A 126269-nucleotide genomic window follows, 5' to 3' on the forward strand; every position below is an offset into this window, starting at 1 on the left:
CATCTGGAGAACCCTCTGGGCCCTTCTCAGAAAAGAAATGTTTGTAAATGCTTAAAATATGATAGACTCCGTTACAAAGAAAACCAATTATCTTGAGATGCCGTCATCGAAATATTAAAAAGACAAATGTGCACTCCCGCACTGTATGGTGTCTTTATTAATGGATTAAATAAGAAGATCTAGCGGCAAGTCTCAAATTTCCATAATTTCCAAGGCATGATGAGTGCAAACAGTAATTCCAGACATCTGCAAAGACTGTCGTGTGAATCGAAGCCTCTGCGGGGGGTTCTGGAGTGGGCTGAGCAGGCTGTTACCACTCTCGATACCCACGTTCATATCTGGGGGTGGAGGGGGGAAACGCCCCATTTGGGGTCCAGGAAACTGAGGATGGAGGCTTTCCCCATCCAGCTTCGTGAGGCGCGGGTCAGCGCCCCTGCTCTGCGCTACGCCTCGCACCCTGCCTCCCCGGGTGAAACACAAGACTTTTGCCTCCTCTCTCGTTACATGAAGTGATGTTGGGAAAGTAATTTTGAGATGGAAATAAATACCCAGTCTCCAAGAGTATGCGACGGGCAGCTGAGAGGTGACAGGAGTCAGGCACAGGCCTTGCACGTGGCTGACCCTGCTCTGCTCTGTGGCATGATGGGGTCCCCTGAGTACCATTCTGGAGCCCCTCGGCATCACTGGGGTGGTCTGCAGGGCCCGAGCGGCTCCACAGCCTCATCCTCAGACCGTCATAGTGGCAGAATCCATCCATCCCAGCTGGAGGGGCAGAGCCTACTCCTGGTTCAGTGCTCCCCCAGCAGGGCTCAGGAGACCCTATAGGGATCAAGCCCGGGGGAGCCTCAAGTGCCCTGCCCACAGTACCTCTCCAGCCCCAAGTTATTTTTCTTTGGTTTAATGAACAGTTACCCAAGGCATCCGGGATAGCTCAGAGGCAAACCTGCCATTAGCCGGGGCACAGACCAAGCTGGCACTAGACTCTGTGTTTGATATCAGGCACTGTATAAACCACCAGTACTGCCAGCTGTGGCCCTAGCAAGCCTCTGCCCCACCAGTGTAAGCAACAATATATTCTTGGGACTGAGTACTGAGCTGTTCGACCCACACAGCCATGCTTATTAGCTCTGGGAGGAACCCTCAGGCTGCCAGGGCAATGCTTGGAGAGTCTCAGGAAAGAACAAAGGGCCGGAGAGATGGTACAGGGGTCAAGGGACTCGACTTGTAGGAATGTGACCCGGTGTGGGTCCCCAACACCACGCAGAGTCCCTGGAGGGGCATCAGGAGTGAGCTCTGAGCACAGAGTCGGGAATAAGCCCTGAGAACTGTCAACTTTTTAACACCCTTTCCCCTCAAATAAAAGGAAAGAGTAAAAGAAAGGAGGGAGGGAGGAAGAAAAGAAAGAAGGAAGGAAGGAGGAAAGGAAGGAGGAAGGAGGGAGGGAAAAAAGAAAGGAATAAAGGGAGGGAGGGAGGAAGGAAGGAAGGAAGGAGGAAGGAAAGAGGAAGGAAGGAAAGAAGGAAGGAAGGAAGGAAGGAAGGAAGGAAGGAAGGAGGAAGGAAGGAAGGAAGGAAGGAAGGAAGGAAGGAAGGAAGAAATGGGCCAGAGTGATAGCATTTCACTATCAAGGTAAAGGTAAAGGTAAAGGCCCTCCCGTTGTTCGTCAATTTGCTCGAGCGGGCCCAGTAACGTCTCCATTGGAGACTTTGTTGTTACTGTGTCTGGCATATCGAATACGTCACGGGGAGCTTGCCAGGCTTTGCCATGCGGGCGAGATACTCTCAGTAGCTTGCCGGGCCTCCGAGAGGGGTGGAGGAATCGAACTCAGGTCGGCCATGTTGGCTGCGTGCAAGGCAAACGCCCTACCGCTGTGCTATCGAAGCTAGGGCATTTACCTTGTACATGTGGATGGATGATCTGACTTCAATCCCCAAACTCCCACATGGCCCCCTGGCACCATCTGGAGTGATTTCTTGGGTGCGGAGCCAAGAGAAATCCCTGAGCACAGCTGGATGTACCCCCCCCCAAAAAAAAAGACAAATAAAGGAAGGGGAAAGGGGGAAGAAGGAAGGAGAGAGAGGGAGCAGACTGGCCTTGCAGGTTTGGGCCCTCAATTCAATCGCTGGCACCATTCCACATGTTGACATATTAACAAAGTGAGTGTGCACACAGAAATGAAAGTGTGTAATCCATTACCACAAGGGGGAAGGAACAGGAAGTCTGTGTGTGTGTGTGTGTGTGTGTCTGTGTGTCTGTGTGTGTAGGAAAATCTGATTCTTATACCCATATTCCCATCCACCAAGGCCAGTGAGAAGGCTCACGGTCGGTGCTGAGGGCATGCTTTGCCTGCAGAAGAGCGGGGTTTGATTCCTGGCACCCCATAACCACCATAGCACTGACAAGAGCTGAGCACAGAGCTGGGGTGAGCCCTCAAGCACCACCACAAATGACCCCAAATCTAACAAAACAAACAAGACTTTGCAAATGGTACATTCACTGTCAACTGTCCTCCCGTTGTCCATCGATTTGTTTGAGCGGTCCCAGTAACATTGTGAGACTTGTTACTGTGTCTGGCATATCGAATACGTCATGAGGAGCTCGCCAGGCTTTGCCGTGCAGGCAAGATACTCTCAGTAGCTTGCCAGGCTCTCTGAGAGGGGTGGAGGAATCGAACTCGGGTCGGCCAGGTTGGCTGCGTGCAAGGCAAATGCCCTACCCGCTGTGCTATCGCTCCAGCCCAAATGGTACATTAACTCCCCCTAATACATTTGTTTGGGGGGATCATGCTGGCTGTGCTCAGGGGTGACTTCTGGCTCTGCATTCAGCAATCACTCGTGGTGGTGCTGGAAGTATCCTATGGGATGCTGGAGAGATCGAACCCAGGTCAGCCAAGTGCAAGTCAAGTGCCCTTCCTGCTGTACTATCACTCCAGCTCCCCTAATACGTTTGCTCCAAGAAGGGCAGCCCATCAGAGGTCTGTCTGCATGATGCATTGGCAGGTCCTGGGGGCGTGGGGCAGAGGGGGAGAAGAAGCCTGCGGAGCTGAGCTCCACTGCTCCACTCTCTGTCTCGCTCCCAGATGGCCCTAGACAAGCACGGGGTCATGATGGATTTCTTAGCTGGAGTCATGCAGCGAGTTCTTTGGCAATTAGAAATTAGAGACATTAATCCCTTCCTTGGACAAATAATTTTTGTTTGTTTTCTTTTTTCTTTTTTTGCTTTTTAGGTCACACCCAGCGATGCACAGGAGATACTCCTGGCTCTGCACTCAGGAATTACTCCTAGTGGTGCTCAGGGGTCCCTATGGGATGCTGGGAATTGAACCCGGGCCGCCCGCGTGCAAGGCAAACGCCCTACCCGCTGTGCTATCTTGCTCCAGCCCCAATTTTGTGTTTGTTTTCTAGGCCACACCTGATGATTCTCAGGGGTCACTCCTGGCTCTGCACTCAAGAATTGTTCCTGGCGGTGCTCAGGGACCATATGGGATGCCAGTGAATCAAACCTGGTTGGCTGGGTGCAAGGCAAATGCCCTACCCACTGTGCTCTCTCTCCAGCCCTGGAAAAATGTTTTTATGCATATGCTGTCCTCCTGTTGTTCATCGATTTGCTCGAGCAGGCCCAGTAACGTCTCCATTGTGAGACTTCTTATTACTGTGTTGGCATATTGAATACTTTTGGTAGCTTGCCAGGCTCTCCAAGAGGGGCAGAGGAATCAAACCCAGCTCAGCGAGGCTGGCTGCATGCAAGGCAAACGCCCTACCGCTGTGCTATATGCTATTACAAGGAATTCTAGTTAAAAGGAAATTCCCCTGGAAAGGACACAGCATCACTTCTGCTGAAACTATCATGTGAATCAAACAGTGAAGAAACATCAGCCAACCGTCTCAAAGGACCTTCCTCAAAAATGTCAAGGTTGGGCCAGTTTAAGGTGCTTACCTTGTATACAGCTGACCCACGTTCAATCCCCATCACCTCCTGTGGTTCCCTTGAGCCTCCAGGAGTGACCCCTGAGCACCAGTGGATATACCTCCTCCCCAAAAGAAAATCAAGGTTATAAGGGGCTAGGGAGTCAATTCAGTGGCAGAGGGGTTGCTTGAGGCCCTGTACGTCCTCCAAACACAAAACAGAAATAAAACACACTAACTACTCATTCCTCCAGCCCTCCCCACCCCCAGCCCCTGGTAACAACAAAAACAATTTCAAAGCCACAGAGGACAAAGACTGCAGAACTGTTTCAGATTAAAAGTGACTTAAAGCAACATTAAAAGTACAAATAACATGTAACTCAGAACTGGACACTCACCAGGGAAAACAAAGGAAACATTCTTCTGCTTGGGAGAATATTGGCCTGTTGGGGTCAGAGAGACAGTACAGCCTGCCTTGTATGTGGTCATCTCGGTTCGATCCTCAGCAGCCCAGATGGTCCCCCAAGACCTGAGAGGCACAATCCTTAAGTGCTGAGGCAGGAGTTAGCTGTGAGCATTGCCCCATCCCTATTCAAACTGTCAAGGTTGTGAGGTGCTGGCGCATTAACTCAGTGGAAGATACTAAGTTAACAAAAACTAGCAGCACTGTCCTCCAGTTGTTCATCAGTTTGCTCAAGCGAGCACCAGTAATGTCTCCATTGTGAGACTTGTTGTTACTGTTTTTGGCATACCAAGTAAGCCAGGCTCTGCCGACTCTCGGTAGCTTGCCAGGCTCAAGCTAAGGAGGAATCAAACCCGGGTCAGCCGCATGCAAGGCAAACGCCCTACCTGCTGAGCTATCGCTCCAGCCCAACAAAAAATAAATAATAAAAAATAAATAATTAATTAAAAAATGTAAACACAAAAAAATAATTCACGCCTGTAGATGAGGTACCACAAAGATATTGTCAAAAAAAGACAGAGGCGGGACTGGAGTAATAGCACAGCAGGTAGGGCTTTTGCCTTGCATGCAGCTGATCCGGGTTTGATTCCCAGCATCCCATATAGTCCCCCAAGCAATGCCAGGAGTAATTCCCGAGTGCATGAGCCAGGTGTGACCCAAAAAGCAAAAAAAAAAAAAAAAAAAAAAAAAATAGGGGCTGGAGAGATAGCACAGCCGGTAAGGCGTTTGCCTTGCATGCGGCCGACCCGGGTTCAATTCCCAGCATCCCATATGGTCCCCTGAGCACCACCAGGAATAACTCCTGAGTGCAGAGCCAGGAGCAACCCCTGTGCATCGCCAGGTGTGACCCAAAAAGAAAAAAAAAGAAAAAAAAGAAAGAAAAAAGAAAGGTGTAAACTCCATCTGGGGGTTGACTCCTGACCCTCACATGCAAAGGATGTGCTATTTCCGCAGCCCATAGGGTTTACTCCTGCCTCTGTGCTCTGGGGTGACTCTTGGTGGGGCTCAGGGGACCATCCAGGGTGCTGGGGGCCAAACCTGGCTCGGCTGCGCACAAGGCAAGCCCCCTCCCCACTGTGCTACCTCTCCAGCCCCAGCCTGGAGAACTCTTAAAGCGCACGCGAGAGCTGTTTGATGCCCTTTAGAAAAGAAAACAAACTCCCATGTTCCTTCGCACAGACCATAAGCCAACTGATTCACTGCGTAAATATTACACAGAAAATTAATACGAGACAGCTGTTGCTCGTGAACTTTAGGGTGCATCCGTACGACCGGGTGGCCACGGCAAAGGAAAAACTGCTGTGTCCCCGGGCCAGGAAGATGGCTCAAGGGGTAGAGCGTCTCTCTGACACATGCAAGGCCCTGGGTTCAATTCTGTCCTCTAATACCCGTCCCGTGGCAGCCAGGTGTGGTCCTGGAGCTACCCTGAACCACCAAATGTGACTCCTACAATGAACAAAAGGGACATAAACATGTTCCTAGGCCCTACCTTTTCTTTTTGGCCATGTCAGGAGTCAAACCCAGAGCCCGTCATGAGGAAAAGAAGTGTTCTACGACTCACATTCTAGCCATATTCTCAAGTACTAGAGTCCTTCCTTCCTTCCTTCCTTCCTTCCTCCCTCCCTCCCTCCCTTCCTCCTTCCTTCCTTCCTTCCTTCCTTCCTCCCTCCCTTCTTTCCTCCCTCCCTCCCTTCCTCCTTTCTTCCTTCCTTCCTTCCTTCCTTCCTTCCTTCCTTCCTTCCTTCCTTCCTTCTTTCCTCCCTCCCTCCCTCCCTTCCTCCTTCCTTCCTTCCTTCCTTCCTTCCTCCCTCCCTTCTTTCCTCCCTCCCTCCCTTCCTCCTTCCTTCCTTCCTTCCTTCCTTCCTTCCTTCCTTCCTTCCTTCCTTCCTCTTTTTTGGTATTTGGGCGACACCCAACTGTGCTCAAAGCTTACCCATGGCTCTGCGCTCAGGGATTACTCCTGGTAATGCTCTGGGGACCATATGTGGTGCCAGGGATTCGAATCAGGGTTGGCCACACACAAGGCAAGCTTTTACCTGCTGTACTATCTCTCCAGCTCTGGCCCCGACCCCTAGAATTTCTCATTCAATAGGTTTTAATGTTGCTAATGCCACTGGTCCAGGAACCATGCTTTAAGAACCACTAACTAGTGATACACTTTTTGTTTGCCTGGTTTGGGGTCACACCAGCAGTGCTCAGGGCTAACTCCTGGAGTAGGATCATTCCTAGAGGAACTCGGGAATACGTAATATGTGGTTCCAGGATTAAACCCAAGCTGGCCATGTGCAAAGCCAGTACCCTACCTGCTATGCTATTGCTCCAGCTTCTAGTTATACATTTCAATCAAGTAAACTCTTTAAAGTCCATTACAATTTTAAAAAATCAATTTGTGAATGAATACATAAAATATAGGCACATGGGTTTATTCTTGTATGTCTATACATATGTGTGCATACATATATATATACACATACAATCTTTTTGGTTTTGCTTTGGTTTGGGGGTGTCAGACCTAGATGTTCTGGGGGCTTACAGCTGGTTATGTGCTCATGGGCCATATGGGGTGCAAGGTATTGAACCCAGGCCGGCCACGTGCAAGGCAAGCACCTTACCTGCTTTACTGTCTCATGAGCCTCTCATATATACACTTTTCTATACATGGGGAAAGTATTTCAGGAGAGCAATAAGCTCTGGGAAAGGAGGGGAAGGAGATGCGAAGGTAATGTTGGCTGTTTTTATTTCATGTCTGAAAGCAAATTGACAAACTATTTTCATTTGCTCAATCACAGTGGAGAATAGAAAAGTCTGAGATAGATATATAATATTTTTGGGCCACACCCAGTTGTGCTCAGGGGTTTCTACTGACTCTGCACTTCAGAATCACTTCTGCTGTACTCAGGGAACCATATGGGATGCCAGGGATCAAACCCCGGTGGGGCTTCATGCAAGGCAAGCACCTTACCTGCTGTACTATCTCTTTGGCCCCTATTAATATATTATTTACACAGTAACAACAAAGTCTCCAATGGAGACGTTACTGGGCCCGCTCGAGCAAATCGACGATCAACGGGAGGGCCTTTACCTCTACCTTTTATGTTATTTAATATATTTTTTTAAATGTTGAGGAATTTTTTAAACTTATATAGCTGGGCCCTAGAAATATGGCTCTAGCAATAGAGCACATACCTGGCATGTCCCAGGCTGTCAATTTGCTCTCCAGTCCAGACTCTGTGTACTACTGAAAGCCCTGAGCACCGCCAGTGTGGCCCCAAAACAAATAAAAGTTCTACCAGACATGTTGTTGTGAAGAATAGATAATCTCTTGTGAAACTTCAGAGTGGCTAAAAATAGCATGAGGAAGTTGAGTCTAGGAATCTCTGTCCCTGTGAGTTTAACCAAAAATCAACAAGAACTAAATTTTAAATACCAAAAGTTAAGAGACTCCATCAACTCAGTCAAACAAACAACAACAACAAAAAATAGGGTACAACTATATATAGTGTGACATCAAAAAAGGAGTCACCAAGGAAAGAAAGAGAATCTGTCAAGAGGTTCTTAATTTTCTTCAATAAGGGGGCAAGAAAAGTGAAGTGGAGCAGGGAAAGCCTCTTTAACAAATTGTGCTGGCAAAATTGGATGGTTACATGCAAAAAAGTGGGCTCAGATCTCTGCCTAACGCCATGTACAAAAGTAAGATCAAAATGGATTAAAGACCTCAACATCAGACCGGAATCCATAAAGTTCATTGAAGACAAAGTTAGCAAAACCCTCCATGATATTGAAGCTAATGGTATCTTCAAAGATGTCACACCACTGACCAAGCAAGTGAAAACAAAGATAGACAAATGGGACTATCTCAAACTAAGAAGCTTCTGCACCTCAAAAGAAACAGTGACCAAAATACAAAGACAGTCTACAGAATGGGAAAGGATATTCACCGAATACACATCCAACAAGGGGTTGATATCAAGGATATACAAGTACTGACTGAATTCCACAAGAAGAAAACATCCAACCCCATCAAAAAATGGGGCGACGAAATGAACAGAAATTTTCTCAAAGAAGAAATCCGAATGACTAAAAGGCACATGAGAAAATGCTCTACATCATTAATCATCAGGAAGAAGCAGATCAAAACAACAATGAGATATCATTTCACACCACAGAGACTGGCCCACATCCAAAAGAACAAATGCTGGCGTGAATGTGGAGAGAAAGGGACCCTCCTTCACTGCTGGTGGGAATGCCGACTGGTTCAGCCCTTTTAGAAAACAGTATGGACAATTCTCAAAAAATTAGAAATTGAGCTCCCATTTGACCCAGCAATACCACTCCTGGGAATATATCCCAGAGAGGCAAAAAAGTATAGTCGAAGTGACATCTGCACTTGTTTGTTCATTGCAGCACTCTTTACAATAGCCAATATCTGGAAAAAACCTGAGTGCCCGAGAACAGATGACTGGTTAAAGAAACTTTGGTACATTTACACAATGGAGTACTATGTAGCTGTTAGAAAAGATGAAGTCATGAAATTTACATACAAGTGGTACTACATGGAAAGTATCATGTTAAGCAAAATGACTCAGAAAGAGAGGGATAGACACAGAAAGATTGCATTCATCTGGGGAACATAAAGTAACAAAATAGGAGACTAACACCCAAGAGTGGCAGAGATCAATACCAGGAATTTTGCTCCATGGCTTGGAGGCCAGCCACACATGCTAGGGGAAAAGGGAGCTCAGATTGAGAAGGGAGCACCAAATAAAGGGTGTTGGGAGGATCCTCCCAGGATGGGAGAAGCATGCTGAAAGTAGACTATAGACCAAACATGATTGTCACCCATTGCCTCTTTTGCAAACCACAACACCCAATAAGAGAGAGAGAGAGAGAACAAAAGGGAATGCCCTGCCACAGAGGCGGGGTGGGATGGGGGGGATGGGGAGTGGGAGGGATACTGGGATCCGTGGTGGTGGGAAATGGGCACTGGTGGAGGGATGGGTACTTGATCATTGTATAACTGAAACCCAAGCACAAAAATGTGTAAGTCTACAACTGTACCTCATGTTGTTTCACTAATAAAAATTAAAAACTAAAAATAATTTTCAAAAAAAGATGTTCTTAATTTTCTGGATCTTGAAAAAACAAGTGAGTTTACATAATCCCCACATTTCCCTCCTAGACTAAGCAAGCAAAGGGAATATCCCCCCAGGCTGCCTGCAGAAACAATCAACAGAGGCAGGAGAGAGGGGAAATCACTACCCATTTTTCATTTCTCAGGTGCTATTCGGTAAGCATTTGAAGGTCATGGCAGCAGACACAATTTGCTCTATTTACAGAGAGGAATGCCGGACAATAGAGCGCATCCCTGCATCTCTCTTCAAGTAGTAATTACTTGTTGGTGATCACACACTGGAGTGTGATTATCCAACCAATTTTATCTCAGTGTTAGACACAAATCTGCAAGATAATAGAGATGGGTTTGGGTTTTATCAGGAGACTCTCACCGACAGTCCTAAGTGGGTGTATAACAAGTGGGTGTATGATAAACGTCTGGTGAGTGAATGAATGAGAGAGGGAGCACATGGCTTGCTGTCAGAGAGACTGGCTTTTCCCCGGGCCGACTTCCCAGGGACACCATTTTGGTTTGGTTTCTGTACTTATATTGTGAGGACTGTGAATAGTGGAGTGCTTATCGTTGTGAACATATTCCATTCCGTACAACAAATGGTCTACCACCGAACAAACATCTCATTTTACATGCTTCATGGCCTAAGAGTCTAGAAAGTTCATCTTTTTGAAAAAAGCTTAGACATTTTGAGGCGCATAGACGCTTTTCATTTTTATTTTGGTTGTTGGACGCTCAGGGCTTACTTCTGGCTCTGCACTCGGGGTTCACTCCCGACGGTTCTTGCGGAGACCATATGGATGGGGGTGCCAGGAATCGAACCCGGGTCGTCTGCATACAAGGGAAAAGCGCCCTCCAGCCTGTTCTGGCTCCGGACAGAACCTGTGACTGTCACCAGGAGCCTTTATTTAGCTAAACAGTGTTGGCTACTTAGTTAAAAATAAGACATGTTCGCTAGCGCTCTAGGACACGGGCATCTAACCTCCAGCACACAGACGCCTGCCTGGAGCTGCTTTGGATTCGGTGCACGAGACTTTAAAAAAAAAAGGCATTTTAGGGACCGCTGTTGCTATAGCCAAGAGCGTAAGACTACGACTACGACGACGACGACGACGACGACGACGACGACGGGCGCCCGAGAGCATCCCTCGGCGGGCCGAGGAGGAACCAAGGTACCCAACAGCCCCGAGCCCCGCCCGCCGCCCGAGGACGCTGTTCCCTAGGCAACGCCGCGCGTCCCTAACCGCCGCCCGAGAGCCACGCCCCGGCCCTCGTCGCTAAGGAGACGGGCGCCGCCGCGCCGCGCCGCGCGGCCGTAAACGCGCGCGCCCCTTGCGACAGTGCCGCGCCCGCCGCTGCGTGCGCGCCCTCTTGCCCCCACCCTCCGCCCCGGCCGCCATTGCCTCGTGCCCGCGCCGGTCGGTTGGTGGCGCCTTTGTCCTGCGGCGGGCAGGTGGGCTGCGGCGGCGGCGGCGGCGGCGGCGGCGGCGGGCCTGAGGCGAAGGATCGGCCGGGAGGCCGCCGCGCTGGTAGCGGTGAGTGCCGGGACGCGGGGGCCGCCCGCCGGGGCCGGGGGCTGCGGGGGCCGCGGCGGCGGCGGCGGCGGGGGGGGGGGGGGCGCCCGGGCCTCGGCGGCGGCGGCGGCGGCGGCGGTTCCGCTCGACGCGCGGCCTCGGCGGCTCCCGGGGGCGCGCACGGGCGCTGCGCATGCCCGGGGCGGGGCGCGGCCTGGTCTCGTCGCCGGCCACCGCGCTGCCCGCCCCGGGCCGCGGCCCTGCCCTGCGCGCCCCCTCCTCCTCCTCCTCCTCCTCCTCTTCTTCCTCCTCTTCCTCCGGGCACCGGAATCGGGGACGCGCGCTCGGCTCGCGGGACCCCCTCCACCCGCCCCCACCCCCCGCGAGGATGTGAAACACGCGGAGCCAATTTCTCTCTTTGATTCCACCAAATAAAAAAGAAAGGACCGTAAAACGCGCCTGGCGCTCGGCCTCGGCGGCGCTCGGGGGGGTGGGGGGTTGGGCCGGACCGGGCCGGGCCGGGCCGGGCCGAGCCGAGCTGGGCCGCGCCGCTCGCTGTGCGGCATCCTCGGGGCGTCGCCTGCTCCCGGGACCACCATTCCCCGCCCCCCTTCCCGTCCCGTCCCCCCCCCCCCCCGTGTTAGGGACGCGGACCCCGGGCCTGGCCGGGGTGGGTGGGGCCGCGCCGCGACCACCCAGACCCCAGGCACCAACCCCCCCTCCCCCGCCCGCTGACGGCGGGAGCGTCGGGTCGGGCCGCACGCTGCAAGGCCCGTCACTCGCCGATGCTCGTTCCGAACCAATAAACGCCTCTGAAACCCTGCGTCCTGCTTCCTGCTGGAGTTATTCCGCGGCCCACGCGCGGGCCGACACGCGTGGGGTGTGTCCCCCCCACCCCGGGGCCGCCCCCTGCCAGCCGCGCCCAAGGGGCGTCTCTGGTCCCAGAGATCCCAGCGCAGCCTGGGGACGGACCGGGTCCCTCCCCGGGACCGGGGACCGTCGGCGACGAACGGGCTGGAAGTGGCCTGTCCGCTCCGGGCCACCTAACCTACCTACCTGCCCGCCCGCCCCCCGGCCACCCTGGTCGCATGGTGGTGGTGTCGCACCCGGGATCTGGGCACGCACTCACATTCGCGCTCACACACACACACACACACACACACACACACACAGAGCTCACTGCGTGGGGCTTTAACTGTGGCGCTTTAACCGCTAGGTTGTCTTCCTCATGAGTCAGCCTGGGGTGTGAAAACAAACCCATAAAAACCATTGTGGGTTTTGCCGGTGTGAAAAAAATTGACCCCCGGGCATGGTCTCTTCCTTCCTCTGGGTTCTTTGTCTTTTGTTTCTGTCATCTGTCCCCCACCAGGTAATTTTGGAAACACTTCCTACCCCCTCCCCCCAACACTCTTTACAGGGTTAAAAAAAAACAAACCAAAAAACAAGCAGTGCTTTTTACAAGTAGGATCCGTGGAGAAACCTGACAAGGCACAGTGCAAGTTGGCTAGATGCATCCCGCCCCAGATCCCATCCCTGTGAACACTTCCAAAGGAGGCACTGACGGGCTGATTTGTCAACCATCTATTCTACTTGTAGTCTGCTCTGTGTGTGTGTGTGTGTGTGTGTGTGTGTGTGAGAGAGAGAGAGAGAGAGAGAGAGAGAGAGAGAGAGAGAGAGAGAGAGAGAGAGAGAACAGTTTAAAGAAAAGGCAGAATAATCCACTCGGGCAGCTGGGGGGGGGGTCCTTCGCCTCCCCTCTTGCCAACCCCTTCCCTAGCTCCCAGACTCAAAAGAAATCCATATTCTTTGCTGTCCCATATAGGCATAATGCAGGATTTCTGTAGGTGATTTTCTTCCCACTTCTAAGCAAAAGCCCTGTGTGCGGAAGAAATGAGAATTTTTATTTCACTCCAGACCTTTCCAGAACTTCAGCAAATGGAGCCTCATCTACCAGTGCTCAAAAAGCCGAGAATCTCTGGAAAAGCTTGAGCAGTGTAACGCAAAAGAGCCTGCCTGATGGTTTGAAACTTCATTGTACATCCCTTGCTGGCGTTCTGGCTCTGTGGCCTGCAGATGGCAGTGCCTTTGCACGGCCTAGTGAGAGGGATTGCAATTCATTTGTGCTTTTGAGAAGGGGAAAAAATCTTTGCAAGGAATATATGTAGTATTTTATGTTCCTTTTCATTTGCGGTGGTTGGTTGGTTAGTTGGTAACTCCTTGCTTGAACAAAATGAAAGTTCTGTTCCTGAACTCAGTTATAAAAGCATTCACAGATAGAATTAATCCTGTCAACTCACATATGTTTATGCAGACAGAAAGGCTCAGGGAGAGGTTAGATTCCTTGCCCAATCACATACTCAGAATATTAAATAGTGATGTTGAAGATAAAAGATTTTATGGTCAAGCAGGATTGAGAAATGGTGTGGTAAAGCAATGTCTTCAGCTTTTACAGGCTTTCACTTGCCAGTTGTGCGTCCAGAAATCCCTGAAATTATGCCACAGCACTATTCTTCTGCCACCATCCCATGAACATCTTGGGATGTTGAACATCTTGAAGAGTTTTTTGTGGTCCCCAAACGGACTCCCTGCTAGGTTGTTCTCCTCTGTGATTTATTAATGCATGCCTTTGAGATAGGTCCTTTTGAAAGTACAGTCATGGGCCTGGAGCAGTAGCACGGTGGGTAGGGCGTTTGCCTTGCACACGGCCGACCCGGGTTCAATTCCCAACATCTCATATGGTTCCCCAAGCACCGCCAAGAGTAATTCCTGAGTGCAGAGCCAGAAGTAATCCCTGTGCATCGCCGGGTTTGACCCAAAGAGCAAAAAAATAATAATAAAAGTATGGTCATTTTTGAGCCAAAGATTTGTTCAGGGAACAGCTTGCACATTTGTTTGGACTGCTAGACCAAAGTAAAGTTAAACTATTCAGGAGTTAAAAGCCAGTGCCCAGACTCTATGCCACTTTTATTAAGCAGAGGCGTTAGTGAAAGGATCAGAGCATGGCCACTCTCTGAAGCGGCAGCATATTAGAGAAATATGAAGTACATGGACCGCTAACAGCATAATACCAGCATGCCTGCTGCTTTCTAAATGATGGTTTTATTATCACCAGATAGGAGTATTTATAGAAATGGTCATTTTTGTTTTTTCATTCTGTGCTTTAAAAAATAAGAGCTAATGGTTAAAATTAACTGGACCAGTTACATATGAAGAAAACTTCACCTTTGTTTCAAGTTCAGAAAAATATTGTTGACCTCTAGACAGACAGACATAGACAAGGATCAGGATCAATTTGCATTAGAGACCAGTTCTGAAGCAGAGTGTCTTTTATTTTGGGTTGTATTCGGGTCATGTCTGGCGGTGTTCAGGGCCTACTCCTGGCTCTGCACTTAGGGATCACTCCTAGCAGACTCAGGGGACTATATGCAGTACCAGGGATCGAACCCAGGGTAGCTGTGTGCAAGACAAGTTGCTCTCCCCTGGACTGTCTCTTCAGCCCGAGTGCCAGAAACAGCTATAAAATAGCTGAGCACGCTGTCCTCCCATTGTTCATCGATTTGCTCGAGCGGGCCCAGTACCGTCTCCATTGTGAGACTTGTTGTTACTGTATTTGGCATATCGAATATGTCACGGGGAGCTTGCCAGGCTTTGCCGTGCGGGCGGGATACTCTCGGTAGCTTTCCGGGCTCTCCAAGCGGGGCAGAGGAATCGAACCCGGGTCAGCCGCGTGCAAGGCAAATGAACTACCTGCTGTGCTGTTGCTCCAGCCCGCAGGCGACTATTCTTAATAAATTAGCGATAATAATATGTACTTAAGGTCAGATAGGATTCAGGAATTTTAATCCCTTCAGAAACTATTTTTGATATTCAGAAGAAAAAATAGAAAAGCATACTGTTTGTTCCTATTCAAACTTGAGATTTTAAACATAACAACCTTCTGTCACCAGAACAGCGTGTTGGGAATACTTTCAGATGCAGCTCGCCACCCACCACTCCCACAGTCCGTCTCTGGAGGTGGGGGTTAGGGAGTCTGCATGTCAAAAGCCATCCTGCAGCTGTGAGATCCCCTGACTTAGGTGTTGTAAGTTTTCACTTGAGATAGAAGGTTGAAGTAAATTCTAATCCTAAACTATTTATAGCCCAGATTACTGGTGGGAATTGACCTTTCTGGTTTATAGTTACATATAGTTTGTATATCTTAATGGATTCATTTTAAGAAAGACCTTAATTTTTTTTTTTTACTTCATAGTTTGAATTAGAAGTAATAGGAATAGTAAGAATATCTGCAATTTTGTTCGATGTTTTAATTGAGTCTGTCAGCATCAGTAGGATGCTTTCACATTTTTAGATTTTCTCCCCTTTGTGCTAGTGTGGATTTTTCTTTTTGCTAAGAGTTGCATTTAGGTACAATGGGGCTAGATTGCACATGCGTGCGTGCGTGTGTGTGTGTGTGTGTGTGTGTGTGTGTGTGTGTGTATTCACACACCTGCCGAATACAGTAGGTAGGGCGCTTGCCTTGTATTTGACTGACCTGGGCTGGATCCGTAGTACACCTTATGTTCCCCGAACCCTCCAGAGTAAGCTCCGAGCAGAACCAGGGGTGGTTCAATCCTCCACGCCCTCCCCCCAAAAGAAAGGTATTATGACAAAATACCTGGAAGTAGTAGTTCTAGCCCCTGCCAGTAACACACTCAGCAACTCTAGTTAACAGCTAGGGAAAGCTTGAGTTGTCAGCCCTATTTATTACCCTATGACGTAGATAACATTATTTAAAAGTGGCAAGCTCGTGGGCCAGGGCAGCAGTCAAGTGGGTGAGGCATTTGCCTTGTACACAGCTGACCTATTTTCAACCCCCATATGGTCCCCTGAACCCCATAGGAGTACCCCTAATACTAAACCCTGAGCATCGCCCAGTGTGACCCAAAACAAATTTAGAAATGAAAGTTGCAAGCTCTGTAGTTAAATCTTTTCCCTGCCATCTTAAAGGAGAGTTGGGAAAGTAAGCTAAGAATAGTAGGATACTTCTTAAGTGATCAGATGAACTTGAAGGAGAATTGGAGGACTTGCACTCCTGGAGAATGGGGGGAAACTGACCTATAATTTGATAATTACCTTCAGACTGGGAACGTGAATTGATTAGTTTTCTTTGGAGGTAGCATTCTGTGCTGTTTTCAGGGATTTTTGCTGTTATGACGTTTTCTTCATTAACAGGTATGTTTCTTTTCCTATGAAGGCAGAAGTTTAGAGATACCTAAATGGAAGACCTAAGTATGTGTTATAATACATAAGCTAAAAGAACGAGAATTTCCAGGTAGCTGCCAAGAGTTACCTGAGAAATTTGTTAAAATACGGATTCCTAGGCTTTCTCCTCAGAATCTGAGACAGACCAGGCCTGGAAATCTGATTTTTAACCATTATATAGGTGGTGCTCATAGATCTTTTAAAAAATGTGATGTGGAGGGTGAAAAGAATATACACACAAACAAAATTGCCAATGGGGAGTTGTGTAATGGGTGTGCAGTTTCAGCCTTGCACAAAGATTCTGGAGGTGTGTTGCGCACCGTGTGAATGTACTTGACCTGCTGAACTGTACGGTTAAACATGGTTAGGATGATAATTATGTATGTGATGGTATTTCCAATTTTTAAGATTTGGGAAGGAAACGGGTGGTTTGTTATCTTCTTGAATGTAGGTTGGCTATTTGTTATTGACTCTTTATTTTGGGTTTTGGGCCATATCTGGATGTGCTCTTCGCACTGCGCTCATGGATCACCCCTGGTGGGCTCAGGACCATGTGGTCTGCTACGGATCAAACCCAGGTCGGCTCCGTTCGAGGCAAACACACTACCAGATGTATAATTACTTCGGTCTGTTATTGACTCTTAACCATAAGTTTATTCTATTTCCCTTTGTGGAAGATACACTCAAGACCTTCTAAGTATTTTTCTGTTACCCTTTCCTTCAGTTATGTTTATATTGTGTGTGTGTGTGTGTGTGTGTGTGTGTGCGCGCGCGTGTGCGCGTGAGCGTGCGTGCTTGCTTTAATTTGGCTATGCTTAGCCTCTGGTAATTCCTAGACTCTCCACCAGCCTGGCAACCAGTTCCTTCCTCTTTCTTGCTTGTTTTGGTTTTGTTTTGGAGTCATACTTGGCTTTGCACAGGGTATACGCTTTAATCTGAGCTCAGGGCTCTCTTCTGGCAAGATTTGAGGGGGAAACGGGTGGCTTGTTACCTTCTTGAATGTAGGTTGACTTGATTGTTGACTATTATTAACTATTTATTTTGGTTTTGGGGCCACACTGGGATGTGCTCACGCTTCAGTCTGTGCTCAGGGATCACTCCTGGTGGGCTCAGGAGACTGTACGCAGTGCAGGGGATCTTCCCTTTTATTGCAAAGGTTTTTCTGTGGCTCTGCTTTGTTTGCAGTGCCAGGAATTGAAACCTTGGTCTCTCACATAAAAGGGAAATACTCTCGCATCATGCTACATCTTCGACCCCAGCAGTGTTTTTGTAATTAATGGCCTGTGCCTCTCACATGGAATCAGAGCAATATAGGAATGGGACAGAAATAGTTCCGGTGAAATTAGAAAGAGACTGGACCCAGGATAGGAGACGATCCTCTCATACATTTTTCTTTCAGTGTGTATTTATTGGGGGCTCAGGGAACCATATGGGATGCTGGTGATCACACCCAAATCAGCTGAGTGCCAGGCCAGTGCCTTACCCACTGTGCTAGTGCTCCAACCCCCATCGTGCTCTTCCTTTCTCAACCCCTTTGTCTTACTGCCTTGCTTACCTTTAAACCCAGTACAAAGTGCTTCCCCGTCTCCATAGTTAGGATGGGGACTGGGGGGGAGGGATGCGGGTGCTGGGAGTTATAGAACAGTGATTAGACCACATGCCTAGCATGCACTTGACCTGACTTGGGTTCTTCTCACATGGTCCCCCATGCACCTCTAGCGTGGCATAGGAGCGTCACATCCTTAGGTGGGGCCTTTGTGCTGAACCAATGACTAGTCAGGCAGAGTCACTGGTGGACTACTTGCCCCCAGCCCCCAGACCGCCTGAGCACCGTTTCGGAGGTTCCCCGTAGCCCCCACCCCATTCCCCCAAAATAAGGTATAGAAGGTTTTTCACTTTTCCCAGTCATCCTCCTTATGGAAACCCCATGCTCCAGCTTCCCTGCCCTCAAAGTCTGTACTGAGTTTCACCGACTCCACTCTGGCCTGTGTGAGCATAAGAACCTCAGCCCACTATCCCAGCAGCACTGCAGGTGCCCGAGAGAGAGCGCAGCAGATGGGGCGCTTACCCTGCATGTGTCTGACCCTGCTTTGAACCCCTCCTCCACTTAGGATTCCCTGAGCACAGAGCCAAGAGTAAGGCCTGAGCACTGCCTGGCATGCCATCCCCGCAAAAACGCAGCACTTCAGTACCACCATTCCTGTGCCTTTGTATGTTAAAATGACTACCCTACTGGGGCTGGAGCAGTAGCACAGCAAGTAGGGCGTTCGACTTGCATGCGGCCGACCCGGGTTCGATTCCCAGCATCCTATATGGTCCCCCGAGCACCGCCAGGAGTAGTTCCTGAGCGCGTGAGCCAGGAGTAACCCCTGTGCATTGCCGGGTGTGACCCAAAAAGAAAAAGGAAAAAAAATGACTGCCCTACTATTCTCCTCTGCCGTGCACATAACAGTCTTGTCATAATCCCACTTTAGAGCATCCTGTGACCGTATAGTGTACTTCTGCCTTTATCCTTTATTAGGTAGTAAACTTTTCTGAGGCAGAGATTAGACATGGAAATAAGAGGCATTTGATATACGATGACAGTTTTCTCAAGTTTGTTAATTTAGTTCTCTAAGGATCTGCTTGTATGTATAATAGTTTTAATTGGCTTGGTTTGAATGAAACCATATTCTGAATGTCTGTAGCTCAAACTTAAAATTCATCCAACCTTTGTGAATTCAACAGTAAATGTTTCCTTCAGATTTTATTCTCCTTCAATTAGTGTAACCAACACAAAACTATCCACTTACGAAGAAGGACATAGAGGTTAAGAAAAATCATTTAACATGATTTAATCTCCCTCCTCCCATAAGGAGAACTAGAACTCAGATTCCTGATTCCAGCTGAGCACTTAGCTCTTTCTTCTAAAATAAAACAGGCAGAAAATAAAATGTTTGGGCTGGAGCGATAGTACAGCAGGTAGGGCGTTTGCTTTACACACGGCGGACCTGGGTTCGATTCCCAGCATTTGATATGGTCCCCCGAGTACCGCCAGGAGTAATTCCTGAGTTCAAAGCCAGGAGTAACCCCTGAGCATCACCAGGTGTGACCCCAAAAGCCCAAAAAAAAAAAGAATTGAAAAAGTTTGTTGTTTTGGTAGAAAATTTTTGTCTGAAGAATTGATGTGCAATAACATTGAATGACTAGCATAGATTTTTCTCCGTGTTCCTTCAGCATCTTCTGGGAGTTAGTAGCAGACGTGTTTGTAAGAGAAACCGTGTCTTTCCCCTCTGCTGAAGACAGCATGACAGAGTGTCGAAGCACTGTGGGGTCAGACAGACCCAGGTTTGACATTAGTTGTGCGTCCTCATCTTAATGTAGATAAGCCATGTAATTTCTCTAAACCTTAAATTTCCTCTTTCACAGCTAGTGATAGAGTAGTACTTGACTCCAAGAGTTGTAGAAAGGAATGAGAGGCATAATGCAAATAATGTTCTTAGTACAAAGCAAAACCGAGTTCACAGTTTGTAAATGTAACTTATCCCCACCCATCCTCATTCCTATTCCCAGAAATAATACTTTGACTCATTACAGATATATTGATTATTTTAATTAGAGAGTAAGAATTATTATCGAGTATGAGGGAATGTGTAGTTTTCAAAATGAACTTAAAAGGGCACATTTCCAAAGCTTTCAGAACGTTCTCATATTCCTGATTTGTTATAACCAGCTATAATATCCCTGATGTTGAGTAGACTCTCAGTTCAATTAATAAATACAGTTTAAGGGGGGCTGGAGCAATAGCACAGCGGGTAAGGTATTTGCCTTGGACGTGGCCAACCCGGGTTCGATTCCCAGCATCCCATATGGTCCCCTGAGCACCGCCAGGAGTAATTCCTGATTGCAGAACCAGGAGTAACCCCTGTGCATTGCCGGGTGAAACGCAAAAAGCAAAAATAAATAAATAAGTAAATACAGTTTAAGAGAGAACTTTTGATCCTTTTCCCTTCCGAATTTGGGTTTGGTTTAATGTGTGATACCCGCATCTGTTGGTATGGTTTTCCAAGTGCATTATCTTTATTGTGTAGTCACAGTTTAGTAACATCTGGTTGTCTGTTTTTAACTAAGCTTTTGGGGGAGTCTTGTTCCATTTGATTTCACTTATTGAGGTGATCTCGGCTTATGGATTCTCTCAACGGCTAATGGTAGTACTGTCACTGAATGCTCTAGTTCTTACTGCTCTTGTTTAGAATAGTCTTCACTGTTTTCCATTGCAGTAGCCTGTGAAGTACTAAAGAAAATGGCTGTAACGGGCAGGAAAGATAGTACAGCAGGTAGGATGCTTGTCTTACACACTGCCGCCGACCTGGTTCGATCCCAGCACATGGGAACCCCTCCAGGAGTGTTACCTGAGCACCCAAACAAACAGACAAATGATTTTAAGGTAAAAAAAAAAGTTGATTTATGTTGGTACGATTGAAAAATAGAGCAAAGTATTGATATGATGAATGAAACAATGCATTTTTATTTGTAGCATTATTCAAGGACTGTTGTGTGAATCCTGTCTGACTTATGTTCTAAAATAAAAGATAAAGTATTGTTTCTTTGCTCCCATTCTTTTGTGATTTAAAACAGCTCTGCCACTTCCTGTGTAACATCACGTTTTCTGTTTTTCCTTTTATGTAAATCCCATTCCATTGGTGTTATTATTTTTTTACGAAAAAAAAATCTTTACCTGAGAAATGCTTTTAACTGTTTTCAGAAGGCATTTGGTAGTGAGAGATAATGAAAATGTGTCGGGGAATGGTGGTTTTGAATGAAATTCATCCGTGCTGTGTCATGCTATGTACACTTAAGAGTATAGAGATAGTCAAGCTGCATAAGGATTGGGATAAAATAGAGCAAGAAAAAGAAGCACCATTTCTTTCTTTTCCTCTGGTTTCCTGCAGTGCCGAAAAAGCATTCTTAGCTCTCCTTGGAAACGTGTGTGTTGTTGCTGCTCCCCATCTGATTGACAGAAAGTTCCCACAAATGTTCATTGTTTCCCCTGGTTTTGAAGAGGTGGTAGGCCAAAGAAGTTTGGAGATCTCTTGGGCTGGAGCGATAGTACAGCGGGTAGGGCGTTTGCCTTGCGTGCAGCTGACCCAGGTTCCATTCCCAGCATCCCATATGGTCCCCTGAACACCACCAGGGTAATTCCTGAGTGCAGAGCCAGGAGTAACCCTGTGCATTGCTGGGTGTGACCCAAAAAGGAAAAAAGGGAAAAAAAAAAGTTTGGTGATCTCTGGTATAAATTACAAGAATTTGAAGCCAGAGCAATAGCACAGTGGGTAGACCTTGCATGAGACCAACCCAGGTTCGATCCCTGGCATCCCATATTGTCCCCCGAGCACCACCAGGAGTAATTCCTGAGTGTAGAGCCAGGAGTAACCCCTGAGCATCGACCCAAAAAGCTAAATAAATGAATAAGATTAGTAAGAAAATATGATTAACTACTTGTCCAGTATATTTTCAAAAGGAAACTTGTTCAAAAGAACGTACTACTAATAGTTTTCAAATTCTGTGATAAAAAGTTGGGATGGGACAAATCTTTTTTTCCGTTCTTAAATCATAGTATACTTTGATTAGTTCCTTGATGTTGTTTATATTCTCAGTGACGTCTCTCTTCATGTGTATCTGAACTGACAGTCACCTACTCAGAGTTTATGTACAGTATGTGAGGATTATTTTGCGGTTGGAAATGGGCTAGATTTCCACAACTTTCCTCTCACCTTCCCAAATCCTATTCCTAATCTGAGCATCCCTGATGGATGGCGGTGAGTTTCCTCAGAACACTGTCAGGATTAAAAATTAGAGAACCGACACTGGGTTCAGTAGAAACTTTGAGGAAAGGAAGAGCACGCAGAGTAGCTGGAGCCTGGAGGTTCCTTTGGGATGTCTGGGAACCTCCCATTGTGAAAGACCTCCTATTATGTCTTCTTCCAACTTTGGACAACCTGGCAGGCTACCGAATGTAACCTGCCCACACGGCAGAGTCTGGCAAACTCCCCGTGGTGTACCCAATATGCCAAATACCAGTAACAGTGATGGGTCTCATTCTCCTAACCCTGAAAGAGCCTTGAATGTGGCACTTTTTAAAAAATCCCTGGGCTAGGATGAAGAAGACGTTACTGGGGCCTGCTCAAGGCAATCGAGCAACAGGATGGTCCTGATGTGATCGTGATGGTCCCCTGAGTACTGCCAGGAGCAAGCCCTGATTGCTTGAGTTTAAGGCTTGAAGGGTGGTAAAACAAAGGGATTGGGAGGATTATCCTTTGAATATCCTGGATCCATTCTTGTGATACTCCTGGGGATTTTTCCCTGGGGCCATTCTTTTTCTAATCTTATCCACCCCCTCCCCCACTATGTCGATCCTTAATTACCACCAGGTTGGTCACACCCTGGGTTTCCCTGAAGGAAGTGATCCCTATTAAGTAACATTTCCCCTAGGCCTATTTTCTCTGTCTCAAAATGGAGGAGGTATCTTGAATTGGGGGAAGGTATCTTCTTAAATAGGAGTGAATCAAGAAACAGTTGATGTCCACTCTACAGTTTTTCTGCTGGCTCTCTTTTGCAGAAGAAACATAAGCTATACCATTGAATTATGATTGCGTGGGACTTCTTGATGAGAATTGATAGTAGGGTACAAGTTACAGTCAAGGTAGTTTAAAGGCATACTCTTCATTTAAAACAATTATTTGTAGTGCAGGAGAGATAGTAGATCTGGTAGGACACTTGCCTTGCATGTGACTGACCCAGGCTTTGATTCTCAGCATCCCATATGATCTCCGAACTCACTGCTAGGAATGAATCCTGAGTGCAAAACTTAAGAGTAAGCCCTAAACACTCCCCCCCACACACACACAAAATATGTCCTCTGTTCTAACTGGAATTAGTTTTTCCCCAGAAGTATATTTCATGTAGCTGTTTTTGGTCTTTTTTGGTCTCCTCGGGTCCTGTATATGTAGGCACTCACAGAACTGGGTATAATTTTAGAGTGCAAGAGTCCTATTCATATGATGAGGAAAAATTTATAGCATTAATGAAACCCAGTGATTTAAGTAGTACCTGTGTGCTATACATTCCCCTAAATATTGCTAGGTCAAGTCCATGTTTGGATTAGTTTCCATTTGTCATAAGACCATTTAGTACTATATGGAATTCGGGCTGGAGAGATAGTACTGGCATGTGGTTGACCTGGGTTCAATCCCTGGCACCTAGTACAGTCTGACCCAAGCCTCTCCAAGAATGATCACTAGTACAGAGCCAGGAGTATACCCTGAGCACTGCAGGATATAGTCCAAAACCAAAAATCAGAGCAAAACATGGGATTCTTCTAGAAGTAAAAGAAAGCGTCCACCACCACCACCACTCCCCAGTATATTATTGCAATACTTTGAAAACTACTTAAAACTCAAATACATGACATTTTTATCTTGGATCACAATCACCCTGTATTAGAAACTATAAATGAGCAGCTCAGGTCATTGAGCTTTCCTAAACCTGGCCTGGTTGGTAGTACAAAAAACAACAATAACAACAACAACAAAACAGTAGATTTCCTGTAAGTTCTATGCTTACATAATATGTGGTTCATACATTCATTAATAAGCTTTTAAGGGCTGTCAGTTGTGAGAACATGGGGCTGAGAGAGATAGTATGGGGGGTTGAGATGCTTACCTTTCATAACAGCATGGTTCCATCCCCGGGACACGGCCACGAGTGACCCAAAAACAACCCCCCCCCCCAAAAAAATTGTGATAATATCACATCCTTTACCAAAAACTTAGGTATTACTAGCCAGGTCATGTACAGAAAGTATTTCAGGCTGGGAAAGTATCAGATTTGGTCTTGAAACCAGGAAAAAAAAAATTCTGATCACAAGATGTGACTTGGTAATAAAGCTCATGCCTTGCATGTATGAGACCCTACGCTGGATACCCAGTAGCAGAATTTCTGGTGTTTTGTTGGTGGTGGTAATGGTTTGTTTTTAAAGTACGATGGTTTTATTTAGAAAAATCATGGAGGACTCTGACCCGGGGGAAGAGCCTTAACATTCCTTAACAGAGTGATTAAGACTCTGGTCTTGCATGTCACTGGTCTCAGTTTGATCCTTGCCACCATATATAGGGTCCTGAGCACCTCCAGATGTGGCACCAAAACAAAATAGTGATTATTATATATGTGCTTAATGGAGAAGGTTGAAGGCAACAATAGATAAAATGGGGCTGGAACAATAGTACAGCGGGTGGGGCATTTTCCTTGCACAGGGCTGACCCAGATTGGATTCCCAGCATCCCATATGGTCCCCCGAGCACCGCCAGGAGTTAATTCCTGGGTGGAAAGCCAGGAGTAACCCCTGTGCATCCTCTGGTGTGACCCAAAAAAAAAAAATGTAAATCAGAATTTTAAAAAAAAATAGAACAAACTTATCCAATGAGTTCGATTGGTTGTTGGTCACAAGTCATTCTTGTAGATATAACAGAAGGAGACATAGTTAAAATTTAATTGAAAATTATTATCACTCAAATAGGAGGTCAAAAGTTGGCAACATAGCGAACTCTCTGTCAGACCTCTGAAGTTTTTTGCTGTTATATAGTCTTTTACGTGAAAAGACCAGTTGGATTTCTTCAAATTCATGAACACTGTTTTAAAACTTTCTAACTATGTGTTTTATATATGCATGTCATTAGATGAGTTGTTAGCGTAGTAAGAAGCAAAGAGGACAAAACTTGAGTGAGACGTGCTTGCTTTTAAGTTACAGAAAGATTTTCAGGTATTCTCTTTGAGCATATATGCAGTGGGCATTTCCTTAGATACGTCATTAAGGGCTGTACTTGGTAAGTTGCTCTAGCTTCACAGAGCAGCTTGCTTTATTTTTAGCAACACAACTTGGCTTTAAGTTTGATTCCTATGCCAGGTGTCTCTAAATAAAACTTAGGAGGATCATTTCATTACCTAACTACTACACCAGATGTCAGTTCTTGTCCGTAAGCACTTTTCTCTGAGGGTGAGAGGTGTTAATGTGTCATCTACTTGTTTCTGAAAGATTCTGTCCGGTGGCACGCAACACGCAGTGTACGTCAGGAGGTCTCACTTCGTGGAGTAGTGGAAACTTTGAGGCAGCGGGAGTCCAGCCTTTACTACATGGTAACAAAATCGAAGTATTTGCACCTTCTTTCCTTTGTTATTCCTTATCGTTGTCGTACTCACGTCCCCTCAAAATCGTTGGCTCTCCTAGCGCTTTGAAGACAACCTTTTCCCATTTGGAGCGGACAGGTGTCAGGTTTAGGACTTGGCAGTGTGTTAAGATATTGACGTAATTCATTTTACAAAAACTGCGTGTCGGCTAAAAAATCGAGGACATTCCTTACCAAACCGTGACAGTGTACTGCCGTAACTTAATAAAAATTCCCAAGTGACAGTGTGTCTGCTGAATGGATTTTCTTACACCATCTGGTTGTCATTGTAGTTTTTTGTTGTTGCTTTCATTTGAAATGTGCTGATGATTTTGTTTTTATTCCATAGCATTGAACAGATGGGTTGATTATTCTTTTCAGATATTAATAAGGCAGCGGAAAGAAGAAATATGAATACGGCTCCATCAAGACCCAGTCCCACAAGAAGGTAAAGTACCCCGAAGCAGGGAGTTCCCTTGGGAGAGTTGGGCTCTGGGGAGTTAAGCCCAGTGTCACACCTCAAGGGTCTTTTCTTCCCCCCAACCAAATCAGAAACCTCAAGCCAGCGATCAGAACGTGAGCCATGTGTGAAGGGCCTTTGCTGCCTTTTTTAAACAATTCGAACTTCAGGAGATGCAGAGGAAGCTTGGTGTTTTCAGTGGCAAAGCCAGCAAGCTCAGCTTGCCACGCAAGCAGCAGGCAGTTGGAAGAAGAGAAACCTCTGTCTGTCCCCAGCTCCCGGGCCAGCTGCCCCGCAGGGCAGGAGGACCGGCCCTGGGGTCACTGGTGCATGCCCAGCTGCCCGGCAGCCGGCACCGGAGTGGACTCTTCATTCCAAATGCTTGCCGGTCCAGATGGTGACCCGGGGCTACAGCCAGTGCTGCTTGAGAGATCGCGGCTGTGCCCGTGTCGCTGACCCCATGTGCTCACGTGCGCGAGTCACCTGCTGAGGGAAAATCAAAAGGGCAAAACACCACCTCTCAGGAGTCTCCCTTTTTCTTAGTTTCCTTGGAAATTAAAACGTTTCTCAAAATAGCCTCCCTCGCACTTTCTGTGGAAGAGTCCTGATGCCAACTGTCCAGTGGGGCACCACATTGGCCCTTTCTCTTGGCGAAGAGCCTCGTGGGTGCTACCACGTACACCAGAGATGTGTAGATTATATTTAAACTGTCTGGCCACAAACCAGTACACCCGTGGATGCAGTATGTACGGTTTTGTGTGAAATGCAGACAGGACTGTTGTATTTCCTATCTGGGGGCAGGTAAATAAGGATTTTCCTTTGTCCCTACTAAAAATGCTAACTTTCCATCCTAAGCTATATAACACCATAGATTACTTTTCTAAATCCTTACATAGTTAACGAAATACTCTTGCATATGGTGAATCTAGTCTGCGCTGGAATTCTACAAGTCCCCTGGAGTAAAGCCAACTAATGGAGCAATTGCACAGTACACACAGCCGGCCTGCTTGGCACCAAAGTACCTTCATTTTGTTGTTAGAGCGGAAAACTGCAGCTGTATATGTGTCCATTTGCCCCCACTGGAACGTGAAGGGCAGGTATCCCCTCCCTGGAGCAGACTGTACATGTCTGCCCCATAAAGTGCAGGCAGACCGGGGCCAGAGTGGGAGTGCAGCGGGGGAGGGCGTTTGCCTTGCACATGGCCAACCCACGATCCTTGGTGCCCGTCTGGTCTCCTAAGAGCCCTCCGGGAGTGATTCCTGAATGCAGAGTCAAGAGTAAGCGCTGGACATGGCCGGGTGTGGCCAAAAAAAGTTTGAGCAGATCCCAGGGGTTCAGTTGGATTATTTGACGATTCTCAGTAGGCACAGAGGAATTGAAAATGACCTAACTCAGCCACAGGTAGCTGTCCAGTTGAATGTCCTGGCCATACACTGGTTTCACCGCAGAGGTGAGCGTCTCCATTGATATTCGGTCTGTTCTCTCTAACACCAGAAGGAATGCCTGCACTTGCGGGGAACTACTCTGTGATTGATTTTGATGTGTTTGTGCGAATATCCTGAAGAACATAAACCGTGCAGAATTTCAACAACTCCATAGTATTTTTGTTTCCGTTACACTGCATCTAGGCTGCAGATGTTGGGCGACCCCAGCTCTTGCTCCTCATTGCTCCTAAGCACATGGATAATTGCGGTGGTGGCGGGGGGAGAGTTTGTGTGTTTAACAAGAATATGGGATTTTATAGCCACGGACTCCACCCATCCTTCATTTCCCTTGTCCCCATAGATGTTTCTGGTCTCTGGATAGTGCTGTCTATATTTCTTTAGGCAAACAGCACACTACAGAATACAGAGTAGTTCTTGTTTGTGAGTTAAAAGAATGTTTTGTGTTGATACTCCTTAAGCAAATTCCTTTAACATTTCCAGTTGTCAGTCTGCAACAAGCATTGTCAGTACTGGAATGTTGGAGCAATAAACAAAGCCCCTGACTGTAATATGGTATAGCCATTACCAGCGTATTAAATTACAGGTATTAATTTTATCCCAACCTAAAATACAGCGCCATAATTTCACCTACACTCAAAGAGAAAGCTTTATGCCTCTTTTCTTTAATAAAAAAAAAATGCTTTTTTTTGGTCCCCACCCTCCAAAGAGACATCCAGCATTGGAGAACAACTTTTTAAATATCGCCTCAGAAATCAGCTTAAAAATGAGGTAGGTTGGGATGCGAATAAGACATTAACTTCCTGCTTTATTTGCAGTTGATAAGAGGGCCAGCTAGTCTTGGTTCAAATCCCATAAGTCTTTCCCTCAGTGATGGGTCCCTAAACCAGTTTCCTTTGCATATAACTTGGCAAAATGTCTTACAGTCATGCTAAATAAGCGTCAGGGATGAGAGACGATCATATTCACTAAAGTCTATTCTGAACTCTATCCAAAATCTAAAATCCAAGTGAGTTGTTTCCCTTTAATAGTAATAATAAGTCTAATTCTTGAGGCAGACAAGTTAAACATTGTATTCAAAATAGAAAGTTTAACATTTGGATTGTGGACCTCACCGGGCATTCTCTGTTGAGATGCACTAACAAGGGCACATGCAAAAGGCAGTAAACAAGACGGGTGAGTGGTCAGCCCAGAAGGGGCTCCTCATTCCCTGAAGGTGAACATTGGATCTCACTCACTTCGGGTACAGGAGTCCAGTTGAAGCCTTGAGGTTTCCACATGTGCCAGTGTGTTGACAAAGACCAAACTGTTCCTCTGGTAACTGTGTCTGGTGAGCTTCTAGTGCTGGAGGTGCATTGTTCAAGCCAAGGGGTCGGGGCTCTCCATGCCTCTGGAAGATAGGTCCCGTAAGTCATTCCTTTGCTGCTGCTGCTGCTGCTGCTGCTGCTGCTGCTTTTAATAAGAAAATTGTTTTTAAATACACTGCTAAGACCTTTGTAACACCTTGTTTTGCTGGACTTTCACCTTGAGTGTCGAAACCTCTTCGGGAATTTTCACAGGATTAGCACCTCTTCATATGTCTCTAAACTACTGTTCAGCTGGCCTTGCTCTCTGTTCCATATCAGCCTCCCTGATGACTCCAGCTGTCAGTGTGTGACACAGACTGTATTTGGCCCAGCCCAACACAGAACTCGACATCCAGGGTTCCGTACTCTGAATCAAGTTTCCGCCCAAACTCTTAGCATTTAACTCCTGGGCCACGTCATCGGATACCTGTGAAGACACTGGTGCTAGGCATCAATCCTCACCTTCAGAGTCACGATTCTGGTCATAACTCACATGTTCTCAGTTTCATCTTCACCATTTTGGAAGTTCAGGTCTTGGAGCCTATCTGATAGTTCTAGTGAGACTACAGTTCCTAATCTTCGCGTGACCTTAGGAAGAGGAAAGGAGCCCGTCTACACGAAAAACTCCGCCAAAAGAAATATTTCCCATCTATTTATGAAGAAAGTTAGGCCCGGTGCCTCCGATGAAAGTCATCTGAGATGGTCGCATCAGAAATAACCAAGCGTTAGCTGGGTTTCTTAGATGTTCTGCATGTCCTGTGTTAATTCCTTGGGTGACTGCTTGTTCCTTGGGATGAGAAAGCCCTGGCCCTAGGTGAGCCTCACAGTGAAAGATTCCAGCGTAACAACGACATGTCCATTCTCAGCAAGAGCCACCTCTACCCTCGACCAACAGAGAGATCATGTTTGTGCTCGAGAAAACTCATTAGCATGCTTCCTTCTAAGGAAGAAGCGTGAGCACTTAGGAAACTTGGATCTATGAGATGCCAGCCTGCACTTCGTGGCTGAAGTCTGCAGATCTTCCGTCTCCACAGCATGGAGCCGTCTTGGTGGGGAATCAGCATCAAACAACCAGCCATTTAGATAATGGTATCTGTGGCCAGTGTCTGGACCGCTGAGATGCCAGGAGCTGATGAAGGACTTTTTCCAGGAACAAAAAAGGGCTGGTGGGAAGGAGATGTTGTTGACAGAGAAGGACAGCCCTGCCTTGGTGGCCTCTCTGTACCGTCCTGGCCACAGGATGCCACAGCTTGAAGTTTCAGGTTTTAGTCTCTGGACTAAGAAGGTTCATCACAGTCGTTGCAGACGAGCATCTGTCAGTTCTTACTCCGTCGTTCTCAGATTCCTGATTTTCTAACACCCCTTTCGTTCCCAGGAAGAGAAGCAGTTCTGCCAGAAACTATCACTTACCATCTGAACCCTGTTTCTTCTCTTCTCCCATCCCTCCCTTACCTCTCAAATGATTCCAAATGACATGGCTCTGTTTCTCTGCAAGCAAAGAGCATTTGGTGTTTTTCCCCCGGCTGAAAAGGCGAGGTCGTGGCAGTGGAAGTTTAGTGGTGTTTTTCACCTACCTTCAGTTTGTGGACGCCAGTGCTGACATTTATTTAACTCCTCTTCAGTTTCTTTTTTAGCCTCTGGTGACCTGGTGCCTGAGGGTACACTGCAGTCAAGTAAAACTCCTCTCATGCTGTGTGATGATATTGTGAACTTTACTGTTCTCCAGAAACTTCCTTCTCGCCTGTTTCGTTACTGGAGTCCAAGCGTCTCAGCGGGCTTCATCCTTGTGTGTCTCTTAAGTCCTGCACACCGTACCACACTTCTGTCAGCTGGCTCTTGTTTTGAGAAAGATGTTGAGGACAACAGCAGAAGCCCTTTATTTCTGGGGAGTCCTAAAATGACCCTAACTTGTTTTTTGTCTCTAGAAGATGAGCAGTCTGCATACTGCTTGTCTTTTGAGAAAGGAGGAAAGCCTTTTCATTTTAGAGGATTATCTTTTCCCTCCCGCACGGCAGAGCCTGGCAAGCTACCCGTTGGCATCTTCAATTTGCCAAAAACAGTAACAATAACAGGTCTCATTCCCCTGGCCCTGAAACAGCTTCCAATGCGGCAGCAGCGTTGGGAAGGGCGAGTAAGGAGAGGCTGCTAAAATCTCAGGGCTGGGACGAATGGAGACGTTACTGGCGCCCGCTCAAGTAAACCGATTAACAACGGGATGACAGTGATCTTTCCCCTATATCCACCACTACTTTGGTTCTTTTTCTTTGTGTATGTCCTCTCATCCACAGTTTTAATCCAGGAGGCAGTTGAGGGGAAATTAGTTGTTTTATTGCATATGGACTTAAGGATCACTGAGGGAAGAGGGTACTTGTGTTCTCAGGTGGGAAACGTGAACCTAGACACTGGGAAACTGGGGTTATGCTCAGATCCTAACTCTTAACAGGTAACTAAGGTGTTGCAGTGGACTCAGAAGGGTGAGAACCAAATGTGTCATGATGATTGTGAACTCTGAATCGTGTGTTGACATGGGGCCCTTACTATAAGTGTCCCTACCCCTCATTTCTCCTGGCCCAAGGTTTTGTGTGTGGTCTGTGGTCTGTTGGGTTCATGATTTGGCTCAGTCCTTAGTGCCAAGAACATTTGAAATCCCGATTCTACCTCTAATGACTGCTAACTGCTCCCCTGGGCAGTTTTATATCCTGATAATTAATCCAAAATACAGCTGCCTCTTCCCGTTGGGTTTTGAGTGTTTGCCCACTGTCTATGCTAAATAAAGTATTACATGTAATTGACAAATGACATGACAGTAAGAAAAGTGGAAGAATCTTGGTTAGTCTGTATCACTTGTCATCCCGTTGCTCATTGATTTGCTCGAGCGGGCACCAGTGACATCTCCATTTGTCCCTGTTGCACGCTAGTGTAGCCCAATGGCGTCTGCTCACTCCAGAAACACGAAGAGCATCAAACCATTCATTCAAGGTCTTGATGAAGAAGTCCGACCATCTCATAGGTGGGCAGCCAGGCGTTCTTTTGACGTCCTGTGGAATCCAGTCGGTAACAACTCTAGTCCAGCCGTTGTCTCCAAATCGCATTATGTGTCCAGCCCATCTGATTTTCGACATCATGGCAAACGAGACAGTGTCCCTGATCTTCAATTGTCAACGGAGGTTGGAACTCCAGATTCCCTTCTCTCATTTGAGTGAAGCGTGATACTCTTTCGATTACTCTTTGGGAGACCCGAATAGTGTTCTCATCCTGTTTTCATACGGCCCAGGTCTCTGAGGCATATGTTAGTGCAGGAAGAACGGTGGAGTCGAAAAGATGTGCCCAGAGCTAGAGGTTATTCGTCCTCTTAACAGCTTCTTTGACGTTCTTGAAGGCTTTCCACGCCGCTCTCTTCCTCCTGCACAGTTCTGAAGCCAAGTTATTCGTCATGTTGAGTTCTCAACCCAGGTACACATAACTGCTGTATTCGGAGGTGTTTGTTCCATTGAGAGCAAGTGGATCGTCAGGAACTAGTTCGTTTCTCATGAACATTGTCTTCGTGAGATTCAGCTGCAGTCCAACCTTTCCACGCACACAGTTGAAGTTGGCCAGCATTCATGCTGCTTGGCTGATGTTTGGTGTTATTAGAACGATGTCATCAGCGAAGTGGAGGTGGTGTAGTTGCTGACCGTCTTATCTTCACTCCCATTCCTTCACATTCCAGTCATCTCATGATGTTCTCGAGGGTGGCACTGAAGAGTTTTGGTGAAATGGTATCACCTTCCCTCTCTCTACATTGATGATCACTTCCTTGTAGAATGGTGAGATCCTGGTGGTGAATTTGTAATACAGCTCAAGGAGGATCCTGATGTGTACTGAGTTTGAATACCCTGTTTGGCTAGGGCTTCAGTGACCACGTCAGTCTCAACAGAATCAAAGGCTTTCTTTAAATCAATGAACATTAGAGCGGCATCTTGAACTTTTGTGAAACCTCAATGAGCTTGGTCACTGTGTGGGTATGGTTGATGGTGCTGAATCCTTTTCAGAACCCAGCTTGCTCACATGGTTGTCCTTCGTCTAGTGTTCTGCCAATCCTATTCAGGATGACCAAGTGAACAGCTTGTAGATGACAGACAACAGGCAGATCGGGTGATAGTTGCTGATGTCGTGGATGTCTCCCTTCTTGTACAACAGAACGGTCCTGCTGGTTTTCCATTGGGATGGAACCTTGCATTCAGACAGGTAGCATGTGAAGAGCCGAGCCAGTGTATTGATGAGTACTGGCGGCAGATTCTTCAGGTGTTCCGGTCTGACTTTGTCTGGACCGGGTGCTATATGCTCCTTTACCGACTAAATGGCGTGTTGGATATTGGAAGGAAGAACTCTGGGAACGACATATCCATCCTGTGGAATGTGGTATGTGGGCAGGTGGACATGGCTATCGAAGAGATCTGATAAGAAGTTGTGGATAACCTCCATTGCCCTTCTGGAAGATGTGATAGATTCATCAGGATATCGGGGGGCAGTCATCTTGGTCTTAATAGTTGGTGAAGGACAGGCAGGCAGGCGTTGCGAATATTTTTCCCGGCTTCTGCCACATTGGCCAACACCGCTGCTCTTCTTTTTTTGAGGTCTTCCTTTATTGCTTCTCTGCATAGCTTTGCGAGCTCGGATGTTAGCTTGTGATTGCCTGAGGCTTGCGCCAAACCACAGTGGCAAATGAGCTTGAGAGTTTCTGAGACAGGTTTTCTCGCTCTCGGCATGCCTCGCATAGTCATGGAGGTGCTGGACCAGTTGATCGTATTCTTCTTCCCATAATGCCGCAGTAGTGCCAAAGAGCTCCCAGTTGGCGGTTGTTCTGGGAGTTCTCTTCTTAAACTTTGCAGTTTTAAACCCCTCAATGGTTCACCACCTCATCGTGGCAGGGGGTGGCAATGGTGCCAGCCAGCCAAGAGTGAACCCACAGGTACGTGTTTGTGAGCGTTTCATTACAACGGTCGACCATAAGCTTGCATTCAGTAGACTGGGAGCACCTGTAAGGGCGATTAGAGACTGCCCTAAAAGCCTCAGTCCCTCTCGGAGAGCCCGGCAAGCTACTGAGGGTATCCCGCTCTCACGACAGAGCCTGGCAAGCTACCCGTGGTGTATTTGATATGCCAGAAACAGTAACAATAAAGGACCTCATTCCCCTGACCCTGAGAGAGCCCCCAATACAGCAGCATTAGGAAGGACAAGCAAGGAGAGGCTGATAAAATCTCAGGGCCGAACTTGGGTATTACTGTACACTCAGGGACGCCAGATGTGTATTACTATAGGGCAGGGGTGCTCTGTCTCTCTGCCGCCTGCGTTCGGTGGACTCCACTTCGCCCACCCCGGCAAGGCCAGTGGTGATGGGCAGGCGAAGGAAGGAGCGAGGGCCCGGCTGGTCGATATCAGTTGCAGTTTATTCCGATTCCCCTTCTGCTTCTCTCTGGATCCTCCTTGTTCTCCTTCGCTCCCCCGCCCACTCTTTCAGCCTCGTTTATGTAGAAATCCTGTAGGGTGGGGATACAATGTGGGGTTGAACATTGCCACTCCTTCAGGAGATCAACTCAGGGGTAAAATCTCATCTAAGGAGATTAGTCCAGATTACTAGGAGATCTGCTCAAGGGCGGGATTCCATTCAGGGTGTGTTGCTTCTTTCCCCAGCTAGTCATCCACTTAAATAGTTGTAGTAAATTTACTTCTAACATTCCTAGCAATGTCGTTTTTGTATGAGCACAGTAAGAGATGTACCAAGCTTAAAGTTTGGTTCTTCCTGAGGACATCTCACTATATGTTCCAGACCACAGTCCTCAGGCCAGATTAGTCTTCCTAACCCCAGCAGGGCCCTTATTCAGTTACCTCTTTTGTGTCATGACAGAGTTCGTCCAGGACCATGCTCTTGACTTATTGCTGAGTATTGTGGCACGTTGGCCTGGCCCATTTCAATACCAGGGTAGCTCACAGCTTGCCCTGGGTCCATTCAGTCCCTCATCGGGACCCTGCTTTTACGGTGCTAGGAACTAAGGGAAACTGAGTCAAGAAAGCAGATGCCTAGGAGTGAATATTATTCGGAGTCAATCAACTCCCAAGTTAAAAGCATAATATTAACTGTGTTCATACAGAAAGGACATTGCTTTAAGGTAAACTATGCAAAAGACATACCATATAAGTTCAGTGTCCTTAGAAGGATCTGATCTTACAAGTTAACAGAGTCTGATTAGGGGAAAAGGTGTTAACTGGTTGGGGAGGAGCCACAGAGAAGAGTTTATGGCTAAACAAAGGAATGGGAGCACTGTGATGGGTGTAACCCAATAAACCTAAGTTCTCTGCAGCAAGGCTGAAAGGATAAACTCAATGTTATCCTACAGAACCATGCTGCCCAAACGAAGAAGGACTCAAATGGCTGTCTGTACTTTCAATGCACGTACACTGGCATCGGAAGCATCCATCGAGGCCCTGATAGTGCAAGCACGACAGATAAAGTACGACGTCATTGGACTGACCGAGACGAGAAGGCATCAATCATATCACGCCGTTTTCGACACTGGAGAAGAACTGTTCCTCGGAACATGCGACAGGAGAGGCGTCGGTGGTGTTGGGGTCCTCGTCAACATGAACTTGACCGTGCTCATCAATTCGTTCGAATGCTTAACAAGCCGAATCGGACTTTTACGTTTGAATGGATGTGACTCACTGCCGGCAGTTTCTATCTTCGTCGTCTACGCCCCAACATCCATCTACGACGAAGAAATTGAAAAGTTCTACATGGAGCTGGAGAAGTTCTATAAAGAAGACCATACCTTCTACAAGATCATTGTCGGTGATTTTAATGCCAAGATAGGACCGAGAAGGTCGCCCGAAGAACTCCACATCGGGACCAATGGCCTAGAATGGGATGAACAGGGTGAGAGACTGTCAGAGTTCATCATGGCAACCGAGACCATCCATGGTAACTCGCAGTTCCAGAAGGCCGAATCTAAACGTTGGACATGGGAGTCTCCCGATGGACAGTTCCAGAGTGAAATTGACCACGTCATATACAATCAACGGTTTTGCCTGACTGATGTCTCTGTTGTCCCAAAATTTCAAACGGGATCAGACCACCGTCTCCTTCGTGCGAAATTCTTCTTCACGGAGCAGGAAGAAAGGTTAGTCTGTACTTTTTAAAAGTTTTTAAATTTATTTAGCTGCCCTCATAACATTCCCTGGTCTCTCTTGTATGTCCCCACAAATCAGGAGCCTTCATAGAAATATGACTGGTATTTAAATTGTTTTTGGTATGTCTATGTGGGGGCTGGAGCCATAGCACAGTGGGTAGGATGTTTGCCTTGCACGCGGCCAACCCAGGTTTGATTCCTCCATCCCTCTCGGAGAGCCCGGCAAGCTACCGAGAGTATCCCACCCTCACGGCAGAGCCTGGCAAGCTACCCGTGGCATATTCGATATGCCAAAAACAGTAACAAGTCTCACTTCATGTTCCTGGAGCAAGCAGACGCCATTGGGCTACATTAGCACGCGACAGGGACGAATGGAGACGTTACTGGTACCCACTTGAGCAAATCGATGAACAACGGGATGGCAGTGCAGTGCAGTGTTATGTCTGTGTGGTGAAATTGAGGTTTTCTGCCAAGGTTTTTCTAATGTTCATGGTGAATGTGTATTTGTGGTAAATGATAAAAATATAAACAAAGCTTAGTTAAGCTTACTAACCACTTACTGAACTCTGTTCTGCCCTAGGGATATGAGAGGCTTTCTGTTTGGTAGGGAGGGAAGCAGTGTTGACTCTTACAGCACAGCACGTTAAGTGCGATGATAGAAATACGTCAAGGGACAAGATTCAGCCAACACATCCATTGAACCTCTGCGAGTATCAGCCGTGTGTCTCCATAGCCGGAATAGAGTGGAGAGTCAGACTTAACGGTCCTTGTTGTTCTGACCTTGCAGCCGAGGAAGGGACAACCATGACACAAGTCAACAGGACTGTGGCGTCCACAATGCCGGGGGAGCATGTGGCCAGGATATAGGGGACGAAAGGAAACTTCACCAGATCTGGAAATGAGGATGGATCTGTTCTGCTGCTCAGTTCAAAGCCTCAGATGGAAACCCCTTGCCTAGTTAACAGCGGTGTGGCAGGCTGGGCCCGGGAGAGCCGCGAAATGGGAAGGGCGAGAAAGACGCAAGGCCAGCGCCAGTGCCGCGCTGCTGGGCTCAGACAGGGTGCGGGAGGCCCAGCCTGCTGGGAAAGTTCAAGCGTTCATCCAAGTTTCAGGTGGGAGATAATCCTGAAAGTGGCTCAGAGAAGATGTGCAAAGGCAAATCATTGAGATGAGTACTGGAAGTGCTCCAAGAATGCGGAGGAAAGAGCAGCATTTATTAGGAGAGATTAGGTAAAGTGCTCATGAGGATGGGGCAACACTTAGCACAAGCAAAAAAATCCCAGCTTGAGAAACCACAATGAACAGAAATGTTGAGACACACCTGTCATGTGAGTTGAACCATGGGACAGCAGGACAGCAGCATAAGCAGAAGTGAGGGTTGGGGCCAGAAAAAGATGCTGCAGGGAAGGCGCTTGCTTGCAGATAGCTGTGCTGAGTTTGATTCATTCCTACCACCACATACGCTCCCTTGAACACAGTGGGTGTGGGCTGACCCCCCATTGCTCACCCAAAAAAAAGTGAGGGTTGAACCAAGAAACACAGAGAGGGGGTGCCCGAAGTATGAAGGCGGAGTTACAGTTGAGAACAGGTAGAGAAATTTGAGTGGTCAGTCTTGTAGTTATAGGTCGAATGAACTGAAATCTGGGTGATCGCGCAGAGAAGGGCATTTGTGTTTTGAGAACTTGTTGATGTCCATAGAAGTAAGGCTTTAGAGTGAGTTTATGAGTCCAGTGGGAATGAAGAAGGAAAGTACCTAGAACGCAAGTGACAGGACAGGGAGGAAAGACTTTTAAGGACTGTAATCTTGGCACCTAGGAAGATGATTTTTGGCAGAGCTGATAAAGTCTGAAGGGGGCCCTATGTTAAAGAAGTTTGACTCTAGCTGTTTGGGGGGCGAGTTCCAGGATGGTGTCTGTCTTGGGAAGAGGGCGAAGCCAGAGCGCCACAGTGATGGCTGAACTGAGCCTCTGCTTTGCATCGGGAGACCCAGGTTCAGTCCCTGCATGACACGGCCCCTGAGCACTGTCAGTAATGACCTCCCCCTCTGGCCCCTCGCTGGGAGGAGCCCTTGCGGGGTCCAAGTGCCCTCCACACACATACCAATGAGCAATTAGAGCAAGCCAAGCGTATTCAGACTTTAAATACTATTCTAAATAAGAACAGAAGTACCAAATTCCACATAAAACTCAGGTGGAAAAAGTGTGCTGTTCCCCAGCCACGTTGAGAGACAGACTCTGTGCGTTCTTCTACTTCACTGTCAGATCTGTCTCCTTTCACTCGATTTTCCCACTAGAAAGGTTTTTTGGTTTTCATTTGTTTGGTTATTTTGTTTTGTTTTGGGGCCATGCCTTTTGATGCTCAGGGATCACTCCTGGCTCTGCACTCAAGAATTCCTTCTGTCGGTGCTCAGGGAGCCATATGGGATGCCAGAGATCAAACCCAGGTTGGCTGCGTGCAAGGCAAGCGCCCTGTCTGCTGTGCTGTCCAGCCCTCCAGCCCTTGAGTATTTTTAAGCAGAGCTTTCTGTATTTGGAACCGCTTCTTTGTAGAGAGTGTGCCATTGGTTCTTTCTTAAGACTCTTGTTTGTGTCTTTAAATCCCCCCAACTTCTTTCCCCTTTTAAAATCAGACAAGCGTGGAGGGGGGAAATAGGTCCTGGGGATCAGAGGGTTCCTTTCATTTTACAAACCTGCTGAGGTTGAAGTGGCAGTTGGGCCAGCAGAACTAATCCTGAAGTAATCCTGAAGCCTAAATCTGACTGTTCAAGCCTTTGGCTCTAGATCATACAGTCTTCTTTTGATACTCCAATCTTTCCAGATTCTAGAACCTTCATGTCTTTTCTCTATTTGCTGACCAGATGAGTGAATATACTTAAGAAAAAAATTTTTATCGTGTTCTCAACTATGTTTCAGAGGGAAAAAAAAATGTTTGGAGGGTGGGATCTTTTGCCAGTAAAAAGCTGTGGGGTTCGCCACTTGGTCTTTGTCTGAGAGTCTTCTCGCCGCCTCCTACAGAGATCCCTATGGATTTGGAGACACCCGAGATACCAGACGTGACCGGTCCCCAATTCGAGGAAGTCCAAGGCGAGAACCCAGGGATGGCAGGAATGGCCGGGATGCCCGGGACGGCCGAGACATGCGCGACCACAGGGACGGCCGAGACATGCGCGACCACAGGGACGGCAGAAGCATGCGCGATGCTCGGGACATGAGGGACCTCAGAGACTTTCGTGATCCGAGAGACTCGAGGGACTTTCGAGAGCACCGGGACCCTGTGTACCACAGATACAGAGACATGCGAGACTCCCGAGAGCCGGTGTACAGGTACGACTTGGTTCCTTTTCGTCAAGTCTGTCTGGTGGGCGCGCTCTAATGGAAAGTGGAAGGTCAGTGATGTTCTCGGCCTTAGGTCCCAGTGGGCCGTGGGAAAAACGCTGCTCGGTGCGTTGTGAATATGTGACTGACTGACAGTGTGCTCACTGAAGAAGTCTGGGTGTCTCTCTCTCCCTCTGTCCCAGGAGAGGCGGCGTTGTGCAGATGGGAAAACAAATGCAGTGCATAGTGTGTGGGCACTGTGAAAGTTGAGTAAATAAAAATACAGAATGTGTTAACAATGTTTAGAAAAATGAAAGCCCTCATATCATACTGGTGAAAATGTAAAATAGTATAGCTGCTGTGGAAAATAGGTTGGCGATCCCTCAAAGAATTAAAATTTATCAATTATGGTGACTCGCCAGTTTCACTCCTGAGTATATCCAGAATTGAAAAGAGGGATACATTCAGATAAGTTTGTTTGTGGTTGTGCATGGCAGCACTGTTTGCAACTATCAGATGTCCAGCAGTAAGAGGGCTTGTTTTGTTTTTGCTTTTTTTTTTTTTTACATTTTTATGTATCTACACAGAATATTGAAACCGAAGAAGGAAGTATTACATGGATAGACTTGAAAATTCCAGGCCAAATGAAATTAGCCAAACACAAAAGATAAAGATTGCACTTATACAGGGTTTTTTTTGTTTTGTTTTGTTTTTATTTGGGTCACACCCAGCAATGCACAGAAGTTACTCCTGGCTCTGCACTCAGGAATTACTCCTGGCGGTGCTTGGGGGACCAAATGGGATGCTGGGAATCGAACCTGGGTCTGCCGCGTTCAAGGCAAATGCCCTACCTGCTGTGCTGTTGCTCCAGCCCCTATACAGGGTTTTTAGGAAAGGAGAATACAGGGGGCCGGGGAGATAGTGCAGTGGGCAGGGCGCTTCCCTTTCCCATGGACAGCTCATGTTCAGTCCCTGGCACCACATATCCCAAGAGCCCCACCATGAGTGAGCACAGGGAGCGGTCCCCAAGGCCTGAGCACCCAGCACATGTGGCCCCAAAACCAGAACGAGTAAACAAACCTGGTGATGCTTGGGATTTACTTGCCGGGGCGCAGGGGACTGTGCAGTACTGGGGATTAAACCCAGAGCACATATAAAGCCTGTACTTGCGGGGCCAGAGCGATAGGACAGTGGGGGGGCTTTTGCCTCGTCACACAGTTGACCCAGGTTCAATCTCCGACAGCCCATTTGGTCCCCCAAGCACTGCCAGGAGTGATTCTTGAGACAGAGCCAGGAGTAGACCCTGAGCATCACCAGGTGTGGCCCCTTCCCCTCAAAAAATGAAGCATGAACTCACCTCCCCAGCATCTATATACGCATAGGGATTAGGGAGCTGTGGAATGGTTTCTCAAAGGTCACATCAATAATTACTACCAGTATTTTGCATTTACTAAGTGCCAGGAGCTGTGCACATTGTTTTCCAAGGCAGCTCAGCTCAGTTGCAGCTGCAGGGTGATAAGCGGTGAGCCTTGGATTCGAGCCTCGTGTAGTTCATCAAAGTCCGTGCCTTGTTGTGCCTACTTCCTTACTGAGACTGGAGGAATCCTGTCTGTTTTTTTTGTTGTTGTTTGTTTGTTTGTTTGTTTGTTTTTTAAGGATAGGACAGTATAACTTTGTACAAATTCCTTTAACTTTTCAGGAGAGAAGGTTCTTATGACCGATACCTACGCATGGATGACTATTGCAGGAGGAAAGATGACTCTTATTTTGACCGTTACAGAGATAGTTTCGACGGACGAGGCCCTCCGGGCCCAGACAGTCAGTCCCGTGCGAAAGGTAAAGTAGAAGAAACGTTATTGATAGAATTTTACAGAGGAAACTAATAACTAGATATAAAGAGTAAATGTCTTGGTTAAACAGTTCACAAAAAGAAGAAATACAAATAGCTTCTTAGTGGATAGGGAATAGTCAGCTTGAAATTAAAATTTTAGACACAGGTTAGAATCTTCATCAAGTCTAGTCCACTAACAAAAAGTAAATCTGCAATCCCAGCAGTAAGAAGGTAAAAGGTAAAGGCCCTCCCGTTGATCATCGATTTGCTCGAGCGGGCCCAGTAACGTCTCCATTGGAGACTTTGTTGTTACTGTGTCTGGCATATCGAATACTCTCGGCAGCTTGCCGGGCTCTCCGAGAGGGGCGGAGGAATCGAGCTTGGGTCGGCCATGTTGGCCGCGTGTAAGGCAAACGCCCTACCCGCTGTGCTATCGCTCCATCCCAGCAGTAAGAAATTAGCCCCAAATCAGAGCTGAAGAAGTTCAGGGCTTGCTTTCTGCCCATTGACCAAGTAAGTACAAATGTCAGCATTATTTACGCAACCCGTGGGGTTTTCTCATCGTTTTTACATAGCATCTCCTTTTTTAGGTAAAGAGAGATACGGCCTTTTTTAAACCTGCTTTTTCTTTTTCTCAACACATCTCTAAAATTGTTATAATTAAGTTTTATACACGGACACGTTGGCTTCAGAACCTCATTTAAATTTGTTTTAAAACTTTACTACCTTTTTTTCTCCAGAGTAGAAGCAGATTACACGTGCTTACTGTCAATAAGAATCTTAGATAATTGTTCCAAGAACATATTAAAATAATACTAAGTGCCATCGTGTAAGGGCTAGAGAAAGAGAATAGCCTGGGTGCAGTTGACCTGGGTTCGATCCCTAGCGCCTCATATAGCCCCTGAATGAATCCCTCTAGGAGTGATCCCTGAGTACAGAGGTAGAGGTGTGGCCTCTGTACAAACAAAAATCCATCTTGTGTCAAGTTGGCAGGAATTCCTTTTAAATGCCAACACCTAATTCTGACTACGATGAGGTGAACGAGCATTAGGTGAACCACAGCTGGGAAGAATAACTTCTTAACAGCCTCTCTGAAGAAAAGTTGGGCAACGGGTATCAGATGAAGCATTCCTCTAACTATGGCATGCCCCTACTCCCGCCGTTCCGTTTTGTGTACTTATACTAGGAAGAAAGTGTTTTTTAGGAGGTTGTCTCGGGCAGCGTCCCTCCACCATGGCTCTGCCGCCTGCCAGCCGTGGGCCAGTATGCAGGATGGGCGCCAGTCTGCAGATGTATAGAGGATGAAGAATGCTAGCTAGAGACTGGAAATGTGGGGTATGGCTCCAACTGAATGAGGGCGGTTGTTTTTTTAATCCTGTATTGTCAGTACATGTATATCTTTTACATTTATCTGCCCAGAGTCGCTCAAAAATTTCTCTGGCAAAAAGGCAAGTGGAAAAGTCAAATAGACCCTAGCCTAGAGCAGTGGCTTTAAACCTTTTTACTACAGCTGTGAACCAGCGACTCCGCAGAGGCAGCAGTTGGAAGTCATTAGTCTCGAGAGTTAATTTCAAGTCTGCGCGCGTGCGTGTTCCAGCCTGTCCTGCAGGTCGCTCGGGGCTCCGTGACGGACTTTATAGAAAGGCACAGTCTGTTTCATTTTCCCGGGTTGGTGTCTTGCAGAACGTTTGAAACGGGAAGAGCGGCGTCGAGAAGAGCTTTATCGTCAATATTTTGAGGAAATCCAGAGACGATTTGACGCGGAGCGACCTGTTGATTGTTCTGTGATTGTGGTGAACAAGCAGACTAAGTAAGAAGCCCTCCTCCTGAGGAAGGGGAAGGCCCGGAAGAGAGATTCAGGCTCTCACGGCTCTCTGCGCTGAGTTTGGACTGTCCTGGCACTGCTGTGGCCAGCGTTTTCCGGGTTTAGGTCACAGAAAGCCCACTGAGAACTGGCTTAGGCCCCGAAGGGAAACGTTTGCTTGACTGGGAAGTTTAGGTGAGGCTGCATCTGGGGTTCCCCACCCCCGCCCTGCTCTCAAGACCTGGACTCTGAGTCGCCCTCATTCTCAGGGGGGGCCTCTGCTTGGGAAGGCGCCAGGGCGTTGGCCCCATGCATGCCTCAGCACTTCCCGTGGGGAGAGTGCTTCTCTTCCCCGGTACTACATCCGACACCCTGGATTTCTTACTGACCTGACCTGGCCTCCCTCTTCCATTTCTGAACGTTGGCCAGCTGTGCTGGGATGATCTTACTGCCCAGGGGTAGATCATGTGACCATCTTTCAAGCTAACGGTGGGATTCCTGTTGAAGGAACCACGTAGACTGGCTGGGAGATCCCCTGGCCTTCTTTATGGTCTACCGCAGCTTTCAGGACAGTTAGGCTACCCTGCTAACCGAGCCAGAGTTTGTAGTACTGGTACCCTTGGAGGCTAGCACTTCGCAGGCTGGGCAGTTAAGCGCTTCCTTTCCTTAGGTGATGGGTAAGTAACCTTGTGTATCATCGAGCAGCTTGGGCTTAGAGAGCCGACTCGACTTGTGCTGCAAGTCTTAGTGAGAGGGAAGGACCGTTGGACTAGACAGGAGGGCCGACGGCACGAAAGACTGCTCCTGTGCTCCTGCCACTTCCTCCAGCCTTGCTGTGCCCATCATAAGCAGCGGTCTGGTTTCGGCACCAGCGAAGCCCTGGCCAGGCCAGCCTAATTTAAGCTCTTGGTGGCAGTCCTGCCGGGTGCCGCTGGCGAGTTCGTCAGGGAGCACTCACCTGGACACTGTTTCTGTCCGCAGAGATTACGCCGAGTCTGTGGGGCGCAAGGTGCGAGACCTAGGCATGGTAGTGGACTTGATCTTCCTCAACACAGAGGTGTCGCTGTCACAGGCCTTGGAGGACGTCAGCAGGGGCGGGTCTCCTTTCGCCATCGTCATCACCCAGCAGCACCAGATTCACCGCTCCTGTACAGTCAACATCATGTTCGGGACCCCACAAGGTACGGGCACCAGAACAGCCATTTACCGGGACTCGCAGGTACGGGCCTTCACTCTTGTGGGGCCGGACTCAGAAGTGGGTTTTGTGCAGTGATTTGTGCGTGGCCACTCAAGTGTGGTATAACTTCCAGATGATGTTGTCTTCGATGACTCTGGTTGTCTCTTCGGTGCACATGGTTCTGGGGTCGCTAATGCTTGGCGCAGTGTTAGCCCCGAGGTGTATGGTACAGTGTGCTGGCAGATGTTTAACGGACAGTTCAGGAAGTGGGAGGAATGTAAAGATGCCGGTTTCGAGCCTCCCACGTGCAGGCGCTCCAGAGAGTTCGGGCACAGTTCGCTGTTGCAGGTGAGAGCCGGTTCCAGCACAGCGCGGTGCTTACAGCAGCAGGCGGTGGGCTCGAACCCCTGCTCTCCCCGAACCTGCCCAAGGGACAGAGGAACAACTGTTACGTGTGTTGGGGAAGACAGCCAGCGGACCGGAAGGACAGGGCGGATGCCCAAAATTCGTTCTTCCAGCTCTTCTCTGAAGCCGTTTTTAATGCTTTGCGCCCACTCCGGCAGCTGATGCCTGCCTTGTCGGTCTTCGGCGCAGACTCCTCTTCCGCAGCGTAGCCAGATCATTATCTGCAGATAGACCCGGGCCTGCGCGCTGCGCGCCTGTCTCTCAGATCGTCCTGAAGATGTATGAGGACATTTATATTAAGTGCCGAGAAACCTCACCACCCTGTAAATCATGTTGCTCATTGGTGAGGAAAAGGGGTTATTTCGGGTCACGGTTGGATTTTAATCCATGACCTTTGAACTAATGAATTAAAAAGCAGAAGGCTGGTTGGCTCCTGAGGCGCGCAGCGGAGAGCTGGGCTTTCCAGAAGGGCTTTTCGGCCCCCTGGAGCTTGCTCTCCATGCTGGTTCTTCACATGGTATTTGTCAGTCCGTGGGAGATGGCATGTTCCTTTGGTTTTCACTCTGAGTCTGTGATCTTAAAGTTTCCCAGAGAACCAGCCCTGAGCAAAGGTGGTGAGCATCTTCCGGGTCTCCCTTGTGGTCCAGCCCACCCTGCCCCAAGACTTTTGCCACCCCAAGACTTGGGTCCTCGAAATGGCTCTCATCGGGTTTGAGCTCAGGCAAGGCTCAGTGGTGTCCAGCCGCTGGGCATGCAGATCAGTTGCTGGAGAAAATAACTCCTGTCGTTCCCTCCCGCAGAGCATCGAAACATGCCCCAGGCAGACGCCATGGTGCTGGTGGCCAGAAATTATGAGCGCTACAAGAATGAGTGCCGGGAGAAGGAACGGGAGGAGATCGCCCGAGAGGCAGCCAAAATGGCTGACGAAGCCATCCTCCAGGAACGGGAGCACGGCGGCCCGGAGGAGGGGATGCGCGGCGGGCACCCCCCGGCCATCCAGAGCCTCATCAACCTGCTGGCCGACAACCGGTACCTCACCGCCGAAGAGACGGACAAGATCATCAACTACCTGCGAGAGCGGAAGGAGCGGCTGATGAGGAGCAGCACCGACTCTCTGCCTGGTGAGCTACGTGGCAGGGCCGAGGTGAAGTTCTGACTCTGCATTTCTCTAATCCCCAGGCGTTGTTGGGGGGTGGCGGGCCCCGGTCGGGGAGGGGGGGTCAGCTGGGGGAAAGGAGCCCCACCGTGGGCGCCGCGCACCCGTCCACGCTGACACAATGCATTGATCCCTGAGGACGGGGGGCACTGACTTCTGATCCCTCCAGCGAAGGTGGAGGTGGGTGGGCTAGTATTGCCGGCTCCCTGCTAGCCCCGCGGGATGCCTTTGTTTCCTGACTCGTTCTCGGGGGGAACCAGGCTGTTTCCTGGAAGCGGCCCCGTGGGGAAGCCCGTGTCCTAGTCTGTGGCTGTGTGATGGGTGTGACTAGTGATTGCTGTGCGGCCCTGGGTGTGAGGCCTCCGCCCCTGGCAGGGGCTTTCAACAGATCCCCCGCTTTGTCTCCTAGGGCCGATATCCCGCCAGTCACTCGGGGCGACTTCGGGTGCCTCACTGAAGACACAGCCCAGCTCCCAGTCGCTCCCGAGCAGCCAAGGGCTTCCCTCCGCCGCACCCACGCCGACCGCACCCCCCACCTCCCAGCAGGAGCTTCAGGCCAAAATCCTCAGCCTCTTCAACAGTGGCACGGTCGCGGCCAACAGCAGCTCGGCCTCCCCCTCGGTGGCTGCCGGGAACCAGAACCAGAATTTTTCCACGGCGGTGAACAGCCAGCCTCAGCAGAGGGCACAGACCTCTGGCAGTCAGCCCCCAAACCTCTTGGGACAGGCGGGGTCGACTCGGAACATGGGCCCCAGGCCTGGGGCCCCTTCCCAGGGCCTCTTCGGCCAGTCGGCCAGTCGCCTGGCGCCCGCCAGCAACATGGCCAGCCAGAGGCCCGTGTCCTCCACAGGTATCAACTTTGACAATCCAAGTGTACAGAAGGCGCTGGACACCCTGATCCAGAGTGGCCCGGCACTCTCCCACCTGGTTAGCCAGACCACCGCACAGGTGGGGCGGCCCCAGGCCCCCCTGGGATCGTACCAGAGGCATTACTGAGGCTCACACACAGCCGCCCCGTCCCGGCCTCCTCCCGTGTACCGCGGTCTAATTAAGAGTTACTCGGAGGATGTTCTTGGCGCCTACCCAGGGCCACGTCGAATGTCATAAGTCTCTGCCACCTGCTGTCACTTCCACACAGGCTGTGTTGCTTATCCCGTCAGAGCTGAAACTGCATCTGGGGTGTATCTTTTTGCTGGTTTGGGTGGGGGGCGGGGGGCAGGAGATACCTCTGGGTTCTCTAGACAGTATAGGCGTCTGGGCTCAGTTTGTTTCACACCTTTCTCCGGGCTGGGGGTCGTGGGTGGAGCGAGGCCGCCCGGGCTGAGTGTGGGGTGGCGTCTTCTTGTCCCTAGCCGCTGCCTTTCTTCTTCGGGAGCCCACCCGGGTTTTCCCGCCCCGGGCAGGCTGGCCACGGCTTGAGCTCCTCGCAGGACTGGAGCAGCAGGCCACGCCTGGCAGGCACAGTGCCGCCTGCCCTGTCCCGCCCGCCGCAGAGACCCGGCGGCACCTCACGCCCAGCCAGGCTGGCTTTTTTTTGGGTTTTGTTTTCATTTCATTGGAGACTCCAGTGGACTGAAGAGCTCCGGTCACCAGCAGTTCAACCCGAGTTGTGAACCAGGCCCCAACCCGACTCCCCCGTTTACGTTTCTGTTCTGAGAAGGCAACTCTAGGATCTGGCAGTGAATGCCCGGTTTTTCGAGGGTGATTGTTTGGAGCTGTGGGCTTCGATGTCAGGTTCACCAAAATCTTGACTCTTTTCGAGCAGCAGGAGGTAGGGACCATTGCGGGGTCAGGAATTTGATCCATGTGGCTGAGCATAACTTGGAGCCAGAATGAAGTTTACCAGAGGGAGGACTCCTGGCTACCGCTCTGAATGCAGCCGCAGGAATCTCCCCCCTGGGGGTGGTGCTCGCTGGAGCTCTGTGGAGCTCGGCCTCAAGGGCCCCTGGCAGGAAGGAGGCAGAGCAGTGACTTCAGCTGGGTCCCTGCCAGTGACTGAACAAACAGTGGTTTTAAAATTCAAGTTCCCCAGCCGGCAGCGTTTTAATGTTCTCACCTGTTTGTGTTACATAGTGGGGTGTTTTGTTTCGTTTTGTTTTGTTTTTTGGTGGTTTTTTTTTTTTGCCCCCTCTTCGGAACTCTTGTGTTATTAATAAAATGAGATGATTACTTTTTAATTAAAATGAAAAAGCAAAAGCTGTGTTGTCTTTGGGGCGTTTGACTGTCTGCAGGGTATGCGTGTCTTCACAGGGCGTCCCCTCTGGAGTGGGGAAGCGGGGGTCACTGGGCGGCGCTGACGGGTTCCGGTCTGCATGTCCTCACTCACCCATCAGCCCTCAGAACCCCTCGACCCCACTTCTTGCCCTTGTGCACCCACCCAGTCCAGTCAGGAGCCTTCAGAACAAGTTCCAGGAACATGTCTGCTGACACATAGGACTGTTCGGCCCCCCTTGCTGGAACGGGCTTGCGGTATGTCGCAGCCTTGTCCCCATGCGCTTAGGAAAGGGAGGCCAAGACCCTTTCTGGCCAGTGCCACACTCGCCACTCTGCTGTGCCCATAATGCCAGGGACCCAGTGGAAGCCCCAGGCCTCGGCACCTGCCCCAGGCCTGAGTAACACTTGAGAGGCAACACACACACACACAACACTTGAGCGGCAACACACACACACACACACACCCCAAAACAGGTTTTCTCCTGGGAGACCACTTCGAATTCTTGTCCCACGTAATTCTTCCTCCTTGAGGGTTCCAACAGCTGTGAAGGGTATAATAAAATTATTTTTATTGCATTTTGTGCAGACGGGAGTCTAAAAAATTAATACAGTAAAAGCTGTAAAGCATTAAATGGGAGCATTCAACAATAAAGGAAAGAACCAACCCTCTCCTTTTCATATTGGCACAAAGAACACAAGATCAGTACTGAGGCAGAATGCGGAATACCGAAACACTTACACTGGAAATTAAAGGCAGGCCTAATAATAATAAATACTCTTGATTTGGTTTGCAACCTCTCCTATTTACAAGGGTTTTCAACTTCATTGCATTGCCCTGCACATAGATGGGCTAAAACAAAAGCAACACTATCACTACAAGGCTATTGAAATATTGCACTCCGAATTGAAGTCACTTGAATGAACATGGAACATTAGCTACAGTGGCCATGAGGAGGGTCTGATGGATGACTTGTGAGGACATTCATAACGAATATTGCACATTTAGCACAGAAAACTTGGGTGTCTGTGGTGGGACGTTTGTTTTCATCCACGGAAACTTTGCTCTTAGCCAACCAGACGGTCCAGGCCCCGATAGTGCGACTTTGGTTCCCTAATTGGTGTTCACGCGGCCCCCTGCCCTTCTGCCTGGCCCATCACGTAAGCCTGAGGGCTTCTTAGGCCCCCAAGGGCTTCAGCCACCTGTGAAGGCTGGGGACGGGGCGCGGTGGTGTCCGAAACCCTCCAACGTTCTGATTGCTGCCTGGAAGAATGGGTCCAGCCTTCGGCTCCAGTGCTAGCCTTAGTGACCGAGACTCGGTGGCCCTGAGCTCCGGCTCTGCTTTGGGCTCAAAGGAAGTGGGTGGTGAGGTCAGGAGTTCCCAGCGGCTCCAGCTCGCGAAGGGGGCAGGGTGTCTAACTAGGTGCGAGAGAGTCAGGGTCCAGGGCCCTCGGGTGGAGGTCCCGTGCCCAGTCCCCGAGGGCACCGGTGGACCGAGCATGCAGTGCCTGTCCCCTGTAGTGAGGTGCCCTGGGGGGAAAGGAACCTGCCCCAAGCGCCTTCTCTGGGGACAGAAGGTGCCTCCCACCGGGCCGGTGGGGCAGAAGCGCCTACGACGGGAGAAGCCAAAGGGCCTTGGTCCTTGGGAGGGCAGAGAGGCGCTAAGAACCAAGCACACGTGGCCACTCGGGCCCTCCCGGGGCCCTGGTTTCTGGGAGACGCTGCTAGGCAGCGAAGCCTGGCCCCGTGTCGCGCAGGCAGGCGGCTGGGTCCCCCGAGCCGAGCCAGAGCTGCCGATGGGGACGGGAGGAGGGGACATCCTGGGCGGTGCGGATGGGGGGCTTCCGCGGTGGGCCCGGCGGCGGCGCTGACCCCGGAATCGCGCCCCTCCTCTCGCACGTGTCCCGGGGAGCTAACTCCGGGGAGGGGACGGACACCCTCCAGCTCCCGGATTTCAGTCTTTGGCTAGGAGCCATGGGCTGGGGGGCGGGGTGGGGGGGTGGGGTGAGCAGGCGACAGGCCGGCAGAGGAGAGACGCCCGCTGCCCCCGCGAAGGCACCGGGGCGGGGCTCCCTCGGTGGGGCGAGGGCCTCTCGGTGTGCCCCCCTCGAGGAGCGCCCCTCTCCCCCGCCCTGGCCCAGCTTGAGTGCCGAAGAGAGGAGGTCGGTCGCGCGCGCGCCGGGAGGGACGCGCGTCCCACCGCTTCTCCGCCAGGACGAGACGGGGAGGGTCGGGGCAGGGGCGGGCGCGGGCGCGGGCGAGGCGGCGGGGGACGGGACCGGGGCCACGACGCCCGCCTGGGCCTAAAGCACTTTGCTCTCCACTCTCGGGCGTCCCGGGCCCCCCATCCCCCCCAACACCCACCCCCTCCCTCCCCCCCACCCCACCCCCCGGCGCTCCGCCTGCCCGGGCGCCCCCCGCGGGAGAGCGCGACAGTGGCGCCAAGTCCGTTGCGCTTCTAGTCACAGAAATATGGGGACGTTAAAAATACACGCGATGTCTCCTGTACACTATATATAGGCTCGGCCGGCCCGCGCGCGGCCGCTCCGCGAGCTGGGGGCGACGGCGACGGCGCAGCGGCCTCCCCGCCCCGCGCCCCGCGCCCCGCCGGACGCCCGGAGGAGCGCGGAGCGAGGAACGGGGCGCGCGGGGTAGCGGGGGGCGAGGGGCGGCGCGGGCTCCCCGGGGGTCCTCCGAGTCCCCCCCCAGCTCCTCCGCTCTCCGCGCCCCCCTCCCCGCCCTTTATTGCAGCGTCTCCTCCGGCGGGCGGGCGGGCGGGGGGCGAGATCGGGTTTTACAAAACGGGGCAGCGCGGCCCAGCCGAGCCGGACGCGCCCCCGAGCCGGCCGGGCGCCGGGGCTCCGGGTTCCGCGCGGGGACGGTGGTCTCCGAGTCCGCCCCGACGGACGTGGCCTCCGGGCTGCAGGCAGCGGGCGGGGTGGGGAGGGGCGCGGGCGCGGGTCTGGATGTAAACGGTGACAGCGGCGGGGGGGCGCGGCGCGGGCTCCGGGGCCGCCGGCCGGCGCGCTCGGCCCGGGTGGCAGGTCCTGGCCCTCAGGAGTAGATGGTGATGACCTCGCGGCCGCCGCCGCGGACCAGCATCACCCGGTCCAGGTGCTCGGTGAGGACCTCCAGGAACTCCATGTCTGTGCGCCCGTCAAGGAGAAAAGCCGCGTGGCGGGGGTCCGGAACGGCGGGGAGGGCTCTTGCCTTGCTGCGCCTGGCAGACCCGGGTTCCATCCCCGGCACCCGCGTATGGTCCCCAGAGCCCACTGGGAGTGATCCCTGAGCGCAGAGCCAGGAGTAACTCCTGAGCATCATCGGGGTGTGAGCCAAACAAGCAAAAAAAAAATTTTTTTTAATTTAAAAAAGGGCTGGAGCAATAGCACAGCAGGTAGGGCGTTTGCCTTGCACGCGGCTGACCCGGGTTTGATTCCCAGCATCCCATATGGTCCCCTGAGCACCGCCAGGGGTAATTCCTGAGCTCAGAGCCAGGAGTAACCCCTGGCATTGCCGGGCGTGAGCCAAAAAGCAAAAAAAAAAAAAAAAAAAATCTTAAAAATGTAAAAAAGGAAAAAGTAAAGAAGGAAGAAGGGAGGAAGGAAGAATGGAAGGAAGGAAGGAAGGAAGGAAGGAAGGAAGGAAGGAAGGAAGGAAGGAGGAAAGGAAGGAAGGAAGGAAGGAAGGAAGGAAGGAAGGAAGGAGGAAATGAAGGAAGGAAGGAAGGAAGGAGGAAAGGAAGGAAGGAAGGAAGGAAGGAAGGAAGGAGAAAAGGAAGGAAGGAGGGAGGAAGGAAGGAGGGAGAGAAGGAAGGAAGGAAGGAGGAAAGGAAGGAAGGAAGGAAGGAAGGAAGGAAGGAAGGAAGGAGGAAAGGAAGGAAGGAAGGAAGGAAGGAAGGAAGGAGGAAATGAAGGAAGGAAGGAAGGAAGGAGGAAAGGAAGGAAGGAAGGAAGGAAGGAAGGAGAAAAGGAAGGAAGGAGGGAGGAAGGAAGGAGGGAGAGAAGGAAGGAAGGAAGAGAAGAAAGGCAGGAAGGAGGAAGGAAGGAAGGAAGGAAGGAAGGAAGGAAGGAAGGAAGGAAGGAAGGCAGGCATCACAGTACAGCAGGTAGGGTTCTTGCATTGTATGAGGTCAACCCGGATGTGGTCTCCAGCACCCCTATGGACCCCAGAGCCCACCAAGAGTGATCTCTGAGCACGCAGGGTGTGCCCCTCCCTCCCCCACTATGGGGGTCGCGACGTCCCTGACCGTGGTGCTGACCTGGAGCCTGAACCTGGTCCGCTTGTGTACCCCAGACCTGCCCCCAGCAAACCCTGCCTTAGGTCCAGGATACAGTTCTCGTCGCCGTTGCGGTTGCGGGGAGGCCCCGGCATGTTGAGTAAAACAAGTTTGGCGTCATAGGATTTCTGCACGATGACCTCGTTCAGCCGCACCGCCGTGTGCATGCGCCGCACGTCCGACTGGTTCCTGTGGGCGCCAACAGGAGCACGTGAGCTGGCACGCGGGGCTGGGGGCTGGTTGACCGCTCAGGGCCCAGCTATTGAGACGCCCCAAAGGTCTGGGCCACCCATGGGGTGGGGGGGGGGAGGCGGTCAGGACAGGAGAGTAGAGAAATCTGGCTGACTCTTGGGAGGGGAGAGTGGTTTTTTTTTTTTTTTTGGCTTTTTGGATCACATCTGGGGAGGCTCAGGGGTTCCTCCTGGCTCTGCGCTCAAGAATCATTCCTGGCAGTGCTTGGGGAACCCTAGGGGTTGCCGGGGATCGAACCCGGGTTGGCCACGTGCAAGGCAAACACCCTCCTCCCCACTGGATTATTGGTCCAGCCCCTGAGATTTTTTTTTTTAATTTCATGGGAATACTTACAGGTTTTCCCACTCCCTTCAGAAAACATGAAGCAAAGAGAGAAGGATCAGAAAAAGAGGGCGGCGCTCAGGAGCCGAGCCCCATCACCCACTCTGAGCGCACGGGGGTCCTGCCCCCTCCAGCTCCAACCCCCCCGCCGTTGCCATCAGTCCCCGCACAGAGACAGGCCTGGGCCGAGTCCCACAGCCAGAGCGCGCCCCTTCTGCCGGCTGGCTCTCTGCGGGCAGCAAAGACCCTGCAGCTCACCCCAAACCTCGGACCTTAGCCCCCCCCAGGCCCGTACGGCTTCATGCTGAAGAGGTCCTTGATGCCCTCGGTCGAGGCAGGGCTGGGGCCTTTATTCTTCTCGGCCACCGACTTGTCCTTGGTCCAGGTGAGATGCACCTTCTCGGGGTCTGCGGCCCCCTCCCCGTCGGGCTCCTCCCCGGGAGACGGGGAGCTGCTGGGGCAACTGGGGGCGCTCTGGTCATGGATCAGCTGCACCTGCAGGGGGAGGCCGGGCGCAGCTCGTGTCCCCTCGGGAGCCCTGAGGTTCCGTCCCCACCATCCAGGGCCACTCCGTGCCCCCACATACCTCCTCCTCTGGCTTCTCCTCGCTGTCAGCCGCCGTCTCCTCTGGGACGTTGAGGCGGAGCCGGGTGTTGGCCGGGTTCTTCCTCCGGATAGAGCCACGGGACTCATCCGTGATGCTCTGGATCTAGGGAGCAGGACGGGCCACACGGCCAGACTCACCAGCTGAGGAGCCAGTGGCCGCTGCCCTGGTCAGCGTCCTCCCTGACAACTGTCCCCACAGGCTCTGCCCACTGAGGCTGGCATCCTTCTGAGTGCTCAGCACAAAGGCCCTTTCTCGCCACTTTGCTCAGGGGTTACTCCTGGCTCTACACTCAGGAATTACTCCTGGCAGTGCTCGGGGAGGAACCCTATGGGATGCTGGGGATTGAACAGTGTCGGCCGTGTGCAAAGCTAGCGCCCTACCCACTGTGCTGCCGCTCCAGCCCCTCTAGCCATTTTCACGTCTGCCCCCCAAGAGTGCCGCAACTGCTCGGAGGGGTCTCTCAGTCCCCTCAGGAGGCCTCAGCCACAAGCCCAGGGCAATCTCCTAACACCCAGGAGACCCATCGCCCTGATCCACCCGCCTCAGCACCAGTTGCCGGTCTCCAGGGCTGACTGCCAACGCCTCTGGGACAACTTGGACCCAGCCCTGCCCCCCAAGGGTCCCCTTCCCTAGAATGGGGGGATCTCATCCATACCCCACTTCTGGAAGCTCTGACACACATACGACCCCTGAGAAACCATCCACTGACACCCTCAGACATACCCCAAGTGGTCCCGTTACTGGGGTCTGACACATGGGGTCTTGTCCCCCATTTTTCAGGCCTCAACTTTCTTTTGGGGGGAGGTCTTGGGGTCACACCTGGCTGTGCTCAGGGCTTCCTCCTGGCTCTGCACTCAGGAATCAAGGGGACCATATGCAGTGCCAGGAATGAAACCCGGTGGGCAGCATTCAAGGCAAGGACCCTGCTACACCATCACCCCAGCCCCCCCTCAGCCTCAACCTTCTGTTCTGTACGACAGCCCATGGCCTGAGGGACCCTCACCGGACCATAGTTAGCAGTCATGTTCTCCCTTGGGTCCCCAGAGTTACAATCCGGAGGGGACATTCTGTCACCCGGACCCAGCCCTCTGCTTCCTGACCCAGAAGGAGAACTTGGTTGCAGTGTGCACCCTGCCTGCTGGGAAGCGAGGGGGGGGAGGGGAGGCACTCTGGGGCAGGGGGTGCTCCAAGGTAAGCTGGCAGTGCCAGTGGCCAGGAGGGTCCCCGCTGAGCCCACCCGGCTCCGCTCACCTCCCGCTCGCGCTCGTTCTTGGTGAGGTGCATCTGTTTGAGGATCTGGGAACGCTGCTCCATCACCAGCGTCTTCTCGTAGGTGTAAGCCGAGATGTCGCTCTCATGCTGTGGGGGAAGGCGGGGGCGCAGGGAGGGGGCAGGAGAGGAAGTGGAGCGCTGAGCGCAGCCCAGAGCCAGGGAACGGAGGCGGCACCCGACCTCCGCCAGCCTCCCCCTTCCCGGAACAGGGGCCTCCTTTGAGCAATAGTTGAGGGACGAAAGGTCAGTGCAGAGGGCGATGCCTCCTGAGACGCCCCCTCCCCAGCCTCAGCCCAGCACAGGGCCAGGTGATGAATGGGTGAATGAATGAATGAACGAGCCGGTTAATTAATTAGCCGGGTGAAGGGAGAAGCGCAAAGGGATGAATGAACATGCGCACTGATGAATGGATGGCTGCGTGAATGAATGAAGACAGTAACTCATACCCATGAATCCGCGCGCGGGGCAAGAGGATGGATAAAAAAAGACGGGGGCAAAGGGATGAATGGGGCGGGGTGGGGCGGGGTGGGGCGGGGTGGGACGGAGGAATGAGAGGCCACTCTGGCTGGGTTTCAACCCCAGCCCTGCTGCTGAAGGCAAATCACCTCAGCCTTCCACTTTTTGGCCACGGAAACGCTGATCAGGGTACCCATTTCACCGGGAGTGGGGGAGAATGAATTAGCACCAAGAAACGCTATCTCCCTCAAATGGGAGGCTGTTCCCATAAAGTGCTGTGGGGGTGGGGGGCTTCCAGGCGGAGGTGTTATGCCCAAGGTGCTCCAGGGGCAAAGGGAACCGAGCATCACAGGTCAGTGGGGGCTGGAGGGCTGGGGCCAGAGGACTGGGTAGGATTCAAAAACGGGCGGGGTGGGGGGGGGAGGGCAGAGGCTTCTGCGGACGCACCATCTCCACCACCTCCACCTCCGCCGTGATCCGCAGGTGGTACAGGAACGTGGTCAGGTCCTTCTTCATCTGGATGCTGTTGTCATCCATCTGCGCCACCGTGAAGATGCGCATCTTGCACTTCCGCCAGACCTGTGAGGGGCCGAGGAGGGACCAGGGCGCTTCAGGGCAGGGCGGGGAGGAGGTCCAGGGCCCCAAGAACCCGACCCTCACCCTTCCCACCTTCTTCCCACACGTTTCTGCAGACCGGGAATGTCTCCAGGGTCCCTTCCTACCCAAAGCAAAACAACGCAAACAACAAACCCCTGTCTAAGGGCCGAGGGTCTCGGGGTAAGTAAGCGATGCTCTCCTGTAGGCGCCAACGAACGTGAGACCCACCATCTCCAACTGAGGGAGCTGATGGGATCCCCAAGGGAGCACCGACAGGGCGGTGGGCTGGAGACGTGCATGCGGGGCACGTGCACGCGGATGGGTAGGGCGGTGGGCCGGGGATGTGAGCGCTGGGCACGTGCATGGCACGCGCATGCACACGGATGGGTAGGACGGTGGGCTGGGGACGCGCACGCAGGACACATGCACACACGCGGATGGATAGGGCAGTGGGCTGGGGATGTGCATGCTGGGCACGTGCACGCGCACACACATGGATAGGTAGGGCAATGGGCTGGGGACGCGCACGCACACACACGCGGATGGGTAGGGCGACGGGCCGTGGATGAGCGCGCAGGGCACGCGCACACAGATGGGTGGGGCAGTGGGCCGGGAACGTGCACGCCGGGCACATGCACGCGCACGGATGGGTAGGGCAGTGGGCTAGGGACGCGCGCGCAGGGCACGCACACGCACGCGGATGGGTAGGGCGGTGGGCCGGGGACGCACGCGCTGTCCCCCGGGCTCACCTTGTGCTGGCGCAGAAGGAAGGGCAGCAGCATGAGCATCCCGCCGTCATGCACGATCCACCAGACATCGATGCTGCCCTCCGAGAAGCGCTCCGCGTTCCCAGGAAACATGGAAACGTTCTTGGTGACCAGCAGGGCCAAGTGACCAGCCGTGGTTTCCCGGACCAGCTCTGGGGGAGGGGGTGGAGACGGGGAGGTCAAGGAGAGGGCCCGTGGGCACGAGAGTGACCCTCGCCCCAGGGGACCGCCCCTCTCCCCCGTGCCACCCACCGATCTTGGCCCACACCTCTCCGTGCCCCCGGCTGGCAACGCCCCCACCCTCCCCCTCCACCCCCCCACCCCCCCCCCCGCGGACGGTAGTCGTAGGAAGGAGGCAGCGCCAGGAGCGGGGAGCGGCCTCTGGCTCTGCAGCCGCGTGACCAGCCCAGGCCTCCCTGGGCCTCGGTTTCACACCAATAAAGTGGAGACAACAGTGCACGGCCCCGGAGGCCCCGGGTGGCCGTCAGTGGGCTGGGGCGCAGCCTCTGTTACTCCTGCCGAGGAACCTGGCTCGGCGAGGGGAGCCCATGGGGGTCCTTCACGGGGCGGGCAAAGGCGCACACGGCCGCGCACGCGCCGGGCTCCCCCCACCCCCACCCAGGTCTTCGCCCCCCTACACACACGGCCTTACCGATGAAGTTCCTCCACGTCTGGTGATCCTCCTTCTGCCGCCAGTTTCGGGGCCAGCCCACCAGCACCGTGTTGTGCTGCAGCCCCCCGAGGCCCCCAGACTGAATCAGGTGCGACACGCCATCCCGCAGGTTGGAGGAAGTGACCACCTGGCAGAACCCCTTCACCTTCTCCGCCTCCATCAGGCGCCGGATGGACTGGGGATGGGGGGATGATGGGGGGATGGGTGTGAGTGTCAGGCCCCTGCACATTGGGGTCCCCTCTCGGCCTCCTTCCCCCCGGTCCCTGTCTTGGGGACAACTTCTTTATTATTATTATTATTATTATTATTTGCTTTTTGGGTCACACCTGGCATTGCACAGGGGTTCCTCCTGGCTCATGCACTCAGGAATTACTCCTGGCGGTGCTCAGGGGACCATATGGGATGCTGGGAATCGAACCCGGCTCAGCTGCGAGCAAGGCAACATGCCCTACCTGCTGTACTATTGCTCCAGCCCCGGGGACACCCACTCTTACTGCAACCACCGGCAAGCCAGAATCCTACCCCCATTCTCATGGTCCAATTAAAGCACTTCATGGTAGGACCCCCCCACTGCCCAACCCCCACCCCACTGGTCACATGGACCTCCTGCAAGCTCCTCATCCACCTCCCCACTAACCATTCTCAATTCAACCATCCCCTTCTTCAGACATGGCCCAGGCTAGACCGGAAGGAAGTGTCCTCCGAGGGCCATTTGTTCCTGGGGTTTTGTTAAGCCGGACACCGATCTGCACCCCCAGGTGTGCAGGAGCACCGCTACCCTTTGACAGACTAAAATGCAGCCTCTGGGCAACTAGGACACGCCCCAGGGCACATAGCCAGGGGATGTGATTTAGGGACTCGGGCTGGGGGGGTGGGACTCCAGCCCCCACACTCTCAGCCAAGATCCTAGTGTCCACACTGCCTCCGCCACCTCTCAGACACCCCCCCCTCACGTCGCTGAGCCCCCCCTCTCCCCGTCTCTGGATGGGACTGGGTGGGAAGGGCTCAGACACGCCACCGGACCCAGGCTGCTGGGGGTTTTGGAACCAATGAGTCAAACTTGGGGTGCAGGGCTGACCCCATCTGTCCTCTCTGGCCCGGCAACCCGTGCCCAGTGGAAGGCGGGGCTGTCTCTGTCTCCCGCTCCCCGGAGGCCAGCCTGGCGCCCGGCACATTCTCGGCCACGACGTGTTCAGTGGAATGAGCTCAGCCAAGGCCCCGGGCCTGAGCCCTGACAGATCAGAGTGAACAGCCCGGTGAGGCAGAAAGCAACCGGCACAGCCTCGGGGGCCGCCCTTCCCGGCTCAACTCTCTACTCCCGGGAGCCCTTTGCTGTCCACCCCCGTGACTGCCTGCCAGCCTGCATGGGCAGCCCCGGGCCAGGGACGGAGTCATACAGGGACAAGAGCGGGAGGCAGGGACCCCGCGTCTGCCGCCAGCCAGCTCTGTGGCTTCCAGCAAGCTCCTGCCCTCCCCGGGCCTCAGGTCCTCCATGCTGGGCGAGGGAGGAGCCAGGGAGTGGAAACCCTTAGATAGATCTAGACTCGGGGCTGGCACTCCTCTCTGCCAGCCCGACGCCCATTCATCCATTCACACAGCGGGTTGGGCGTTTGTCTTGCACGCGGCCAACCTGGGTTCGATTCCCAGCATCCCATAGGGTCCCCCGGGCACCGCCAGGAGTAATTCCTGAGTGCATGAGCCAGGAGGAATCCCTGTGCATCTCTGGGTGTGACCCCCCCCCCAAAAAAAGAAGAAAGATCTAGATTTGGGCAGGAGAGAAGTCCAGGTCTGAAACTCAGCGTCCGGCCTCAGAGTCAACTTCTGCCCATTCATGAACTGGGCCCCTCTGACCGCTGGACTTTGGGTCCCAAGAGTGTCCAGGACAGAGGAGCACGGGCCCTCGATTGCAGAGGGTAAGGGCAGGGAGTGAACAGGTGAGGACTCTTAAGGTGTGCCCCACCCCTCCACCCCCCACCCCCTGCACACAGCCTCTGCTCACCTCCTCTGCCCGCTGAGCCTGGGGATGGTTGTCCAGAAAGGTGCCCTCGAGGACGGAGCCCACGATGGTCAGCCCCTTGCCTGCCTTGAGCTGAGAGGTCAGCGAGAGCAGCTGCGGGTGTACCACGTTCTGGTCTTGGTCCACACGCACCAGCACCAGCAGCTGTGGCCTGAGGAAGCGGGGGTCATGTGATCCACCCCCCACCTCCCCACCCACCACCACCACCACCACCACCATGTACTCGGATGCCACCCAGGGGCGCGTCCACTGACCATCCATCCTCCACCCCGAACAACCTGGGAGGAGCCCAGCTCGGCCACCGGAATGGTTCACGACCCTCCCAGCCACACATCTGCCCACTTTCCCTCCACCCCCTTCACCTCCTCTCTGCGAGCCCGACGCCCACCCATCCACTCTCCATTTAGTCATCCCGCCCGACAGCCCTCCAAGTTTACCTACACGTGATTATTCACTCACTCATCCACATACCCACCTCCAGGCATCATCCCCGGCGCCCCCAAGTGGAGCCAGCCATCACTGAACACCTGCGTCTCCGTTCCTTCTCCACTGAGCCCCCCCTCTCGAGGACCCCCCACCCATCCAATCCCCCGGCATTCTCTGAGCAACCAGGCTGCGGCTTGACCCTACGCAAAACACCGGCGAATCCACCCGTAAGGATGGCAAAACCGTGGGAAAACCGAGCCAAGAATGGAACCCCAGCTTGGCCGACATTGGCCGGGAGAAGCGGGGTGCAGACAGCACTGCCCGGCCCTGTCCTCGGGGACGAGTCGGGGTGCGAGGGGGGCATGCAGGAAGGGTCAGAGGCGGCGGAGATCCCAGGGCGAGCGGTGACTCCAGGCTCTTGGCGGTGAGAGGGCACCCACTCGCCCTGACAGCGGGGCAGGGAGACCCCCACCCCACCCCACGGCCCTCCCCAGCACCCCCGCCGCTGACCTCCAGTTCTTGGTGTGCGGGGGCCCTTCCTCCAGGCGCAGCAGGGCGTAGCGGGCGGCGCTGAGGGACAGGCCTCGGATACCATCACCCCACTCCTTCTCCGCCCTGGGGGCCAGAACCGGGAATCAGAGGGGGCCACCCCCCCACCCCAAACTTAGCCAGCCACTCACTGCGGACGCCGGGTGTGGCCAGGCCCCTGCTCCACATCACTGAAATCCCCCCTCCCAGGCCCCTCCGAGCTCCAAGGCTGCCCCAACCCCCGTCCACTGAGCCTCGGACCCCGCCCCACATCCCAGCTGGCCCGCCCCCCACCACCCCCACACTCACCCACGGTATTCGATGTACTTGTAGATGAGTCCAGCAATGAGCATGGCCACCAGCGCGTAGTACCAGGAGCAGATGAACATAAGGGCCAGGCACAGGCTCATGCCCAGGAAGGAGAGAGTCCTGCGCCGGGGAGGGGGGGACGGGCGCTGAGTCCTGGCCGGGCGGCCACTCGCACCCAGACGGCAAGCATCAGAGGGGCAGGAGCAGGGGGCATGGCAGGGGGAGGGGCACTGTCAATACTATCTCCCACCGCCCTCCCCACCGCTCAGCTGTCTCGATGCCTGGGCCCAGGGGGGCCCTGAGGCAGGGGCGTCTAGGGGAGAGGCCACGGACAGGGCAGGAGCCCCAAGGGGTGCCAGGCTGGGAGTTCTGACCCACTGGGGCCACGGTCTCGCCGCGTGGCTTTGGGGCAGTGTGCCTGCAGCCCTTCCCGGTGTGGGGTCTTTCTCTTCAGTAAAAACAGGATGGATGACGCTGCCCTGATTGCTGGGGGGGGGGGGCGTGGTGACGGAGAAGGGCAGGGAGGGCACCGCGCCCCACGTCTTGGCCTCTCTTGAGAGTAGACTGGGCAGTGTCACGGGGCCCTTACACAGACGCACAGACAAGGCTCCCAAGAGGGACAGAGTTGGCCACGACGGCTTATACTGCCGGACCTGACTGTTGGCCGCGACCAGGAGACCCGCTTCTCGGGCTGGCTGGGATATGGGGGGTGGGGAGGCCTTTGTGTAAGTCTGGGACCCTCAGGTGGGAGACAATGGGCTGGCGGAGGTGTGGCGGAGAGTCAAAGGGACTGGGGTCAGCAGGGCTAGGGGTCGCAGGGACGGGGGGGTGGGGGGTTCGTAGGGCCAGGGATCAGCGGGGTTGGGGGTCGGTGGGGCTGATGGCTGGCAGGGCAGGGGTTGGCGGAGGATTCTTAGGGGTCTGTCAGGGTGGGGATTCTGAGGGTGGGGGTTGTCAGGGCCAGGAGGTGAGCAGGGCTTAGGGGTCAATGGGATGGGGGTCAGTGGGGTCAGGGTCAGTCAAGACGGGGGTCAGCGGGGCCAGGAGGTGAGCAGGGCTGGGCGTCGGTGAGATGGGGGTCAATGGGGTCAGGGGTCAGCAAGGCAGGGGTGGGCGGGGCCTGGGGCTGGCAGGGTGGGGACTGGCAGAGGATTGGGGATCTGTCAGGGCGGGGCCTGGAGGTGTGCAGGGGACCCACCAGTGGTAGTAACGGAAGCGCGGCCTCCAGTTGGGGGTCCTGAGCAGCGTCTGCACGGCGCAGGCCAGATTCACAAACATGTAGCACATCAGGAAGAACCTGGAACAGAGAGTGGCCGGGGGAGACGGGCGGGACGCGGGGAGTGGGGGAGGAAAGAGGCCGGGGAGACCCCCCCACGTCAGGCTTGGCGCTCGGGAAGGGGCCCGACCGCACCCGGGACTCTGGAGTTGCTGTGTGATCCACACGCCCGACAGATGCGTGGCCAGCTGGCGGGGCTGCCCTGCCACAGCTGCAGGGGCCGGCCGGGCACTCACATGGACAGGATGGGCGCGACCTCGTCCAGGGACGCGATGAGGATGCCGATCTCGCAGATGCAGGCGGTCAGGAGCAGGGCCCACGTCGGCTCCCCGTTGGCCTTGCCGTGGCCAAAGACCTGCAACACAGCCGCTGTCACCAAGGCCGCCGTCCCCGAGGACACCCCGTGTCTCTCCCTCTCTGCCCTGAGCTGGGGGGCACCGCAGCAGGAGCCCCCAAAATTGAGACGGCGCAGACTCTCAGGGTCGACCCCCGGGAGAGTCCATCCCAAAGGAACACCAGGTGCTGCTGTATGACCCGCCACCTGGAACCCCCACCAGGTGCCGCTGTATAACCCTGCCCCCTATCTGGGACCCCCAGTGCCATGAGGTTCAAATGACCCCGGGGGAGCCAGGGGGCTCCTGTGAGATGAAGAGGGAGGAGACGGCCCGGCTGGGCAGTGCCAGGGCCATAGCTGCCCTGTTCTCGCCCCTTGGCCCCCGGCCCGAGTCCCTACCCAGTCACCCCAACTAAAGAGGCCGCTGTGACAGGAGACAGATTTCCCCACACAGACCTGGCCCGCCCAGCCCCGTCACAACCCCTGGCTGGCTATGGCTCGGCCCTGGGGCCTGGCTAGCCGGCACAGCGTGGCCGGTGCTCACTGACCTGCAGGAAGGGCACGATGCCATCCCGGGAGATGGCCTGCAGCAGGCGCGGGGCCCCCGTGAGGCTCTGGAGCCCCGCCCCGCAGGTGGAGAAGAAGGAGCCGATGACGATGACCCAGGGGGACGGCCAGGCCAGGGTGCCCACCACCAAGTTGCCGTTCACAGCTTCACCGAACCTGCAAGGGACAGCAGGGGAGTTGGCCGCACGCAAGGCCAGCGCCCGTGCACTGAGCTACTGTCCCAGCCTGTCATCATCATCATCATTTGGAGGCCTTGAGGGGTCACACCCAGTGGTGCTCAGGAGCTGTGCCTGGTCCTGTGCTCAGAAGAGAGCCCTGGCAATGCTCAGGGGACCATAGGTGGGGTCCGGGATCAAACCAGAACAGGCTGGCAGCATGCCAGGCAAGGGCCGTACCCGCTGTACTATCTCTCAGGCCCTCAACTGTGTTTCTTTTTTTTTTTCTTACTTTTTGGGTCACACCCAGTGATGCGTAGGGGTTACTCCTGGCTCTGCACTCAGGAATCACACCTGGTGGTGCTTGGGGGACCCTACGGGATGCCAGGGATCAAACCCCAGTTGGCTACAGACAAGGCAAACACCCTTCCTGCTGTACACCTCTCTGGTCCCACAACTGTATTTCTGAAACAGCGAGACAGGAGTGGAGGGGAAAATTCAAGACCCTGTTGTCTGGGTTATAGCTTTTGGGCCACACCTGGCTCAGGACTTATTCCTGGATCTGCATTCAGGGATACCTCCTGGTTCATTCAAGGATTCATATGTGGTACTGGGGATCGAACCCAGGTCAGTTGCGAGCAAGGGGAGCATCCTATCTGCTGTACTATCTCCCTGGTCCTAAAACTGCAACCCCACTTAGCTTCTGAGATCAGATGCTTTCAAGGTAGGATGGCCATTACATTCCTGTTGGGAGTCTGCTCTAGTTAATATTAAGAAAGTCTTTGGGCTGGAGCGATAGCACAGCAGGGAGGGCGTTTGCCTTGCACGTGGCCGACCCGGGTTGGATTCTCTGCATCCTATTTGGTCCCTTGAGCACCGCCAGGAGTAATTCCTGAGTGCAGAGCCAGGAGTAACCCCTGAGCATCACGGGGTATGACCCAAAAAGAAAGGAAAAAAAAAAAAAGAAAGTTCTTGTCCTGGGGACATGTTGTCTAAAAGCTGGTTTATAGAAACCATTGTCTTGGGGTTACACAATCTAAGGGTTGACTTCCTTGTTTTTCTAGCTGGCTCTTTCCAGTTCTTATGGCAGAACATGTTGCTAAAGTGTATCAATATGTAACCAAGGCAAATATCATGAAACTATGTAACTATAGAAAAACAACATTGAGGTCTAGAAGCCCAGGACATTCTAAACCAACAATGTATCCTGAACATTCCTGAATATTTTTGCAATGTCTGTTTCCTTCTAGAGACCTGTAAAAGTCTGTTGCTTGTCCAATAAAGATAATGCATCTTCCTTCCTTCCTTCCTTCCTTCCTTCCTTCCTTCCTTCCTCCTTCCTTCCTCCTTCCCTCCTTCCCTCCCTCCCTTCCTTCCTTCCCTCCTTCCTTCCTCCTTCCCTCCTTCCCTCCCTCCCTTCCTCCCTTCATTCTTTCCTTCCATTTTTGTGCCATACCCAGGAGTACTGGGTTCCTCCTGGCTCTGCTCAAGAATTACTCCTGGCAGTGCTCAGGGCACCATAAGGGATGCTGGGGATCAAACTCTAGTCGGCTGCATGTAAGGCAAGTGCCCTAGCCACTGTACAATCTCTCAGACCCCTATATTTATCTGTGTGACAGTGGGTAAGGTTTAACATTGTGTCAGTTTCCTCAGCTGTGAAAGCTTATGGTCAACCCATCCTCTGTGATAGATAAGAGAATACAAGGAGCCCGTGAATGCTGAGTCCTGGGCCTGTGAATGCTGAGTCCTGGGCCTGTGAATGCAAAGTCCTGGGCCTATGAATGCTGAGTCCAAGGGCTTGTGAATGCTGAGTCCTGGACCTGAGTGCTGAGTCCTGGGTCTGGAATGCTGAGTCCCGGGCCTGTGAATTCTGAGTCCTGGGCCTGAACACACTCCAAGACCTCGGAAATGCCTGTGTAATGTCACGGGGATTCCCTTAGCCGGTCGGGGCTGCAGCATCTCCATCAGAGGACTGGGGTTCTGGCCTCTTCCTGGGGTGACAGTGTGAGAATCAATGACAAGGACTATCTGACAGTGACAACTGCCCTGGGTGTGAGGTGCAGCCTCAACAGCTCACAGGGCCTCTCCCTAAGACGTGGGAGTGGCAGCAAGCCAGATGGCAGGCTGTGAGGACTGCGGGGACCAGGCACAGGACACCCTGATACCCCCTGCACCCCTGTGATCTCGTGGGAGGTCACAAACATAATAGGAGCTAGGGAGATAGCACAGAGGGCAGGGTGCCTGCCTTGCATGCAGCTGACCCAGGTTCTATCCCTGGCACCTCCAAAACGCCCCAGCTTTGGGGGCCGGAACAATAGCACAGCAGGTAGGGCGTTTGCCTTGCATGCAACCGACCCGGGTTTGATTCCCAGCATCCCAATTGGTCCCCCAAGCACCACCAGGAGTGATTCCTGAGTGCATGAACCAGGAGTAACTCCTGTGCATCACCAGGTGTGACCCAAAAAAATAAAATAAAATACCCCAGCTTTGCCAGGATTGAGCCCTGAGCACAGAGCCAGGAGTCAACCCTGAGCACCACTGGAAGTGGCCCCCAAACAAACAAAAAAAAGCATAATAGAAAAAGAAATAAGCAGAGGTGACTTTAGCCCCCCAACACAACACCGACTGGTTTGATAAGTGCAAACGTATTCATTCATGATCCCATTTACCCTCACCCCACTTAAAACCTTGAGTATTCCCCCATTTTCCATGAAATAAAGTTCCAAGGCCGGACCGATAGGATAGCGGGGAGGGCAACTGCCTTGCACACAGTCACACCCTGGGTTTGATCCCTGGCATCCCATATGGTCCCCCGAGCACTGCCAGGAGTAATTTCTGAGCCAGGAATCACCGGGTGTGGCCCAAAAACAAAACCAAAAATGAAACAAAGCTCCAGTTCCTGGCACTGCAAATCAGGCCCCAGGACCGGCTCCAGCCTAAGTTTCCGGCCTTAAGTGCCCAGTTGACACTGCAGAAGCCAGGACGGAGCCACGGAGGTCACCATTCGGGGCTGCACCTTCTACCTCTCCTGCGGCTGTGCACACACAGCCCAACGCTGCAGGGAAGTGTGCACCCAGAACTACCTGCTTAAAGCACTGGGCACACACGTGTGAGCACGTGCACACACGTGTATGTACATACATGCACATGCATGTACGTACACGTGTGTGCACGTGCTCACACATGCATATGCACACAAACACACACATGCACACACACACACACTGCACATGCACACAAACACGCATACACTCATGTGCACACACACACACACACACACTCAGCAGTGTCTCCCCTTAACCTCTGCTCACGTGTCTCCACACCTACAAAGCGCACCCCACCATCTGGCGCCTAAGGGTGCTCTGCTCCACACTGAAGCAGGAAGGCGAAGCGAGGCCCACACGGGCACCCCCCACCTCCCTGCCGAAGCCTTTCCTGCCCCTCTGAGCAGGGGCTGCAGCCTCCAGGGAACTTCCGAAGGCTTTGCTTTTTCACCCGGACAGCCCCATGTGTGGCCAAGCGTGGTTCCCCCCGATCTGATCCCCACGAGCTCCTTCTGAGGAAGAATTGCAGGTACTGGGGCTTCGTTCCTCCCTGGACGCTGGGCAGTTGGGCAGTGGCCCCCACACAGCCCTCAGAGACTATTGCCTAAAGTCACAGATACTTGGGGAAGGGTGGGGGGACACACCCAGCAATGCTCGGGACTTACTCCTGGCTCTGCACTCAGGAAATTAGTCCTGGCAGTGCTCAGAGGACCATATGGGATGCCGGGGATCAAACCTAGGACAGCCGCAGGCAAGGACGATGCCCTATCTGTTATACTAGCTCTCCAATCCAGAATTCATAGATTTTTTTAAAATTAATTTATCTATTTTTGTTTTTTTGTTTGGGGGACCACAACTGGCAATACTCAAGGACAACTCCTGGCTCTGCACTCAGGAATTATTCCTGGCAATGCTCAGGGGACCATATGGGATGCCGGGAATCAAACCCAGGTCGACTGCCTACAAGGCAAGTGCCTTAACTGTTGTACTATCTCTCTGATTCAATTGTTTTATTTTATTTATTTATTTTTCTTTTTGGGTCATACCCAGCGATGCACAGGGGTTATTCCTGGCTCTGCACTCAGGAATTACTCCTGGCGGTGCTCAGGAGACTATATAGGATGCTGGGAATCGAACCCGGGCCGGCCGAGTGCAAGGCAAACGTCCTACCCACTGTGCTATTGCTCCAGCCCCTGGCCCAATTGTTGGTTTTTTTTTTTTTTTTTTTTTGCTTTTTGGGTCACACCCAGCGGTGCACAGGGGTTACTCCTGGCTCTACACTCAGAAATTACTCCTGGCGGCGCTCAGGGGACCATATGGAATGCTAGGAATTGAACCCAGGTTGGCCACGTGCAAGGCAAACGCCCTACCCGCTGTGCTATCACTCCAGCCCCAGCCTGGCCCAATTGTTTTAAAGCAAGCATGTTATCCTAAAGGAAACGAGCTGCCGGTCAGGCTCTTTGAGCCGTGATGACTTGGTACAGACAAAACAGAACATAAGAAGGTGAGTGTCAAGGTCGTCCCCGTCTCGTGCTCACCAGGTGCCTTGCACAGGTCTGCCCGTCATCCCTGCCCCATCTCTTCCTGGCTCTCCCTGTCCCCCCATCTCAACTCCCGGGAGGGAGCAGACATGCTTCCCCGCTTACTTGTCCCGCAGGACGACGCCCTCGATGCAGGCTCCGAAGAGAACCACGGAGCTGATGTCTGCAGTACAGGGTCAAGGAGAACCTGGGGACGCACAGCCCTGCGCTCCGGAGCCCGCTGGACAGGCAGCAGCTCCAGCTGCCCTCCCGCCTGCCCGCCCGGCCCGCAGTGGCCCCGGCCCAGCAGCGCAGGATACAGACCGCGGAGGTGGTGGCGATGGCCAAGATGGTGCCCGTGGGGATGGACTTCTGGGCATCCCGCAGGTCCCCCGAGCGGTTAGAGCCAGCCATGATACCTGCGAACAGAGAAGCGGCTAGGACGGGCAGTCAGGCAGTGGGGAGAGAGGGCACCAGGGGGGCCCGAGCGATAGCACAGCGGGGAGGGCATTTGCCTTGCACGCAGCTGACCCGGGTTCGATCCCTGGCATCCCATATGGTCCCCTGAGCACCATCAGAGGTAATTCCTGAGTGCAGAGCCAGGAGTAACCCCTGAGCATCACCAGATGTGGCCCAAATCCCCCCCAAATAACAAGAGGAGGGAGGGAGGGAGGGAGGGAGGGAGGGAAGGAAGGAAGGAAGGAAGGAAGGAAGGAAGGAAGGAAGGAAGGAAGGAAGGATGGATCAAGGGAAGGAAGGGAGGGAGGGAGGGAGGGAGGGCACCAGCTCCAAAACTGGGATCTGGTCCTGATGTTACCAGGTCCAGGATCTGGGCCTGGTTAAAGCTCTTCACGCCTCCCCTCGTCCGCCCCCTCAGGCCAGGATAATCAGCTTCTGCACATAGCATGCAGTTGCTGCACTAAGAAACAACCCATTCTGGGGCAGGAGTCAGAGTTCAGCGGGGAGGGCATTTGCCTTGCATGCGGTCGACCCGGGTTCCAGCCCTGGCATCCCATAGGGTCCCCAGAGCACCGCCGGGAGTGATCCCTGAGTGCAGAGCCCAGAGTCAGCCTTCGGCACTGCCAGGTGTAGCCCCCAAACCCAAAAGAAATTCCCCCTCGCCACACATGCAGAGTCTCTGCCCACATGTGCCCAGAGCTGCCCCCTCTCTGTGCCCTGTCACCTGTGACCGAGGGGAAGTAGATGCCGACCAGGAGCGTGAAGTAGGAGGTCATATCGCTGAAGACGTAGGGGTGGTCCATGTCCACGGGGGCCGCGTCCGCCAGGCCCTCGGAGGCCATGCCCCGCCGCTCCACGATCACCCCCTTGGTCAGGTAGGAGCTCCAGAGGTTTTCTGGGGGGCACACGGGAAAGTCTGAACTGAAGGGTCGGTGAGCTCGGGGGTGGGGGGGCAGACGCGCCATGGCACAAAGCAGTGTGTAGCAAACCCCTTCCACCGCCCCTGTCCCCGTCACTGCAAGACCTCATCCCCACTGAGCTTTCCGAGCTCCAACTTCCCAGCCAAGTGGGGGGCCCCAGCTCCAAATCCAGTCACCCCTGCCCCCAACAGTCCCAGACAGGGGTCACAGACACCTATGGGCCTACCTCGGGTAGAAGCAGCATCTCCCAAATGGACCCTTCCTGAACCAGCCCCTTATCCATATCTCTCATGGGGGGTGGAGGGGGCAGTGCCCCATCACTGGCGCCCACCGCTATTCCCGTCTTCATTTTTCTTTTGGTTTTTGGGTCACACCCGGCATTGCTCAGGGGTTCCTCCTGGCTCTGCACTCAGAAATTACTCCTGGCAGTGCTCGGGGGACCAGATGGGATCCTGGGACTCGAACCTGGGTCACCCACATGCAAGGCAAATGCCCTACCTACTGTGCTATCTCTCCAGCCCCCCCATCTTCATTCCACACCCAGCCTCCCACCCCTCACCATGACGACCCCTACGTGCTGCTCAGCTTTCCCCTCTGACCCCTTTAGCATTTGGGGGCCCGATGAGTCTCCGTTGCAGAGGGAGGCCCCGAAGCACTGGGGTGATCAGCGACTCCCTGGCTGCTCCCCACGCCAGGAGTCAGCCACCACCCCTCACTCCTGACAGCCCCAGTCATGACAAGATGGTCCCCAGACAGCCTGAGATGTGACGGGTGCAAAAAAGCGCCCAAGGGAATGGCTATTCCTCTCCCGCAGACACCAGCCTGGGTCAGGAGGCAGCCTCTTGCCTGCACCGATGCCAGCCTCTGCACTCCTGGAGGCCCATCTCGCCACGAGCTCCTTATTCCAAACCCTCTGGCACACACGGCCATGTCTTGCCCATGCCCACACGGCCTCTCTCCCACCACCCTCTCTTCCTCTGCACTCATCGCCCCCATCTGGTGCTTCCAGCCAGGCCACTGTGCCTGTAATTCCCCTCGTGGAGCGGAAAGATCTCCCTCTGCCTTCCAAATCTCCAAGCAGGAGGCTCCAGGGAGCCCTTTCTTGCCTCCTGGTGCACATGTCCCCTCCCGGTTCGTTTAGTAGTTCCTTTGCTCCCATGCCTAGAGGACAGGGGCTGTGACTCCATACTCCTGTGATCCTGGCACTTAGTAGGTGCTCAGTGAATGCCTGGCAGTGATTTCCTGTCCCACTGTGCAGGACACATAAGGGCTCCCTTTTCTCTCTACCCCTCTATGAGGTCAAGGTCAGGATAAAGACCCAGAGTAGGTGCTCAACTAACACCGAGTGAATGGAACTGAGTCCCCCAGAAAGAATCCCTGGGATCTCACTGTCTAACCCACAGTCCCTTCCATGTTTCCCAGACCCCAGCTGTCCCCCTTGCCCCAGACCTTTGATGAGGCCGCTGGCGGCCCCAGGAATGCCCTGGATCTCCGTGACGTTGTTTCGGGTGAAGTACTCGTCACAGGTGGCGTTGAGGAAGCGGGAGGAGCAGAAGAGGCCCCAGAGGCGTGTGGTCACTGTCTCGTTTCCTTCCCAAGCCAACTTGGCACAGACATCAAAGCCGTGGCGAGACAGCGTGCGGTTCCCCAGGAGGCAGATCCTGGGGGAGGGGGGTAAGACCAGGGGGAGGGATGGAGGGGGGCTCTGACCCTGCCGGGCGCGGCAGCAGAAGCACTGGGGACCTTTTGAAGTCACGGGTGCCCGGGCACCATCTCGAAGATTCTGATCTCCTCGGGACAGAGCTCCAAGTGCCAGTGTCTCAACGCTCCCAGAGCAGAGAACTGCACTTAGGGCAAGGTGCGTTTCAGGACCATGGAGAGCGGGCTCGGCCTCGTCTGTGGCTGAGCCTTGCCCCATCACAGGGAGAGGAACCCCACCCCCACCCCTGGCCCTCTCCTGGGCCCCCTTTCCCATCCCAGAGAAGGCATACGACACCATGGCTGTCCCCCACAACACAGAAAAGATCTCTCTTGCATCCCTTTCATCCCTGCAGAAATCTTTTTTTTTTTTTTTGCTTTTTGGGTCACACCCGATGTTGCACAGGGGTTCCTCCTGGATCTGCACTCAGGAATTACTCCTGGCGGTGCTCAGGGGACCATATGGGATGGAATGCTGGGAATCGAAGAATCAAACCCAGGTCAGCCGTGTGCAAGGCAAACGCCCTCCCCGCTGTGCTATCGCTCCAGCCCCGCAGAAATTATTTTTGTTTCCTCTCAGTCAACCTGCATCAGCAAGCGACTGTCCAGAATGCGACACTCTGCCCACCGGCACAAACATTACCCGCCCAGAAGTTCCCCATCAGGAGCCATCTTCCCTCCCACAGGAGAGGCCAGAAAAATTATTGGGGAGAGCTGGGGCGGGGTGGCAGGAGCTGAGGACCCCAAAACCTAGCCCCAGAGGATGACGGAGGCTGCCCGAGGCCCAGAGCCACGGCACTCACGGGAAGTTGGGGGGGTCGAAGGCGGACTTGATGACGCCGGCGTAGATGGCCAGGATGGAGAGGATGACGCAGCCCAGGAAGACCAGCGCAAACTTGTTGACATACTTGACGCCCACGAAGACCACGGTGGCCATGCAGGTGAGCACACAGGTGCCGTACACGCGCATGTTGTTCAGCATGGCCGCGGCCTCCCCACTAGCATCTTCTGCCTTAAAGATGGCCATGGCCGGGAAGAGGTAAGCCTGGGAGGAGAGGGAAAGGACCGGGTGAGGACCCCCAGGAATGACCACCTCAGAGAAGCCCCTAGGAGATCATCTAAGCGCAAGGAAGACTCGGGGCAGAGCGGAAACAAACCCCAAACCAAAAATTGATGCTCAGGGCAGCCTCTTGGCAATAATGCAAGACAGGAAATGACCCAGAGCTTGGAGTGGTTTGTACCATCCCGCTGGGAAGTTTGTGCCATCACTACCATGATGTGGGCAGTCGTTCACTTAACAAGATCAGCAAGATTTTCTTCAACTTTCCTTCAACTATTGGCTTCTTTGAAACTAATTTCTACCCTTTTACATGAAGTCTGATGTTTAATAACTGTGGATCACTTGTATCCTGTCCGGCAGAAAGGCGGAAAAAACATTCAAGAGAAGTCACTACTGAACCCAGGGCACCCAGGGCTCCGTTTCCATATAGTGGATACCTGGCAATGATTTCCTGTCCCACTGTGCGGTAGGACACATGAAGGTTCCCTTTTCTCTCTATCCCTCCATGAGGCCAAGGCCAGGATAAGGTCCAGAGTAGATGCTCAACTAACACCAACTGAATGGAACTGAATCTCCCACAAGAATCACTGGGTCCTCGCTGTTTAACCCACAGTTCCTTCCATGTTTCCCAGACCCCAGCCGCCCTCCCTACCGTGCCCGAGAGGGAGTGAGCATGGGTGCAGTGGAAAGTGTCACACTAAGAGAAGTTAGTTGGAAGGAACAAGACAAAAACCCCACTCATGTGGACTAACCAAAGCCACCTAAGGTGACAAAGTGGGGGAGAGAGAGGGGACCTCAGGGCACTGGGGCTGGGGGAGCTCGTGACACTTTGGGAGTGGATGTGGCGAAGAATTCGTGGCAAGAATAGAACAACGCTGTGGAAAGTTGTAGACCATGTTACCAATTTTAAAAAATACATAAAAGGAAACAAAAGGGAAAAGGGTGACATATATTTATATTGACTGATAAAGTTATTCTTACTTTAGATAAAAAGTTTTTTGGGGGGGACTGGAGTGATAGCACAGCGGGTAGGGCATTTGCCTTTCACGCGGCGGACCCGGGTTCGATTCCCAGCATCCCATAGGGTCTCCCGAGCATTGCCAGGAGTGATTCCTGAGTGCAGAGCCAGGAGGAACCCCTGAGCATCGTTGGGTGTGACCCAAAAAGCAAAAAAAAAAAAAAAGTTTTTTTTAAAATTGTGTCTATGATCTCATTTTCATGAATACACATGAACTTGTAAATAAAGAGCATATACACCTAGATACATATATATACATACATATGTGTGTGTGCCGATACATGAAAATGTTCATTTCAGGGGCTGGAGCAACAGTACAGTGGGGAGAGCATTTGCCTTGCACGCAGTCAACCCGGGTTCGATTCCCAGCGTCCCATATGATCCCCCGAACACTGTCAGAATTAATTCCTGAGCGCAGAGCCAGGAGTAACTCCTATGCATCCCCAAGTGTGACCCAAAAAGCAAAAAAAAAAAAAGTTCATTGTAGCTTTTCCTTATTCTTCCAGTGTATCCAGATTTATCAAGAACTTCTGTATTTATCCAGAATTTCTGTACTAAACAGAGCAGACACTTATCTGCTGCCTCATTTTGCATGTCAGGTAGCTGTGGTCACTGCATGTGGAAAATGCTGTTATTTTTTTCTGAGTTATTTTGAGAGAGGAAAACCACATCCTTGTGGTTTAATTATGCTATATTGTTGCAATTATTCTATTTTATTATTAATTATTGCTTCTCCCTCTCTACCATGCCTCATTTCGAAATTAAACTGAGTCACAGGTATCTGTGCATGAGAAAAAAAAACATGGCTTGCTCTGAGTATGGGGCTGTCTCCGTTTATCCGTCTGGACAAGGGCTGGATTAATGTTTCTATCCCTCAAGTCTTTTTCACGTGTAAATGACAGGAGAGTCCCGAATCGTGTAGGGAACTCTCCAATCACAGAACACAGCATCACCCAGAGAAAACAAAAACCAGGAGGAAATCAGATACCAAAGTGTTCACGGTGATTTTCTCAGGGTAGTTGTTATTTCCTTTTCCATTGTCACTGTTGTTCCAACTTTATGCGGTCGAAAGATTCACTTTCACGGTATTTTTGTGTTTGTTGTGGGCACACACCCAGCTGTCCTCAGAGCTCACTGCTGGCTCTGCACTCAGACACCATCCCTGCTGGCGGGCTTGGGGGACCACCTGGGGTGCTGGGGCCCAAACTTGGGTCAGCCACAGGCAAGCAGTGCCCTCCCCGCGGTGCTATCTCTCTCTGGCCCCCACAGAACTGTTTTGAGTCTCTGATTCGAGAACGCTGGGGGACAGACTGAATTCCCTTATGCTTTGTGCCCTGGGGTCTCTCACTTCCTGCTTATTCCCTCGAGCCCCATTCTCCCCCGTCCTCCCCCAGACCAGAAGCTGTGCCGCCACCTTCCGGCCTCGTGTTCTGAGGCAGTGTGGTAGAGTGGATAGGTACAAGCTGAAATCCATCCACCGAAACCGTCTTTCTCCCCTCTGTGTGGAACAGCTGTCTCCCAACTCCTGGGTAGCATCGTGAGGATAAAGGAAAAGCAACAGTTTGCTGACCCGAGGGCCACCGGATCAGCAGGGCCTGGGGAATGTCCGCGACCCTTTCTCTATCAGGTCACCCTCGTCCATGCCTGTTTCCTCCAGGAGGGACAGGAAGAAACAGACAAGTGACCGCCACACTCCATCCAGCCCCCAACCCCCCGTGACCGCTCACATGTCCTTTCTAGCAGAATTCTCTTATTTATCTATTTTGTTTTTGCTTGGGGGTCACATCCGGCAATGCTCAGGGGTTCCTCCTGGCTCTGCACTCAAGAATTGCTCCTGGCGGTGCTCAGAGGACCCTATGCTGGGGATCGATCCCGGGTTGCCCACATGCAAGAAAAGCACCCTCCCCCCTGTACTATGGCTCTAGCTCCAGAATTCTTTGATTTGGGGGATTGTTTTGGGGACTCCGTGGCCGCGTGGCGCTGGGGATTGAACTCAGGTCCTGCGCCTGCTAGGTGCATGCTTGCCACGAGTTCCGACCCTGACGCATTTCTCACCCTGTCCTTCCCATGCCCTTCTTCTCCAGAGCCCTCCCTGGGCCCTCAGCCCGTGAGAGTGGACTTTCAGGCATCCCTCACACCTGGCAGCAGCCACCAGAGCAGGAGCGGCTCAGTGAGGGGACGAGAGCTCTCGCACCCCTGACACGTGACTCTTCCTCGCCCCGCCTGGGTCCCCCCTCCCACCCCCAGGCAGCTGTGTGACCTTGAGCAAGTCACTCAACCTTCCTGAGCTTCTCATTTGTAAAACGAGCATCCTGCTCCTTGAGCCTCGTGAGATTGGAGATGACGGAATCTAGAGGCCTCGGGGCCCCACAGCGGGGGGGGGGGGGGGGAGATCCGGGGGGGCCCGGGGTGGCAGCTGTCCCTTATGTAACTGGGGTGCCTCTTCTCCCCAGCTACACCGGAGGGTCCTGAGGGTCTCATGCCTGGTTCTCTTGTGTCTGAACAGCCTCTAGCCACTGCAGGGAGACGTGATGGTTTTTTTGAGGGAGGGGACTTGGGGGGGAGCCCACACCTTCTCCTCCCCTTCTCGGCCCCTCTCACCAGCAGGATTTCAATGGTGCCTAGGATGTACATGGCGCCAGCGAAGGTCGTGCCCAGGTAGAAGCAGAGGCCCACGGCGCCCCCAAACTCTGGTCCCAGAGACCTGGAAATCATGTAGTAGGAACCGCCGGCTGCGGAGAGAATCTTGGTCACCCAGAGGCTGAGGGGCCCTTGGGGCTGCCTCCCGGGGTACGAGGGCAGGGGTGGAGAGGGGCAGCTCTGTCCAGGGGCGGCCGCCCTGGGTCTGCTCAGAGACCACCCCCCACGCCCACCCCCGGGCTCTCTAGTCACTAGCCACCTAACACCCGCTCCCAGGAGGTCAGGCCTTGGAAAACTGAACGACGGCAAAGAGGGTCTCTGGCCAAAGGAAGAGGCGGTGTGGTGTCTTGCTCACAGACAGGAACTGACCCCTGCCCCCATCCCACAAGGTGCTGCTCCCAGGGACCCCCACACCCAGCCCCGGACGTCCCTCCATCCAATCAGCCACACCACACCCCCATACGGCCAAAGCCCCTCGCCCTGTGGGCAGCCCCCCGCGACGTACCGGGCACCACACCATTGGTTGCGATTGCACTCATGGAAATGGCCGTGAGCATCGTCTGTGCGGAGAGAGTTTGAGAGGTTGTGAGTGGGCAGTGGGTGGGGGCTGCCCCCAGCCCCACCTCCAAACCCACCAGGCTGCCTCCCCCATCCGCTCCCTGGTCCTGCTCCAACTTCTACTCCCGCCAAGAAAACCTCTTCTTCACCGAGCGTGTACGGGGGCGGGGGGGGGGGGGGCAGTCCAGGCTCTGGCCAGTCCCAACCCTGCCTTTCTCCCAGCTCAGGGAGGCATAAGGACCCGCTCCAGCTCCCAGGACACCGAGGCAGCAAAGGGGTCATGAGTGAGCGACTGGAGCGATAGCACAGCAGGGAGGGCGTTTGCTTTGCACACAGCCGACCAGAGTTCAATCCCCGGCATCCCATAGGGTCCCCCCAAGCACCACCAGGAGTAATTCCTGAGTGCAGAGCCAGGAGGAACCCCTGTGCATCACCGGGTGTGCCACAAAAAGCAAAAAAAATAAAAGTGGGGGGTCACATATGAGAAGTCTTAAGTAAGCTAAGAGGAGGTGTTCGATGAATATTTGATTTTTTGGGGGGGAGGGAGGGGGTCGGTTACACCCAGTATTGTTGAGGACTCCACCTGATCAGTGCTCAGGGGGCACTTCCAGCAGTACTTCAAAGAGCATGTAGTGAGGGGGCTTGAGCTCTGGCACCCCTAGTGCCCCCAGAGTTTATTCCCTTTCAGAGAGGCTTCAAAGAATGTAGTCACAAACCTGTCTGAGACCCCTCACCCCAAGTTTTGGGAGTCTGGACCTACTGAAATACTAGATGATAGAGAAAAATTTTTTGTGTGAGGTTTGAGAGAAGGGGGATTTTGGGCCTCACCTGGCAGTGCCCAGAGCTTAGTCCTGGCTTTGTGTTGAGGGAAAAATCCTGACAGTGCTCTGGGGCCCATAGGCACTGCCAAGGATTGAGCCCACAGTGGCCGCATGCAAGGCAAGAGCTTTCTGACCCCTGTCCTATCTCTCTGGCCCCTGAAATTTTCTTTCTGCACACACAGCTTTCCCACCACCGAATCTGCACTGTGGCAGGGTGCCATACGTGGGCACGCCGCTGAGATCCAGGGACACCCTCTTTCCAGCCCGCCGGCCCAGCCTGGCAGCGGCCGGAAGGACCAGTCAGACGGAATGCACAATTCACGCTCTGCGATCAGAGTCAGTGGTTCCTATAAAAAGCTCCGTTCCGGGGCTGCCCCCTCACGGCCCACGCCCAGGCCCCTGCTCGGCCTCAGCTGGGGGGGTGGGGGGGTGGCGAGTCACTCACACAGGAGCAGCAGATGAAGACCATGCAGAAGGACTCCATGATGCCAGCGATGCCCACCACCCACGTGAGCCGCAGGAAGAGGATCACCCCGAAGATGTTCTGCAGACACGGCAGGTACACGCCCATAAAGGTGCCCATGCGCGGGGCCTGCGGGGGGGAAGCCAGGGTCAGGTGGGGAGCCTCTGGCCACCGCCAGCACCCCGGCCCCAACCCTCCCCTTTCTTCCAACCCTGCTGTCCATCCACTTGGCCTCTCGTTTTCTCTCCTGGCCTCCAGCTTCCACCCCCGACCCGCCAAGCCACCCTTTCCCCTTCCACCTCGGTCCCTCTCTCCTGTCCCTCGCCCTCTTGTGTGGCTTCTGAGTTCCGTTCTCCTCCCCGGGCCCTGGCCCACGCCCCGTCCCTTCTTCCCGGAACCCTACTCACCTGCACGGGCTTCTTTTTGCCGCCCTCGTTGTTTTCCGCCTCTTCGTGCTCCCGACTGCCCTGGGGCAGGTTGGTGTAGTTGGCCAGGCCGCTGAGCAGGGAGGACACCATGGGGCTGGTGTCCATCTCCTCCTGTAGAGGGCGACAGGTGGGGGAGGGGAGGGTTAGGAGGGGTGATGGGGCAGAGGAGAGGAGGAGAGGGAATAGTCCAGAGGATGGAAGGAGGAGGAGAGGCGGGCCCGGGGGGCAGGATCCAGGAATAAGGGGACTTCGGTGGAACCCGTGCAGGAGGAAGCAGTCGATGTTGGGGGAGGGGAGTGGTGGGCAGGGCCGGCCACGGTCCCAGCGACCCACCTCAAACAGGGCCATGTTCTTGCCATCATACTCCTTCCCCTTCTCGGCGTCCGTGCTGTTGATGAAGGGGCTGCTCTCCTTGGGGTTCCCATCGCCTGGAAAGGCAACGGGGTCAGTCTGCCCCCAACCCGTTCCCAAGTGCACGCAAGGGGCCATGCAACTCTCCGACCTCGGTTCACACACAGGGAGGTGGAGCGGGGCTGCCTCTCTGGCAAGACGGTCCCGGCAGCATTTTTTATGTGCTTCGTTGCGGGTCTGGGGTACCTCTTGATTACAATGCTTCCCCCGCTGGGGGGTTGGGGGGGGTCTGGTGGATAGAATTGGGGGTCCATGGCATTCACCAAGTCTCTCCAGCACCCCCTCCTGGAACAAAACTTGGTGCATCCTAGTGTTTTGGGCAGAAGCGGGCTGCCTCGTGGCAGGGTTCGGGCAGAGAACGCGTCTCCTCTTAGCTAAGTGACCCGTTGGCTGCCTCCCTCCTCCGTCCCCCACCCACCTCCACGCCGCATGGATTTCTAGACGCGCACCACGTGCCCATTGAGGCACGAGGGAGCACAGAACACAGAACCGACGACCCCTGTGCGACTATACCAAGGAAACCGAGGGCCAGGGCAGCCCGTGAGCGGGTGAATGGGATTCTCCAGCCCAGAGCACTAAACTGAGATGAACACGGGGAGGCATGCTGACCCGCCTGAGGTCACGGAAGGCTTCCCAGAGGAAGTGACATGTCCGCTGAGCTCTGAAGGATGAGTAAGAGCGAGCTGGGGAGGGAGGCGGGACAGCGTTCCCAGCAGAACGGCATGTTTTGGTGGCCCAGAAGCGCGAGTGCTCAGAGCAGATCCGAGGGGCTGAGCAAAGTCGGACCTGGGCGCAGTCCGAGGAAGGGAGGCCCGGGTGCGAAAAAGGAGTAGCTTGCAAGCGCCGCGCGGGCCTCCAAACAGTTGGCAAGCCGTGACGGAGATCTGGGCCCCCGTCCAGAGGACAGAGGAAGTCACTCAGGAGTTTCAGGCGAGGAGTGCCATAAAGGTGTCTTGGGGCCATCGCTCTGGCCGAGGAAGAACACAGCAGCTTATCGGCAACCTGCAGTGGCCCAGGGGAGGGTTGGCGATGACCCTGGCCAGACGGACACAGGACAATGGACTCCGCAGACTCGAGAGTTCTTGGCAATGGCTTCGGTGCCATCTGCTTGAGGCCAGAGCAGGAGGGAGGTCGGATAATGCCTGGCTCTCAGCTTGGACCCCGAGGTGGGTGATGGTGTTTTTGCATCACTGGGGGTGGGGGTGGAAGGGTGGGACTGGGGGGTGGAAGCAATGCTGGGTCTGGTGGAGGGGAGGACACTCAGGGAATTATTTCCAGACGCCACTTGGATGGACAGATCAGCCGGGAACTCGACATGGACTGGGTAGGAGGGGGGATGGGAAAATGCCGGGAAAGGGAAGCGGAGAAGCTGGGGATGGAAGGATCATCCAAGGAGAAAATCTCTTGGGCATCAAGCAGACTTTTTTAGGCCAGGGCTGCAGCTCCGTGTTAAAAGCACGTGCCTCCGCATGCTGGAGATTTTGGGTGCAGTCCTTGGCACTGCAAAAGGAAACTGAGGTTCTGAGGGGGGGAAACCTTTTAGGAAGATCCAGGGGGTCCCTATAGGCGCTTTCCTTGTCTCCAGGAAACTGCAGGGACAAATCCTGGTAGTAGACCCACAGGAGTGGATCTCTCTGGACCCAGAGACGCCCCCATGCCTAAATTCCAAGGGAAGCTGAGGCCGTCCCTATTGAGTTTCTTGTCCCCTCAGCTCCTGACATATTTCTCCTCCTGCCTGTTTGCTCAAATCCTCCCCTACCTCCTGGAAAATGTCCTTAATTGCCCAGCCCCATCTCCTGTGAAAAACCCACTAGACATCCAGTCTCGACCTGAGGCCAAGTTGTGAATCTGCTCAGGAAAAACCCACCAGCAACCCCCAATGCTGCCACCTTCACCGCCTCATGCGCCACCAAGGGCACCAGACACAGAGACCACACAGAGACCACAGCGACCACACAGAGACCACGCGAGAGTTTCCTCTCACATCTGTGAGCTCCAGAGAACTCTGGGCCCTTCTCCCGGGAGGGGGGGGGGAACCTCCTGGCACATCTTAGGTGTTCGAGGGAAAGATACATCAAATAAATCTTGATTTGGGGGGCCAATCCTGGTTGTGTCGATGGCTACTCCAGATTCTGTGCTCAGGGATCACTCCCCATTGGGCTCGGGGAACCATAAACACAGGATCCCCATGCAGTCAGCCCACTGCGCGCTCTCTCTCTCTCTCTCTCTCTCTCTCTCTCTCTCTCTGGGGGGATGAAGGTAAAACCCTCCCTACGGTCTCAGAAGAGAAGAGGCCTGAGGCCAGATCATGAGAAATGAAGCATTCTCCTCCTAAGTGTGACCAAAATCTACACCATGTTCTTAACCACACCAAGAATGGAGGGGGCTGGAGGAGGGGACGAGGGGTGGGGATGATATTTTCTTACTGGTTATAAAAAGAGCTGGACCCCAGCACCACCAGGTGTAATGCCATAGGCCCCGCATCCCTGCATCCCTGCATCCCAACCCTGTTCACCAAGTGTGGTCAGGGGTGGCCCCTGGTCCTCAGAGGCTGCTTGGAAGGACTCCCATAATTTTTTTAAGAAAAAGGAATGGAGTTGAGATTCGGGTTCCAATCCCAGCCTCACTGGAAGGGCGAGCTTGGGCAAATCCCTTAAACTCTTCGCCTGCTTTGCACAGGGAGCCTTGAGCTGAGGTCCTGGCTGCAGTGATTCGGTGACATGAAGCGCCTGGCGCCCAGAGTCGCCATGGCCACTTTTAGTCATTACTAAACTGGGGCATCGGCAGGGCCCCGGCCTCTTATAGGCTCCCGCAGCCCGAGATGTGGGAGCCGGGTGGGCTCCGGGGGCCCGGCGGCTCTCCCACGGGTGGGCTCGGCGCCGGGACCACCGGAGCCCAGCGCCCCTCCCGGCTGCCTCTCTCGCTCGGGGCCAAGCCCGTCCTCGTCCACCGGGGCCACGGGGCGAGCGGGACCGGCCTGGGGGCGTCCTGGCCCGAGACCCCGCAAGCAGGCGGCCCCGCGCCGGTCTCCATGGCGACCGAGCGGGCCGGGAGCGCAGCGCCGAGCAGGCCACGCGCCCGCAGCCGCTTATGTAACGCGGCGCGCAGCGCGGAGCAGACTCGGGGCCCGAGCCCGGCGCGGAGGCGGGGGGCCGGGGAGGGGCCCCCCCACCCGGCCCGGGCCGTCTGTCCACCCGCCCAGGACACCGCCGGGCTCCGGGCCAGCGCGCGGCCGTGCCCTCCCCCCGGCGCGTGCCGGAGGGGGGAGGAGGGGGGCGCCCCCAGGGACCCGGAGGCGCGGGTGGGGGGCTCGGCTCGGTTCCCCAGGGCCCCGGGAGCGTGGAGCGGCGCGCGGCGGGGCAGGGCCAGGCCCAGGCCGAGCCCAGGGGCCCCCGCTCCGGCCCGCCCCCTGGGAGCGCTCAGCCCGAATCGGCTTTCAATTAAGCTGCTGCGGCCACAGCTCCCCGGGAAGAAACAGGAGCCCGAAGGCGCCTCCCGCGGGGCCCGGGGAATCCCCAAACCAGGTCCAGGGGTGGGGGTGGGGTGCAGACCCCAAGGGGAATGGGAACCTCTGGGGACCAGAGTCAACATCCTCCGCTTCTTCTTTTAGCCCAGAGGAGACGGCTTGGGGGTGGGGGTGGGGGGCGGCGCTGCCCACCCCCTACATATTAGCAAGAACCGAGGATCAGAGACCACCCAAGGGCTCCAGGATCCCAGGAGCCCATTACTCAAGCTCAGCAGGTCCTTAGCGTCCCCAAGCACTACCCCAGCGGCCACTGGGGACAGAAAATGCCCGGCCTGGAACCTGGTATGTGGGTGCTGAACCCGAGGAGAAGGGCCGGGAGCACTTCCTCTAGATGCGCCTACTGCTCCGGGTCTGGACAGCAGTGGGCAGAGGTCACGGCGAAGGGAACGGCCAACTGCATTCCAGAACCACCCTGGGGCTCCGGAGACCCCGGATGAACCCAGAGGCCCAGCAAGTGCCATTTTCTGGGCAGAGAGAGCACAGCTGGGGGAGCTGTGTGAGCCGGGTGGGTGAGGGGGCAGGGGGTGTTCTCTGCAGCTGAGCACCGCCCCTCCGGATGGATGGAAATGACCCTTTTCCTTTCCCTGGGCTCCGTCCGGCTGCTTGGCACTGGCGCAGACTCCACTTTGGGAAAGAGAGAATGGAAGAAAAGGGGAGGAGGGGGGGCCCTAAAACCTACACCCGGGGGAGGCAGCGGCAGAGTGAGGCACCCCAGGGTCTGGGGGTGGAATGGATGAGTTGCCAGCAGTAGTTTGGACCGTGTGTCCCCCTCGCTGCCCCCTCACTACGTCCTGGGGAGGAAGAGGGGCCTCTGAGACAAAGGCCCGGGACCGGGTGTCCAGCCTTCCGAAGCGGTCACTTGACTCTCGCTTGAATCCAGTATCTGAAGGACTTGAAGTCAGGGCGACCGGTGGCCGGGGAGAGCTTGCCTGATGAGTCCTTGGGGGTCCTTGGGTCAAGCACTCTCTCCCGCTCTCGCTGTCCGCCCACCCCTCGTGCCCCAGGTCAGCCGAAGTCTCGCCCCCGAGGGTCAAGCAATGCCCAGGGGAGCGTTTGGAGGCGCTGAGCGCAGACAGCCGGAGCGGGAGGCGCTAGTGCGCAGGGGACGCAGCGCAGCTGGAGGGTGGGGGGTGGGGGCGGCTGACAGCCGTGATGGATGGCTGAGACCGCTGGGGGGCGGCGGGGGGCCTGGGAGCCCGAGGGGGTGGCCGGCCCCGAGACCTCGGAGCGGAGGGACCGCGGAGGAGGGCCGAGCGGGGAGCGCAGAGCAGCCCCGGGCTCGCTCCGAGCCCCTCGGCGCCTCGCGCGTCTCCGCACCCACCGCAGCGCCTCCGCAGTGTCGGCGCCGCGGCGCTGAGCGTTCAGTCGCTGGGACCCCGGTCCCGAGGCCTCCCTGGGAAGGCGACCGAGCAGACCCGAGAGACTCCCCTCACCCTGCCCCACCCTGGAAACCTCAGTGCCACCCCGGGGTGCCCGGCGGAAGGGGCGAGAGGGGAGGAAGGGGGGAAGGTCTTGCTGCCCGTCCTGAGCAGGAACCCACGGGGACTGGGTTTTGGGGGGCTGGGGGGAGAGAAACCGCAAAGTGGAGCTGAAAATCTCCCGGAGGTGCGCTACCTCGGAGGTCGGACCTCGGGCGGCTGGGGGGGAGGGGGCCCCCGGATTGCACCAAGTGTCCCCTTAAGAGACACGGAAGCCCACACGGGGGCTGTCATGTGGCTCCAGCGCCCCCTGCCCCCCTCAGCACCCGCCCCCAGCTCTCCGCTGCAAGTCTCAGAGCGAGGGACTGCAGCAGCCTTGCGCCCACCCACCCTCCACGCCAGGACGGCGGGGTCCCTCCTCGGGGCCGGGGAGGGGAGGGGAGGGGAGGAAAGGGTCCTGCGGCCGCCCGTCGAGCCCCACGTCCACCCCTTCCCAGCGCCTCCCCCGCTCGGCGAACCCCTGCCGGCCCCCCTCCCATCCCCCCGCCCCCGGGCGAGCCCCCCGGGCCCCGTCCTGGGGCGGGCGCGGCGCGTTCCAGCACCTCGGACAGCGCCTGGCGCATTCCAGCGGAGCCGGCGCCAGGCCGCGGCCGGGGGGCTCCCCGGCCCGCGGCGCCCCGGCCTCTCCCCCGAGGAGGCGGCCCGCCGCTTACCGGGGTTGGCGCCCCCGTCGCCGTCCTCGCAGTCCGTCAGGTTGTTGAGCATGGTGGCGGCGCGGCGCCGGGCCCGCGGATGGCCTCGCTCCGGCTCGCTCGCTCGCTGCACGGAGGCCGGCGCTGCAGTGCCCGCCCGGCGCACACACACTCGCACACGGACACACGCTCACACCCGCGCGCGCCCCCTCGCAGCGGCGGCGCTGCTCACCTCATCCCGTATGCAGGAGGCGTGAGCCACTGGCGGGGTTCTGGGGGGGCGGGAGGAGCGCGGGAGGGAGGAGGGCGAGGGGGCGAGGGGCGGGCGGAGCGCGGGCCCCGAAACGGGGCGGGTGGGAGGGCGTGCCGCGGTGGGACGGAAGGGGCGCCGCGGGCGACGGGGGCCGCGGCTCCCGGGAGCAGACGCGGCTCCGCCCGCCCGCCCCCCACTCCCCGGCGCAGGCGGGGCCGGCACGTGGGCAGGTGCCATCCCCGCGCCCTAAAAATAACGGCAGGGAACTAGGTCGCGGCCGCGGGGAGGCGGCCCCGCAGCGGCTGCCTCGCTGGGGGTCTCGGGTGGCCCCTCGGGGCCAGGCCGGGGGGGTGGGGGCAACGGAGGCGGCGGGGGTGGGGCGCCGTGGAATCTGGGTCCCTCGAGGCCCCCGTCTGCCAAGCGGGGAGGCCCGCCCGGAAGAGGGGCCCGGCCGAGACCCCGCTCCTGCCACTTCGGGAGGTTGGAGCCGGGACGCCGCCGCAGAGGCCGGGCCGCCGGGGTGGCCCCAGGCGCGGCGCAGGGTCACTGGGCTGAACCGTCTGGCTCGTCCCGGGCTGAGACGGAGGGAGGAGCGCGTGGAGGGTTTGCGGATCTCTGGGGCTCGGGCCCGCAAGGGTCCCACCGGAGCCCACAGCCAGGGACCCTCAGGCTGCCGCCGTGGAGTGACCCCAAGAAGTAGGTGGCCGGCCCCGGACAGAAGGTGGCGGGGCGCGAGGCCGCCCCACCCGGCGTGGTGCAGCCTCAGGGGAGGGCAGGCTGGTGGCGGGTTGGTTGGCGGCCACCGAGGGGGGGGCGGGGAGCCAGGCCGCCTGTCAATTTTTGGAGCCAGATTTTCTGCTGGGGGGGGCAGGCAGTGTCTAATCCCCTAATCCGGGATTGCTCTCTGAGGATTCCAGCGCCCACTCGCTCTCCATGCCCCTCCCCTCCCCGGCACCCCGTGGTACCGTGGGAAGCTTGGCTGCTCTGGGACCCCGGTAGAACCCCAAGAATCCAAACCCCAGCCCACCGCGGAGGCAGCCTGGGAAGCAGCAGCACCCCAAGTTTGCAGCCTCGGAGCCTCGGGGAGGTGAATCTGCGGATACCAGGGTGAGGACAAATGAAGGGGAATGAGTCCCATGCTCACCCCAGCTTCCAGCGCTAACCTCGCCCCCCCTCCCGCCAACCCTCCCCCTCCCCGGGGGAAATTGCAGGAGAGTTCTGGGGCTGGAGATGTTCGGATCAATCATCTTTATTGGGGGAGGGGGACACACGCTTTGGTGCTCAGGGGTCACACACCTGGCTCTGCGCTCAGGCACCCTGCCTGGCGGTGCTCGGGACCTGCATGCTGAATTAAACCAGGGTCACCGCGTGTACCAGGCAGGCACCTTAACCTTTGTAATCTCTCTGCGGCCCCATCAGTCAGTTATCTACCGTATATATTTCATTTACAGGTTTTTTTTTTTTTTAGAAAAGCTAAGGTCCAGAGAACAGAGGGATAGTACAGTGAGTTAGGGTTCTTGCACGTGACCGAGCCAGGTTTGATCCTCAGCGTCACATATGTTCCGCCAAGCCCCGCCAGCAGTGATCTCTGAGTACAGATTAGGAGTAAACCCTAAGCACTGCCAGGTGTGCCCTCCTTGCCCCCCCAAACAACAACAACAACACCAACAAACAACAACAAAAACCCGCTAAGGGCCCCCAAAGAAGCAACAACTACTCTGAACTCAATGGCAATGAACTGTAGAACCTGGTCGGGAGCATTCGGCCTGATTCCAGTTTAGGACTGACTCTTCCCTCCCCCTGCCTCCAGGAGACCTGAGGGTCTCGGTCCCCTCCGATTCTTGGCTAAGAGAAGCAGCACTGCGTAGCAGCTTTCTCTCAACTCCCCGGCGTTCGAGTCAGAGGTCTCGACTAGCCGGGCCTCTAAGCTTGCACCTCGAGGTGGCCTTAGAAGATCCCCAGGACCCTCACGGGCTGGGGCATGGCTCAGTGGTGAGTGTTCGCCTTGCACGGAGGCGGCCCTGGGCTCTATTCCCGGCACTACCAAAAAGGGGAGACTTGAGAGCTGACTCAAAGGGCTGGGGTGCATCTCTGGCATGCCCAGGTTCCATCCCGGGCGCCATATGGCCGCCCTAATGCCACCAAGGTATTATCCCGGTAAACCCCCAACCACCGGAATAACTCCCCAAAGGGCTCCGTACACCCTCCAGATGGCTGGGATCACAGACGAGGCCACTGTCCCAGCAGGGCTGCACGCTGCTTGGTGGCATAAACGGGTCAGTCGTAGAGGTTGTTGAGTAAAGGGGCTTCTTGGGACCCCCAGTGGGGTGTCACTGCCATGGGGCTTGGCGGGCTCTGTGCAGGGGTGAGCTGGCTTGAGAGACACGGGGTGAGAACTGTCCCTGACTCACCGAGAGCAGTCACAGAAAGGAAAAGGGTCGGGGGAGGAGAGACGAGCTCAGACAGCGGCATGCGAGGGGGAGCAAGTGGTCAGCCAGTGCTGGTCACCCCAACTCAGCACGCGTCCCCCCACCCCACGAGTCTGGAGAGACAGGTGGGGAGTGAGAGCGAGCCGGATGCCTAAGAAGGGCCGCGGGAGAGAGAGATGCAAGGGATGTTGGTGATGCGTGTGGGCTGGACTCCCCTCCCTGTGCCTTGGGGGCCCGGAGTCTGCAAGTGAGACGGAGCTCTAAATCTCAGGGCCTGTCCCTGCTCTCACACTCTCCATTCTCAGAGATCACTCACGGACTGTCTGGCATTCGGAGACTGTCCCGCACTTGGGGACTCCCGGCCCTCAGGACGGTCACACACTCAGGGACGGCCCCCACCCTCAAGGATTACACTCACAGAGATTATTCCGACATTCGTGGACTGCCTGGACTCGGGGACTGTCCCCACACTCGGGGACTGTCCCTGTGCTCAGGGGCCGGGCCCACTGTCAGACGGAGCTGCAGTCACAGATGATAACTACACCCAGTGACGCCACCTGCACTCAGAGGCTGTCCTCACGGTCAGAGACTGTGACTGCGTTCAGGGACCCAGCAGCACTTAGGGGCTGTCCCTGCACCCAGGACTGCATGTACAGGGACTGTAACGTCACTCAGGAGCTGCCTCTGCTCCCACTGACTGGTCTTATACTCTGGCACCTTTAGTAAGAGACTGTCCCACACTCAGACTGTCCCTGCACCCAGGGGCTGTATCTACACTCAGGGGCTGTTCCCGCACTCACGGACTGTACCTGCATTCACGGACTGTATCTACACTCAGGGACTGTATCTACGCTCAGGGGCTGTCCCTAAATTCAGGGGCTGTGCCTGCATTCACAGACTGTATCCACACTCAGGGACTGTCCCTGCACTCGGGCTGTACCTGCATTCACAGACTGTATCTATACTCAGGGGCTGTCCCCGCACTCCCAGTCTGGACCCACACTTACAGACTGTCCCACCACTCAGGGACTGTCCCTGCACTCCCCGTCTCTTGGGTAATTGGAGTCGGGAATGGAAAGGGGCACTTTTGGAGTTGGGGAAAGGCTTGGCCACTCTTGGTTGTGCTCGGGAATCATATGTGTTGCCGGGGATTAAACCGGGGTCAGCTATGTGCAAGGCAAGTGCCTTAACCCCTGAATTGTCTGTCCGGCCTAAGGGACACTCTTTTCCCTACAGGGTGAACTTGTGGCGGCAAAGGGACCAGAACCCAGTTCCTGGACCTCCAGGCCCTGACACCAGAAACTGCCAGAAGCTGGCACTCCTGAGAGGATGGGGCCCCTCTGCCCACCACTGCCACCGCCCCATCCAACCCCACTAGCGCTAGCTTCCTGGAGGCAGGGCACAGGAGCCCTACTCCCCAGCCTCCAGACCCCCAAGCCTCACCGGGAACCAGCAAGTCCAGCACCCAGCACCCAGAAACCCCCCCCCACACACACACAGGGCTCGCCGCAGAGCACGTCAACCACCACCATCTCCGTGGCAACCGGGGGCTTAATTAACAGGCCTGTCACCATGGCGATGGCACCTCAACAGCCCCCCACTCCCTTGCAGCTTTAGCCCATCTTCCCTCTTTCTCAATCTGGACCCCCTTCCCCCCTTCTTGTGGGCACCCGCCCCCAGCCCCTCCCCACCTGGAGCCCTGAGGCCTGCGGATGGCGCTGGTTCATTGAGAAGAGAAGAGGGGAGGGGAGAGGAGGATGAGAGAGAGCAAGCAAGCAGCCGTCACCATGGCAACCGCAGCCCCGTTCATAACCAGTTTGTTACCATGGCGATTCCCAGGGCTCACCTTGGCCAGAGGTACCGGCCAGTGAGGGTGTGAGTCCTGCTCAGTGGAGGGTGGTCGGGGAGGAAGCCCCGGGCAGGCCGGAGTGCTGTACCTAAGCCCAAAGCCACAGCCCGGGGCTGCCTTTCCTGTCGGGCAGGGGTGGGGGGTGCGGCATGAGACTCGCTTGGGCCACGCTTCCGAGACTCTCACAGAGAGAAACCCTCAGAGTACATCCCGTCCAACTCCTTTCTACTACAGGTGGGGAAACTGAGGCCCAGAGAAGGGCTGCGCGGTCCCCAAGTCCACACCATTGAGCCCGAGTGAGAGGGTGGATGCACTAGACTAACATTTCTTGGTGGGGGCTACAGGACCTCTGGGGACCACCAGGTTATTCCCAAGGGGTCGGAGAAGGAAAGTGTGAGACTAGCGGCCAGTAGGAGGGGGCGGCCACAGGGGGGCCGGAGAGACCGGATAGCAGGTGAGTGCTCGTGGTGGGCCCTGGTTCGATCCCCGGCACCACACATGGTCCATCCCCCGGTTTTCCAGGAGTAATCCCAGAGCACAGAGGCCGACCTTGGTTACTGCCGGGTATGCCCAGAAGCAAAAAAAAAGGATCCCAGGCATGAAAGATGAAATAAGGTCACCAGGGGTTGTGACTAGGAACAGGTTGAGAAACAGAGACTGGACGCAGGCTCGGCCCCATGGCAGATGACTCCCCTCACTCCACGTAGACACGTCCCTACTGCCACCGTAAGCCAGGCGGGGCTCCTTCCAGGGTCCCACCTTCCTCCAGGAGAAACCGAGGCATGGTAGGGCATAGTGCGAGGGGAAGGGGGGGTGGAGCTTAGTGCTGGGACAGCTTTTCCCAGGTCCACTTCCGTCCAGCCAAGTCATGCTCCCTCTTTCTGTGGTGCAGAAGATGAACACGAGGACTAAGGGCAGCTTCCGGGCACCGCATCTGGCCCCTTCTCTCACTGCCAGGCGAGTTCCCTCCTGGAAGCAAGAAGCACCTCCCGCCCGGCCCACCCCTGGTCCTGAACAGGAGGCAATGCTAGCCAACAGGGGGGCTGCCAGTCCGGTCCCCCTGAGCGCCCGCCCCACACATGCCCCGTCTCTCCCTGGCGGCCTGCGTGAAGCCCAGCGGGGTGGAGAGTCTCTCCCAGGGGCCAGAGGCCTGGCCCAGGAACAGCTGTGAGGAAGACAGAACCAGATGCTGGGGTCCCTGAGGCAGTTCTCACCTACCTCCCCACACTGAGACCTGCCCACGAGGAAGAGCCTAAAAGTGGACACATCCCCCAAATCATCCCCAGGACAGGATTTCCTGAGCATTCACACGCAGGGACCCACAGCGCGGAGACACAGAAATGCAGCTTCCGCATCCCATCAACACAGACAGTGACACACGGCAGCACTGACTCATGGACAGCCCCGCAGGCCATCAGAGCTCATGTGGGTGGCGCGCGCACACACACACGCACGCACATACACACACACACACACACATACACACACTCACTCACTCACTGCCCTGCGCCCCTGGCATTCCGGATTCACATCGGTTTATGCACACACACCTGCAACACCCCAAGGTGGGGGCCAGGGTTTGACTTCAACGGGGAGACCAACACCGGATCTGAGACAAGTCAGAAAAGCATCCTGATTCTCAGGCTGAGAGGCAGGGAGGGGGGAGGAGACGGGGGCAGGTGTGGAGAAGCTGGGGGAGGAGGGGTCAAAGACCGGAGCACTCCGCTAATTTAGAATCAGGAGGCACCTGCGAAGACTCGGGGCCTGGCCTCTGAACACAGAGAGAAAAGGATCCAGTCCCTGCTCCCAGAATCAGGTGACGCAGCGGCGGCCCCTGGGACAGGTGCTCTGTGATGCAGTGGGCAGAGGAGGAATGAATGCCTCCTCTGGGAAGGGAGGGAGGAGGCGAGAAAGGAAGAGGCTAAATGAGCTCCCAGGGACAGTGAGGAGGCGTCTCCCTGACTGATGGAGACGGGGCAGTGAACACAGACAGGTAGACCAGCAGCAGATGCGGCCGGGGGAGAGAGAGAGAGAATGACCGGCTGAAAGGCTTGGAGGCTCGGTGTGCAGGGGATCGGGGCAGATGGGTCAGGATGGTGGCTGCGGCCACGGCAGAGAGGGCAGCCTGGACCAGATGATGGGGTCAGGAGAAAGGCGGGGGGTGGAGGGGCCAAGATGTACCTACCAGAGAGATCCAGAGGAGAAAAGGAGGCACCAAGGGGCTGGAGAGGTAGCACAGCGGGCAGGGCGCTTGCCTCACACATGGCCGACCCGGGTTCAATCCCTGGCACCCCGCCCCACCACGAGGGCCCCCTGAGCACAGAGTCTGGGGTAAGCCCTGAGCACTGACAGACGTGGCCCAAAACAAAAGAGAAAGAAAAAAAAAGAGACAGCGATTCCTGTCTGACATTTCAGCCTGGCAGGAGGGTCCGGATATGTACCCCATGTGGAAAGGGTCCACAGATGAACCCGGCCACCTCCAGGACGCAGTCGCAAGGCTGGAGCCCTAGATTTGGCCTCCACTGGTTATCTAGAGGTGGAAATTCGCCAGGAAAATAAGGGGGGGGGACCCAAACCGCTCCCCTGCAGGGCCCTTTCTTGGGCTTTCGGTGTCTAGCTTTGCAGGGGCCCGGGTGAGCTCACCTGCAGCTCAGCAGCGCCCCCTGGCGGTCCTGGAGGCGCTCTCGCCTCACCGGCTGGGGCCTTTCCAAACCGATTCCCTTCGTTCCCTCCCAGACTCGGGCAGCAGAGCCAGGGTGGAGACCCCTGAGTCGTGCCCCTTGCGGAGGAGACTGTGTGTGCAGTCGGGATGCCACTTCTCCGGTTGGGAGCATCCTTTCCCCCACCTCCCTCCCGTGCCCTGCGTGTAACGTTATTACACAAGACCCAGCACCGGAGAGGAAGAGAAGCCCGACCACCCGACCCTGCTGAGGCTGGAGATTAGAGGGTCCTGCAGCGTGGGGGAGGGGGGCTGGAGTCCTCATCGGATCCTCCCCGGACCTAGCTGCCCGGGCTCCAAACTTCTTCTGCTCCCGTCTCTTGCTCGGGATCCCGGGGCGCTGTCCGGGAGCAGGACCCCCACCCAGGCACCCACAAGCCTTCGATCTTACCCAACACCCAGATGCCGCCCGTGCCCTTCGCGCCCCACCCCTTCCTCCCCGGTCCCGCCCTTCTCAGTCCCCAAACCCTGCTAGTCCTGCTCCCCCACAGGCGCTATGCCCACCCCGTACCCTTTCTGCTGCCCCCTCTCCCTTCATCCGCTCTCTGCCAGTGATGACCTTCTCCCTTTTAGTGCCCTCGGGGGCAGCCCCCCAGTCCCTGAGCCTGGATCACAAGACCCGCCCCTTCTCCTCTAGCCCCACCCACTTTCCTGTGGCCTCGCCCACCCCTGGCCTGGCCTCTTCACAATTTCCCACCTTATCCTCTCACCCACCCAGTTCATCTTCCCTTCGTGGTCCTCAACTTGTGCCCCCACCCCAGTCCTGGTCACCTCCTTCTCTTCCAAGGTGAGACCCGCCCACCACTGTCCCGCCCCCGTGTCGCCCCGCCCACTATACAAAGTCCGCCCATGGTGGTAAGCCCCGCCTACTACAACAGGCCCCGCCCACCAACGTAGAACCGTTCGCTATGACAGGCCCGCCCACTGTGGCAGCCCCGCCCACCATGGCAGGCCCGCCCAGGGTGTCGGGCCCCGCCCACTATGACAGCCCCGCCCACAGTGGCAGGCCCGCCCACGGTGTTGGGCCCCGCCCACCACAAAAGGCCCGCCCATGGTGGACAGCCCCGCCTACTACAACAGGCCCCGCCCACCAGCGTAGGGCCCACCGCCCCCGCCCCCCCCCCCGTCCACTATGACAGCCCCGCCCACTGTGGCAGCCCCGCCCACCAAAGCAGGCCCGCTCAGGGTGTCGGGCCCCGCCCACTATGGCAGGCCCGCCCACGGTGTCCGGCCCCGCCCACTATGACAGGCCCGCCCACGGTGGCAGGCCCCGCCCACCGCGGCAGGCCCCGCCCACTGCGGCCTCTACCTTTGGCGTCTTCTCCTGCCAGGTGGCGGAGGTCCGCCGCCGAGTGCCGGTGGGACCTCGGGTCGGGGGTCTTTACTGGGCCCGCGGCGGGCAGCGACGTGACGGTGAACCTGCGGCTCATGGTGCAGAAAGGGGCCGGGCGGCCGCAGATCGGGCGCACAAGTGGCCGCAGCCCGACTCCAAGAGGCTGAAAGAGCTGTTTCCCCCTCGCCCGCCGCCCCCCGCCGGCCGCGGCGCCGCGCAGGGTCCTAGTGCCCGCTGGTCCCAAGTGATCCTCTGCATCCGGCCACTTGGCTCAGGAAAAGCCCCGACTTGTCAATCCCACCCAAAGCGCCCGAGATTCCCACCCGCCACCGAGCATCATCCTTGCACTGGAGGCCCCGGGTGTGACGCCTGGAGCACAGGCCCATCTCTGCTGGGCTTCCCACACCTTCTGGGACCTGTTCCCTCCTTCACGCCTTCATCCAACACAACATCTGCAGTATATTTCAAGCACCATGCTCTCTAAGCACTGGAGACAAGGAAGAAAGATCAGCTGCCCTACGGTGGCTTAAATTCTTAAGAGACTGGAGGAGAGATATTTATGAATGACATCATTGACATTGTGGTGTCTGTCGAGAAAAACCAAGGGGCAATGACCAGGGGACCATCTGCTTTGAGAGCAAGCCAAAAAGGCTTCCCCGGAAAAAAAGAAAAAAAAAAAAAGCACTGTTTGAGCAGAGACCTCTGATGAGAAGCTCAGTTCTGCAGACTTCTGCAGGAGAAGTAGCCAGTGCAAAGGCCCGGAGTAGGAGCCAGGCCCTCCCTTGAGCAATCCAAAGGCCGCTGTGCTGGAACAGAGTAGGAAGGGAAGACCCCAGAAGTTTTTTGTTTGTTTTGGGGAGACACCTGGAGGTGCTCCGGATTAATTCCTGACTCTGTGCTCAATGCAAGCAGCACAGATTGGAAGTGTAAAACAGATGCTTGGGCCACATTCCTTCCTCTCCACGTCCCTTCCACAAAAGTTTTTGAGCTGGGACTGACAATGAAGTCAGTGGGCCCCCACAGGTGGCTTACGCGAGTCGGAGAGGAGTGAGACCATCACTCTCTCTCAATCTGCCTCTGCCACCTCAGGGACCCGCCAGGAAGGCTGGGACAGAAAAGTCTGCATTGAGCCCCTGCACGACACAGGCCTGAGCCTTGCCAGCCCCACCAGGTGACCATCAGGCCATACCTGCTGTCCACTTGGTCTTCTCCACACAGGAGTTGATCCCCACCTCCCAATTTTTCGGGAGTCTCAGGCGCAGGCTGGAGCAGGGAATTGCTCTTGCAGGAAAGTCGGTCCTAGTACCTCACCCAGGGGTTCCAGGCTTTGTCCTATCTGTCTGTCACTGTCACTGTCCTCCCGTTGTTCATCGATTTGCTCGAGCGGGCCCAGTGACATTGTGAGACTTGTTACTGTGTTTGGCATATTGAATACGTCACGGGTAGTTTGCCTGGCTTTGCCGTGCGGGTGAGATACTCTCGGTAGCTTGCCATGCTCTCTGAGAGGGGCGGAGGAATCGAACCCGGCTCTGCCGGGCTGGCTGCTTGCAAGGCAAACGCCCTATTGCTGTGCTATGGCTCCAGCTTTTGTCCTATCTACAGAAAGGAATTTCGGGAGTAGAAGAGCAGTGAAGTAAAAACAGATTTTATTTGGAGTCTTTGAGGAAGGGGAAGGAGGGAGGGAGAGCAAAGAGAGAGCACTGCACTCTAGAGAGAAGGCGGGCTTCTCTAGAGCCCCAGAGAGCCCCAGTCCACATCTCAAGAGGGGAGACAGACTTGGGCAACACGTGCTCGGGTGCCACCCGTGCTCGGCCACGTGGGCACAAGCAGCACCTGGGCTTGGGCAGCAGATACATGCGCTTCGTTTGTTTAAGGTGGCTTTTATAGGGTTTCTCCAACCTGCCCCTACCTGGGACTTTTTAGCTAGGCCAGAGTCCATGGCTAGGGTGGTTGCCAAGGGGATAGAGTTGGGAGTGGTCCACGGTCCTCTTTGGTATTCCTTTTCTGGCCTTTGTTCCTGCTGGAGCTTCTCTGGTAGAGGGTGGAGAGGAATGGGGGTGGGGGGGGTGAAAGGTGGATGGGGGGGTCCAGCCTTTTTTGGGTCTGTTGGCACCAGGTGAAAGTCTTATCCGGCCCCTTAGCTCACAAGGTGGACTCTGCAGCCTTGGACTATTGGTTTTGGTTTTGTTACTTCAAAGGAATTCCATTGCCATGGGGTCCCCTCCCTGTCTGCCTGCCTCCATCATTATGATCTGATTAGCATTTCGGCAGAACTGCTGGCTCTGGTTGCCGGGTGAAGACAAGGAGAGACAGGGCAGGAGTGAGTCCGATTTCCAGCTCTCCTGCTGGTGGGTGTGCCAGATGACATGCCGCTGGCTGGTGCTGAGTAGCGCTCACCTGATTCCGGATAAGCTGTGACGGTCTAACACCTACAGGACCTGCCGCTGATCCGATGGTGGGGGCCAGGGGGGGCTGTTTGATGGGAAGAGGGGTCAAGAAGAAACTCATCCATGCTGGGGATGCAGACAGGGAGACCCACTGCAGCAAACTTCATCACTTCAATTAACACTAGCCACGTAGCTGCCACTAACTCTCAAGCAACTCCACTCCGTTGTACTCCCCCAAAGAAATGGATGCCTTTGTTTACTGTTTACAAGAATAGTAAATTCGGGGCCAGAGTGATAGCACAGCGGGTAGGGCGTTTGCCTTGCACGCGGCCGACCTGGATTCAATCCCCGGCATCCCATATGGTCCCCCAAGCACCGTCAGGAGTGATTCCTGAGTGTAGAGCAAGTAGTAACCCCTGAGCTTTGCTGGGTGTGACCCAAAAAGCAAAAAAAAAAGAACAGTAAATTCAAGATGCCGAAGACATAGTACAGCAGGTAAGGCACTTGTATTGCACAAAACTGACCTGGGTTCAAGCTGTATGATCCCCCAAGCCCCACCAGGATGATCCCTGAATGCAGAGTCAGGAGTAAAGCCCCTGATCACTGCCAGGTGCGTTCCTCACCCCCCACCAAAAGAAAAAAAGATTGTTCAGAACAGGAGAGATAATAAAGTAAAACTAGCCAACCCTGATTTGATCCCCATCACCCCACAGGACCTTCCAAGCACCGCCAGGAGTGATCCCTGAGCACACAGCTGTGAGTAAGCCCTGAGCCCCACAAGGTGTGGCTCAAACCCTCCAGAATATTAATATACAATATTGAGGTTATTCGTAACAACAAAGTCTCCAATGGAGACGTTACTGGGCCCGCTCGAGCAAATCCACGATCAACGGGAGGGCCTTTACCTTACCTTATTGAGGTTATTCACACTATTAATACTGAGGCTAATCACAATCACCTCCATTGTATGCAAATGCCCATCAGAGATAAATCAGGTTCAATGATGGCTCCGAACTGATCCCCAGCAGTATGGATAAATCCCACGAATAAAACATGGAATGAAGGAAAACCAGACTCGAAAGAGTATATGGCATGGGTCCCATCAAGGTGAAAACTGATCAAAATCTAGCTACACTAGTAGGAGTGCTGGTGGATCTCTTTTCGTGTGTGTGTGTGTGTGTGTGTGTGTGTGTGTGTGTGTGTGTGTAGAATTGGGTAGGGCTGGGGCGATAGTACAGCTGGTGGGGCGTTTGCCTTGCACATGGCCAACCCAGGTTCAATTCCTCCGTCCCTCTCGGAGAGCCCGGCAAGCTACCGAGAGTATCCCGCCCACATGGCAAAGCCTAGCAAGCTCCCCATGGCGTATTCGATATGCCAAAAACAGTAACAAGTCTCACAATGGAGACGTTACTGATGCCCACTCCAGCAAATTGATGAACAACGGGAGAACAGTACTACAGTGGTGGCAAAGGGTGGAAGTGGTGTCGGTGGGCCCCACGGGTGGTTCATGTGAAGCAGGGAGGAGAAAAACGGTCACTTTCTCCCAATTCGCCTCTGCCACCAGGGACCCAGGGTTACTGGGTTCTTGTCTCGCCTCGAAGAAAAGAATTTCAGGAATAGACAAGCAGTGAAGTAACACAGATTTTATTTGGAGATTTTGAAGTGAAGGAGGGAAAGTGGAAAGTAACGTGCTCAAAAGAGAACGTGGGTTTCTCCGAGGGTGGAGAGAGTCTCTCTACACACACCCCAGCATTAGAAATGAAGGCATGAAAGTCCACGTCTCAAGACGTGGGTGACACATGAGCTCGGGTGACACATGTGCTCAGCCATGTGGGCGCAAGCAGCACATGGGATCGGGCAGCATATATGCTCCCTTCCTTTTTTTTTTTTTTGATTTTTGGGTCACACCCGGCAATGCACAGGGGTTACTCCTGGCTCCGTGCTCAGGAATTACCCCTGGCGGTGCTCAGGGGACCATAGGGGATGCTGGGAATCGAACCCGGGTCGACCGCGTGCAAGGCAAACGCCCTACCCGCTGTGCTATTGCTCTAGCCCCATGCTCCCTTCCTTTGTCCAAGGTGACCTTTATAGGGTTTTTCCAACCTGCCCCCACGAGGGCCTTCAAGGTCAAAGTCCTCTGCTAAGGAGGTTACCAGGGAGTTGGGAGTGGTGAGGGTCTTCTTTGAAATTCCTTTCCCGGCCTTTGGTTTCTGCAGGAGCTTCTCTGGGTCTGTTGCTGGCGCCAGGTGAGGGTCTCATCAGGCCTTAGTTCCTGTTTTCTGCTAAGTGGGCCTTGGCAACCTCAGAGCTATTGTTTCCCAAGAAATTTACTGCCATCGCCTGGGGAGGGGCCTTCCCTATCTGCCTGCCTGCCTACATAGGAGGGGAGATTTGGAAACGCTGGTGATGTCAATTCTTAGTCCGGATGCCGCTTAGTTACGCAGTTGTATGTGGTTTGAAGGAATGTATTAAAAGTGCACTGTTGGGGCTGGAGCAATAGCACAGTGGGTAGGGTGTTTGCCTTGCACGCGGCTGACCCAAGTTCGATCCCCAGCATCCCATGTGGTCCCCCAAGCACCGCCAGGAATAATTCCTGAGTGCAGAGCCAGGAGTAACCCCTGTGCATTGCTGGGTGTGACCCAAAAAGCAAAAAGAAAAGTGCACTGTTTAGTTTTGTGCAGTACTGGGATCAAACCCAGGACCTCGCATATGCACCATGTGAGCTCTGCCATGGAGTTACATCCCAGCCCCTTGAAATGTATGTGTGTGTGTGTGTGTGTGTGTGTGTGTGTGTGTGTGTGTGTGCTGGGTCACCTTTCCTTCCTGTGTGTTCTCTGGAGCAACATCTCCTCACATAGTCTCTAGGGGGGTGGGAGTGGGGGGGGCAGCAGTGTTGCCCTCCAGGGAGAATCTGGCAGATGTCTGGTCATCACAGCGGGAGGGGTAGGTACTGGCAGCCAGTGGGTAGAGGACACTTGTGCCACCGTAATAATTTCACTGTATCTGGCCATGAGGGTTAGAGAAACGGCCCCACAGCTGGAGAAAGACGGTTCCTGAGAGGGCTTGGTTTGTTTCGTTTGTTTGGGGACCACAACCAGTGGTGATGCTCAGGGCTTACTCCAGGCTCTGCACCCAGGAGTTACTCCTGGTGGTGCTCAGAGGACCATATGGGGTTCCAGGATGGAAACCAGGTCAACCGCGTGCCAGGCAAATGCACTTCCTGCTGGGCTATTGGGGCCACCCCCTCCCCCAGGGGGTTCAGAAGCCAAAGTAAGGGATGTTTGCTTGGCAATCATTCCTGATCCAGAAATGGGGGTGAGAGAGGAGATGGGTTGCACCTTGTGGGAGCTCTTGGGCCCCTCCCTAAATGCCCTCTAGCCCCCCATGAGGCCCTGACTCCTAAACTCTGCCCCCTATTCCTTCAGAGCTGCGTCTCTGAGGCTCCGAATCTCCCCTGCCCCAGGACCTCTGCTCACGGCAGCCAGCCAGAGCTCCAAGCCCCCTCCAAGGTCCCCAGCGCCCCTGTTTACACCCCGGCCCGCAGTAGATTTTGTTTCGTGTTGTTTATTTTTTCTTTTTGGATCACACCCGATGATGCTCAGGGGTGACTCCTGGCTCTGCATTCAGGAATTACTCCTGGTGGTGCTCGGGGGACCCTATGAGATGCTGGGACTCGAACCCGGTTCGGCCACATGCAAGGCAAACTCCCTACGCGCTGTGCTATTGTTCCAGCCCCTTCCCCCCAGTAGATTTTTCTCTGTGCCTCAGTTTCCTCGTTTGTCAGGATGCAAGTGATAGCAATAGTCCCAAGAAGGTAGAAGTCATTCTTGCCTGCTAGGATCCTCTTAAGCATTAGCTGTGACCAAGCATCCAGAAAGGAACCCGGGACATGTCAGGGCAGGGCAAGCGTCACTCCTGCGCTGGGACTGTGGGGCAGAGCTGCCGTGACCTCTCAGGTTAGGTCCCCTTCTCACCATGGACCCAGCTCAGCGCCCTCCCGTGTGTGCGTGTGTGTGCACCGGCATATGAGGTGAGAGTGGGCGGGATTTTAGGATCACCGGTTCTTGTAAAATACCCTCGATGAAGACAATCAACTCCCTGACCCCCCTCCATCCCCCAAGAAGCTCTGGCTCCTTGGTCACGGCAGAGGTCACAGTGCCTGGAACATTCCCCGACTGCAGCCACGGCACACTGCCACCTCGCTTCTCTCCAGATGAGGGGGTCACATACTGCCCCCCTCCATGGGGACCCCTTCTCCAATGCCACAGTCACCCTTTTTTTTTTTGCTTTTTGGGTTACACTTGGTGATGCACAGGGGTTACTCCTGGCTCTGCACTCAGGAATCACTCCTGGCGATGCTTGGGGGACCATATGGGATTCTGGGGATTGAACCCCCGGTTGGCCACATGAAAGGCAAACGCCCTCCCCGCCGTGCTATTGCTCCAGCCCCCTCGCAGAGTCAACCCTGAAACCAAACTGGACTCTAGCAATGGTCTGGTGTGGAGTCTGCATTTTAAGCAAGTTCTGAAGGTCCTCAGAGGCACCCCCAAATGAAAAGAACAGTGAGAAGCCCTTGACGGCAGAAACCATCTGCTCCCTGGCTCTCTAGGGCAGAGCCCAGCCCAGGACCGGAGGCAGGCAGGGTGCGATGAATGAATTCTATGTCAACCATTTCCTCGGCTGTAAAACAAGAATAATCACATTCTACCTACCCGATAGGAAACACTCAGTGTCAATGATGATGAAATGCTTGGAGCACTCAGGAAACGCCATCCCTGGACCCAAAGCCACATGCGTGAAAACACAGATGAATGAATCTGCCCCTTAAGCCTAACAATTCAAGAAGTGATGGGACAGCGGGGAGGGCACTTGCCTTGCGTGCGGCTGATCAGGGTTTGATCCCCAACTCCTCACGTAATCCCCCAAGCCTGCCAGGAGCAAGCCCTGAGCACTGCCAGGTGTGGCCCAGAAACAACAAGGGAGAGAGAGAAAATCTAATAGTCTAAGTTTATTACAAACATCTCAATAAAAAAGGAAGACGGTGAGGGAGGCCCCGCCCACGCCCACTGTTCCTTGTCCTCCAGACCCCCAGTTCATCGCCAGCAAACCGGCTCCCTCCTCCTCTGTTGAACAACGGTGGGGTGGGGCGCCTAGTTCTCGGGGCACTTGAAGAGGTCGATGGTCACGTAGCCCACGAAGTCCACTTGGTTCACGTTGTTCACCCTCCAGAAGAAGCTTTCCCGGCAGAAGTAGGCATTCCCTGCGGGAGAGAAAGACCCCAGGCTCAACCCGCCCGCTCCCCGCCACAGTAGGAACCCAGAACAGCACAAGCCACCCTCCTGGTTGCCCTTTCTAGGCCTTTCCCAGGTTTTTCTAGGCCCCCGGAGTTTCCCCTCAAGGCACAAGGTGGGGCATAGTCCCTGGGTCCAACAGTTCCATTCTTAGAATGCGAAGGATTTATAGATGCCCACCCAGGAAGGGAGGGAAGAGCAGGAAAGAACAGAATAGATTGGGACCCAAAGCGATAGTACAGTGGTGAGGGCATTTGCCTTGCACGCGGCCCACCCGGGTTTGATCTCCGGCATCCCATAGTGTCCCCCAAGCACCGCCAGGAGTTATTCCTGAGTGCAGAGCCAGGAGGAACCCCTGAGCATCTCTGGGTGTGACCCAAAAAGCGAAATAACAGAAAGGATAGAATAGATGGGGCTGGAGCAATAGCACAGTAGGTAGGGCGTTTGCCTTGTACATGGCCAATGAGGCCGACCTGAGTTCGATTCCTCCACCCCTCTCGGAGAGCCCAGCAAGCTACTGAGAGTATCTTGCCCGCACGGCAGAGCCTGGCAAGCTACCCGTGATGTGTTTGATATGCCAAACACAGTAACAATAAGTCTCACAATGGAGACGCTACTGGGCCACTCGAGCAAATCGATGAACAATGGGAGGACAGTGCTACAGTGCTACCCAGGAAGGGAGGGAAGAGCAGGAAAGAAGAGAATAGACTGGGACCCAGATCAGTAGTACAGTGGGGAGGGTGTTTGCCTTGCACACAGCCCACCCGGGTTCAATCTCTGGCATCCAATAGGGTTCCCGTGAGCACAGCCAGGAGTGATTCCTGAGTACAAAGCCAGGAGTAACCCCTGGGCATCGCTGGGTGTGACCCAAAAAAAGCAAAATAACAGAAAGGATAGAATAGATGGGGCTGGAGCGATAGCACAGTGGGGAGGGCATTTGCCTTGCACGCGGACAACCTGGGTTCGATTCCCAGCATCCCATGTGGTCCCCTGAGCACTGCCAGGGGTAACTCCTGAGTGCAGAGCCAGGAGTAATCCCTGAGCATCGCTGGGTATGACCCAAAAAGCGAAATAACAGAAAGGATAGAATAGATGACAAATACTGCAAGTAAGCCGGGATAAGCACAGAGTAAGATGGGTCAGGGCCTTTTAGCACTGGAGCAGCAAGGGAAAAACAGAACGAACAGGGCACTGGAGGGCTTTCTATTGTAACAGTGCCTTGGCCTGCAGACAGGCTGTGAGAGCCCCAGCCCTGCTCCTCACACACCTCCTGAATGTTGGGGTGTCAACTAACCACCTGAAGGCCTCTTTCAACTAAGCTATGGTTCATCCATTGGCGGGGGGAGGGCAGGGAGTGGTATAAATGGCCAGACTGTGGGACCCCCCCTGGGCTGTCTAGGCCACGCCAAGGTTTGGACAGGTCATGTTCATTTGTCTCTCGATGTGTGTGTTGGTCTCACCCTCTGTGACTGGGCCCCGCTGGATGGAGGGGAGGTTGAAGGTGCCCATCTGAGTGGCCCCAGACAAGCACCTTCTAACCTCTCTGCAGGAGCGCCTGAGCGATGGGACAGTGGGTCAAGTGCTCGCCTTGCACAGCCAAGCTAGCTTGGACCCCTGGAACCACCAGGTATGGTCTCCCAAGCCCCACCAGGAATGACCCCTGAGCACAAGGCCAGGGGTAAGCCCTGAGCACAGCTGGCTGTGGCCCCCAGGCAAAAAAGAAAAAAATCTCTGTGGGAATCTTCTAGCAAATAGTGGAATTGATAATGAGGATCAGAAAAGGCCTCTTTGAGGCCAGAGAGATAGTACAGTGGGTAGGGAACTTGCCTGATGTGGGGCTTACCCGGGTTCGATCCCCGGCATCACATAGGATCCCCTGAGCCCCACCAGAAGTGGTCCCAGAGCACAGAGTCAGGAGTAAGCCCTGAGCACAACACAACTGCCCCCCCCTGCCCCCAGCAAGAATTCTTTGGACAGGAAGCCTTAATGCTAAGACATGAAGGACAGAGGGGGGCAGTCCAGTGGCAGTGTGGGGCAAAAGCTTTTGGGCTGAGGGGACAATCAGGAGCAAGGCCCTCAGCTAGTAATGACCTTGATGTGTTCATACGGAGGGAGGAGTGGAGAAAAATGGCTCAGAGAGTAAAGCACATGGCCCGTGTGTGGGAGCCCCAGATTTAAGACCAGGACCACATAGTTGTACCCCCAGACCCAGAACCAAGTTAGAAGTAGAAGCAAAGCAAACGACAGGGTAGGGGGAAGAGCGAAAGGGACCGTCCCGCCCATTCCTTTGACCTGGAGTAGGTCACCCTCCCCCTTAAGACCACTCTCCTCCACTCTGACTCCCAGAGAATATGATAAAGGTCTCAGAGAGCCAGCATGGCTGGGATTAGGGTTTGCAAAGGGGACCGTGAGCGTGAAGGTTTCCGCAAGCTCTGTCAGCAGGTCTTGTCTGCAAACGGTGAGAAGGGAAGCATGACTCCTGAGCGTTCCCATTTTACAGATGGGAAAATCGAGTCACAGTGTGTGGGGGAAACTTGTAAGGTCACAATATTTTCCTGCTTGCAAACCACGTGAGGAAAGTGCTTCCCAAAGAAGACAAGAAATGTGGGTTCTAGTTTTGATCGTGCCCTGCGTGATACAGGGCCAGCCCCTGCCTTCTTCAGAAGTTGTCTGCGCCGTGGCAATTGCCTCAATCCTCAGGGACCCTGTCTCTCTTGCTTAGAATTTGACTTTAACACTAAGGCAGGTTACTGGTATTTGGCATATTTGGTGCGCCACGGGGAGTTTGCCAGACTCTGCCCTGTGGGCAGGCTATATTTGATAGCCTGCAAGTTTGTTGGAGAATGATGGGTCTCATTCTCCTAAAAAGCCTTGAATATAATCTCAGGGCTAGGATGAAAGAGACGTTACTGGGGCCTGCTCGAGGCAATCGACGATTAACAGGATGATGAATGAATGAATGAACTAAGGCAGGGAGGCCAGAGTGATAGTACAGCGGGGAGGGCATTTGCCTTGCACACAGCTGACCCAGATTTGATCCCTGGCATCCCAGATGGTCCCATGAGCACTGCCAGGAGTAATTCCTGAGTGCAGAGCCAGGAGTCACCCCTGAGCATCGCTGGCTATGACTCCGAAGGTAAAAAAAAAAAAAACTAAATAAATAAATAGAAAATAATTCAGACAACACTAAGGCAGGCTGGAAACCTAGGAAGGGTGGTATTTTTGGGGGACAGGGGGGCTCTTCCTTGTGAGGGACAGGCCCAAAATGGACCACCACCAAAATTAATTTAGCTTAGCTTAATAGGAAGCTGCATTGCAAAATAACTGGTTTTTTCAAGGAACAGGTCTAGATAAGCTTTTTCAGATCCGCTTTACAGGAGCCTGCACTGCAAAATAACTGGTTTTTCTACCCCTGAGCAAGGAATTCAGATACAGGTACTCGAAGGGTGGGTGGGGGGTCAGACCAGATAACCGGATGTCTCTCACAAGACCCATGTTGCAAGACCCAGGACTGCCCTAAAAACCTGTCAGTTCCTAAGCACTGACGCAAAATGCTGATCTTTAAACTATAGGCTAAGAAGTGATGTACCCTTAATTGGATTGGTCAGGAAAGTATGGGTTATTACAAATCTATTGGCTATGAAATGCACGGGCTCTGCTGTAACGGTCGGTGAAGGCCTATATAAGATCTCCTTTGAAGAAGTTCGGGGTCTTTACCCAACCTGCCAGACCTGCGTGTCTGTGCAGGCGGTGGGACCCTGGCTAGCCAGTCTTGCAATAAACCCTGCTCCCTGTTTGCAGTCTCTGGAGTCTCTTTGTCCTTAAAAGGGAGATTTCCATCCGCGTCCTAACATTCCTCTGAGTCCCTTCTTCAAGCCCTCACCTCGATACTGAAAGACGTCGTGCGCGTCCAAGGGCACCCCGGGGAACAACTTGTCCACTGGGGTGGCGCTCTGGGCGTCCACCATCTGTGACTTCAAGTCCAACCTGCCAGAAGGAGCGAGGAGACAGGTGAGAGGCGGCGGGAGGGCGGCGCCCGGGCTCCCCCTGCCGGCGGCCGGCGGGAGTGCCGCTCACCTCCAGAAGCGCTCCTGGTTGAAGAGCAGGACCTTGGTCCCGCCTCGCCGCAGGGCCCCGGTCACCTGGGTCACGTCGGGGCCAAAGCCCAGCTTGTCCAGCCGCCGGGGGCCCAGCACCGACGTGCCTGAGTACACCCACACTTGTCGCCCTGCAGGGGAGAAGGGTCGCTTGGGTGTAGGGGCTAGGAGCGGGGAGATGGGGTGGGGTCACTCAGTGTCCTTCACTGTGGAAAGGGAGGGTCCAGCGAGGCCCCTTGGAGCTCGGCTTGCTGCCTCCTCCGGATCCAGGGGAGCAAAGTGCTGGCTGTCACCCGAGCGGACTTCAGTGTCCGCCAAGTTTGATCCCGGGTGCTGGGCTCCTTTTTCTAACCCAATGCTGGGGTGCTCTGGCTTGGGGACCCCCTTAGAAGTGGTGAGAAGGGGGACTGGAACCATAGCACAGAGAGGAGGGCGTTTGCCTTGCACACTGCCTACCCAGGTTCAATTCCCAGCATCCCATAGGGTCCCCCCCTGAGCACCGCCAAGAGTAATTCCTGAATGCTGACCCAGGAGTAACCCCTGAGCATCGCCAGGTGTGACCCAAAAAGAAAAAAAAAGTGGGAGGGGGACAGAGGGAACCAACCAGCGAAGAAGAAAATCTTCTTGGTGAGCGGATCCTCAAAGGCAGAGTCCAGCGTGGTGGGCAGTGCGGGCCACGTGTCCCTGATGAGGAAGGGCCCCTCCACCTGTCCACCGGTGCCCGCAGACAGCCTCCAGTACCGCCTGGGAACGGGCAAGGGAACAGGGAGCACTGAACCGGAGGACCAGTGAAGGAGAAGGGATGGAGTGGGAGGGGTTGGGTGGTCCCTTCTCCACGCCCCGCCCCGCCCACACAGTCCTGTGCTCACCCATCCTTGAAGGCATGCAGGCGCCCCCCAATCTCCGAGATGGCATCAAACATGTCCACCTGGCAGATTTCCTCTTCGGGACCCAGAGACGCGGTTGGGGTCACTGAGGGGCCGGCAGTGGGGGGTCCCGTGGGACCTGCCGAAGGGGCGCCCGTGGGGCCAGCCGTGGGAAGCGCTGAGGGGAGGGCCGTGGGGGGCCCCGTGGGGCAAACTGTTGGGGGCGCAGTGGGCTCAGGTGTGCTGGGAGCTGGAGGCTGGGGATCGGGCTTAGGACGAGCACCTGGAAGGAGACAACCAATGAGGCACCCCTAATCCTGCTTCTCTCGCCCAGGACCGGCCAGCTGCTCCCTGGAAACGTACCATGAGCCCTGTCTCATGTCTCTCTCCCTCACGTGGTTGTATGTTCTGTCTGGGGCCATACCTGCCAGTGTTCAAGGGTCACCCCTGGCTCTGCACCCAGGGATCACTCCTGGCAGGACTCAGGGGACCATATGGGATGCTGGAGATCGAAGCCGGGTTGGCCGCGTTCAAGGCAAGTGCCCTACCCACTGTACTACCTCTTTGGCCCCAACATTTCCATCGTTTCAAGCAGGAAAATAATAGTAGCATGTGTGACAGTGATGGACACGATGGAACCTTCCAGAAACTATTCTGACTCACTGTGGCCTCCTCACGCCTCTCTGAGACAGGTATTGTCATAGGATAGATGAGGAAATTAAGGAGTAACATCAAGGTGGCCCAGCCTGGAGGCAGCTGAAGTGGCTTGTTTTTCCTTTTGGCTTGCTTTGTCATTCATTATTTGCTTGCATAGGGTGTTTTTTTTTTTTTTGAAGGTGGGGGAGAGTTTGGTGAAATGCATGCAGCCAGCTTTTCAGGGATTACTCCCTGCCCAGTGCTCAAGGGACTCTGCCGGTGCCAAGGATTGGAGCTGGCGCTCCCACCTGAAACATGAACTCAGTTCTCCAAGCTGCCTCCCGGCCCTCCGTGTTTGTTCCGTGATTTTTTTTTTATCTTAAACTGGCTTTTGAGCAATAGTATATACCATGTAGGGTGCTGACTTTGCATGAGCTCAACTCGGATTCCATCTCTGGCATCCTATATAGTCCCCTGAGCACTGCCAGGAGTAACCCCTGAGCATCTCCGGGTGTGGCCCCCAAGACAGGGCTTTTGAACTCATGCCTTCTTCTTTTTTTTTTTTTTTTTGCTTTTTGGGTCACACCTGGCGATGCTCAGGGGGTCCTCCTGGCTCTGCACTCAAGAGTTACCCCTGGCGGTGCTCAGGGGACCCTATGGGATGCTGGCAATCGAACCCGGGTTGGCCGCGTGCAAGGCAAACGCCCTCCCCGCTGTGCTATGGCTCCAGCCCCATGAACACTGACCTGGCAGCCTTTGGCCTCCAGATAAAAGCGAGGTCCCAGCTCCCCTCTCTTCCCAGGCCCGGAACTCTGATCGGGCCACCCCCTTCTCTGCCCCCGCCCCCAGCCTCACCGTAGAGGTACTGGATGCCCTTGACGTCATCCTCATGCAGTGGGGGGTCTTCGGTGAAGCTGTACATGGGGTACATGAGCGCCTCGGGCACCGATGAATGCTCCAAGCCCAGCGCGTGGCCAAACTCGTGGGCAGCCACGAGGAACAGGCTGTACCCTGGAGAGGAGAGAGAGTCGAGAGCTGGGACCTGAGCAGAACTCCCCCCACACACACACCCCCAGCCATCCCGCCCACCCGGGACCTCAGGGCCTGGCCCACCTTGGTCGGGGCAGAAGCCCCACTTCTTGTCGTTGTCAAAGTTGGCGGTGGTGGCACACCAGAGGAAGCCGTCCGTGCGGCCCTCCCGCGTGCAGCCCGAGTACTCCTTGCCCAGGAAGGTGAAGGGGAAGACACACATCTCCCCTGCCGAGTTGCCCCCACTCACCACGGCGTCAGCTAGAGAGACCAGAACCTTGGGTGAGCCAGGTTGGGGGCGGGGAGGGGGGTGTCCAATAAATTTAGAGCGAGAGAGAAGCTAGTGGCCTATTTTACTTTTTTTTTTCTTTTTGCTTTTTGGGTCACACCCAGCGGTGCTCAGGGGTTCCTCCTGGCTCTGCACTCAGGAATTACTCCTGGCGGTGCTCAGGGGACCCTATGGGATGCGGGGAATCGAACCCAGATTGGCTGCATGCAAGGCAACCTACCCTCTGTACGCTCTACTCACTGTACTATCATTCCAGCACCTCACCCACCCATTTTATTTTTGATTTGGGGAGTGTCGGGGCCACACCGGCGGTGCCTGGGATCTACTCTTGAACTTGTACTCGGGAGTGACCCCTGGCAAGGCTCAGGGGAATATATGTGATGCTGGGGATCAGAACTGGGGCTGATGGGAAGCAAGGAAGCACCTTGCCCCCGACTCTCTCTCTCCTGGGGGTCTATTTTAATAGGCCGAGCTGGGAATGTAGCTCAAGGGGTCGAGTCTAGGGGGCTGGTGAGTTTGAACCTGGAGACCAGGAAAAAAAACAGAGAGAGGAGCTAAAGTTAGGTAGCACAGGGGGGCGGGCGTTTGCCTTGCATGCAAGCCGACCCAGGTTCGATCCCCGGCATCCCATATGGTCTTCCGAGCACCGCCAGGAGTAATCTCTGAGTATTGCTGGGTGTGGCCCCAAAACAGAAGAGAAAGAAAAGACAGAAGGAGCAGGTGATGGGCTCAAGCAGTGAGGCAGACCCTTTGTTTATTTGGGTGAAGGGCCCTACCCAGCAGTGCTCAGAGCTTGCTCCTGGCTGAGGGGGATCACTCAAGTGGGACTCAAGGGTGCTCAAAAGTGAGCCTGGGTCAACCACATGCAAGGCAAGCGTCCTACTCGCCCTACGACTCAATCCCTGGCACCACTGAGCACAGTGGGCCTTAGCCCCAAACTGTCCTCCCGTTGTTCATCGATTTGCTCGAGCGGGCCCAGTAACGTCTCCATTTTGAGACTTGTTGTTACTGTGTTTGGCATATTGAATACGTCACGGGGAGCTTGCCAGGCTTTGCCGTGCGGACGAGATACTCTCGGTAGCTTGCCGGGCTCTCTGAGAGGGGAGCCCCAAAAGAGGCATTAAAAAAATAAATATTTGGGGGGCTGGAGCAATAGTACAGCGGGTAGGGCATTTGCCTTGCATGCGACCGACCCAGGTTCAATTCCCAGCATCCCATATAGTCCCCTGAGCACCGCCAGGAGTGATTCCTGAGTGCAGAGCCAGGAGTAACCCCTGTGCACTGCCAGGTGTGACCCGAAAAGCAAAATAAATAAATAAATAAATAAATAAAATATTTGGCGGGGGAGGTCAGAACAATAGCACAGCAGGGAGGGCATCTGCCATGCACACAGCTGACCCCAGTTTGATCCCCAGCATCCCATACGGTTTCCCGGAGCACCGCCAGGAGTGCAGAGCCGGGAGTAGCCCCTCGCCCCCCCCCTGCGCCCCCAAGCATTGCCGGGCGTGGCCCCCCAAAAAGCAAATAAACAAATAAATATTTTCGAAGGAAGAAGAAAAGGAGGATGGTGGTGGCCAGGCCCAGGGGGAGAGTCCAAGTGAGAGCGGACAGTTGTCGCCACACCCGCGGCCAAGGCACTGTCGGGGGGCAAGGGGCGGGGGGGCTGTGGTACCTCTGTGGGGGCAGAAGCCGTAGAGCCTGTCCTGGTCGTAGTTGGCGGTGGTGGCACACCAGCGGTGGCCGTCGGTGCGCCCGGCCGTGGTGCAGGAGGAATAGCTGCGGCCCTCGAAGATGAAGGGGAACACGCAGGCCTTGCCGTCGCCGTTGCCGTACTCTGTGTAGAGTGCTGGAGACGCCCAGAACGTCACCCTGGGCTGCCGTGAGTGAGCTCACGGACCGCCCCCTCCCCCAGCTAGGGGATCCGACCCCCCACTTCTCTGCTCATGGATGAGGAGCGTGGGTGCAGAGGACAGGAGCCCCGAGCACGGCTTCCGGCCGCACCGAGCACCCAGAGGCGTGAGCTCTCATGACCGAGCGGCTGGGGGAGGCCCCCGGGTCTCCCTGCCTCCACGTGGCCCCTTCCTGGAGAGGGGCCCCAGGAGCCACTGCACCCCCACGTGTGGAAACGATGGAGAGCACTGGGCCCGGAGCGATGGGGCGGCGGGGAGAGCGCTGGCCTCACATGCGGCTGTCCCGGGTTCGATCCCCGGCTGCCTCCCGTCTTGTTCCCTGAGCCCCATCAGCAGTGATCCCTGAGCACAGAGCCAGGAGCACCCCCGGGGGCAGCCCTCCCCAAAGGAAGGAAACGCAGGGTTCTGGACCCTGTCTCGGGGAGCACTCACTCTCGCTGGGACAGAAGCCGAACTGACGGTCCGCGTCGAAGTTGGCAGTGGTGCTGCACCAGCTGTGGCCGTCAGAACGGCCGGCCGTGGTGCAGGATGTGTAGGAGTGACCCTCGAAGGTGAAGGGGAAGTGGCAGGGGGCACCGTCCGCGTTTCCGTAGCGAGTGGGAACCACTGCGGGAGAGGGCAGGGGGGTCAGAGGGGGAGGGAATGGACCAAGGGAACGGGGCGGCGGGTGGGGGCGCCCAGGCAGACCCGGATCTCACCTACGCCTTTGCCCAGGGTCCACAACTCCTCATCATCGAAGTGGGCATCCCCCTGAATGCCAGGGCCAGGAGGGAAGGCATGTGCCAGGAGCCCGTTCTTCCCGTCGAAGGGATATCCGTCTCCGTGCTCTGGACGGAGCAAGGGGAGGAGAAAGGGGGTCGGCCAGGCACAGCGGTGCAGGTTGTGCACTGCCCAAATACCCAGGGCGAGGGCACGAGGGGCCAGAGGGAACCTGGAGAGGTGTTGGACAGGAGCCAAGACTTTCAAGGGCCTCCCCCGGCTTCCCCCTCTCACCCTTAATCCCAAACTGGATGATGATGTCGGCGTCGGGGCCGTAGACGCGGGTGAAGCTGAGCGGAGTCACTGCACTCCAGACGGCGAAGGCCCGGGCGAAGGCGTCGTCGATCACGTCTTGGGGCAGATCTTCCGAGTAATTTTGGATCCTTTGGGAGGCGGCAGGCGGAGTGGGGTCAGGAGGGGGTGGGGGAGCCCCAAGCCGCAGACACCCACACTCCCTCAGGCTGCTCTGGGCTCTCCCATCGCCCGGCTGTTTGCTTGGGGGACTCCCCCAGCAGTGCTCAAGGGTGGCTCCTAGTTCTGCCTCCAAGAATCACTCCTGGAGGGGCTCAGGCCAAACAAGTGGACCCCTCCCCACCCCCCACTGTCCTACCACTCACTCGGCCCCTCACGCCTCACATGCTCTCTTAGCTCGTCAGATTTTCCAGGACCCTCAATCTACAAGGGCTCCCCGGAGGAGGCGTCCCTGCGAGGCCCATACCTCCCCCTGAGGCTTCTTCGAGGCTCATCCCCCCTCCCCCCGCGTCACAGCAGGCCCCCAGACCCCCGCGGACACGCACCAGTACGTGATGTTGTGGTGGTACCACTTGAGGTTGCCCGGGAAGGTCTGGAACCTGCCCACGTCGGGGACGCCGCAGCGAGGGGCCCGCATGGCCTGCAGGGTGGCCTCGTCCAGCTCCCCCGTCTCAGGCAGGCTCAGGCGGTGCTGGAGTTGCTGCAGTGCCGACCCCAGCTGGTCCCTCCGCATCTCCGCCACGCGAGTGTAGCCATAGCGGAAGAGATAGTCCTGCAGGCGGGCGGGGGGCAGAGATGACCGCTGCCAGGGAGCCCCCAGGGCGCCGAGCCCGGCACCACGCAGCCCTCACACAGGACCCCTGACCTTCACCCCTGTCCGCCCAAGGCCTCTGCCCACTCCAGACCCTCTCTCTGCCCGCGACCCCCACCCCCCACTGCTCGTGTCCCCCACCTCCCACCACCCAAGTCCCCATCCCCCACTCCCTGTGTCCCCACCTAAGACTGCCCACCTAGAAAGCCCTCCCAGTCCATTTCTGACCACTCCCTCCCAAAGGTTTCCCCCAAAATCTCAGTGCTTTATCCCGGGCTGCCGGGTGCCCAGTGCACGGCCTTCGCCCACAGAGCCTCTCCCCCGAGGCCCTGCCCCTCCAACCCCTCCCGACCTGGCCTGCCCCCCGCCCACCTCTGCCAGCTGCTGGTCGGTGAGGTTGGACCGCCCATTGTCTCCCGGGAAGACCACCACGATGGGCGGGCGCGGCCTGGGTGCGGCCGTGCAGCCACTCAGCGCCAGGAGGGCCAGGACCAGGGGCTGCCAGGGCTTCATGGTGAGGATGGCGGGTCCGGCCGCCCCCCTGGGCTTTAAGAAGGTGCCGGAGGCTGACTCAGTGGCTCACCCCTCCCAGGGGGCAGGGCCCTGTGTCGCTGACTCAGGGAGTGGGGGCTGGGGGAGCTTGAGAAGGAAAGAAAGCTTACACCACCTTTTCCCTCCTTAGGCAGGACCCCAGGAAACCACAGGCCCAGGTTGGGGTTTTGCAAACTGCGGAGCTCTGAGAACTGGCTGGAGGGGCTGGGGGTAGGCGGGCAGGGAGGCCTCGGGCTGCTTGAGTTGCTGATTTATTTTGCAGGCTCGGGATCTCACACACACACACACACACACACACACACACACACACACAGGAACCACCTTCTGTCTCAGTTTCCCAGAGAGGAAGGTGCACCCCCGGGGGAGGGCGGGGGACCATCGGTAGGTAGTCGGTAGTCACGGGTGCAGCTGGGGGCCAGTGTTTGTTCTCTTAAAGGTGCTTCCAGAATTATCCTTTCTGAGGAGGCAGTTGTGAGTGTGGGACGCCCCCACTCCCATGTCTGGAGGCCCCTGAGGGCAGGACGGGACCCCCCAATACCTCTCCAGAGCCTGGTGATTCCCTCTTCCTGGTTGGCTCCCTTCGGGGGTGCCCGCCTCCTGCCTGACCTCCAGGTTGTCTTCTCTCCTCCTCCAGGAAGCCCTCCTGTCCCACCCTGCCACTGAAGGACTTGCCACCAGACAGGAGTTGGGAACCACCGGGGCAGACAATGGGACAGTTGATGGCAGCTGGACACACATGGCTTGACTCTCTCACTTGCGGGCAACGGTCCAAATGAGTTTGCTTCCTCAGCTGTAAAGTAGGGCCCTTTGTCCCTAAATGGAGCGAGGCTAAAAAGAAATGGAAAACAGGCGGAAAGCTCTGTGCCAGCAGGGCGGGGCGGGGACAGGTCCTGAGGAGAGCGCCCGGCCCGCTGCCTCTCATCCAGGCTGAGACCTTGGCCTCTGACCCGGAACCTGGAGAGGAGGCGGTCTGGGCTGTGTGACCCGAGTGAAGGTCTTTCCCTCTCTGGTCATTGGCCTCTGGGTAGAGAGGCCGCCCAAGCCCAGTCCTCACCACAGGGCCAATGCCGCAGCCTCCCCTCCCCCACCCCACCCTGCTTTGAGGGCAGCCAATGCAGGGCAGGATCTATATTTTCTTTTTTTTGGGGGGGGGGGTCACACCCGGCATTGCACTGGAGTTCCTCCTGGCTCTGCACTCAGGAATTACTCCCGGCGGTGCTCGGGGGACCCTATGGGATGCTGGGAATCGAACCCGGGTCAGCTGCGTGCAAGGCGAACGCCCTCCCCGCTGTGCTATCACTCCAGCCCCTAAACTTCCTTCTTTGAAGGACATGAAGAACCCCACAGGCAGCAACTAAAGGGCTGACTATGTGCCAAGCATGCCTCATGCTGCCCTCTGGCACTGGGACCCATGGGCGCTGCCCGGGGAGCACTCAGACACCTCCAGTGTCCACTCCCAGAGTGGCCACTTCCAGCGCCGTGGCTTTGGGCGGGTCCCTTCACCCCCAGGCCATGAAAGCGTGTTTCAGGAAACGTCCTGGGGGGCCAGTTCCCCCGCAGGTACCTCCTTTCCTCCTTGCTACCACTGGGAGGTCGGCCCAATGGGTCCCCCTCCCATGTTCCAAGGAGGGAAACTGAGGCTCACAGCACTTCAGGACATGCTTGTGGTTGCACAAGGTAAGACTCAGAACCAGGGGCACAGCGGGCCAGGCGCTTGCAATGCATGCGGCAGACCCAGGTTCAGTTCCCGGCACCCCAGATGGCCCCTGGAGCCCTACCAGGAGTGATCCCCAAGTGCGGGGCCAGGAGTCAGCCATGAGCAACACCGGGAGTGGCTCACACACCCCCCCCAAAAAAAATTACTCAGAAACAGGGGCTGGAGGAGCAGTGGAGGGGCGTGGCGTACCTGCCTGGCCAGTGCGTGGTCACCAGTTCAGTCCTGGGGTCACACATGCCAACTGAGGCCAACGGCACCATAGACGATTTCTGGCCATGCTGCTGCCAGTATAGTGTGTGTGTGTGTGTGTGTGCTTGTGAATGTGTGAGTGTGTGTGTGAATGTGTGTTTGTGTGTATGTGATTGTGTGAATGTGTGAGTGGGAGTGTAGAAGTGTGTGAATGTGTGTGAGTGTGTGGGTGTATGAGTGTGTGTGAGTATGTGAGTGTGAGTGTGTGAATGTGTGTGTATGTGTGGGTGTGTGAATGTATGTGTGAGTGTGTGGATGTGTGAGTGTATGTGAGTGTGTGTGGGTATGTGAGTATATATGTGAGTATGTGAATGCGTGTGTGAATGTGAGTGTATGAGTGTGTTTGTGAGTGTATGAATGTGTGAGTGTATAAGTGTGTGCGTTTGTGGGTGTATGAGTGTGTGTGTTTGTGAGTATGTGAAGGTATGTGAATGTGTGTGAGTGTGTGTGGGTGTGTGAGTGTATGTGTGTGTGGATGCGTGTGTGAATGTGAGTGTGAGTGTGTGTGTTTGTGAGTGTGTGTATGTGTGTGTGTGCGAGTAAGTGCAACCCCTGGCAAGCACCTCAATCGAAAAGGTGGGTGAGCACTGAGGTTCTTAGCCCAAAAGGACGAGCCCTGGCAAGCAGGGGTGAGCACTGCGGGGCCTCTGATGAGCCCTGTGACCTGTGTGCCTGACTCAGTGTCAGCCTCGGGAAGCATGTGCAAACCTGGATGAGTGTGCACACACCCCTCTCTGGTGTGCCACCCACAGTGAGAGCACCACAGGCAGGCGTGAAGGAAGCCCCGCATCATTAGAGCATCAGTAACATCAGCATCAGAGACTGGAGGGATGGGACAGCAGGGAGGGCACTTGCCTTGCACACGGCCAACCTGGGTTTGATCCCCAGCGTCCCATATGGTCCCTGAGTGGTTCCTGAGTGCAGAGCCAGGAGCAGCCCCTGAGCACCTCCAGGTGTGGCCCACCCCCCACCCCAGAGGGACTGTATAGATAGAACAGGGCTAAGGCAATTACCTTTCTTTTCTTTTTTTTAATTTTTATTTATTGAATCACCATGAGAACAGTCACAAAGCCTTTCAGTTTAAGTCTCGGTCAGTCACACAATGATCAAACACCCATCCCTTCATCAGTGCACATTTTCACCACCAAGAACCCCAGTATACCCCCCTCCCACCCCAGCCCCTTCCTGTGTGGCAGATTTCCACTTTACTCTCTCTCTCTACGTTGATCACATTCAATATTACGACAGAAGACCCACCATTTATTATTTGGAATTTTCCCCAACATTCAGACCTGCCAAAAAGACATCATTAGATAATTTATTTTCTATTGCTGATTATGAAGAGCAGATGATGTCGTGTGGCCACAATAGCGGCCACGCGAATTTGGATTTCTGATAGTAATAAACCTAGAGGGATTACTGCCCAAAGCCCCTGGGTTCCAAGATTGGTTTGTGTACCTCTGGGATCATGGTCGTTCAGGAACTGGAGGAGGAGTTTGTGGGTGGCAACTTAGGGCCTTACCAGGGCCGGGAACAGGGCCGGTTCTACCCCCCATCCCATGAGACCCCGCGTAAGGCACTTACCTTTCATGCAGCCAAGCCTCGGTCAGTTCTCGAGTCTACATGGGCCCCAGACACCGAGGAATTACCCTCTGAAACTGTAGCCTCCAAACACGGCCAGGGGGAACCCTCGCCAACTCCCTCCCAACAAAAATAAATTCAGAAGCGAAGACCCTTTCACGGCCTGGCACTGTCTTAAAAACAAAAACAAAACAAAAACAAAAAACAAAAAAAACCAAGCAGAGGCCCAAGAGATAGTACAGCAGGTAAGGTGCTTGGTTTGTATTCTAGCTGACCCTGGCTCAGTCCCCAGCACTGTCTAAGGCCCCCTGAGTCCCTCCAGGAGGGAATCTGAGCATAGAGCCAGGAGGAAGCCCAAAGCACAACCAGATGTGGCCCGACAGTAAAAATGAGACAAAAAAAAAAAATCAAAGACCAAAAGAGGCTGGGAACCAAGATTCAAGCTCAGGAGGGCCTGGACCGAAACCGTTTCCTCTTTATGACCACTTCCAGGGAGCGGTGAGCCCAGCAGGTAGGGAAGAAAAGGCTTAACACCATACCCTTATCCACCGCACACAGGAGCTCTGAGAGGAGGCTGGGGGGGGGGGGGCGGGTCAGAGGTCAGACAGGCCTCGGGAAACTAGGCTCCAGTTGTAAGAGAGGGATCATGCAGCCACATGACTCAGAGAGGGGAGCTGTCACTCCACTCAGGGGTCCTTGCTAAGGGCAGTTCTGGGCTGCAGGGGCTCCCGGAGGCCCCCTGCGTGGGCCATCAGCCATCTGAGAAGACTTTGCATCCATGGAAGATGTCCAGTTTCAGTGCTGTTGCCTTGGACACGGGGTAACTATTCATCCCGAGCCTTGCAGATTTTTTTTTCTTTTTGGGTCACACCCAGTGATGCACAGGAGTGACTCCTGGCTCATGCTCTCAGGAATTACTCCTGGCGGTGCTCAGCGGACCATACAGGATGCTGGGAATCGAACCCAGGTTGGCCGCGTGCAAGGCAAACGCCCTACCCGCTGTGCTATCACTGCGGCCCCATCACAGAATATTTACAAGTATCCCCAACCTGCACTCCCAGGTGTCCATAGTCCTTCCCCTCCCAGAGTACCATCTGCGGTTTCCAACATTCTCCAAATCCCCCAGAGTTTGGGGGGGGGGGGGGGCGGGGACATAAGGCCACCGCCCGTTGAGAATCACTGGTCCAGGTGAATCTTTCTCTTTCTTTTCTCTTTCTATTTTTTTGGAGGGGGAGGTGTGGGTGGGGGGAAGTTTGGACCACACCCAGGAGCACCCAGGGGCTGGCTCCGTGCTCAGGGGTCACTCCCGATAAGGCTCAGGGGACCATATGGGGTGTTGAGATTGAGCCCAGGCTGGCCACGTGCAAGGTCAGCGCCCGACTCACTGAACTACCTTTGTGGCCCCGCAAGGTGGATTTTTGTACGTAAAGGAGCCAGGCCTTTCTCATACCCTCCATCCAGGAATAACGGTCCTCCCACACTATAAAAATGATTCACTGCAAAAAATGCCGGTGGAGATTTCCCAGAGCAGGCCAGTGTGGTGTCCCTGTCCCCACAGCATGAGGAGTCTCGCCAGGGAGAAAATAAATGAGGGGCCGGAGCGATATTACAGCAGGGAGGGCATTTGCCTTGCACACGGCCTACTTGGATTTGATCCCCGACATCCCATATAGTCCCCCCCGAGCACCACCAGGAGTGACTCCTAAGTGCAGAGCCAGAAGGAACCCCTGAGCATCACCAGATGTGACCAAACCCCCCGCCAAAAAAAAGAGAAAAAAAGGAACGGAGACAAACTTCTCGGAAGAGAAGTGCATCTGCCCCCAGGCTTTCCTCATGAAAGGAGGGAAACTGAGGCCCAGGGTGGAGCATTTACCCTCCTCAGCCTCCAAGCAAGCCAGGCACCATGTACGGGCGTCGCTATGGGGCTGTCTCTGCCCTGGGCACTGCCGGGTGTGTGACCTTAGCAGACGCCCAGGCCTCAGCTTTGTCCCCTATAACACGGGGGTGAGGGTGGCGCCTTCCTTGTGGGAGGTGATGAGGAGAGGACCGGACAAGCCCCTCCCTGGGAGCAATGCTCCGCCACATTCTGTGACTGCCCCCTGGGACCAGTGCTTCCTCCTGGGGGAGCAGAAAGAGCACTTCTTCAGGAGCACCAGAGCGTGCGTGATCCTGGAGTCATCCAAAAGTCAAGTCAGTCCGCTTCGGCTCCCCCCTCCCCCACTTCCTCCTCTCCCAGGACCCCCCTCCTAGGCTCTCCCCCACCAAGGGGAACTTGGGGACAGTGCGGCTTTCTTTCAACACCCCAGGCAGGAAGTGGTTCTGGTTACCACATTCCCTTCCCCCTCCCCCACCCCCCTCCCGACACCACAAAGAGCTTAGCCCAGACCCTGGGAGAGGAGGAGGCCAGGGCTGGTTCAGCCCAGGTGAGCGCCTCCACCCTGAGCTGGGTCCCCGCTGGGCGGCTGCAGACCCTCAGGTGCCGGGTGGCAGCGTGGTGGGGAGGGGGCTGATCTCGGGGCCCTGAGTCACCCCCCCGTGGGCCCCGTGACACAGGCCTGCAGCTGCTATTACTAACTGGAGGTCCCCGGCACAGGGTCAGCCTCACGAGGTGCCGAGTCGCTCCCCCCCCCTGGGCTGGGGAACTCCAAGGCTCTCCCGGCCTCCAGGAGCAGCTGCGGGGACAGGATGTCGGGAAGACGCTTGTTCCCAGGGTCTGGGGTGCGGTGGGAAGAAGGCACGGCCCCAGGGGACAGGCCCAGTCACCGCCCACACCCCCACAGACACACCTCTCCTCCTCAGTCCGGATGATGTCAGGCCTGGCTGCTCACCTGTCTGCATGCAGCAATCGTGGATAGAGGCTTTGACTTCAACTGGGGGGTTCAAACCCCAGCTCCCTGGCTGCCCTTCCGGCTGTGTGACCTTGGGCAAGTCTCTGAGCCTCTCTGTGCCTTCTTCTGTTGTTAAGAGTCCAGAGTCGACCACCCCTCAAGGACAGAGAACCGAGCCAGTAATGCAGATCACATAGCGAGGTTTATTGCTCCAGCTAGCTGGGTTCCCGGCGGGCTTCAACAAGGACCCTGAGCACAAGGTTCAGCAAGTTCTTATACTTTCATTCTGGCAAGTCAGCGTTACTCAGCGAGTTTCTATTGCCTACAGAGTACACGCATATATTTTTGTTGTTGTTGTTTTGGCCTGCAACACCCAGACCATCTCCCTGACAGTTACACTCCAGAGACCTAATCTTGTTCCGGGGATATAGCACGGTAGCACGGTAGCACTGTCCTCCCATTGTTCATCGATTTGCTCACGCGGGCACCAGTAACGTCTGCATTGTGAGACTTGTTGTGACTGTGTCTGGCATATCGAATAGGTCACGAGGAGCTTGCCAGGCTTTGCTGTGCGGGCGGGATACTCTCGGTAGCGGGGATGTAATCTTTGACAAAAGCGTCTGGTTTGGGGCTGGAGCAATAGCACAGCGGGTAAAGCGTTTGCCTTGCACGAGGCCGACCCGGGTTCGATTCCCAGCATCCCATATGGTTCCATGAGCACCACCAGAGGTAATTCCTGAGTAATACCAGGAATAACCCCTGTGCATTGCCAGGTGTGACCCCAAAAAGAAAAAAAAAAGAAAGAAAGAAAAGGAAGTAGGTGGGGGCTAGAGACTGGGGGTGGGTGTGAAGTTCAGAAGTTAGGTGGGAAGGGGACTCAGCCTGGGCAGGACCATAAGAGAGGACCAGGGTAGTCCAGTGATAGTCCAGCGGGTAGCGCATTTGCCTTGCACGTGGCCCACCTGGGTTCGATCCCCGGCATCCCACAGGGTCCCCTGAGCACCACCAGGAGTGATTCCTGAGTGCAGAGTCAGGAGGAACCCGCTGAGCATCGCCGGGTGTGCCCCCCCCCAAAAGTAAAGAGGACTGGGCTGGTGTGTGTGGTGGGGGTGGAGGAGGATGTTTATTTAGCGGGGTTCTGTAGAGGAAAAGCAGGGGAGAGGGGAAAGGATAAAAAGGAAAACTGTGTAATCACAAAATAAATAAGTGAGCGTGGTGGGCGGTGGCGTTCTCTCTTGCCCACCATGTGCGTTTGGTGGTCATGAGCCACTTCCCTACCCCCGGCCTGCCGCCGCCACCAACAGACCATGAAGGAGGGAACAGGGCCGCCAAGCTGGTTGATCAGTTGCCTCTTATTCCATTCCCCCCATTCCAGTCTCACTGAGCACCCCCAAAGTCTCACACTGCCCCTCATTCCTGTCTCTTCCTGTCCTGCATGCTAGTCTCTCTGTGCTCCATCTAGATCCATCTTGTAGCCTCTCGCCGCCTGGTCTAGCCCCAACCTCCAAAGCTTGGGGGTCGCAACCACACAGGTGAGGCAGCACAATCAACATATGTACAGGCCCTTCCTTCCCAGGAAGCTTTTCTAAAGATCTCCTGCAGCCAGGAGGTCCCCTCAGGGGCCAAATACCGTCTCGGAGTGTGTTTCTCTTTTCCTTAGTCCAACAACCATTTAAACATTCACCTTAATTCTACTTCTTAATATTAGTCTTTTTTTTTCTTTTTGGGTCACACCCAGCGTTGCTCAGGGGTTATTCCTGGTTCTGCACTCAGGAATGACTCCTGGCAGTGCTTGGGGGACCATATGGGATGCCAGGGATCGAACCCAGGTCGGCTGCGTGCAAGGCAAACGCCCTACCCGCTGTGCTATCGCTCTGGTCCCCAATATTAGTCATTTTGTATGGACACAGTAGCACTGTAGCACTGTAGCACTGTCCTGTTGTTCATCATGGATTTGCTCAAGTGGGCCCAGTAACTGTTTCCATTGTGAGACTTCATTGTTACTGTGTTTGAATATGCCAGACTTTGCTGTGCGGGCAAGATACTCTCCGTAGCTCTCGGAGAGGGACAGAGGAATCGAACTCAGGTCAGCTGGGTCTGCCACATGCCAGGCAAATGCCCTAGAGATACATCAAGCTTGTAGGGTGGTTCCCCTGGGGATATCTCACTATAGATCCCAGACTACAGTGCTCAGGCCAGATTAGCCTTCCCTAACCGTAGCAGGGTCTTAAGTCAGTTATTACTCTTTGAATCATGGCAGAATTTGCTCGTGATCGTGCCTTTAACTTATAGTTAACTATTATGGCGCTTTGGCCTGGCCCCTTTCGATGTCAGGTTAGCTCACAGCTTGCCCTGGGTCCATCCAGTTCCTCATCGGGACCCTGATTTTGGGGTGCTAGGAACTCAGGGCAACTGAGGCTTAAGCCTAGAAAACAGATGCCCAGGAATGAATATTATTGGGAGTCAATTAACTGCTAAATTAAAAAAGATAGCATTAGCTGTCTTCCTGTGTCTATACAAAAAGGACACTGCTGTAAAGTACTAACTATGAGAGAAAGGACGTAAGGGAAGGAGAAAGGCAATATTTCCCTTTCAAATACAAATCCAGAGATTTCTGAGGAATTTGACTCTACAAGTCACAGGTACTGCTTAGGGAAAATGAGTGATTAACAGGTAGAGAAAGCAAAGCACAGAGAAGTTAAGACGAATACTGAGGAAATGGGAGTGCTTCCAGAGTGCTTTGTAAACCTAAGCTCCTTGTGGCAGAGGAGAAAGCACCAACCAATAGCACTGTCCTCCCATTGTTCATCGATTTGCTCCAGCGGGCCCAGTAACGTCTCCATTGTGAGACTTTTACTGTGTTTGGCATATTGAATATGTCACAGGGAGCTTGCCAGGCTTTTTCCGTGCAGGGTAGAGGAATCGAACCCGGCTCGGCGGGCTGGCTGTGCGCAAGGCAAACGCCCTACTGCTGTGCTGTCGCTCTAGCCCAGACTCAAACCAGTGGTAAAGGTAAAAGGTAAAGGCCCTCCCGTTGTTCATCGATTTGCTCGAGCGGGCCCAGTAACATCTCCATTGGAGATTTTGTTGTTACTGTGTTTGGCATATCGAATACATCACGGGTGGCTTGCCAGGCTCTGCCGTGTGGGCAAGATACTCTTGGTAGCTTGCCGGGCTCTCCGAGAGGGGCGGAGGAATTGAACTCGGGTTGGCCATGTTGGCTGCGTGCAAGAGTATCTCGCCTGCACGGCAGAGCCTAGCAAGCTCCCCGTGACGTATTCGATATGCCAAACACAGTAACAACAAAGTCTCCAATGGAGACGTTACTGGGCCCACTCGAGCAAACCAGTGGTATTCTACAAAAATAATTAAAGAGATCTAGCACCTGGGTTAAGGCCCTTGTGTGCTACTGACCCCAGTTTAGCCCCCAGACTCACTCATGGTCCCCCGAGCACTGCCAGGACTCACTCCTGAGCACAGAGCCAGGAACAGCTGCTACACGCCGCCATGGGTGTGCCCCCCCCCAAAAAAAACCCGAAACTAAACAATCACAACAAAAACTAAAGGCTAAGGTTAGCTGGAACGGGCAGGGAAGTGTCACGTGGGATTTCTTCTCAGGGGAAGGTCTGTGTCCACTGAAGGGGGACAACTAGAGGGGAAGGGGGCCCTGGGACCAACTGTTTTGGCATCAGCACGGAATTGCCCACTGGCGGGGAAGGTTCTGCTTGACCAAAGTGCAGACCCCAAATGGACACTTACCAGAAAAGGGGGTATGGATGTAAGCTCACAGTTAGCGCATTTTGTCTCATGTTGGGGATGGAGCAATAGCACAGCGGGTAGGACGTTTGCCTTGCACACGGCCGACCCGACCCGAATTCAATATCCAGCGTCCCATATGGTCCCCTGAGCACCACCAGGGGTGATTCCTGAGTACGGAGCCAGGAGGAACCCCTGTGCAACGCTGGGTGTGACCCAAAAAAAGGAAAAAAAAGTCTCATGTGTGTGAAGCCCTGGGTTTAATCCCTGACACCAGAAAGAACTAAATGAATGAATGAAGCACTATAGCACTGTCCTCCCGTCGCTCATTGATTTGCTCGAGCGGGCACCAGTAATGTCTCCATTGTGAGACTTGTTGTTACTGTTTTGGGCATATTGAATACACCATGGGGAGCTTGCCAGGCTCTGAGGTGCAAGCGGGATACTCTTGGTAGATACTCTCTGAGAGGGATGGAGGAATCAAACCCGGGTTGGCTCTGTGCAAGGCAAACGCCCTACCCGCCGTGCTATTGCTCCAGCCCAATGAATGAATACGTAATAAAAGAAAATTTAAAAAGGAACGATTTTTTTTGTTTTATTTTGGGCCCACACCTGGCTGTGCTCAGGGCTTACTCCTGGCTCTGCCCTCAGGGATCACTCCCAGCAGGACCAGGGGAACCATAAATGGTTGCGGGGGGGTTGAACCCCGGTCGGCCGCGTGCCAAGCAAGAGCCTTAACCCGCTGTACCAGCTCCCTGGCAACAAAATATATTTTTGAGCAGTTTAAGGTTCTCAAGGAAACACCAGATGTTTCACATCCCTCTGCCCCCAAGATATAGGGTCCCGGTTATCAGCATCTCCCACCGAGGGAGGGTGCACTTGTTCCCACTGATGGAATCTTTGAGGACACAGTATCATACCCCTGAGTGCAAAGCAGAGACCAGGGCACGGATCCTCTCGGAGCTGACTCCCCAGGGCTCTGGGCGACTGAGGAAGCATGACAGGCCCCCCGGATGCTGTCCTGACTAATCTCACAGCCCCCGGGCTCTCTGAGCTCCGCTTATTCATGTCACAGACTGCATTTTGTTTTTACGATTTGGGGGCCACACCTGGCCATGCTCAGAGGCTGCTCCTAGCTCTGTGCTCACGGGCCATTCCCAGAGGTGTTCAGGCACATGGACCCCTCTCTCCAGCCCCCAAAGATTAATCTTTGATATTTGAATTTTTTGTTGTTTGGGGGCCACACCTGGTGGTGCTCAGGGCTTACTCCTGGCTCTGTGCTCAGAGATCACTCCTGGCGGGCTTGGGGAACCATACGGGGTACCAGGGATCGAACCCAGGTAGGCTATGTGCAGGGCAAACACCCTCCCTGTTATACTATGGCTCCAACCCAATACTGAAATTTGAAAAATAATTTTTTAAAAAAATTTTGCTGGGAGAGGGGTGGTTTGAGTCACTACTGCCAATGCTCAGAGGAATCATAGAGGAGATACCAGGGTTTGAACCCGGATCGACCTTACCTGCTGTACTATCTCTTCACCACTCTCCCAATCCCCAAAATCCTTAAAGTAGCTTTTTTTTGGGGGGCAGAGTTGGTCACTTGCCTGGCACATGGCTAAGTCGGGTTTGCTGAGCCAGGAGTAAGGCCTGAGTACCATCAGGTCTGATCCGAACAACCAAATCCTTATTCATTTATTTATTTATTTATTTATTTTGCTGGAGCAATAGCACAGTGGTAGGGCGTTTGCCTTGTGTGCAGCCGGCCCGGCTGAGCCAGGTTCGATTCCTCTGCCCCTCTCGGAGAGCCCGGCAAGCTATTGAGAGTATCTCGCCCGCACGGCAAAGCCTGGAAAGCTACCTGTGATGTATTCGAAATGCCAAACACAGTAACAACAAGTCTCACGACAGAGACGTTACTGGGCCCGCTCAAGCAAATCGATGAACAACGGGAGGACAGTGACAGTGATTTTGCTTGATGGGTCACACCCAGCGATGCTCAGGGGGTTACTCCTGGCTCATGCTCTTCGGAATTAATCCTGGCAGAGCTCAGGGAACCATATGGGATGCTGGGGAATCGAACCTGGGCCAGTCATGTGCAAGGCAAACGCCCTCCCCGCCGTGCTATATTGCTCCAGCCCCATCCAAACAACCAAAATCTTAACTGAAAAAGGAAAGAATCCAGCGAGCCCGCCCTCAGGGAAGATTCAGCCTGACACCACCCTCCCAGCTGAGAACAGTTTCGCTGTGGGGTTCGGGGCGGGGAGGATGGCACCTTAATCTCAGCAGCCACATCTGGGGCTTCTAACCCGCCCAGATTGGGGGCATCCCCTGGCCCGAGGAGAGGGCGGGAAATCCCCAGTGAGCTATTCTACGGTCACCCAGCCCCTCCTGCCTGGGCGAAACAGAAGCCGGAGGGGACAGACTCACAGGGCTGAGGCTGCCCTGGCCCTGACCCGCTCCTGTTGCTGGGTCGGCACCTGCCGCCACCCCCCACCCCCTTTTTTGTGTTATTTTGTTTTATTTTTGTTCTGGGACCACCCCTGGCATGGCTCAGGGTTTACTCCTGGCTCTGCTTTCGGGAATCACTCCTGCCAGTGCTCAGGGGCCCCTCTATGAGATTCCAGGGATCGAACCCGGGAGACCACGGGCAGGGCGAGCGCTCTCCCTGCTGCGGCCTCATCTCCCACCCCTTTTTGTTCTCTGGGTGTCCAAGTGTGGTTGGTCTGCACCGCTCAGGAACTGGTGGGCAATGATATATATATTTTTTCCAGAATGATAATTTTTTGGCAGAGGTGCTATAAATGGAACTTAGAGAAGGAACTCAGGGCCTCTTGCAGGCACGGCCTGTGAGTCAGGCTCTCCGGGGCGGCTCCTGTTCTGTTGGTTTGTTTGGGTTTTGGGACAATACTCGGCAGTGCTCAGGAGTCACCCCTGGTTCTTTTTTTCTTTGCTTTTGGGTCACACCCAGCAATGCACAGGGGTTCCTCCTGGCTCTGCACTCAGGAATGACTCCTGGCAGTGCTCGGGGGACCATATGGGATGATGGGAATCGAACCTGGGTCGGCCGCGTGCAAGGCAAACGCCCTACCCGCTGTGCTATTGCTCCAGCCCCTACCCCTAGTTCTGAGCCCACTCCTGGCAGGGCTCAGAGGTTGCCGGGATCGGCTGCCGGTCAGCTGTGAGCAAGGCAGATGTGCTGCCCACTGAGCTATTTCTCCGGCCCCAGGGCCCAGCCACCTTGCGAGTGATTCTGAGCACTGAGCTCGCAGGTCTGACACGGATGCATCATCATCTTCCCTCCTTTCTCCCTCCCTTCCCCTGGGTTGCTGCAGTGACCGGGGGTTGCAGAGTCACTCAGCCTTGGTGCTTGTAGTTAGCAGTGCTGGCTATTGGCGGGGGGTCCCAACTCAGGCCGCAGTGCTCACGGAGGTCTGTCTTTAACCCCTGCTCACTGGGGGGCTGCACTCTCCATCCTGGTGGGGGTCTCATCTGGGGCACACACTCAACCTCACCAGGGGGGCACCTCTGGTCACAGCCAGCGCTGTCTTCAGTGAGAGTGCCGCCAGCCACAGCCGTGCCCTTCCGCGGTTTTTGCACACTGCCTGGCTGTGGTGAGGCGGGAAATCGCTTCCGGCCTGGGGTTCACAGACAGTGGCACCTGCGGTGGCCCCAGGATTGAACCCCGAGGTGACCCAAGAGGAGGGACCTTTGGACCTCATTTCCACATGAGGAAATTGAGGCTTAGAGATAAAGTCACTTGCATCAAGACCTGCCTCTAGCCCCCCAAATCAGGCAAGGGTAGGGGGAAGGGGAGGGGGTGTCTAGGCCTCTCTGCCTGGAAAGTTTTGTCTGCCCCTCACGCACCCTGTGTGTGACGTCACCTGGGCAGAGTGCAGGCTGGTATCCAAAGGGTTAAGCACTGCAGATCTTCCCCGGCTCAGCCCAGCCAGAAAGGATTTGGTCCAGGGAACCCAAACAAACAGAGCAAGACTGGTGTGTGAGTGTGTGTGCGTGTGTGTGTGTGTGTGTGTGTGTGTGTGTGTCTGTCTGTCTGTCTGCCTGCCTGTCTATTAACCCTTTCATTCCTGGGGATCTCAGCAGCACCCGTGCTTTGGAAAATTCGTGGATATTTAATGGCTGGGGATGACTGTAATTCCCTTCCTATAAAGAGGGAACTTGCCCCCCCCACATGTGGATCATCTGGAACTAAAGCTAATGGCCCCCCCTCCCACCCCACCCCCACACCCCAGCAGAGGGCTGGCTGGCAGATACCGCAGGAGAATGAAGGCATGCATCTCAGGTCACCCAGGTCCCCGTCTTCTCTGAAAGAGGACCAGCTGGGACTTATCCACCCCCCACCCCCCCCAAGATTCTGATGGAATTGGGATGCAGCCTGGGCGCTGGAGTTGTTCCAAGCCCCCCTCCTCCAAATCTGCCTGGCAGCCAGGGAGGTGTGCAATGACCACCCCCAGGGCCCCGGTGTTGCGGGAGGGACCTCCAAGCCCTGCATCTCCCAGGCTGGGACTTATTCAAAACGCAGCTTCTCAAGAGACCGATTCCGTCATCGTCGGGGGCCAGAACGGGATGCTGTTAGCAAGCTCCTCGGTTTAGCAATTCGTGACAGGGACAGCTCCCCCCTCACCCTCGGGAGGGGGGGTTGGGGGGGAACGGCAGGAGGCTCAGAGATGCTTCCTCCCCCACACCTGCCCCCCACAGCATCGGAGCCACTGACAGCATTTTGCCGGGAACTATCCAGGACGTCGCTTCAAAGCCTCCGCCTGAGCCGCACTCCCGGGAGGGCCATTCACCCGGGCACTGACTGCCCGGGATGGCCTCACTGGGGTGCGGGCTGCATGCATTTGCATGGGGCCGCGCCGGCTGGGGCTGGCCGGGAATCCAGCTAATGTATTCTGGGCGCCTGTTGAGAACCTCTCGCGGGGCTGGGGCTCTGCTCTGCTTCACCTGAGGCCGGGCCGGCTGCAGGGAGGATGCGGGGAGGATGCTCTGGGTCTCAGCCCCACCCGGAGGAGCGAGGTAGCGACCTGGGACTTCAGTGGGGTGGGGGAAGGGAAGGGAGCAGCAGGGAAGGTTCCTTCGCAGCCCCCCAGCTAAGGGCCTCCCTGCTGGGTGATGTCAGCCAGGTGAAAGGGGGTGCGGGGAAAGGGTTGGGGGCTCCGGAGACCTGGGGAAAGGAATCCCCCCACCCCCAGCCTCAAATTTCCTCCGGAGCCCGTTTTCTTTTTTTTTTTTTTTTTACTTTTTGGGTCACACCCGGTGATGTTCAGGAGTTTCTTCTGGCTCATGCACTCAGGAGTTACTCCTGGCGGTGCTCAGGGGACCCTATGGGATGCTGGGAATCGAACCCGGGTCAGCCGCTTGCAAGGTAAATGCCCTACCCGCTGTGCT

General features: G+C 54.9%; 3 protein-coding genes across 6 annotated transcripts; 1 reads left to right on the forward strand and 2 right to left on the reverse strand.

Moving 5' to 3' along the window:
* Window positions 1-10880: 10880 nt before the first annotated feature.
* NCOA5 (nuclear receptor coactivator 5) lies at window positions 10881-46821 on the forward strand. 3 transcript variants are annotated; one of them, XM_056121809.1, is made up of 8 exons: window positions 10887-11028; window positions 25830-25896; window positions 38877-39185; window positions 40876-41012; window positions 42691-42817; window positions 43793-43992; window positions 45194-45537; window positions 45959-46140. In XM_056121809.1, the coding sequence occupies exons 2-8, from the start codon at window positions 25859-25861 to the stop codon at window positions 46004-46006; spliced, it is 1203 nt and encodes a 400-aa protein (XP_055977784.1). In that variant the 5' UTR covers window positions 10887-11028; window positions 25830-25858; the 3' UTR covers window positions 46007-46140. The 3 variants fall into 3 exon arrangements, with proteins under 3 accessions (XP_055977782.1, XP_055977784.1, XP_055977785.1); XM_056121807.1 differs by lacking the exon at window positions 25830-25896 and having other exon boundaries at window positions 10881-11028; window positions 45194-45514; window positions 45959-46821; XM_056121810.1 differs by lacking the exons at window positions 10887-11028; window positions 25830-25896 and having other exon boundaries at window positions 38885-39036; window positions 39153-39185.
* A 3713-nt stretch (window positions 46822-50534) lies between these two features.
* Window positions 50535-91981, reverse strand: SLC12A5 (solute carrier family 12 member 5). 2 transcript variants are annotated; one of them, XM_056121221.1, is made up of 26 exons: window positions 91830-91981; window positions 77557-77651; window positions 77203-77334; window positions 76778-76924; window positions 75459-75513; window positions 74915-75045; window positions 71039-71280; window positions 69987-70198; window positions 68342-68512; window positions 67479-67577; window positions 67285-67342; window positions 62421-62595; window positions 61775-61893; window positions 61461-61559; window positions 60263-60382; window positions 59936-60040; window positions 58982-59150; window positions 56962-57157; window positions 56292-56461; window positions 55393-55524; window positions 54469-54576; window positions 53197-53319; window positions 52906-53105; window positions 52623-52637; window positions 52093-52226; window positions 50535-50907 (listed from the first exon to the last, which is right to left on the reverse strand). In XM_056121221.1, exons 1-26 carry the CDS (start codon window positions 91948-91950, stop codon window positions 50816-50818), a joined length of 3420 nt encoding a protein of 1139 aa, XP_055977196.1. In that variant the 5' UTR covers window positions 91951-91981; the 3' UTR covers window positions 50535-50815. The 2 variants fall into 2 exon arrangements, with proteins under 2 accessions (XP_055977196.1, XP_055977198.1); XM_056121223.1 differs by lacking the exon at window positions 91830-91981 and adding an exon at window positions 83292-83525.
* A 7409-nt stretch (window positions 91982-99390) lies between these two features.
* On the reverse strand, window positions 99391-110693 carry MMP9 (matrix metallopeptidase 9). Its single transcript, XM_056121225.1, has 13 exons — window positions 110553-110693; window positions 109915-110141; window positions 109352-109500; window positions 109057-109185; window positions 108791-108964; window positions 108121-108294; window positions 106244-106420; window positions 105986-106141; window positions 104498-104777; window positions 104233-104372; window positions 103609-103759; window positions 103415-103518; window positions 99391-99500 (listed from the first exon to the last, which is right to left on the reverse strand). The coding sequence occupies exons 1-13, from the start codon at window positions 110691-110693 to the stop codon at window positions 99391-99393; spliced, it is 2112 nt and encodes a 703-aa protein (XP_055977200.1).
* Between the last annotated feature and the right edge of the window lie 15576 nt (window positions 110694-126269).

The sequence above is a fragment of the Sorex fumeus genome, unplaced genomic scaffold, assembly GCF_029834395.1.
Source record: "Sorex fumeus unplaced genomic scaffold, SorFum_2.1 ptg000044l, whole genome shotgun sequence".
Lineage (NCBI taxonomy): Eukaryota > Metazoa > Chordata > Mammalia > Eulipotyphla > Soricidae > Sorex > Sorex fumeus.

Bases quoted from the DNA above. Each gene is read 5' to 3' on its own strand.
- NCOA5 (XM_056121807.1), top strand. From the start codon at position 38,998: ATGCGCGACCACAGGGACGGCCGAGACATGCGCGACCACAGGGACGGC. The intron at 41,013-42,690 runs GTAAAGTAGAAG...GGTGTCTTGCAG, and splicing joins CAGTCAGTCCCGTGCGAAAG to AACGTTTGAAACGGGAAGAG. The intron at 42,818-43,792 runs GTAAGAAGCCCT...TTCTGTCCGCAG, and splicing joins GTGGTGAACAAGCAGACTAA to AGATTACGCCGAGTCTGTGG.
- SLC12A5 (XM_056121221.1), bottom strand. From the start codon at position 91,950: ATGAGCCGCAGGTTCACCGTCACGTCGCTGCCCGCCGCGGGCCCAGTA. The intron at 59,151-59,935 runs GTCAGCGGCGGG...CCGCTTCCTCAG, and splicing joins CCGCACACCAAGAACTGGAG to GCCACAGCTGCTGGTGCTGG. The intron at 50,908-52,092 runs GTATCCTGGACC...ACGGGCGCACAG, and splicing joins CCGCAACGGCGACGAGAACT to ACATGGAGTTCCTGGAGGTC.
- MMP9 (XM_056121225.1), bottom strand. From the start codon at position 110,693: ATGAAGCCCTGGCAGCCCCTGGTCCTGGCCCTCCTGGCGCTGAGTGGC. The intron at 109,186-109,351 runs GTGAGAGGGGGA...TGCTCCGTCCAG, and splicing joins CATCCAGTTTGGGATTAAGG to AGCACGGAGACGGATATCCC. The intron at 103,519-103,608 runs GTGAGCGGCACT...TCCTTCTGGCAG, and splicing joins AACCAGGAGCGCTTCTGGAG to GTTGGACTTGAAGTCACAGA.